The sequence below is a fragment of the Rhopilema esculentum genome, chromosome 2 (assembly GCF_057945365.1).
Source record: "Rhopilema esculentum isolate cy_ngs chromosome 2, ASM5794536v1, whole genome shotgun sequence".
Classification (NCBI taxonomy): domain Eukaryota; kingdom Metazoa; phylum Cnidaria; class Scyphozoa; order Rhizostomeae; family Rhizostomatidae; genus Rhopilema; species Rhopilema esculentum.
In genome coordinates, this window is record NC_142816.1 from 1,516,687 (window position 1) to 1,636,167 (window position 119,481).

The 119,481-nt window shown below is 36.2% G+C and overlaps 6 protein-coding genes across 7 annotated transcripts; 4 read left to right on the plus strand and 2 right to left on the minus strand.

Annotated features, from left to right (window-relative positions):
* The first annotated feature begins 2,119 nt into the window (after positions 1 to 2,119).
* On the plus strand, positions 2,120 to 33,440 carry LOC135695716 (protein kinase C and casein kinase substrate in neurons protein 2). Its single transcript, XM_089108909.1, has 6 exons — positions 2,120 to 2,451; positions 6,765 to 7,099; positions 13,111 to 13,496; positions 17,206 to 17,326; positions 28,897 to 29,063; positions 31,901 to 33,440. Exons 1-6 carry the CDS (start codon positions 2,352 to 2,354, stop codon positions 32,118 to 32,120), a joined length of 1,329 nt encoding a protein of 442 aa, XP_088965035.1. The 5' UTR covers positions 2,120 to 2,351; the 3' UTR covers positions 32,121 to 33,440.
* Positions 33,441 to 37,283: 3,843 nt separating this feature from the next.
* LOC135695712 (uncharacterized) lies at positions 37,284 to 50,199 on the plus strand. Its single transcript, XM_065214883.2, has 10 exons — positions 37,284 to 37,497; positions 42,589 to 42,654; positions 43,080 to 43,166; positions 43,517 to 43,687; positions 43,870 to 44,032; positions 44,570 to 44,829; positions 45,553 to 45,682; positions 48,046 to 48,183; positions 48,915 to 49,051; positions 49,322 to 50,199. The coding sequence occupies exons 1-10, from the start codon at positions 37,372 to 37,374 to the stop codon at positions 49,469 to 49,471; spliced, it is 1,428 nt and encodes a 475-aa protein (XP_065070955.2). The 5' UTR covers positions 37,284 to 37,371; the 3' UTR covers positions 49,472 to 50,199.
* Positions 50,200 to 51,684: 1,485 nt separating this feature from the next.
* On the plus strand, positions 51,685 to 66,307 carry LOC135695715 (KRR1 small subunit processome component homolog). The gene is made up of 12 exons (XM_065214890.2): positions 51,685 to 51,766; positions 53,190 to 53,237; positions 56,179 to 56,345; positions 58,599 to 58,733; positions 59,026 to 59,151; positions 60,679 to 60,762; positions 61,053 to 61,109; positions 61,875 to 62,039; positions 62,363 to 62,440; positions 63,394 to 63,496; positions 64,829 to 64,884; positions 65,848 to 66,307. Exons 1-12 carry the CDS (start codon positions 51,739 to 51,741, stop codon positions 65,878 to 65,880), a joined length of 1,080 nt encoding a protein of 359 aa, XP_065070962.2. The 5' UTR covers positions 51,685 to 51,738; the 3' UTR covers positions 65,881 to 66,307.
* A 1,093-nt stretch (positions 66,308 to 67,400) lies between these two features.
* On the minus strand, positions 67,401 to 80,979 carry LOC135695713 (uncharacterized). 2 transcript variants are annotated; one of them, XM_065214888.2, is made up of 6 exons: positions 80,852 to 80,979; positions 72,872 to 73,158; positions 71,492 to 71,576; positions 70,715 to 70,812; positions 69,913 to 70,065; positions 67,401 to 68,015 (listed from the first exon to the last, which is right to left on the minus strand). In XM_065214888.2, the coding sequence occupies exons 1-6, from the start codon at positions 80,883 to 80,885 to the stop codon at positions 67,482 to 67,484; spliced, it is 1,191 nt and encodes a 396-aa protein (XP_065070960.2). In that variant the 5' UTR covers positions 80,886 to 80,979; the 3' UTR covers positions 67,401 to 67,481. The 2 variants fall into 2 exon arrangements, with proteins under 2 accessions (XP_065070960.2, XP_065070957.2); XM_065214885.2 differs by lacking the exon at positions 80,852 to 80,979 and adding an exon at positions 75,558 to 76,717.
* Positions 80,980 to 83,652: 2,673 nt separating this feature from the next.
* On the plus strand, positions 83,653 to 90,918 carry LOC135695714 (uncharacterized). The gene is made up of 6 exons (XM_065214889.2): positions 83,653 to 83,797; positions 86,702 to 86,949; positions 87,705 to 87,789; positions 88,532 to 88,629; positions 89,276 to 89,431; positions 90,145 to 90,918. The coding sequence occupies exons 1-6, from the start codon at positions 83,758 to 83,760 to the stop codon at positions 90,709 to 90,711; spliced, it is 1,194 nt and encodes a 397-aa protein (XP_065070961.2). The 5' UTR covers positions 83,653 to 83,757; the 3' UTR covers positions 90,712 to 90,918.
* A 5,374-nt stretch (positions 90,919 to 96,292) lies between these two features.
* On the minus strand, positions 96,293 to 112,499 carry LOC135695518 (uncharacterized). The gene is made up of 6 exons (XM_065214636.2): positions 112,354 to 112,499; positions 100,875 to 101,122; positions 100,024 to 100,108; positions 98,983 to 99,080; positions 98,119 to 98,274; positions 96,293 to 97,066 (listed from the first exon to the last, which is right to left on the minus strand). The coding sequence occupies exons 1-6, from the start codon at positions 112,391 to 112,393 to the stop codon at positions 96,500 to 96,502; spliced, it is 1,194 nt and encodes a 397-aa protein (XP_065070708.2). The 5' UTR covers positions 112,394 to 112,499; the 3' UTR covers positions 96,293 to 96,499.
* Positions 112,500 to 119,481: the final 6,982 nt, after the last annotated feature.

Consider the following 119,481-nt stretch of genomic DNA (forward strand, 5'->3'; position numbering starts at 1 on the left):
GTATTTCCAAAGAGGCCCTGTTTTGAAGCACTAAATTCATGCTCGACTTATAGAACTTGGTACCTCCACCTTGAAATTCGTGGCGTTGGCCCTGAGAAAAGGTCAACTAGATTTATAAATTTGATCCCTACTGGAACTACCTCACGAACACGCTTTTTCAAAAGTTTATAAATCTTCAAAAGGGCCTACCAATTTCGAACTTTTTGAAGAGATGGTGTTTATTTTCAATTACCCTGGGTACTAGAGCAACAAATTTTCGAGCAAGGAAAAAAAGATGCTCCTCCGCTTTGTTTTCCATTTCCATGCTCGAAATTTTATGGCTCTTGTACCAGGGATGAAGTCGTAACATTTTAACAAGGGGTCTCTACAGAATTTAAAAGTTGTTTTTGTCATGTAATCATTTCAATATGACGAGGGCTGGTGTTTTTTCCATTGAGCGGGCAAATGACGTCAGAACGTCGATACCATGCGAAGGCCCAGGGGAAAGTTCGTTGCAAGTGAGGGGGTAAAATGTTTATTTTGCTCAGAGGTTTAGTGAAAGCCGCTACCATGGTTGGCGGCGAGAAAAATTTGGGTATATGACATTCTAAGACTGTCCATTAAACGCATCTAAAATATTTACATCGTCGATAAGGAAGAACTTTCTTTTTGATAACAATAACCCATTGGTTAGATTTTGAATTGACACATTTTCCCTCGTTTTAGCAAAACAGAGGAAACATTATCAGTTGATGAACACTGCTACTAGAAATTCCATGGCAAAAATTGTACTCTTCTTATAAAAAAGAGTCCAGTTCATCAAATATTAAAAGTGGCTGAATCCATGAGAGTCAAATAGTAGCACCCGGTTGTTGAATAAAAAACAGTCTAAACAAAACTGTAACTAAACGTACTCAGTAAGAAACATTCAAGAATTTTTATCGAAATATGACAAACTTTGTGTACATTTCATGCACAAAAAGGCAATGCTTTTAAATCTATCAGTTGTTTTTCTCATTTCTGGTTTAGTCGTCAATGGCTGACCTGTGGTGAGCCCCCCAATTTCATTCGAAAGTTTTAACAAGGGGGATGCACCCCCTGAGCCCCCACCACTACATTCTTGCCTGGTACCAAGGGTAATTTGCATTGTACCCTGTGGAACTTTTTAAAAGGTAATCTGGGTAAATCTTGACCACAGATGTGACTGTGTTTCTACAATCAGAGAATTAGATCTTGGTACATTGATGTTTTTTGTTGTCCCCTACGCAATATATAGTTACCCTAATCGAGCCCTGTAAGACCCTTAACGATTATTCCAGATGTGATGAATATTCTCTAACCTATGCTCACAAAGAAAGCTCAGCCTGATTTTTCAAGCTCTGCTGCTGCCATAGATTAGAAAAATAAATTAATGTCGCCTTTGTAACCAGAGGTGAAAAGTCTAGCAAGAAAGTTTTGTCTACTGCCACTAGACTTAATAGCCATCTGTGCAAATTCACATAACAGTTCGTTTTCTATGCAATATATCGTTACCGGTACCTTTTTTACAAAAACCAGATGAATTCGCCCGAGGCTCGATGTAGTTATTTTTCCATAATTTTAGGCTTGAATGTTCTTCGTTCCAAAATTGATTTTTCTTAAAGCTAATACTGTAGACTTTTAGAAATCATAAGCCAACAGTCTCCATGGTATTTAACTCAAAATCAAACTCAAACTGAAAATATTTTTTCAGCAAATTTATTAATTACATGTTACGTCATTTAAGATAGTTGTTCATAATTCACTTATTAGACCCCAAATTACAAAAACAACAACCTACTGACGGACACATAGAAAAACTCAAGATAGAGCTATCAAAGCAATGTGCCCAGTTGACGTGATTTGACGATTACAATTTATTTATTTTGGTCTGAATAACAGTAAGAATGAGATAAGAGAAATACAAATGAAACTAGTAAATTTAAAAAACACTGAGTTTTTTCGACTGATGTTGTTCATTTGCTTGCGTTGTTAATATTCATCTGTGACAAGTGGGGCCTCGGTGTTCTTATAATCCGCATTCTTATTAAATAAAGTTTGGTTGCTGTAATCTGGGTACAAATTGACTACAGATGTCCCTGTGTTGCTATACGGATGGAACGGGGATGGGCCATAGCATAGTGTTGAATTTCATATGTACCACCGCCGATGTAAGTTATACAGGCAAAGTGATATGTGGGACAGAGTGCTCCTTAAACCTCAACCTAGTTTTAAAGAGATAAGATTTTTTATTTTGGAACAAATCTGCGGATATTTTTACACACTCCCTGAATAACGGATTTCTGCCTTGTCTGCGATTTGCATATTATTGTCAAGGTGAGCTGGTCATCATTATGCGTGGAAGTAGCCGTAGATCTAAACGTGGTAGGCCCAGCGCCAGCAGCGAAAACGGCATGGCTGGCTCAACAACTGAAGAACTTTTCTGGGATATCGGTAAGAACGATTTTTGTTTTGTTGTAGACATGATGGCGGTTGTTAACAATTCTTCAAGCAACATATTAATGAGTAGATTCTGTTCAGTAATAGCTTAGGCCTATTGTTGTGTTGGTTGGTGTTGCCGTTGTTATTTGCTTAAAGGTGAATACCAAAAAGTTTACCAAAATGATAACCAACATTTGTTTTTCGCTATCTTCATTACCAAGGCTCATTAGAAACAACTAACACGTTTTCAGCATTTTGCAGGAAGATCTTAAAAGCTTATCTATACAGTTGAAAGCTAGCGAAACGCCTAATGGGACGTAAGGCCTGATAGGAAGTTGAATCAAACACCAAACTTTTTTACCTAAATATTTTAACAAGAATTACACAAGTCCTTGAGGATCATGGTATAAGAAATTTGTCTTTAGTATCAATCTCGTGTATTTTCGAGGAACATTTTGTATCTACACAAAAATGTTGTCGGATTTTTCGGTTGGCCTAGCCAAGACAGCCTCCGCCCAAATATTGGTTCAACCTTTCAATGGTTGGCCTTTCACACAGGTATTTGTGGCTTTTTGAGTTTGAAACACATTCGAAAAAAATAAATTCGTGGTATTTTAGCAAAATAATCCTTGGTATGTTTCCTGGCCTAGTCCACCTCTCCTTACATGTAAACACAAACCCGAAACCTGACACCAAATACATGTGGTTGACATATTTTCGCAATTAGCTTTTAATATTAGTCACCTTGTAGAAATGGTTGCGGAAATCTTTCTTTCAAGGTGACTAGAATCAGATTAACTTATTGTTTTACTGGCAGGATAAATCTCAATTTATCATCTCACACAATGTAACATGATTAGGACAATTAGAAATGGAGAGAACTGTCAGATTATGTCATCATTTGGTTTGTGATAATTTAAAACACAGATAGGGAACAATTTGTAATGTCATTTTTAGAGCTTGTTATAACCATAGGGAACCAACGAATACTGTCCAAAAGCTTATGAAAATCAGGGTTGCAACAAAACATGGCCAATGCCATTGACATATCTTTTGGCATCAAGGTTGGCCTACCTGTTGGCATAGCAATGGTGTACATTTGGGGTAGCAATGGCCTAGCACAGAGCAATTTGGCATGGCTTACCACATATTAATTTGGTGTAGCAATTGTGGTAAAGGCTTGGTGTACCTTTGTACTACAACAAAAAACTTACAGAAAAGAAAAATTGCCTTAGCTTTGCATTGAAAAGCTACTATATTCTTGATGGCAAAAATTGCTATATTGAATTAGAGAAAGAAATAAATCAATAAATTATTTACTCAAAAGATCTATACAACTTACCTGTTAAATTTGAATGCATATTAACAAGTTCTGTTGTGCAATGATATAGTTACATAGCCTGAGGCCTATATTATGGTCAAACATAAATTATATTATGTGAAAACAACATTTAAATTGAAATTTGTAAAAAACCATAATTCCATATTGAAAAGTATGCTGAATTGACAACTTCAAATCATTAGCCCTGTTAAAAAATAAAAGCTGCAAATAGTCTTATTGGCCCTTTTAAGATTGCATTGAATGTGGGTATAATATGTAAAAGAATCTGGAGGAATGGTTTGTGTTAATTCATTGAGATGAGAAGCTTATTCATAATGACATATTGACACACAGAGTATGTCTTTGGTTGTTATTTGAACTATTGTTTGTAAGCTTCAGCACTTGGTTCTCTTCACGCTACTTTGTACTTTGCAATAAGTTTATTTGCAGTTCCTTCACAAATTTTTCCAGGTTTTGTTTCTTTTACTCAGCATACAATGTTTTTATGCTATAGTTAGTTCCTTTCAGAGTTTTGGATTTGGATCTCAAAAATTGCTTCAATAAAACTTATGTCAATCCTTTGACCATATTGTGATATATTAAGTTAATGCTATTACAAAGCTCTAACCTTTTGCCATATTGTTATTTCTTATTCACCTAAAGCCAATTTTTGCCAGAGAAGATATAACCATTCTTGGTCAAGCTTTTTTGTAAATACTTAGGTCTAAACTTCTAGATTTTGTCACCAAACAAACAAACATTGTGAGTAATTTTGAACAGCATGTGTTAGAAAAATTGCACTTTTGACTTTTTTAATTTGTGGTTCATCAAAGCCTTTTTAGCAAAATGCATTTGTAGACCAATATAGTTTGTTCGGACAACTTGCATCTTATAAAAACAACAAAAAGAACACCATTTTCAAATAGATGAGGCATTGGCAAAAGTCTGTAGAAGGCAATAAAAGTATCAATATTCTGGATTGAATATAAATATTTGTTTGCTTTCATTTATACTTTTTGATGATATCTGATGAGAAGCCGGTTAAATTGCAAAGAAAATTAAAATGAGCCACTCAAATGGCAACTTGTAGATGATGTTGATAAGGCCTTCCTCCAATAAGCCTCCCTCAAATTAGTCCAAATTGCAGAATTGTCCTACATTAATAGGCCCCAAGGGAGCTTATTAGAGGATTTATGGTATGTCTTTATCCTTGCTAAAATTAACTGAAGCACTTCTGAAATTTTTGCTATCCCTATTGTAAGAGTAAGTTTTATTCTATTTTCATCATATTCTGGAAGAGTGTTTTTGCCATTAAACTGAGGTTCATAGCTCAGTGGTCAGTCCATTGAAATGGTTCAGGTTCAAGTTAAGGTGTTAAATAGAGGGTGTTAGTAAAAGATCAGATTGATCCCCAAACCCTTGTGTGGTACCAACCCTTCCAAAGTGGTGCCTTGCCATCCTCACCCCACATAGGACTACAATTGGCATTTGTACTTTTGCAAAAGTACATTTGTATTTTGTTTGTTTGTTAACTGTTCATCTAAGAAAAATGTGTTCATTTTATGATTTCCTATCTTGTATCCTCCTTGCCAAGAAAGCTGTTGATTTTTCAAGCTGAAGGCTATAATGTCATGAAAGTAGGACCAATAATTATGAACCAAATTTTTTCCTGGAGCTGGGGAGCAGGCTCTGTCTACAAACATCTTTACTGGCAGTCTTTGACTAGTATTTATATTAGCTTTTCCATGTTAAGTTTTTCCATGTTCTTTGCAATTAGTGAACAAATTTTTTAGCTAGTATTTAAATTTAACTTAAATCGTTTGTACAAAAAAAGTTGTATATAGAAAAACATCATATTTGAGACCCTTATCAAAATTAGCTTCGTTTTAAAAAGGCTGCTGTTTGACTTGTCAAAAAAGAACCTGCAGTCCTATGTGTGCTGGTCACAAGTAGAGAGTTGTGTTTTGAATGATAAAGAAGCAAAGATTACAATCAATTTATAAACCTGTTGCCAAGCAAATGTATCAATTTGATCATTTTTGTGAATAGATTTTCCCTGGCAATGGCTTTTTTAAGCCTCAAGTACATCTTTCATTTGCCTGGTTGTTTAAAAAATTTGTCGAAAATGTGACAGCATGACATTATCATTTTCTGCTAACCTGGATAATCTTATTGATTGGAAAGGCTTCAAGCATGCGTTTCCCATTGCTTGTTGCGCTATGTGTTCTTTGCTTAATCTGTTATTCCTTTAATTATTCAGTGTCTGATAGTCACTTTTCAGAACCATATCTCAATTTTCAGTGTTTATATAAGTGCTTTGCTTGCTACAATACTTAGATCTCATCATCAAGTAGCTTTATTTTCCCAAGAACCTTTTAAGCCTCTGTTTATTTATTTGTAAAGATTTGCTCTTGCCACAATGTCATCAGGCTAAATCCTAGCCATATAAGGTGCTTCAGAATCACCTGACTATTTCTTTCAATGATGGCAATTTAGAAGTAGTACTTGAAATTTGTAGATGTTCTTAGGATACCATCATGAATATCTTGTCCTTCATTTGTATACAGACATAATAATTTGCTTTTGAAGAGCAATAGGGAAACTTAAATCTAGCAATAAGCTATTTTCCAAATAGAACGCTTGGATTGAAGAGAGAGTACATGTATCCCTCAAAATCGCAATTCATTTGATTTATAACTTTTTGACAATGGTTTATAACCTTTTCGTTTATAACCATTTGACATTTGTTTGTTTCTTAGGTATATGTGTTTCATATAAAATGGCCACCCGTGGGATAGCTTATGTATAGCCCATGAATATCGTGAATGTATTTGTTGTGTTTTAACCTTTTATAAGTGCATAAAAGCTTCTAATCGAAAACATTTCTGAATGACTTCTCTATTTCATCTTTTTAGCTGTAGCATCCCTTTAGCGATAGTTTCTTTTTAACAAGGATTCGCTTATACAAGAATTCTCACATTGCTTTGATTGATATTCATTTTAGGCAACTACAAAAAGGCGGTAAAACGAATAGATGACGGCGCTATTATCTGTGATGAAATGGTCCGCATGGTAAATGAAAGAGCTGAAATCGAGGCAAAGTACGCACGCAAACTTACTGCTTGGGAGGAGAAATGGAAGAAACAGGTTGAAAATGGACCTTTATATGCAACTATGAAAAATGCAGTTACAGGGGTTATTCGAGAAGCACAAGAGAGAGCCAAGGTTCATATGGATTGTGTTGGAAAGCTGCATAATCAGGTTTTAGAAAGCATAAAAAGATGGAAAAGCGAAACTTATCACAAGCACTTCATGGGTTATTGGAAGGAAACAAAAGAGGTATGATATCTTTCATAGCCATTTCATGTAAGCTGAAAGAATATCCGTTGCAGTCCTCTCTAGTGTAGTGACTTAGGACTGCCTTTGTCTATCTTCTTTTGTTCAATTTTGCTTTACCTGTCATTGACGAGCTTGATTGTTTTACCTGTCGTTATTGAGTTGGATTGTTTTACCTGTCGTTATTGAGTTGGATTGTTTCAGAGTGTTATGTTGGCATTCATGAGTTGGGTCTGGGTTTGTTCTCTGAGCTCACGTATATCTTTTTCCTTCAGTCCTGTTAGCCTATTCAAGGCTGCCATCCCTTTTCGTGTTCAATGCTTCACCAATTTCAAGATTGTAATATCTACTGTTCTAAACAACTAGAATTGGTGAAATTTTAGTCGCAGGATGAAGGTTGGTATTTTCACTGAGCGTCTGTGGTACATTAAACCCAGAAACATCCGGACGAATAAATTTCGGACAAATTATTTTCGAAAGTTTTGCTACAAATTTCGGACGATTTTGTAAAAGAACATGGACAAAAACATACTCATTTCATTTTAAATGGGATTTTTAACATATTAAGCTTACTAGAGTCTATAATCCTCTTGATTTAACACAAAAAGTCGAAAATGTTCAAGGGGTCCTCATTAGGAGTTCCCATTCTCCCAACTGCGATTTTGCCTACCATTTCGAAAGCTTTCACAATCACCTCAAGATTGCGTCTAAAATCACCATAGCATATGAAAAGCAAACGTATCTTGCAGGTTATTTAAGAAAATCACAAAGTGGACGAAAAAGTGCCGGATGAAGAAAAAAAATAAAGCAAAGATATCAAATGTTGACTACAATGAAAGTTTGACAGAAAACGAAATAATTGTTGAAGATAACGCGGATGTTTTGTGACAACTAAATGAGTTTTTTGACAACACGCGATATTGTTTCACTTATATCTTGCTCGTATAACATGTCCCCTTTATATTATCAATGTTTGTGAGCAAGACATTCCTCTTTCAAATAGTGAAGAGCTTTGCTACGATTTTTCGTCAGTGCTGAATATTTTGAGCGATAAAAATTTTTGACCAAAAAAATAGCGCAGATGGTATCGAGGAAATGGACTTTTTGTATCAGAATTGGCCCAGCAGCTGAGAAGAGCGATAGGTTTTTGTTTTCGAAGAATTCATTGTATTGTCTTGAAGACAAGGTTTAACATGATTTCCAATATACTGCTGTCACTAGTGAGTTGAAGTTAGAAGAGCATTGTTAAATGCCAAATGTTGTAAGTGCCATGCGTTGGTCCGAGATTGGTTCAAACGTGACAGGGAATGAGCCAAATTTATAACGCGTATTTCTTGAGTACTAGGCCTAAGATGCTGCTCAAATATGAGGTCCCTTTCAAAGTGAAGGGAGAAAAATTGATCTTCAATTGTCAGTAAAACTGTAAAACTATTTGTATTTCGAATTGTTTGTTTAGGCACAGTTTGTGTATTTTGAAGTGTTTCTGTCACTTCATAACATTTAATGGCAGTAAATAAATGAACTTGTAAAGTACAACTCTTCATAAACACAAGAGGAATGAAAATGATCACACGCTACACTCTTATCCTATCCCTCTCATATCTAGATCAGTTATGAGACTCACCTTTATGCAGTTTGTTTATACACCATAATTCTGGAAAATTATCCAGCTAGCCTATAGCGTTTTAATTGTAGAGCTTCTTACCAAAAATGTATATCCCCTTCTTAACTGACATTGAAAATTATTCACAAGGCTCCAGTGATTGGATAACCGCAATCCTCACGTTTCAACATTTTTTAATATCTGGTAGAAACGATTACATTAAGATTAAAGTGTGATATTTTCACCAGAAAGTGGTGATGTTTCTAACACATTATAGGATGCAAGTCACGCTAGTTTCCAATCTTTGGTATAGCAAAATCTTGTTATTTTGTCAATGGATTTGTAGATGTTAGCATCTTCGAATACCGCTTTGTAAAAATCATAAGAACCTTTTTATTTACGAATAATCTGCAGATCTTCAGCCTTAATCTGAAGTGCATGTTCGAGTATGCATGTTTAAGCTAAAAAATTATTCAGGGTTTTCGGATTACCTTTGGTCAGCTGGTCTAATTTGTGCTTTGTTTACAAAGCTCCCCTACTACGAAAAATTTCTTAGTTACACAAGAATGTTTGTACCTGCTTCTATTAGCATAACCTCCCGAATCTCAAGAAATGAATTCCAGTTGCCACTTTGTTCCGCAGATGTTCTTTTAAGACTGTGATCTGTTCAAAGGCGTGCTTAAAGGGTTTGGAAGTTTTCTCAACTTTCTCTTGTCCTATCCAGTAAATGATATTATCACCTGATTTATGATGATGATGATGATGATGATGATGATGATGATGATGATGATGATGATGGTGGTGATGATGGTGATGATGATGATGCTGATGGTGATGATGATGATGATGATGATGATGATGATGATGATGATGATGATGATGATGATGATGATGATGATGATGATGATGATATGATGATGATGATGATGATGATGATGATGATGATGATGATTATGACGATGATGACGATGATGGTAATGATGATTATGATTATGATGATGATGATGATTATGATGATGATGATGATGATGGTGATGGTGATGATGATGATGATGATGATGATGATGATGATGATGATGATGATGATGATTATGACGATGATGACGATGATGGTAATGATGATGATGATGATGATGATGATGATGATGATGATGATGATGATGATGATGATGATGATGATGATGATGATGATGGTGATGGTGATGATGATGATGATGATATGATGATGATATGATGATGATGATGATGATGATGATGATGATGATGATGATGATTATGACGATGATGACGATGATGGTAATGATGATTATGATGATGATGATGATGATGATGATGATGATGATGATGGTGATGGTGATGATGGTAATGATGATTATGATGATGATGATGATGATGATGATGATGGTGATGGTGATGATGATGATGATGATGATGATGATGATGATTATGACGATGATGACGATGATGGTAATGATGATGATGATGATGATGATGATGATATGATGATGATGATGATGATGATGATGATGATGATGATGATGATGATGATGATGATGATGATTATGACGATGATGACGATGATGGTAATGATGATGATGATGATGATGATGATGATGATGATGATGATGATGATGATGATGATGATGATGGTGATGGTGATGATGATGATGATGATGATGATGATGATGATGATGATGATGATGATGGTGATGAAGAAAAATTTTGAAAACGCTGCTTTGGTATTTGATGTTGAAGATCTCCGTTGGGACACTTCATTACCGCATGCAGCAATCGAAGTAAAATTGACTTGGCAACCAATCGATTTGCTTTGAAGAGACATTTGGTTTTGCATGATAGAAGATGTTTATTTTCTAGTTTGGCTTCAGTTTAATGTAAAGAAGGATTTTTTGGGACAAGATCTGGTGGATACGATGAAGGAAAAAATGTCTTTCGGAGTAGCGATAAGAAATGGAAACCGAAAAGTATAAAAGACACTTTGGCTTCAAGCCGTAGAAAATGATATCTGGTTATAAACGCAAGTTTACAGACAGTGGAAATTGCTAAAGACTAGTAAAAATTTATCATTGATCTGGTCAAGGGTGCCTAACTGAGTGGACTTATTTTTTTAGCAATGTGAGGCAGTAGGCCTAGGCCTATGCCTTGTACTTTTCATCAATTTTTTTCATTATGATAGTGATTGCTTTGCTATAAACACGTCTTCTAAGTTCATTGTTTGATATCTGAAATTCTGATGTTTAAAAATGAATTTTTAACGACCAGCGTGTGTTTTGATAAAAATTCATCCTCCGGTTTTTGAAGTGTCTATCCTCGCGCCGGGCGACAATTATCTAGGCTTCATGATATATTCAATGCTTTCAGGCATCATTGTGCCATTGTCTGACAAAATAAATAGAATCTTTGAATTTGCACAAATTACTTTTTGCTACTTGAATGTATAAACTGCCCCGGCAAACTACGCTTTGTTCACGCTGTTGTCTACTTTTGTCATGCGAATGCCGCATCATTTTTTGCATAATTAATTTCTCAGATATTCTGGGAAACGCTCGTACGCGATTTTGCTTTCGCTAACACAGACCCTCTACTTTCAAGTTTGGGGTCTGGAACACAGGCTGTTTCTGATTCTGCCCAAAAATATCCATCTTTTGTCTTGAATCTACTCTTTCCTAGAGGGGGTCAGAGGGAGAGGGGGCGAGAAACCTCTCTGTAAAGTCCGGAAAAGTTCTGATATTGTCGGAAATATCAAATAGTTGTATGTTTTTATTAAAGTATTACATTTTGAGGTGAAAGATTTTAAAGCTCTAATCGGCAATCTCAAAGTGTGTTTGTTGTTTAATCGGATAAATGTCCCTTTCCAACGAGGATGCATTTTTCGAGGGGGTATAATGAATAAGGTGGGGGGGGGGGGGGGGGGGTTAAATCGAAGTGAGACGCCATTTCGTCTCGGCGTTGACTTGTTTGTTTTCAACTTTGGAGATCGATAACCAGGCCAGCGATTTTAAACGGCAGAATTTGTATTCTTCTGCATAAGGCAATTCCCACCCACCTCATTCTTTAGCTTTCTTTTACGCTCTTAAAGTCTGCTATGCTTAACTAGCTCGTCCTGTTATGCAAAAAACCAAGCATTTTATATCGATACCGAATGGGATTTTTGAAAAACTTTTGCCTCTAATTGAACTTCGTGTCGTGTTAAGTATTGGAAGGTTTTATTTCTCAGGTCGCACAAGTGAAAGTTTAATGTCTTTGTTTACAAAGAAAGCTTGCTTCACTGTGCTTTCCTACTATTGACTAGCGTTCATGTCATGTGATGTTTTTCAGTTAATGGCTTAGCTATTTGCGTCGTTAGTTGTATCTTATCAGTGTTCTCTCCTGAAAAATCATCTGCTTAACTTTGCTTGCTCCAAGGTCAGCTTTTCTTTTGATTTAATCTTCAATGTTTTTCTACAATAGTCCATCTTTAAAAGGTCTTTCATTATGTTATATAATTGAAATTTCGTTGTATTCACAAGCGTTGTTAGTTGTATCTTATTGGTTTTCTCCCCTGAAAAATCATCTGCTTAACTTTGCTTGCTCCAATGTCAGCTTTTCTTTTGATTTAATCTTCAATGTTTTTCTACAACAGTCTATAGAGAATTACCTGCCAGGAATCACTACTAAGATGTAAACAGTTAAGATCTATTTACTTGGCAGGTTAGGATTACCATATAGGTTCATTCGTCTTGAAGATCAAATTCTATATCAAAGTCAGAGGACTGTATAATTTCTTATTCGAATTAAAATGCAAGATAAAGTATAAACATAAGTGAATATAATGACATAAACAACCACGAATTATTAATCAGAGAGAAGAATTAACGTCCAGAGAGAAGAAATAACCTAAGAATTTTAACGAAGTCACCTCTATCCAATAAGGTCTTGATTTAGTAATATTCTAAATATTGTTCTTTATGTGAATCGTTCCATCGATCTTCTTTCCTCGTGATTGGCGTTCGCATCTATCGAGAGTTCTTTGAGAGATATAGTTCACGTTGTTCCTTTCGAGTTAGTAAGCAAGAATTCTTCTATTCAACTGAGTGCAATCGCAACAACAACAACTATATACAAAAGAAAGAGAGAGAGAGAGGTAAATAGGAAGGAGCGCTCACAATTTCCTACACAGTCCATCTTTAAAAGGTCTTTCATTATGTTATATAATTGAAATTTCGTTGTATTCACAAGCGTTGTTAGTTGTATTTTATTGGTTTTCTCCCCTGAAAAATCATCTGCCTAACTTTGCTTGCCCCAATGTCAGCTTTTCTTTTGATTCAATCTTCAATGTTTTTCAACAACAGTCCATCTTTAAAAGGTCTTTCATTATGTTATATAATTGAAATATCGTTGTATTCGCCCCTAGGCTGAGGAAGAATTCGCTAAGGCGCAAAAGCCCTGGGCCGAGGCATACGGAAAAGTACAGCGTGCGAAAAGAAACTACCATTCTGCATGTAAATCATACAATAACGCCACCCAAGCAGTTAGCGCAGCGACAAAAGACGACAATATCCCTGCGGAGAAAATACGAAAGCTTGAGGATACGGCAAATAAAAGCGAAAACAGTATGGCAAAGATGAGGAAAAAGTACGAGGAGAAACTGGCGCGGATAGAGCCACTAAACACTGCGTATGAGCACGAAATGATAAAAATATTCGATAAATGTCAACGTATGGAGGAAAGAAAGTTGCACTTTCTTCAGGAAATGCTTGTGGAATATCACAAGAGTCTCAACGTAACTGACGACTCACGGTAAGGTTTTAAATGTTTCGTCTCATCTCTAACGCTTGAATATCATTTCAAATACGGCTTTTTTCGAAGCATCTGTCACAGAGTGAGAATCGCACAGTTATGCTTCCCATCTACTTGCCATGTTCAATTTGATTTGGATATGGTTCAACAAAGGTTCAACTCAATACTGGGTCAAGTTTTTCAAAAGGGTTGAAAAGCTTTTAATGAAAAATAAGAATTGATTCGATACACTCAAGCTCCCCTTGCTGAAAACATTGGTTTTTAAACCATCTGTTGTTGCCTGGACTTGGCTGGGAGAGGCTTGCACTTAATTGCATATCATTTCATTCCATTCCTTCCTATTCCATTCTATTCCATTCCGTTCTATTCCATTCTTTCCTAGTCCATTCCGTTCTTTTCCATTCCGATTGCATTCCGATTCCATTCAATTCCATTCCATTCCGATTCCATTCCGATTCCATTCCGATTTCATTCCGATTCCATTCAATTCCATTCCATGCCATTTGCATAAAAAGTTATTGGAAGCAAAATCCCCTCAGCATACCAATTTGGTGCTAGAAACAAATTTATATACCATAACTACACGAAGACATGTATAAAGCAAAAACTATGATGTAATTATAATAGCATATTTGCATAAAAGCCGCTCTACCAAGTTAAACTTTTAATTGCTTTTTAACTCCAGCAAGCTCAGGGAGCTCTCTGATATTGATGGGAATATCCTTCCAGTCGTTCAAGTCTCCAAATGCTTGTTTTACAGTTGAAGTGTTAAATCCTTTGATGATATTTATCTCAAACGATTTTAGGACAATGCCTTTTGATTATTTCTGCATAGCATAATAGATCGATCAAATTGTATACGTTGTTTAACAGGCAGTCTATTATGAGGCGAATTTTCTCTTAGTCTGGCTTAGCAATAATAGAAAAGGCTCTATCATGCTGAATTGTATTTAACTTTATTTAGGGAGTCTATCCCGGATACCCTTAGCAGGTAAAGGGCATTTATATCTTTCTTTTATAATAAAATCTCCAATGTTATTAGATGTAAATATACTGTGCGTGTTGTCCGCATTATTACTAGCCTTAGTGAACTTGCAACATTTTTCAAAGTCCTCAGGTAGACGTGATATATAGAAGTGTTCCGAATCATGACCCTTGAGGTATACCAAATGTTACCAATCTAGTCTCGGACTGTTGCTCTGCCGATGCTTGGAGTCAGCTAGAAAGGACATCTTTTAGGTTCCGTATAACGATTTCATGATAAATATTTTGGTGAAAAAAAATGATGAGTGCCTAGCCGTACCGCTCCGGTTTTGTCACATCAGAAACCACGTTCAAATGGCTGCCAAACGTCAGCTTTTTCTTTCTCAAAAGAAACTGAGCGTAAACTATGAACATCGGGGTTATGACCTTGTGTTTTTATACGGCCCACGCAATTGCGTGTGATCTTCCATTTATTTCTTCGGTTTTGAAAGCTGTTTTCAAATCTTCTTGTTAAGGGTTCTCTCAAACGCTTTCTTCGTGTTGGCGGAAGGCATGTTCGCTTAAAATAAGCATTATCAAATTATCTTGTTCTATTCACTTTAATATATTTTATGTGCGTTTTCGACTCACCCACGTTTTTTTAACTCTTTTTCCTTTTTATCACAAAGCTCTCCGCCTGCATGGCTTTCACGTGTCCTCAAAAAGTGATTGTAATTGCAGAGAGTTGTTTAACTCAAGTCCGAATTTTGTCGCAAAAGGATTTTTCCAAAAACCCTCATATTTCAGTCAATGGCTGATTTGATTTCAAAAGTATTCCTTGATAAACCCTATATGAAGTTGTAAAACAGTGGGTTTTCACCCGCTAATCAAGTCGAATTTTTCCGTTTTAATGCATTATTTATTATATAAAGAGGCCTTTTTACAGATGTGTTTCTTGGAATTTACCATATTAAGTGAAACTTTTTTGTCTTCTTCCTGGGCTGTTACATTAAAATTAATGACAAAGTGTGAATTTGGCGCCAATCCCTCCAGGTGAGCGGACACAACTATAGCTTTAAGGAGCTTCTTGCGAAACCAGACGGACACAGTACATCACAGCTATATTTTTGAATACTGCTTTTGAAACTTTGACTGGCATGTCTGCAGTTTCAAAAGTAACTTTGTTTCTTATGTTAACTTTTTGCTAATATGAAGTTCCAAGAAATGAGAAAACACACTGTTACCTAATTAGTTTGATACACAAGGTATTTCATGGGCTCGTGAATTTCAGAGATCATGTTTAATCAAACCAGCCATAATGAAACGTTTATGCCCGGTTGATAGTTTTTGGGCAATGTCTTCTTGCCACAAATTCGGACTTGAGTTATATAACTTTGTTTTAAAAAGGATCGACAAATCAATTCGCAAGTGAGAATCAGTTCAAAAATTGTAGCGTCAATTTTTGCAACTTACGTGACAATCTTAGGCCTCGTCCTCACGTTAACCTTACAATCTTAGGAATTGTCTAGTTTCCATACTGCTCGACCTGATAGTCATCAATAAGCATGATTAATAGTCATAAATTAGTATGATTAATTATTTCAAGTAAAGGGTTAGGGTTAGGGTTAGGTTTAGGTTTAGGTTTAGGTTTAGGGTAAACTAATTACGTCATCAGGTCAAGCAGTATGGAAACTAGACAGCTCCACAATCTTAGGCTTCGTCCCCACGTAAGTCTTTACAATCATTTACGCTTGTAATGAACAGAAGATACTGATCCGCTTGATCGTTTACAGTGCGTTTAGCCTGTCAATGTAACCCTATGTCATTATGGGGTAATTTTTTACCCCATATGTAGGTTCGAAGACATATATGAATTATAATTCATATATGCATTCATGCTAGTTCAACTTCAAGAGCTTTATGATGCACACTCCATGATTACAGGGTTCAACTGTCACACAATTATATTTCTAAACAAACTTTTATAAAAAACGTGTAAAAGATTAATCTGTAATTAGCGAATTAAACCATTTTCCTACTCATTAGTGATTCAAAACAAGGATAAAAGAGGTTATGTTGTAGCAACATGATTGTTTATAACAGTGGTTGGCAACGGAGAATTCCATGTGCTACATCAACACTAACAAATGACCTAACAAATGATCGTATACCTGATTTCCATTATGAGGTTATCGCATCGTTTTGGCCGATTTCTATGTTTTATTGTCCTTTCCGCTCATGAATTCTTTTAAATTGATACAAAACTATTAAATATCGATGTGTGCCATCAATCGCACCCAAAATCTTAGAGATCATGATCGTTCAGTGGCTTTTTCTGCTTCGAGATAGGTTGATTCCGAAACAAGATTAATTATTTTTCTAAGAAAGTCCGTGTGCAAACTGAACGAGGCAATTTTGGTTCGTATGCATGGAAGTATAGCAGAAATTAATCCAGGGGCAAAAAAAACAAAAGGGTGTTTCTTGAACGTTGTGAGCTCGTTAATTCTCGCTTAATGTGACGCCTCCTGTCATTTTAGCCTCCCATTAGAATATAGGTAGCAAGCTCTGATGTTACTTTTTACAGGTAACCCTTTACCATCATCCACACGAAAATGCGCAAAAGGCATTTCCAAAAGTATGCGTTTATAGTTACCTAATATGTCGTTTACATATTAACTCAGACATGCTTACATGTACATACTTTTTCCTAAAAGGATAGATTGATATAATATCTTTGTCTTCGTAGGTTGAGTGATATACTGAAAGACCAGCTACAGTCAGCCTACAATGCGAACGTCAAGCACGACCTTGGCTGGTGGTCGGAGAATCATGGCGCTGATATGCCGAAAAACTGGCCACGATTTGAGGTAAGAATAACATATTCTGAAGTAGCATCGATTTCTGTACATGTCATCATTTTAGTAGTTTAAAATAGTTGCATGTAGTGTAGGCTATTGTCTTCTAGTGTCTTTTCAAGAGAGGTAGTTAGAGTCAGCTTCGAAGCCAGTATCGTCACTTTCTTTGCCGCCTCTTCTTTCCCTTTTTGTCAATTAAGTTCTCTTTAGGTTAGTTTTGTATCTTCTGAATTCTTGCAATACAGGCGATGGACTGTCCTTTATACTAACTGATGATTTCAACAATATTTCCCTCATTTTCTTGGGCAATTTTGACTGGCTTGCTATCCAATTCTGTTATTCCTGATAGTCTGAAATATCTCATCTTTTGTGACGCAACTGTCTTTGAAGTCTTAGCCCACTGAAAACTAAAGCCATTGTCTTGCAACAATCTGCCATAACCCAGACATATCTGCACCAAAGGTAAAAACTTAAAACGCATAAAATTGCTGTTTTTTGCGTTATTTGCTACAGTTTTACGCTCTAGACTACAATGAGAATTTTTTCAATAACGCGTGTCAGGCCTACCATTTCGGTGGCCATGACAAATTACCTTGCAGAAAGACATGGAAAAAATGGAACAATTTTCTAGATCAAGGGAGATCTCTGTCACAAGACTGTTTTTCAGTAGCCACAGTGCATATGGATATTCTTGATGATGAACTAAGAAAAATTAGCCAGGAAGATATGCAGGCAGTGAGAGATAATCTTGCCAGGCCACTCGGTGTTTCAAACAGAAATGAACTGCCTTGTCAAACAACTTTGGGACAGGGAGATAGTGGCCTAATTCGTAATGAAGGTCAATCTTCTTTGCGAAAGTATCATATGTTTTATTGTGAACGACATTCGTCTTGTAACAGTAGAGCCAATTGTAGTGGAAACAGCAAAGTGAGTGGTAGTAGAAACAGCCTTTTGTTTTTTGAAGATGATATACCAGGGGATATGGGAGAGGAGAGTATAGCCGTCCTTTCTCCACGGGCTAGAGAGATGAAAAGCAATCTAGATGCATCTAGTACTAGCAGATCTAAGGAAATATTTCAGTCAGTAGGTAGAGAAGATGCGAGTTTTGAGTTGGGACAGTCCGTAGCCAGTTGTAATGCAGCAGACACATGTAGTCAGATGCTTGGTGACATTTCAATACCCATAGGGGAATTGTCAGGAGTAGATTTGTTGATGTGTGGGCAAGCCAGTATGAGAGAAATAAGTTTACTTCCGGTCGCGAACAATGTACCTAAAATTGAAAGGACTGAAACCAGAGTTTCAGATGGTGGAAGAGATACAACCTTTGATACACTGATAGGAGAGACGGTATGTATTAACATTTAGCTTGAGTTTTATTCTCATTACTTGCCTGAAGGTAACTTAGTTTATCTTAAGTACAGTGAATGAGCTTATCTTAGATGGCTTGCTTCGATGCCAGTAGTGCAGATCTATCATTTCTGAACGTTGTCAGCATATGGCTAAAATCTTGATTGGCTCAGCAACGCTAGAGACCACGTGACTTAGCGCAAGCTCTAAGCCAATCAAAATTTGAGCCCTATGCTAATGTTGTTAGAAATTTTGTGTGTTATCAGTTAGTGTGCACATTAATATGCAATAGTTGTATGTAGCTACCAGCACTGTAATGGAGCTATCAACGCTGTATGCTGGCTGCGAAATGGGCTCTTTGTCGGTTATATTTCTAGTTACAATGAAAAATTGTAATCCTCTGCTTAAAGAGATACACCCCAAACTTGTGAAATATTGTTTTTTGTGAGAACTGGTGAAATTTTGCAATAGATGCTGTGAGATATTGCAAAAAAGCACGTTGCTCAAACGTATTCAAATTTGTCTTCATCGTATTCACGTAATTACCCTTACGAGGTTCCTTTCATCTTTATTTCCCATGGCCATTAGACTGCCGACATCATTTTCTCAGAGGATGTTATTTGTGATGTATCGCTCAAGAGAAATGACTCGGCGTGTGACACATGGCTTATAGTTGAGATTGAGGAAAGATTTCAGTTTATTGTTTCGATTTCAGTGTTCTACTGATATTATTTGCTGCTGATTTTCAATTGGATTGGTGAATTTCGCCTTTGTCTTTTTAAATGACATAAAAAGCCACTGCTTCTTCACTTCAAAGCTAAAATCTATCCTTTGCTCGCTCGAGTATCTTGCATAAGGCTAGAGAGATGAAAAGCAATCTAGATGCATCTAATACCAGCAGATCTAAGGAAATATTTCAGTCAGTAGGTAGAGAAGGTGCCAGTTTTGAGTTGGGACAGTCCGTAGCCAGTAGAAATGCAACATACACATGTAGTCAGATGCTTGATGACATTTCAATACCCATGGGCGAGTTGTCAGGTGCTCGAGTATCGTGCATAAATAAATAGTGAATTTGCATGCAGGTAGAATAAGAGGCCAGTTTGTAATCACGGGCTGAAAAGTCGTTTCAAAGCCGGTGGCTTGTTTTTTCAACCACAGTCGTTGTGGTATTCAAAGCTTGCTTTAAGAGCGAACGAGTAACTGTTATTGTCAAACATGTAATGTCCACCGCTCTACCGCATCCAATTCAACCAACATTATAATGCCTTCTATTGTAATGCAAATTGTTTGATGTTTGAATCTAAGCGGGAATTCTACGGAATTAACGCCGCTGCCCCTCTTACAAAATATAGTGAATGTTAGCATCAAAGTAATGCTTTCTTAGATTTCTACCTGGGAAATTTGGCATGGGATCGAAATTTCGGGCCTGGGCGATATGTTTCTGTACTACTGGTAAACAAATACAGGTTGTGGGGCTATTTCAAACCAGTAGAGAAGCTTCCGCTCTCCAAATGCGGGTCTTTTAGTAATCATTGATATACCACTTGTACTTTCCACAAGAAAGGAAGTCTATTTCGAAAGTCTATTTTTAGAATGGTCCTTCGAATATTAAATTTGGCACGTTTTATCACACAGCAGGAACTTGTTGATGGCAAGACCATTTTAATGACAAAATTTATCTTTTATGAATTTTATCGCACAGCAAGTGCAGAGTTAATATGAATATTTTGACTTGCTATACCCGACAAAGTGCCTGCATTGTTGATTCTACAATCAAGCTGATGTTTTAGCAGAGAGTTTGGGCCGACCTAAGATTGCCGAACTTATGTAACTTACTTTCTATGTTTAAGAAAATTTGAGCAGAAGATAAAGACGTGCCTTTCTGAACGTCGGAAGGTTTTTGTTTAAAGGTTTATAAAAGCTGCAAGTTTAAAAATTCATTTTTTTAGTTAATCGAGTTATGAATTTTTCATGACGGTTTGCAAGTAATTTTTGTACTTAACGTGTATCTGGTCACGTGGATAGAAAAGCGCCCTAAATTTTTATGCTTATTGAGGCCTGCGTCCATAAATCTGGTTTAGAAATAAAGCCCTGGCAAAACGACTAAACATTTTACTAAACATTTCACTCAGCTTTTGTTTAGCCAAAAGTGTAGTGAAAAGTTTAGTCGTTTTGCCACCCTGTTTAGTGTTGTTTAGTCGTGTTGAGTGTTGTTGAGCAAAGTTTGATCCTGGTCAAAAATGTTTAGCGTTGTTTAGTGTTGTTTAGCAAATGTTTAGTCGTTTTGCCACCAATTAAACATTTGTTGTGATCGCGCAGGCGCTCTAGCCGTGGAAATCCAAAGGTTTTCGTCTGTTTTCATTGGTTTTCCTGTCTCTACGTGACCCTTTATGAAACATCTGCATATCTCGTTGTACGCCACCGTGTCCTCTTCCACAGTCAACTTTGTTGTCAATGTGCCAAAAAGTCTTTTTTTTCCCCATCGCTTCATCCAATTCTTTTTTTTATCCACTGCTTGTGCAAGGAACAAAATAAACCAAAAGCAAATTCCTATGTAAGATCTGCTACAGCCCAACAGCGTCATAGACAGCTCGCAGTTCAAAAAAGTTGAATGAAATGTTCAGTGAAATGTTTAGTCGTTTTGCCAGGGCTTGACGGTTTAAACCTTCCTGATTGTGAATAGATTTCAAGGGTTCGCTCTATGATAGCGTATTTTTCTTCTCGTTTCCACACTCTTCTATGATAGCATCTTTTTCTTCACCACTCAACAGTGATGAATTTGCAAAAACCATGAAATATTGAAATTTTATTTTAGTAACACACTACATCTTGATTTGAGAGGCAACTTTATCTGCAAAGACTATATGAACCTTTTTTGCAATGCGTTTTTTGTTGCATGCTATGGAAAATTGGAAATGACCTTCAATTAGAATAAAAAATCTCGCTGAAACTTAGATAAGAAAATGACTTGTCGAGAGCTGGTTTAGAAATAACTCTTTACAGCTTCTTTGAATGACCTTGACCCTGCTAAGTAATCCTACGATGTTTTCTGTGTACGATCTATATGCCTACTCTTTTTACTTTTTGTCTGTTAGTGATTGTCGCGCGAAGTTTTGTTATCAATCTCTTAACAAAACGTTGTCACGATAGTCAATCCATTTACAACAAATCAGCACACCGAATAGGCAGGGCTATGGCTGCAAAAGTCTGATTCCTCGCCTAACCGAGATGATCTCGATGGTTTTTAAATACTTTCGAGTAAGGAGTTTCAGAATCCAAGATGGGACCAAAAACTTTTGCCTCAGTATCATGTTATTGATGACGTCACCAATAACGGTAAAACAGTCATAAATCCTCTGTATATTCAAAATAAATTGTACAATTTAGCAATTCTAGGTTTTATGTGAATGCGCATTTCAAGAGCTTTCAATTGATGTATCATATAATCGTATCATATATAGTTTGCTGAAGTTTGCTTATTCTGTGACGTCATTAGTAGATTTTCCCAAGTTCTGCCTCAACCTTTGTGCTGATAACTGAGTGAGTTGGAATTCACTGCAAATGCGCTAAAACTGTGTTGAGCTAAATATATTTGATACTTCTTGACATTATTTGACTATGCTTGACACTAATAAGTAATAATAATCATCATCATGCACTTGTGTAGTGCGACAGCAATGACGATAAAGCAGTTTATTTAGAAAGCGATTCTACACCTGGTCTCTGCAAGCTTTTTACAAGTATCGAAACAGGATTATATATCTAGTTAAAATTATTTGAAAGCTAATTTCATTCCAGTGTTGAACTAAAAGTCTCCTTTTTGCCTCTTTGCATAAGTACGTGCGCGTTGGTATTGAAACTCCATTGAAGCCTTAGCTTCCCTAATTCCTGGCAGCAGTTCATCGAGAAGTTCTGCCACATCTTTCCTGGAACTATCTGGAAGCACAAGACGACGCAATAAGCGTCACAGAAATGGCTGTTACGTTTCTGATGTTTACTTTAGGCCATAAGTCAATGTACTTGGGCTTTTGCTGGCTTTTGCTGAACATGTATGTACTAAAATGAAAGCTTCATCAGATGCTAGTTTCTACATTCCTTCACTGGCAACCAGTCAATTGTACCACCTCTTTCTCTTTGGCGTACGTTAGTATAGTCCAAATTAGACTTAACTTTAGTGGCAATGGAAAGTCAGCATTTGTTTACCAACAGGCTTAATCCCTTTTCTCTATGACAATCCAACACATCCCATAGGTGTGCCCCCGTCTATATGCTGTCCAAACACCCCAATATGGGAAAAGAATTGAATTTTAGAATTTTGTAAGTTGGGGTATATAATGATTGTTTTCTGCTGTCAGCCAAACCTCCAAGAAATACTTTATTCCGAGGCGTTGCTTTTTTGAACTTAACAGCTCCCGTTAAACTTTGTAGCTTGTATACCATAAGTATTTCTATTGACTCATCTCCTCCAAAAGAGATTGAAGAGATCCGCAAAGACGGTCTACCATATTTCTTTTAATAAACGCCGCTCTCTGATGAACGCCGCTCTCTGATAAAGCCGTCCTCTTTTGGTAAACTTTGTACTTTGTAGAGAATACGAGCAAGATTTAATTAAAATTGTACTATATCCGTGAAAAATTATATGAATTCAGCCAAGCAATTGCCAGCAGACACAGGTAAGATTTCATTAAAACTTGAACTCAGTTATGTGGATTCAGCCAATTAAATGCCAGTTGGTTTCTACGAAAGACTATGTGAAAGTCGAATTTCGCAACAACTGCCTTCCGCCAGCTTGTCGTTTACTTTTCCTTCGTTATGGATTCCTAACAAGATGATATGTGATGGTTTTCACAGTTAGCAGCATGTGTCTCCTCCGTTTCTTATGCAACATCTGCAGACAACCTTTTGATAACAGTGAAATCACTTTTAAGTACAGTAACCTTTTTGCAGCAATGCAGGTTCTGTGCAAGGTTATAGTTTCCTTTAATTGGTTTTTCACTCTGAGTAAAGCTTGATACTTTAGAAGCTGGTCCCTTACACATATTTACAAGGCTATTTAAAGGCTCTTGCGCAACCGGCATGCTTAGCGGCAGCTGTCTTGAGAAATTGCTTGTGTTTTGTATTCTCATGCAGTACGGTATTAGGCAAAGCATGCCGCTTGCGCAAGAGACTTCAAGAGATTGATTTTATTTTAATTCATGCTCAAGGCCCTGTAAATTCTACTGGTATGATATGAATTGCACATCATTTGGTTTTCTCCGTTGATTATGTCATCAACATACAAAAGGTGGCTGTACAGTTAAATACTACACTTGAATCTTCTTGCAAACCTTTTTGTAAAAATGTATAGAAACAAGCATAGCAGACTCGGATATATGTTTATAAAGAAGCAAAAGTAAATTTCCTCTCTATTGGTCTTTACAGGGCCGTCGCTAAGCACTTTCACTTGGAGGAGGGGGGTGCCAGTCACCAATTTGCCGACATAATAGGGCGTGGTCTAAGATATATCAATTTCTGGGTGTGGCATTTTGACGCAATTGATTGTGTTTATCAAGGAGTATGTTCTCGTTAGTCAATCATCGCTTCGATTTTCGAGTAACTGAGGGTACTTACTTTGATTTTATAGTGTTGTGAAGTCAGTATATTTCGCAGCCCACGCCATTTTGGGGGATTCCTACTCGTCCCAGTCTTTTTACGTGTTATATTCACGCCCTATATTGTAAGGTTAAGCTTTTGAAGTAGTGAAGTTACGATAAAGACACGATATTAGTTAATGATGGGCTAACAAATTACGTTTACGTTATAGTTTTATATAGTCATGTTTTGTCTTTTCATGAATTGATGTTAGTTACCAACAAGGAAACACCACTCAATAAATAAAAAACAATTAAAAAAACACAAACGCTGGATAGGTGGATATGACATTACACTGTTATTGCCACCTCAGGTTACAATGTTTGCTCACGAATATCACAGGATTTTCCGACATATCACAGGATTTTCCAACATTATCACAGGATTTTCCGACGGTAGACCAGATTTGCCGACAATATTTTTTCCAGGGGAATTGTCACCCCCACGCCCCCCCCCCCATCCCTACGGGCCCGGGTCTGTTCAAAATTGCTGGTGTAGGCGGGTAAAATATGACTGGCAAATTATTTCATATTAACTTTGCAATGAGAACGAAATTTTCAAAGGCATATTGAAGTGCGGTCGGTAAACGGGCTCCTTGTTCACCGTCTATTGGTGATCAAAGCGTCTTGAAGCGAACCGAGTTTCCTTCGAATGATTCGCAATTTCTATATCTAGGCAATATATTTCAGTTTTTTGCAGCTATGTAAAGAAAAATTGTTTCTCGACCATTATGATCTAACAGAGTTTGGTCATAAAAATTTATTTCAGAATTGTTATGTTTTGACCACATGGCCCAAGAGAACACCATGAAATACTTGCATATGAAAAATCAGTTGAGTATCTCAAAGATTGGGTGAGCTATGGCCAATAAAAGATTTGAAGTTTGCAATCTGATTGCTGTTATTTTGTCTCTGTTCATGAAGTTCTGAGCATAGACCAAATTACAGTGGTTTGGTCGTGAAAGCGCCTGCGCACATTTCGCCATATCTCAGCCAATTCTGATTTGGCAAATTAGAGATATTTCATGATGCTCTTGCAGATAATTCGAGGTAACTATGTACTACGTAAGCAAATGCCTAGAATGTTCTAAATACTACTAGGTTTCTCGGCAACAAACCTTTAAAAAAATACCCAGATGATCCAAATTATTCCAGCTCTAAAGGTATGACCCACTATATGTGGTCTCTAAAATCTGTGTCCCTCTTGGGAACCAGGACTCTTCTGACGTATGTCGGCTTAGACGATATCTCCCCGCGCTCTTTGACATTCCGCAGTTTTAGATAATTTTAGATACTTTCTGAAAAGTCTCGTGGCATCCACGACAGCTTGTTTCGCCATTAGCTTATGTCTGCCTAGGTTATGACTCTGATTTCGTATTTTGAAAATACATATTAAGAAAGCCAACCACCACTTTCTCAGGAGTATTAGACAAGACAATCTCTTTCCAGCCAAGTTGTGCAATTTCCAGTCATCTCTATTGAAGTCACAACTCTTGGCATTAGACATTAAACGTACAGTATAATCCGGTTATAACGTACTTTAAGGGACCAGTGTATTAAGTACGTTATAAGCAAAGTACGTTGTAATGAGGGTAAGTAAAAATTGACTAAAACCAAGCACACCTTTTGCCGGGACCAGGAACACCAGTATGTTATGTCCGAAAGTACGTAATAACCGAGGACGTTATAACGGGATTCTACTGTAGCAGTATTAAGCAAAATAATCCATCTTTATGAATGTTGTGCAATTTCAAGTCAACTTTCAGCAACCAGATTCACTCACCCAGGATAATAGAAATCAAACCTCTTAGCATCAGACATCAGATACAATAGCATTAAGCAAAATAATTCGTCACTAGAAGAGTTGTGCAGTTTCCAGTCAACTGCGTAGAAAGCAATCGTAAAAATGGCTTTGAAAAAGTCATACTAAAGGTTTTCGTCTGAAACTCTTCAGAGTATAAAACATCAGAACATAGATCGAAACTTCTATGATAGAAGATATATATACCCAGTTGTGGATCGAAATAGGCCAAATACGATCAAAAGCACTTCTCTATGTACTCAATATTGTATAAAGACAAAAAGCAGGAAATTTCAATTTGAGGAAGAAATTTGTATTTGACAAAGGTTGTACCAGGTTCTCTCGTGAGAATCCTTTTAGTCTAAGAGCATTGAAGAACTCTGAAAAGAGGCCAGTTTTACTACCTGGTACGCTCTTAAAATTTCTTGTCAGTAAAGATTTCAATTCTCAAATTTAACGCCTTTTGGATCTGCAAAGCATAAATAACGTTATGGAGCTGTAAATACTGGGTGTGTACATTGACAGGAAGCTTATTTTCTTCTGTTTATCTGTTAAGCTCAGTAAAAATATTTTACTGTAAACATACAAGACACTATAATATAGAGTTGTTTTTCTTTAGCCTATTGCCGAAAATGTTTTCTACCCCCCATTATGAAAAATTCTACCATTTTGAAATATTTGGGAATTTAGAACATGCACCGGTTCTTGATCCATTTCAACTTTGTGACAACGAATCCGAAGGGAAACGAAAACCAATGTTAGTACGCAGTTGGAATTTGTTAATCGTTTTCAGTTTTTTTGAATCTACACCGTCATGAGTGTTGTGTCGATCTTTTTTAATTATTGACATTGCCGCTTTTGGAGCAATTTTTACGAGAATCCTGTCGAATGTCGAAATATCCAACGTAGTTGATGTAAGAAAAACAGTGAAGCCTTTTTTAAGCCGTACAGTTGCTACACATTACCCCCAGCGGATGAACGAGAAAATCACTCGTGTTTTCCATCGAAGAATAATCGCTTTTTTGTCTTTAATAGAAAAGTTCGCAAATTTCACTTGAGAGCTTTTATTTTCAAACGCTGTTTCCGTTCATCCTCTCTCAATAATTCATAGTGATTCGAAACCTCGTGTTTCAATCTACAAAAACCTATAGATTTTAAAAATATTTTTAAGAAGCACGATTTTCAGGGCTAACACTCAATTATTCACTGAGATTTTGACTCGGAAGCATTCTTTGTGACATATGGATAATCCATTTACATTGTTAAAAAGTTGTTATGATAGAAAATTCTTGTTATATGTGAACATCAGTTTTTGGGTGGTACGATCTTTTGCCATTGTCGTTCTGGCTACGTAGGACGCATAACCCAAAGATTGGGTGATAGGATAAAACAACATGTTCCTTCCAACATAAGGAACAAATTGCCAATATTCAATATTTTTCAATATTATTTTATTTACACGAGATACCTTTCAGCAAAAAAGAACTATTTACAATAAAGGAACTATTGAAAAAAGAACTATTTGCATATTGCTGCTCTACCAAGGGGTCGTGTTTGGGTCCTGTAGAAGGTTCGAAAGACACTTTCTAAAACCTGTTTAAAACGAGTGATGGATTCTTTGTCTCGAATGTTGTTAGGGATATCATTCCAGTTTTTGACACCAGAGAAGTAGAAACCTTGCTTTGCATACTTCAACCTAACTTTGGGGATTTGCAGGTCTCCACGGTTTCTGGTTCTATACTCTGAAATCGTGGATCTTTCAGTGAATTTTTGGCGAAGATTTTCTGGACAGAGGTCATGCAAGATTCTATATGTCATGACTACTTGGTCAAAGAAGATCAAGGATTTAACAGTGAGCCCCTTTTAGAGAACAGCCTCCTCGAGGTTATAGGTAAATAACGCCCTTAAAACAAATGATTCTACCACCGGGAAAAATTTTTTAGGCAATCCAGATTGTGCCAAAAGCTTTAATCCAGATTAGGCAATCCAGTTGGCAGATCCCCGTCGTCTTTTTATCTAGCAGATTTCGAATCGATCGACATACAAACTATAAAGTGATAATATTCAATAGGCACGCGGTACTGATTGGGCAACTATACCGGTCATGTGCTTATTGGCGTATTTCGATTTACAGCTGGGTATATATTTTCTTTCTTGATCTTTCTGCCCTCATTTTGACGTCTTATTCTCTGAAGCGTATGAGACGAAAAACGTAAGCCATGTTGTAAAATGTCTGTTTTTTTAAAGCCATTTGTCAAATACTTGTTGTTTCAAAAATTTTGGCAGAAAAGGGTCTTCATGTGCGAACCTAGGGAAATTTACGCCAAACCGGAATTTTAGTGGTCAAAAAACGCCGTCTGCTAGTTCAGAAAAACCTGTTTATTTTTGTCTGTAAAGAGAATAAAATTACAGGAATTCAGTTGTTTCCGAAGACATAATTGTTTGGTATGTCAAGTAACAAAATGGAGTTTCACTACTATCGAACACCTAGTCCGTTGATCTTCTTGAAATTAGCGATAATCGTAGAATGCTGCGTGGTTGCTTCGTTACCGTATTTTATAAATACTTGGGAATATTGTTGCGCTTACCATTCCGGAAGTCAACAATTAACCCATCTTTTTTAAAACTGAATTTTTAAATTGCTCCAAATTCTCTATCTTAGCCATTTGTTCTATATGGTTCTTGTAAATCCGATACACTTGCCGCAATAATTTTTGTGTGAGTTTAGTTGTTTTTAAATATCATCTTTAATATACTTCGTTGTTACATTTTTGCATATATTTTGATATCTATATTCTTTGCAGGAACCAGGTGAATCATCTACATCAGGGTATAATGACATCGATGTGAATGAAAGTGACCCATATAACACTTATCAAGTGCCTCCGAAACGTAGCTCAGTTTCCCCCGTCACTTCATCGCCAACCAACGGTGTCGACAACCCATTTGTGACAGATCCAGGTGGTAATAGGTATGTGTTATTTCTTACGTTTTTATATTAATCGAGGTGCAGATCAAATGTGTTAAGCTTAGTACTACTAAGCAAACTAATTCTAACTTAATATTCTGACGCGACACCATTAATCGTTGTAATAACTTACGTTTTTTATAGTTAGAGATTCAATGGGCATTCTCAGGGACTATTGATCCCATACATTTCACCAACTTTCAATCATTTCTTTCTATTGACACTATAAACGCTGAGCAAAACTGTATTTTTTCATCAGAATCTTACCTTTCTTTTCCGTATTAGAAGGTTTAATTCGCTTTCCAAAAAATTATTCATCCCACCCCCTTCACCAACTTCAAGCAATTTTCTGTGTTTGACTTTGATAATGGAGAACGTAGCTGTAATAATTCACCAAAGTCTCATTTTAACAGAAACCAGAAACTACACTCTTTTGCTAACATAATTGCCTACTCTTGTCATTTAAGAGATTTGAATGTGTAGGTTTATTTTTCCAAACTCTGTCACTGACTTTGAACTATTTCCTTATCTTTTCTTTAAAACCTTCAATTAAGCATCTTAAATTTATAAACTGATCTTGCCCAACACATCTTAAGGAGTATGTTATCTTTAATCTTTACACTTTAAGCTTTTTGCTTTTCACGGTCAAACAACAGTTCTTGCTGCTTGTAATGCTATCATACTACTTACTATTCAACATTAGGGTGCCAGCTTCATGACGTCACTCTTTGCTAGCAGCAACGTCAACCTTTGCTAGCAGCACCGTTTTCGAAAAATATTTTTTTCGATGTATCATTTTACTAATGGTGTGCTAGTTGGTTTCTTCAGTTTTAAAAACAGCAAAGATTTGCCGAAAATACTTACCTAATCTTTGAACGTAAAAAAATGCTGTCTATTTTATTTAAAAAAAAATGCCAAGAGTAACTGAAAAAATTTCATGATTAAAACAATTGTGTTTTGCCGGTTGACCAGGACGCATATGTCTGTTGGCTGTTTGCAAATTTGCTGAAAACCCTTTATAATTGCATTTAGTTTAAGGGTTCCACATTGACTTTGTATCCAAGTCCACTTTGACGTTCTTTTCTCGTTATATTTTTGCAAGGACAGTGACTGTCCTCTATTCCATCCTGCACGGTGTTCGCCAAATAGTAGCTTATTATACACCATGAAAAAGTGTGTCCTTTGTTTTTGCAGTGTTTTTTTGATAATCTAGCATTTTTTAAATAGACAATAAATGGTCTTCAATAATGGGTATAAGCCTCATTGAACTTATTATAGAAGTCAGCCAACTTCGAAAATAAATTTTTGAATGTCGCTAGTTTTGTTGAAGTCATCCCCAGGGAAAAATTCCTATTCACTTGGTTGAACCAATGGCGTGTATGGGCTCGCGACGTAGTTCTGCTCGCTTTTTCCAAAGTGCTCTTTGTTTTTTAGGAAAGCTTAGATTGAAACGATCTTCAACTTCTTTAAATGCAAATTGGACAAGCAATTAAACAATAATCAACTTCAAGTCAGTGTCCTATTTTAATAAGGACCCCTTAATAATTTGAAATTTCCATTGGGATACCACACTATCCAGGACACGTACGAGACCAAAGCGTTCGTATAGAGGTGATTTTCCTCGAAAGCAAAGGATTTTTAGGCATACAAGATTCAATAAGTACTACCGGTGCTCATTAGAACATTTATGGTGATAAGCTTCTAAGAGCCGCAAATAGCGCGCAGATGTTGCTTCAGTATAAATTTCAAAGCGGTGCGCAGACCTAGTTTCAAAGGGCATTTATTATGTGCTGAATATAATTTATGAAGAACTGTAATTACATGAAAAACTGGAGTTTCGGTCAAATGCTGTTTGAACAATAGAAGCCACTTCTTATTTTAAATCAGAACCAAGCCCTACTTTATATCAAAGCCTTCCTGGTAGGCAGTGGTTGGATATAGCAAAGTTATATCTTATGTATTTCCGCTCTGCTAGACTAGACTTCCACTTGAGAGATTTTTCGCAGCTAATAGTATTTGGAATTACCTGTGACCTATTTCCGTTTATATTGCTTTTCTACAGTTTCAACCACATTTGAGCTTGTATGAACGCATTTGTTTCCTAACCTACAATGCAATTTCCTATTATAATCGCCAGGAGCGCAGGAAAATGGCTTGATTGCAAAAACGCTTTCATTGGAAAAGGGCAAGGGCGAAACCTTGTCAATAAGGCCTCCATTGGCTAAAAGTATGGGACGGCTGTACGCGCCGCACTTCCAGCCATTTGTAATTAACGCAGTCCTCTGATTAAGCGCACACTGTTTTGAATGCCGAATCTTGAAAAGCGGCGCTCATTAGAAAGCAAACCAAACAAAATATAACGAATAGTTTGTACAAGTTTTACTTGTTTTCTATCAACAATTCTTCTATAAGCAAAGATCAACCCTTAAATGGAAAGCCAACAGAGAGATATCAACCCTTTAATTCTAGAAAAGTTTAAAGCTTTCAGTTCTGCAGCCTGGCCAAAGAAACATAGAAAAAGTGAGTTTCAAAAGAAGAATTTCACAGGTTTTGAGCGATTACTAAGGAAAGTGAATGAGCAAAAGAAAACTTAAAAATAAAGAACATTATCTGAAGTTACCTAAAAATTGAAATTTCTTTCTTACACCAATCTTCAAATCGGTACAACTTTCGTTGCGAAATCCGTCTTAACTGCACTAAAAAACGGACCATTTTTCAGCCTACCTAACTTTCTATTGTTGTTATGATGGGTGTTACGTTTTTGGGTACTAAACTGAATTTGATTTGATTCCACTGGATGATTCAATGAATTGAATTGATTGATTTGAATTCTTTTCTAGATCCGACGACGAATGGGATGATCCCCCACCATCTGAAGATATTATAGGCGTTCCAGTCCGCGCATTATACGTGTACAATGCAGTTGAAGATGATGAATTGTCTTTCAAGGCAGGGGATGTGTTTACCAAACTCAGTGAAGAGGACGCTCAAGGGTGGTGCAGGGGTCGTTTTAACGGAAAAGAGGGTCTATACCCTGCTAATTATGTTCAGTTAGTGTGAGTTGCTGGGGCTGAAGTTATATCCTGATTTGTAACCCCGTTCACCCCTCTTATCGCCCCTCCAGTACCTCCACATATCATTAAAACTTTGTATAGGTAAACTTTCGACAAATTTCAAATCTTATTTTAAAGTCAATGTCGATGAGTTTTCACAGAGAGTAGAGTGAGTATTTTGTATTGTTAACAAAAAGTTTGAGGATGAGTCTCTAGCACACTGGGTCTGTGTTGAATCTTGCGTCATATCAGAAGCGTAATGCATGATAATTGCCAGTTTTGGTCTATTTACTCGTTAAGAGGAACTAGATATTAATCGAACACGTTTATATTCATGAATTTGTAGTAGAAACTTAGAATTAATTAAGATGCTGTTATAGTTGCCAACCAACTTTTATAGTAATTGTGGTGCTTGGGTCGGCTTGCCATCACAGCAATTTTTTGTTTTTAGTTGCCGTTGTGCTTTTCGCTCCATTATTCCTCGGTAATGTTAATATTCCCTCGGAAGCGTCATCAGCACGATGCCTTTTAACTCCATAGTTTCTTAATTGAAGGTTTGTTAATGTTAAAATTGATCTTTGTATTCTATTTTTGATCGTTGTTTTGCATGTTTTTGTTCTTCTGGGCGCTCTATTTATCATTTTTGTTTTATGTCTTCGTGTTGTTATTGTGGATTTTCTGATCACTGATCTAAAAAAAGACTGGATCGAACACCTTATTGTTCTAGTACATCAGTGCGCGAGGAAAAGATCGAGTCTCTCTATATTGGGGCATCTCGCGCCTAAAGCTTAGGGCTGCTACGGGTTAGAACGGTACACACACAGTGCTGTGCTTTTAATTCTTCATGAACTATCGAGTTCTTAAATAATCTAAGTAGCAACAGGCCTAGGAGAATTAGTGAACAGTGGATTCTCTCTCACATAAACTAATTACCACGTCAAGCATTTTTAAAGTCACTTACGAATGCCGTAATTTCTTGTTTCAATGGTTATTTTGAATTTTGCAATGAAAAAGCAAGCTGAACTAAAACGAACATGAATTCTCTCTAGTCCCAAGCAACACGGCAAGGTCCAAACGTGGACGCTGCAATGTGGAATCAACGCTGGGCTGGAGAAGCTCGATCCAGTTTTTTTTAGATCAGTGGTTCTTACCTTGTTTTTGTTGCTGTTGTTCCAACCGTTGTTGTTGCTGTCGTTGAAGATGTTGTTGTCGATGTTGCCACTGTTGTTGTTGTTGTTAGTTTTATAGCAGTCGCACTAATAGTCTATTTAGAATATAGAGCTTTTGAATTGTTTTGTAAATCGTCTCGATAATGGTACGAAATTAACTGAAGGTTTTTCTCTCATCAGAATCGGTCTTCCTTACAGTATGAGAAACATTATCGCGTCATTTCTCAGGGTATCATTTGTCCTAGGCTGTCCAGATAGATATTTTAAATCTACGCAATTCTAAAAAATATGGCTATTTCTAGACACACGTGTTTTGCATATCTGCTTGCTTTACAAAAGTACTCAAGGTCTGATTTTTTAGTCTGAAGTTATAACCAGGTTCGTTTTTGTGACAAGGAGAAACGTTTTTTGTTTGCAAAAAGTAAAACTTTTGTGCGCTTTCATGTAACCAGGCACATTCAAATCTATACCAAAATCTTGCTATAATTAGAAAAGGTCTGACATGATGTCTGTGTGCATCTGCTGCCGAAGCGAGGGGTTTTGTGGCCTAGGTTTACTTAAACTCTGAAAAAATTCCAATATTGTAAAAGGCCTATAAGAATTTTTATGCCCATAGATCTCAGCATTGAAAACTTTCAGACAGTTGATATGTTCCGCTGCCTTTGGTGTTAAGGTAAAATTATGATAACTGAATCTGCGTAGGTCCTAACCATTCTTCCTGACAATTGATAAAATCTTCAGGCTTCAACAATTTTCGGAAAAAGTCGGCTCACTTTTGGTGGAAATTGCCTGTTGTGATTTTCCCGTTTTGATGAAAATTGTACACATTTACTTGATCATTTACCCACGTGTTTTTCACAATGTGGCTTTTAAGTTTCGTAACTTTTTAAAAAATATGTTGATATGAGCTAAATAATTCTACCTTTCAGCCTACAAGCTGGCAGACGGGATGTTATGTCTGAATACTTACTTCATTTTCTATGCAGCCTTACAGCTCCTTGTTTCTTTCAACTCTCAGTTCAGACCAAACACGACCTAAAAGCACATATTTTCATTATAAAATGTAAATGAAAACTCGGCCCTTTATGCAAACTTCATTCTACCTTCCAATTACTGTGGTGTTTGTATGGGCAGGGCTGCCAAGAGGGGGAAGGGGACAAATTTCCCCAGGCCCTTGAGGCCTAGGGGTCTCATTAAGTAATGAATTCCATTTTAAGGTAGCAAAAGTATGCCCAAAATGTTTTGAAATGCATATTAAGCCAAACTAAAGGACATGGTCGCAAAAATGTTTTACTCCGCTCGCATGGATCCTCGTTACCCTGGGTACCAGATTTTATATGTATATAGTGAGTCTGGTACCAAGGGTAGGGTCCTCGTATTTTGCTTTTGCCCATGGGCCTCCGATACCTGTCGGCGCTCCTGTGTATGGCAAAATCACATTCAAAAAGGCGAGCCGTCAAGATAAAAGTAATAACCCAAATCCTCGAGTAAGCGCTCACCCTGAAAGTATAAATTGTTAATATGCCCCCAGCCTTGAATAAGCCCCAATTCCAACATATAAATTTTGAAAAAGTTACAAAACGAGCCAGTTGAATCTTTCGAGATGATTTTCATAAGCCCCCTCCCTCATCGATTAGCTCTCTAACTTAGCAAGCCCCCGAGGGGCTAATTCGTAGATTTATTGTATAAGAAAGTGGAATGACAAGACTTCTTACCCCATGGGGTAAATGGGGATAATTTTTCTGGTAGATGATAATGGAAATTTCAAGACCGAAAATTAGGCTCCAAAACAGCCCTCTTTAAAAGGTACACTCATTTTTATGATAAAATTTGCTATTAAATCATACAGAATTACTCAAATAGAAACATTATTGAAAATATTAAGAGAAAAATTTAAGCAAATATATTATGTAAGGATTGAATTTAGAGTTTAAAATTCTGGACCTTTGAAAATAATATTGGATTGTTGACCCAAACAGAAATAAAAGTCTACCGGAGTCTCAGAATTCTTTGACAGCATCTTCAAAAGTCTCTTCTCCTATCTTTGTTATATTTAAGAGGTTGGAGTACTCAATAGCGACCTCTTTCTTAAATAACACGTTATTTAAAAAAGATAAGTTATTTCTGGTCTGTCATTGCACGTTAGTTGAGAACCTTGCCAGCCTTATTAAAATCGCCAATCTTTCACAGTCATTAATTTTCTATTTTTTCCTTCCTTCCCTTCGTAATTTCATTTCTCAAGAAAGCCAACTCCAGTATTCTGGCAAAGCAGATGGTCACCGGTGCTCTTTCGGCGCAGCCTTGAAGTCACAAATAGCTAGTTTAAAGTACAGGTTAGTTTCAGAATGAACTTATAGATTCAATGCATAGCCATAAGCTACAAATCACAAGATTAAAGTTGTTTTGAAAATGCTTTAGATTGAACAATTTCGAAAAGCTCAACCGTCAACTATGAAATAACTAGAAAGTAAAGAAGTTTATATCCTGATGGCCCCAAACAGTAATTCCTATTTGAACAAAGTAGTTCCTAGATACATATTTATTCGTTGAAAACAGCAAGCAAACTACCTTGAACGTTAAATGTATTTTTGCTTTAAACGTTTTGCAATGCCAATTGGAAATGGCTGCATTTTTTTGTAAGCTTGCAATGTTGAATAATTCTGAACTGAATTATCTCTCATTAGGCTAATTCTGAGAAACAAACAAACATGGCTCATTTTTGGATCAAAGAGACTCTCCACAGGTCTTCTCGGGGTGAGTTGAATTAGAAATTGCACTGGGGCGGGGGCTGTCTATTACATTGCCTTTTTTAATGACGATTATAATTTTTTCCAGGTTCGATATTCTTCAGAAATTTTCGTTTTGAGCCTGAATAAAAAAAGTATTCTTTTTTTTCAAATCTGATATGGTTTTAGAGAAACATTGCCGCCTCCTTTTAAACGTATTTTGAAAAAGGAGAAATGTCAGCTCTGAGATTCATTGACCATCACAAAATAGGCAACTACCGAAAGAAGACACAAATATGCCAGAGAAGGCTGTTCAATGTTTTTATAAAATTTTTAAAAATTTGTTAATTCTGAGCCTGAATATTTTATAAACAATATTATTTTAAAAAAGAGTGGAAGTTGCTTTCCATTAAGTAACTTGCTATCAAGAAAATGTACCGTAGTCTGGCTGTCATTTGGGGTTGCCAGCACTCAAGCCCGCTCTGCTTCTTTTGGTCATAGAATTTGACTTGCTTTTAGTATACCCTTTATCCTTCCCTCAAAAACACAAAAAAGTGACTTTTAGAGTTTGTAACGCAACCATCCCAAACCATGTTAAAGGAAAGCTTTTGTGATCAAAACAATATAATTTGTTTGAGATGAGTAATTTTGTGTCTAGAATGAGTAAATAGAGACTTGAAACCAGGGTTTATTCTAAGGAACTTTTATCGCTGCGCATAATCACAATGGGTGTTGCCATTTGAAAATTTTTATCACACTAGGTAACTGTGTTGTAAAATGTATTCCGACGTATTCACCCAAGCATTTAAATATGATTGCAAAAAACATAAGATTATACTTAGAACATAAGATTTCGTACGAAACATTTCCAGTTGATTCCTAGGGACACGCAAAAAAGTATGCTTGTGTGTTATCTTATTTCAAATGAAAATAATCTTGAGCTAAATATAGCTTAAAGTATTTTTTTCCAATCCATTACTAAATTGAAATTGCTTATGTAGGCATAAATTTTAGGGTGAAGAATGACCCCGGTTTAGATTTATGCAACACAAACTGTTTGATAAGATTAGAGAAAAATAATTTTTTATCTGCAGATACAATGAGTACAATGAAGCGGACTTTAATGATAAATTTTGATGTTGATAGGATTTAAATGCGAATGGACTTCTCAGAGTAACTTCTTAGACATCTTGTGGATGTCTCCTTTTTTAAATTTCGCGGGGTTTTCCTTCTCTCTCCCACAATTCCATTTGCTTCGTGGTCCGCATGTGCTTTCCGTTGAGTCCTTCTGGAGATTTGTCCTAACCGTTAGGGCGTCATTGTCAAAGTCGGAGAATAAATTGCTGTTTTGCCATCCGTAGTTATGCCAAGTGCTTCATCGAAAACCACAAACATGGCCAATCAAGTCCCAAGCATTGAGGGACAGGACCCTTTAAAAGTTGTAGTCTCTATGATGGAAAAGAAAGTGAGAAACCTGGAGAAGCGGAAGGTGAGTTTAGTAGGCCTATGGCGTCATCTTCTGAACACGTTTTCGTAAAGCGGTCTTGCTTCCAATTCCCGCTCAGATCATCTGATTTTATTATAACAAAAGGAGCCCCATATAGTATTATACTTTTTGTATACAATTCACACTTCGGCACATTGTTTTCACCAACGGAGGAAAGTTTGTTCCCGTTTGGCGAATAAAGGAAATTAGGCCAATCAACCACGTTTTTTGCGTACCTTGTTGGCCTAACCAGTTATGATGTAGAGTTATATGGAGCACTGCAATGTGAAGCAGATGCAAGAGCGTTAGATAGGAAAAGCTTAAGAAATTAATTTCGTGCTTCACGATAAACGCTACGTAGTTTTCCTGAGCTTTGCTGATAATAAACCAGCTAGATCCCTGAACTGAAACGTTTTTTCTATCCATTTCATTTGAAAAAGAAGCACAAATGTTGGCCTTTATGAACAAAATAAAATCATCAATTGTTATTAACAAGTTCATAACAAGCACCCTTTGTAATGATTTTTTGTTCAGACAGAGGCAGATACCTAACAGATTTTTCTTAAAATAGACATTAAAATAAAAGTTACTAGAGGCAAACAGTATTTGTGAGCTTCTGAAATATACGAAAGGCAAAAACTTCAAATGAAACATTAACATATTTTTGGACAGTAAATAATTAAGGAGATCCTCTACATCTGAAAACACATCTAAATGGACTAGGGGAATAAGATAGAGAAGCCACACTGGACCACAACTACCATACTATTGATTTAAAACTGAAGCTTATGCACCGCTGTACCTCTCTTCAGAGGGTGTTTTTAGAAACCATCGACTGGCCATCAGGATCAGTCTAAGAGGTATGCTAGTGCCTTAGAGGGAATCTGTCATTTACTGTGCTTTTCATTTTTATTGGAGTGAACTTCAGACGCCATTGACCTTGATCATTTATAAAACAACTTGAACCAATCAGAGACAACTTTTATTACAGAGCTTTTGAATGAAATGGCTGTGTTCTCTTTGTATATAGTGAAGCTGTCTCTAGAAAATTTTGCTGCCTTCAGGAATGAATCTGCCGGAGTGTTGTGAATAACACTCTGTGGCAAATCAAGGGGTGCAATTGGGTGCTTTTTCTATTTTAGCATTATTAAGTACAGTAAAATCCCAATAAACTGAACTTTTTTCTGATTCCCTTCAGTGTTAGTTATATCGAGATTTCAAATAATATATTTATTTCACACCAGGGTATACTCTTTTAAACTTTTTTTAAAGTTATTTTGCAAATGGAAATAAAAATTTTATTATAAAAACAAAACAACACAATTTCAAAAATGGATATCCTAAAAATCAGAGGTTTCTGAAAACACACTGAATAAATGTTTACACACTCAAGCAGAGGTTTTTAAAAACACTCCAAACAAATTTATCTTTGTAGACAGATAAAATTGAAAACTGAGCAGTGAAAGGGGCCCTGTTTACATGATACTGTTTTTATTTCATATCAATTGGTTCCATTCTGGGCTTTCTGTTTACATGAAATTTTTCTAATCTGCCTATCTATCCAATATGGCAAAAATTTTGTGTTGGATTGCGAAACTAAATATATATATATATTTACAATGTGAAATGAAAATGTTATCTTTCAAACAAGGCAAATCATTAAATTTCTAAATATCTTTGGATGCTCAAAGACTCTGCTTTCGACATATGCAAAAAAATTGAAAAACAAGAAGCTTAAAAATTTTGTCAAAGTCAAAAAGGGCAAAAGGTCTTGCAACACCAACGGCCAAATGTTTCTGCCCTAACCGATTTGCATCAAAACTGGTTTGTGTTATTGTACAAAATTTCATTCAGTGTTCACAAATAATTGAATTTTTAAAAGCTGTCTGTAAATATTGCAAGGAAAATGATAAAGAATTGTATATATACCCTGATACCAATTGATTTCAAGAAATAGTGTGGCTTTGTGGCCCTGCACTGAATGATATGCCTGCTTCACAATAGACCTGCTAAAATGTTACTAAATATTTTGCATGTTTTATATACGATTGATGGCATCTAAATGTGAATATTTCTCCCAACAAAGAGTAAACACATTGTGTTTCTCTTTATTTGAAAATATTTGTGTTTGTATAAAGTGTGTGTATAAAAAAATAGCATGTTTTATTGGCCCCTTTGAACTTAGTTCCATTAACCTGACTTTGCCGTTTTTCGTTTTTTTGACATCATTTGATTTGCGTAAGGCTTGTAGGGCAAAGGTTCCTTTTTTAACAAAGAACAAGAAAGGATGAGAGGCACAGAAGTTTTGCAACGTTTTAATTTCTTGGTTTATTTTGAAAGGGTCTCTCAAAGAATTATTATCACTAAGTTAAAGAGTCTTTATCACCAGCCTTAATTTGTTTTTGTCTGAAAGAGCAATAAATCGAAATTGTCCTGGGTCAAACTTTACCCCTCTAAATAACTAATAATTGTCAAATCCCTTAAAAAATTTTTATCTTTATGTCAACTGAAAATCAATATCTGGAACAATAACATAAATAAAACTTCCAAGTAGGCTAAATTTGTGCTCTCAAACCAAATCTGCAGTAAATAATTTGACAAATTTTTCAGAATGAAGCTGTAAGTTGAATTTGCGTATTCTCATCGAAATCTTTTAAATTTGAGATTATTTAATCTGTGCCTTGGCCTCCAAAAACTAATAGGGCTGACCCACAATTCCTTTAATTGCTGTGGCCTTCTTCCTGAGGTAGACTTCCTCTGTGGTGATATTATAGAAGCATGGTTCACAACTGTCTTGTTCTAGAAAATGGTTATCATCTGTCTTGTTTTGGTTATAATCGTTTCAACAGTATAACGTTTTAGTTATCATCTGTCTTGTTCTTAAAAATGTTTTTATTTTCTTTCTTTTTTCTTTCTTTTTTTTTGGGGGGGGGGGGGGTGGGGGGGGAAGGGCTCTCTCTCTTGGAGCTCCTCCTTAGTCATTCAATCCTGATTTAGTTGTTAATGTCGTTTGTATCTCAGCTGTAGATGTAGATGTAAATGTTGAATTGTAATTGTCTGATAAAAAAACTGAAACTGAAACAGGAAAGTATAAGTCTATCATTTCTAATACTATGAGGGCCATGTTGAGCCAAAGAGACTATGCCTCTGCTTTGAGGAAAACATTGATTGAAAAATATATAACTTTGTGGATTTGTAAAAGATGCAGCTATACTTCTGCTGGCCAGGCTTTTTGATAGATAGTTTGATGGATGAAATTTATACACTGGGCATAAAAAGCAACAGACATGAAATCATTTCAAGCTGGCTGATTCTAAAGTAGTCAGCTGTATAAATTGTATATTTGTGAAATTTTCATTCAAAATGTTATGGGCAACAATTCTTGGATTCTTTCTCTTATCAAATGATACATTTTCAGTGTTTTTCTCTTGATCTATGATGCATCCCTCAGTTGATTGTAATTCTGGTCAAAAGCTTCATATATTAAAATCAATGTACTGTGTCACTTGCTGGTAAATCTTGTCTGTCAGTTTCAGAAGGCTGATACAATTATTTTTTTACTCAACTGCCCCTGGATCAATCCCTACCACCTTTTTTGCAAGATCTGAAGAGAACTCAAACTGTTTTTAACATGTGCCAATAAAATTTATTGCTGTCAATATCAAGCTGCTGTTATATTGTTTCAAAAGGCTTCCATTAACTTAAATTTACTTTTGCTGAATGATAATTAAAAATGAAATATGAAATAATATATATAATTAAATAATATTATATATATATATGATATAATAATATATATAGTTCAATAATACATATATATAAAAAATATAAAGTAATATTATTTTAATATAATATAATTTGATATAATCGAATGTAATATAATATAATATGATATAATATATATAATATGATATAATATAATATAATATAATAAAATATAATATGATATGATATGATATGATATGATATGATATGATATGATATAATATAATATAATATATATAATATTAATATAATATGATATGATATATGATATATGATATATGATATATGATATATGATATATGATATATGATATATGATATGATATGATATGATATGATATGATATAATATAATTATATAATATAATATAATATAATATAATATAATATAATATAATATAATATAATATAATATAATATAATATAATATAATATAATATAATATAATATAATATAATATAATATAATATAATATATATAATATATATAATATATATAATATATATAATATATATAATATATATAATATATATAATATGAAATATAGAATATATATGATAAATTTCTTTGTATGGTAATGTCACCTGGTTTGGTTAAGTGCATGGCTTTTGAGCCATGCTCCAAGCAAAAACAAGGATGCTTCATGTAACAAGCTCGTAAGAAACTAATGGGGCTCTATGTCACGCCGCAAGATAAAATATTCTAAAAACAGTACCAAAGGAAGAAATTGGCTCCTTTTTGAAAGCTCCCATAGCACCACAACCCCGGGCCTTTGGTATGATATTATGTGGTATTGAAAATGAATTCTGGTAGGCCTTGCCTTGAAAGAATCAAGATATAGAATTGAGTTGAACATGTATTCAGAAATATTATAAACTCTTGTACGAATCTTATAAACCATAGTATTGCTTTCATTTGTGAAGATGGTTTAAGATTGTTCAACAATATTTTAAAACAACATTCTGCTTCATGGTAATATCTTTCTGTGTTTTAGATGCTCATTAAACCACTTTAGGCCATCATGCTTGATTCCGGGGGTGGGCTGTTGAGCCCCTGGGTGCTTATCAGGGTCATGGGCAGTTATAAACCCCGTTCCTTTAAGGGTTGATGCTTATTAGACTCCATCTTTGTTGCTTAATTGCTCATTCATGGCAATCTTGTTTTCAAGTTTCAGCTAATCGTCTAATTTGGCATTCAAAAAGGACAGATCATGTGCCTTATATCCACCGATACTAATGCTTCTAGTTTTACTAATGCATCAGTTGATTTGTGATCAATGCTGGCTTCTGTTTATATTGTGAAATTTATGTTTGATTTGTTTCATTTTATAGACTAAACTGGTTACCTATACAAAGCAGGTTCAGAGTGGCCAGGAACTGGTTGAAAAGGAACAGGAGGTTGTTATCATTCTGTATTTCCCTTATATATTCAAGTTCTGCCTTTTTTATTGCTTGACTTTGCCTAGATATAGAATATATTTTATATACAAATGAAAACTTCTTGGTAGATTAATTTCCCAGCGTTGAAAACCTAGAAATATAATGGTCTTGAGATAACTCCAAAAATCTTAGCAGTTTTGCAGCTTGGTATATTGTCAATCTTTTTCAAGAAGGTTGAATGACATTACAAAAATTATTTTGAGTGACTTTTGGTGGTTTCTTGGAAAAACTCCCTTTTTTCAATGTTTATTTCATGTGTTCTATCAATCTTGACACTATTCCATGTGTTAATGAAAGTTGCTTATAATTTACAAGAATTTTTATTCTATTAGGAGATATATTTATTTTACTGCCAAAACTCTGACCTTGCCTCTTAACCTTAGGATGCAGTGAAAAAGCTTGAATATGTGGAAAATAACCTTGAACTTGCCAAGGAGTTTCAAGGCATTTTCAAATCAATGGAGCAAGAGGTAAGTCTTTGCAATACTGATGTTTATAAGAATTTTCTTTCTGTTTCAAATTCATGTAGCATAGAATAAATGTTCTTGCATTTAGTTTTCTAGCCAGCAAGATTTTTAATTAGTTGCATTGATTTGACCTGTAGTCATAAACGCCTTGGTAATGCAAGTATTAGTGAGACCTAATGTAGTTTGAAAAATTATATATATATAGACTAAAATAAATATATATATATATATATATATATATATATATATATATATATATATATATATATATATATATATATATGTATATAGGCTTACGTTATATGTATAGCTTCCTATCCTAGATGCTAAAGGCTGTTTTATTTTCGCTATAGCATCAGAAACTGCAAAAGAAAGAGCAAAAGAGGGCCAAAGTGGAAATGAAGGAAAAGAACAACGAGGAAAGAAAATCACTTGTTGTTCAGGTCCTGGAGGTGCAGGCGATACTTGAAAATCTTGATGGTGATGTCAAAGAAGATTTTGTGAATGGAACCAAGGGTGCAGTGGTAAGAGAGATTGCTTTGAATGAGATTCATATCGGTAAACATATATTTTATGTACATTTCTAAGCCAGTTATTTTTGTTTCCTCTCTATCAAGTCTTGATTTTTTCCAAAAAAGACTGTAATTGCTTCCATGTGTCAGACAGAAGTCATTTATTTTCATGGCTGTTTGTTGTTTTCACACAGAAACTTGCAGAGGATGAATTTGCAAAATTGGATGGAATTTACAAGTTGATTACACCGCTGCAAAACGAAGACACTGAAAAAATGTCAGAACAAGTTTCAAAATCAGCAGAACACCTCCAATGTCTTTTAGATGAAAAGGACAAACCTGTTCTGAATTCAACTTGTATCCTTAACTGATCTACTGATTGCCATTCATAAACTGTAGCTAAAATACACATCTTATGCATGTATTCATCGCTACAGTTAGAAAGAACTGCACATAAGGCTAAGGTACAAAGTTTTTATTAAGCTGACCACTTTGATTAAAGTTTTCTACAGAAATCATGTCACTGTACAGTCATCTTAAAGTATTATTTTTCCCGTTTTTATTCTGGAATGTGATTATGTCTTGTCAGCGATCTAAAATGAAAATAAGTTGGCACACAGACCTGGAAAAAAGCAAATATTTCTGTTAATCCATAGCTGTTAATCCATAAGATTTCAGAATATGATTAGAATATTTCAGAATTCCTTTTTCCATTGCTATCCACCATTTTCGCGTGGGAGATTTAGCCAAGTTGATGTTATTGTAATAAGGGTGTCATTCCAGGGCCTGGTTTACCTATTAGTCTCATTGGATATTTTATATGGTAACCTGTGCAGTCATCTTGGCAGGACTTTGCCAAAAGCCAGTTTGTAAATTCCTTAACTAAGAGGAAAGATAAGGAAATTTATGGTATCGTTAAGAAGATCAAAGATTCAAAGTATTTTGAGAAGGCCGAAGAGGATGAAGCACCTACGCAAGAAGCTGATTCACAGGAAGAACAAACAGGAGAACAGGCGGAAGCATCAACTGTGGCTGCAGAATCAGAAGTGGAATCAGCACCAACGCTAGAACACACTGCAACTGGCCAAGTGGAAGTCAGGGGATCAGAAGTTTACACTGAGGTGCCATCAGACCATGCAGAACAAACTAAATCAGTAAGCTATTCTAAATTCTTCTTCTATTCTCTAGAATATACCTACTTTTTTCATAGCAAGAACAAAATTTATAAGAGCCCAGAGGCTCGATTTGCCAACAAATTAAGACCAACTTAAGAACATACCTGTTTTTTGAAAATTTATTCTCCTATAAACAAAACAAAACAGGTTTTTCAGTTAGTCAACCGTGCTGCTAAACATTCATTTAAAACTATTATTTAGTATGCAAATGTAACAAATCAATTTTGAAATAAGAACAAAATGAAGAACTCTTGAGCCGCAAATTATTTAAGAAGTAAGAACATTGAATCAAGGTGTAGATTTACTGGTTCTTATAACGAAAGAGAGTGCTCTGAAAGCCCTCACCAGAAGAAAATTTGAAACACATGACGAGTTTGTGCATTTAATATAAGTTGATTTTGATAAACCTTCCTATTGTTTGTCATGTTACCATTGTGTTTTTTCGGCTCTACAATCTCTAGTGAATATGAAAAAACAGAGAATATTCAACAGTTGGACTTTAGATTAACTTGGCCCTCAAATCTTGTGTATACTGTCCTGCAATGCATAATAAAACACTTCTACTTCCACTGACAAGCGTCCTGATGTTATCACCAGACCAATTGCAGATATAGGTCTTCCATATGCGCGATTTCCTTCTACCATTCACAGACTTATCTTTTTCCAAACCTCCTATTTATTAGTTACTTGATTTTTATCAAGCATGAAACAGAGGCTGCCCTCTTACAAGAATCATCGGTTGTGAATGGAGTCGACCTGCCCTCAGAATTCAGTGAAGCTGTGGCTGACTCGGCTCTTAACTTCATGGGTGAATCCGAAGTTCAAAGCCGTGGTATGTATCACGTGTATGCTGACGTAATCAGCCTAGTCAGTTGCAGAGATCTGTTTGTAGTAGAGAAATGTGACTGTACCGGATAGGCAGAGTGTTGTCTTGTATTACCGAGAGTTTTGTCAGTAAACTAAAAAATTTAAAGGGAAAGTATAATTTGTTTGGATCCTAGAACATGTCCAAAGGGAAAGGATCGTTTAAAATAGGAAAGTCGAAAACAAGAAGGTCTGGAAGTCAAAAATATAGGTTATTGCTTTATTGTATATGTTTTCATCGCCATTGTTGTCATCACTTAAATATTTTATTTTGCCTCGGCACAGTGTGGCCAGATCTAACATAATACACCAATACGACTTAAGGCCTCGTTTTTGAAATTTCTCCAAACTTCATTATACGACTTTTATAGCCTCGGGTTTGGTTTGATCACCATAATTCTAGGCTGGATGCAATTTTTCATATTGTTTGTGCTTGTATTTTAGATTTTACGGAGAAATGAAGTTTGAAAACTTATAAGAGATTTGACCGCAAAAATCATTCCGGGGGAAACTTTACCCCCTTAGTCACAAATTACTGTCAAATCCCTTAAAAGATTTTTAACCTATATGTCGTCATAAAATCAATAAAGTGAGCAATACCATAATGGAAACTGCCAAGTGGGCTAAAATCCTTTCTCTCAATCCGAATCTGAGGTCAAAAAGTTTGTGCAAAAGAATTTGAAGAATGTTTCAAAATGAGGCTGTAAGTCGAATAGACCAATTCGACTTACGGCCTCGTTTTGAAAAAATCTTCAAATCCTTTTGTACAAAATTTTTAACCTCAGATTCGGATTAAAAGCGATGATTTTAGTCTATTTGAAAATTTTCATTATGGTATTGCTCACGATATTGATTTTATGACGACATAAATATAAACATTTTATAGGAGTTTGACCGTGATTGGCGACTAGGGGGGTAAAGTTTCACCCGGAATGTTTTTTTGCGGTCAAATCCCTTGCAAGTTTTCAAACTTCATTTTTCCATAAAATCTAAATTACAAGCACAAACAAAATGAAAAATTGTATCAAGCCTAAATCTATTGTGATAAAACCAAATCTGAGTTTAAAAAAGTCGTATAATTAAATTTGGAGAAATTTCCAAAACGAGGCCTATTGGTGTATCATATGCTTTTTGCATAATTTTGGTCAAAACTTCGCATCTGGCATAAAACTTGGCATAATTTAAGCTCTAGCTTAATTCTGGCATAATTTTGATATTTTTTTAAAAAAAATCATTATCCCATTGATAAGTGGTTCGCTGTATATCGTAACTGCATTATACTTCTGGCTATAATTTTAAGTGACGCCATCTTGTCATTACATATCAGTGCCAGATAGCAAGGCACATTAATGACGTCTGTATTTCGAGGTATTTTATTGGTTACTACCTAAGTTGGCAATGATGATTTCCAGAAATATCTCTGTAAGTAAAAGAGTATGGGCTACCTATATTTCACAAATGCATAACTTAATATATACATTTTTTATGATTAGTTGGTCGCGCTCTTGTTTGTTAGCTATTTATGTTCATATTATAAATTTACAGTTAAATATTGTATTTTCAAAAGCATAGGTTCCAAATCTTTGATTGGCTGAGCGACCAAAACTCTGCATACCCCATTAGCCAATCAGAATTAAAGAATATGACAAGAAACGTGCCTCGCAGCTAGATTTAGGCCTATTTTAGACGTTTTCACCACTACCCACAAATAATAAACGTGTAGAATGTGCTAAGAGATAAACTAATTTTTTTAAAAAAAATTTCTGAAAAAACCGCCGCTGTACTCACTTCGCCGCGATCGTTTGTTACAATGGCTTGAAATTGTCCCTTCCAACCCTTGCTATAATAAGGGGGGAGGGAATACAGAAATGTAAAAGTTTTTAAACCTTGAAAAGGGTTTAATCCACATAATTAACAATTATAAACTCACCTTTATGAAATTAATGTTCAGATCTTTACGCTATGTCGGCATTGAGGCTTGTGCGACTGACGAAATAAAACGCTAAATTCCACTTAGAGAAAATGCAGCCCTTCCTTCTCATAGAATTGCTAAAAATTGTACAGTTTCTTTTGCACTCAGGTACTTTGTATATTCATTTTGAAGACTTGAAGATTGATGAGAAGCTCAAGATATTTCATTTTCGCGCCCTTTTTATCGTTCACAAGGCCGTAGCAGTGAACATCAGTTGACGTGAGCTTCACATCGATCTTCCAAGTCTTCAAAATGAATATACGGAGTATTATCAATATTTTCTTATCATTCTTTATCACTAATCATAGTCTCTAACTATTCTCACTTTTACCTCGCTGTACATTGTGCTTCTCTTCTAGTCCCATCTGGCGAGGAAGGCAAATTAAACGCGGCAAGTCCCGAATTCATCCCGCGAAGTTTGCAAGGAGTGCCCTCCCAGGACCCGAGCATGAATGCTCAAGAAGCTGGAGTGGAGGATGCAGGGGAGTGGCCTGATGGTAGGTTATTACAGAGACAAGTCTAAAAAGATTAGGTTTATTCTTGGTTGCTGTATTGTCTAGGCCCTTGCTATCAATTTGATTCTGTAGAAAGGATTCAAGCTTAAAATGTGAGCCAGTCACCGGACCGGAAGATAAAGAGCCCTTTTCAGTAGAGAGATTTTTTAATTCATTTCATCATCTTATTTAGGCACAATTCCCTGTTAACTTTACAAAAATTCGATATAGATTATGACTATAAGTGCTACAAAAAATACAATAAAAAAATTGAAGAGGTTTATATTGAAAACAACATCAATATTGGTATAACCGCTGCACCTCCTATAGATCGAGATTTAGTGTATGCTAGGTCGAGAAAAATTTTTAATTTTTTCCTTTGAACACAGAAATTGTAAAGCTGAGTCTTATCTGCCAAGAAATTTCACGGGGCCGATCTGTTTCTGGAAATTCAAATATAAAAAGACAACCCAACCGCGTCAGAGTCTTTCTTTGCCTAATAAAAGGAATTTTTCTGAAAAATGAAGTTATCTGTGTTTTTAGTGTTCTGTTCCATAGATCTTCGTCATGGGGTAGAGCTGTGTAACAGCCCTTTTCAGGACTTACACAGCGGTTAAAACATTTATATCCCCTTCCAATCATTTGGTAAACTCATTCAGGGCCATGAAAATTTGAGAAGGCTGTTATTTGTTGCTAAGTTTTGATTTTCGTTTTAAAATCATCTTTTTTTGCAGCCCAACATCAGCATCATGGCGGCAGAAGAGGAGGCCCGCGCGGAAGAGACAGGGGTGGTTTCAGAGGTGGAAGAGATAGCCGTGGAGGTAGAGGAAGAGGTGGTTTTGGACAGAATGGATCAAACTATTATCGTCAGGTACCTCCTTTGGAATTAAACAGTCAAAATATTCATACAGTATGAAGATTCTCTGTATTTCCGCATTACGATTTCTGATAAAGATTTGGAGGCGAGAGATATTGTGCTCGCTTCCCTTCCATGCCTTGATTCAAATACTTTAGTGATATGGTCGAGCCTGTGCTTCTGTTTGGGGAAAGTAATGGAAAACACAGTTCGATAATTTCTCTATGTCAATTTGACACTTTGTAGACGCCCGAAAGTCTATATTTACTCCATCTTCCCTTCCAGGATAGGCCAGAACACCGCCGTGATGGTGGGCGTGGTGCACCGCGCGGAGGAAACCTGAGAGGCAACCGAGGAGGACCAAGAGGCTCTGGGCGCGGTGGTCCTTCTCGCGGAGGCTCAGCGCGCGGCCATCACCAGCAACAACAGCAATAAAAATTGGACAAATCCTGGAACCTCCCCAAATCGGATTGCGTTGTGTACATACAGTTTCTAGTAGAGCATGATGCTTAACCACTGTTTAGTTTTCCTCTGGAACCCTTGGTATCGATGAAGCTTTGGCAAAACTTTCGTAAATGGCAGGCGTTTGATTCACTCGGAAGGTCGGTTCGTTTTACACCATTCAGATGCCGCGCTTACAAACGGCACGCTTCTGTGTTTAGACAGCAAAGCGTTTGTTGGTATCCTTGCATCACGCAGCAGCAACTCATCCCCTCCCCTGTTATAGGAAATGATATTTATGTGTCAAGGCGAAATTGTAGGTAGTTAAATATTTGACACAAAATACAATAGTTTAGAAGTAAATGTAAGCGTAATCGATTGCTGGCCAATTCATAATTGTAAGCAAGGCAGCTAACCAAACGCGTTAGATGCTTGCACCTTTTTAAGAGCTGATTGCCCCAATTATTTACCCCCGATTAATAGATCTAGCGATTGGCTGCCTGGTCGTTGATATTGTGCTCGGCATTTGTTTGGTGTAAAACGTTGAAGGGTCGTTTGTTATTGAGACAACTGTTTTTGATAACAACCATGTTTTGTGCAGTACCTTACGCGTCGAAGTGAATTTAGTCAATATTAACTTTACTTAACAAAGGAAAGTACAATGATAAATAATTTGTTTTTCTCTTGTTTTCGTTCGCATGAATCTGAATCATTCTCTCCGATATTTGACTTTTATCTGTGAACAATTCTTGACACAAAATCAGCATGGGTAACGAGACGTCCTGTAAATGTCCAGTTCAATGCCAGACCACGGTGTTAGCAAAGCTCTTTGAGAGGCGATATATGGAAGCGATAGTGTTTCGTTTCCCCGCCTTAAAACATAATGATAAAACAACAATTTTCAAGTCGTCCCCTAAATTCTGGCGGTTTTTTAACTTTGTCTCAAATGTTTAAATTTTTATATCTAGATGTGTTGGGCAAGGCTAAGCAAACTGGCGTGGTTATAAATTCAAAACATTTCAGGTGAACACGAGAAAACAGAAGGGGCACACTTTTTGCTTTGTATAAAAACCTAAAATTTGCTACACGGTTTCCTAGATTATGGCACTAAGTATGTTGTCAAATTTTCTAGCAGGGTTTTTCTTTTTGAACACGGTGTAACAGTCTTTCGTGTACAAAAGTAATGTGTGCAGCAGCAAAAGTTAGAACAAATGGCGTTTAACTAAAAAAGAATTGTTTGTTTAAGTGGGTTAGGGGGATTTATTGTTAATGAATATCAATACTTTCTAAGTTTATAATTGAAGTGACAAACTGGAGGTATCTAAACTCGATCATTTTCCCAGTAACATTTACAACAATCCAATAATTATCTCTGGATTTTTCAAGCTATTCTTTGAAACTGGAAAGAGCGTTGAGAAAAGTGGGGGGTCTAAAAAGGAGGGGTGGGGCTAAAACCGTATAAAAAGAGGCTTTACTGGTTGTTCATTACTTAGTATTAAAAAAGTAAGGGGACTAAAGTCCCCTGCTCCGCGGTGCCTGGGAAAGCAGCCTTTTCTCGACGCTAAGCTATGAACATGCAAAATATATTTTGGAGAGGGGTCTTACTTAAAGGTGGAGGGGGGGGGGTGCGTATTTATCAGTATGGGTATGGTTACATCTAGACAATGGTCACTACATGTTTTTGTTCTATTTAAGATAGGTCAGTACCCTTAAAAATGCTTGATTGCATCTTTTTTGAAATCTTTGATTGGAAATCAGTGTTGACTGCTAAAGTAATGGCCACGCAAAAACACGTGGTGGGAATAATTGTGCCCTCTAAATAATATATGGGAGCTGTAACAACTCTCGTCGAAAAATCAATCGAAAAGATAGACAAATTGTATAATTTTGATATAAAGTCTGAAGGAAAAGAATTTGAAAGTAGCAAATACAGTTATATTTTTTCAAACTGACCAATGAGTTGGTAGCCTGCGCGCAGATTTAGTGTGAGACAGATAAACGATTTATTGTTTTTTTCTTAAAATCGATAAATCTCCTATGGGGGCTTATTCGAAGCTGGGGGCTTTTTCCACAATAAATAATTTTGGCTTATTCGAGGGGGTTGGAGCTTATTCGAAGGGGTGGCTTAATAGAGGGTGGGGGCTTAATCGAGGACTTATCTAAGGGGGTTGCGATTTACCAAACCAAAGCATCTGGTCTCGTTTTAAGATATTACATCGAGTCCACTGGTAGATGGCGCCCACGTGCATTGTGAGAGGAAAATGGCGGAGGAGAACGGCAATGATCAAGGTAATTCAAGATAATAATTACTCTAGTCAGTTCTTCGTATCTCTGTGAAATGTCAAGATTCCTGATTTTCTAAACATACTGTATCAAGTACTTTAAGTAGAGATCTCCTCCCGATTAAATCAGATGTAATTTGTGTCTTGGAAATGTGAATTTTGATAGTGAAGTAAATGATTATGATGCTTCAGTAAGAATTAGCATCAGATCAGCAACTCAGGGATGGAAAAAATTGGACCACGGGAATCGTGATCATTGGTCCCAGAAAATGTTTGAAAGTGCATTAGACTTATCAGTCCCTTTCCCGTCCCAAAATTAATTTTAAATGATTGACCAATATGTTTTTCGAATCATATGCCAATTTTGATGTGTTCTAAACGGTATTCAGTCGTTTGTGGGTTTGAGGTTTTTGGCTTGTTCTTAGGTTGTTCATGGGGTGCTCAGCCTGTTCTTGGAGTGGGAAGTCTTTTAGAAACGATGGTTTGTTTATGTATTTTAGACTGCCTCATCCCCAAAGGTGGTAATTTGTTGAGACACAACACCTAAAATGACCTAGAATGCACCAAATCTTGAATTTCTCAATAAATCTCAGGGCACTTATTTCTGAAATCTGGCAAAGTTTAACTTAAGATTGTCTATTTGAAAATTGTTGAAAATAAGGTTGTGAAAGTACTGTAAAACTGATAAAAATCTTCATAGAAATAAAATGATTTATCTATCATTCTGTTGTTATTGGTCACAGAGTTTTATTGTATAAAAGACATGCATATTCTGTATGCTTTACCTAATCTGCAATGCTAGCCATAATGCAATTGCTTACAAACTCAAAAGCAAAAATTATTAAAGTAAAGAAAAAATAACCAAACAAATTTGCAAGGGCACGTTATAAGAGAGGTCGAAATGCTCCACATTGTACTCTAGCCACTTATATTATTTGATAAAGCTGCCCTGAAACTACAAGTTCTGAGGCCCTTTGGATAAACAGCATGGATTGGTTCTGAAAGTCCTAGTTGTGTGATTCCAGATAACAGTTTCATTTGGTGTTCAACTTTTTTCTTTGCTTGTTTGTTCACTGTTTTTTCATCAATTTTATGAAGCTCCTCCAAGGACTCAATAGGTTTTCTTGGGAATTGCTTTGAACCCTATGTCTATTTTGAGTTCCCTTCCAATTGTTTCTGCAGTTGACTAGAAAGAATCAGCATAAGGAAGTTAAGATGTTATTTTCACTTCTCCAATTTGTCGTTAAGCAATGATTTAAATACCAATAAGCAATGATTTTGATTTAGACCAAACAAGGAATTTATCTGCTTTTCTAAAAGTATACAAGGAAAGACAAGCAGAGCTTGTCAAAAATAACTGAACAATCTGCGTAATGCCATGTTTTAATTTATGTCAACCAGAGAAGTTATCAATTTTCTTTTGCCTTTAGATGTCAGCACTCTGAAGAGCAAAAAGCACAAGCACAGAAAAGATAAGCGTGAGTAGTTTCAAGTTCTTCTAATGAATTAACCAAGATTGTTTTCTTTCTTGTTACCATGCTTTAACAGTGTTGACCTCCCACTTTCAGTCCTGGAAATATGAAATCTACTGGCGTGCTAGTAATCACGCACCTTGAGACATCAAGGGGTACAGTGGTGTGTGTTCCATGAAGTTTAGACCTTAAAATTTTTGTGAAGGCCTGAGAGTGAAAATACTTGTATGTATGAGTGTTTGTAAAAGTGGTTTAAGTTTTATAAGCCAAATAATTTTTATGGAATTTTAGAAAAAGTTTCTTGAAAACATTATAGTTTAACAACAAGCATAGGAGATTTCAACTGATAATGTCCCTGGAATGATATCAAGATGACACAAAGGAAAAAATTAAACAATTAGTTTGGATAAAAACTAATAGGAAATTAAAGGAATAGGGAAACAATTATCAAAATGGCTCTGTTGGTGCGATAAAAGGCATAGCTAGAGTGTTTTATGCTTACCCAAGATTACCATGATATTACAAGCTACTAGATAACTTACATATAACCCAGTCATATAAAAACTTACACGGAACTACATGCAATAAAAGTGCCATTTTAACAAAACCATATCCAGAACATACTCTGAAATTTTTTCTTTTGATTTTGGTGCAATATTTGTCATGGTTTGAATAAAGTAAAATGCATAAAGGAGCTAGAGAATTTAAGTTACGAGATCCTGGATATTGTCAAGACTTTGCAAATTTGAGCAGCATCACTTTTGTCAACCTTAACCTCTGAAAGTTTGTGTGTGAGCTTTGCCTATCAAATCCTTTGCCTAGGGTAATGTAAAGACAGTCTATGAATTGACATTTAACAGGCCCTCTACACTTGAAACAAACTATCTAGCATGTTGATTCAATCAACCTTGGATCTATTTCCAGTGCCAAAGCAACATTTACATGTACCCAAATGGCAAGTAAACTGTAGTATTTTAGGCAATGGCTCATTCTTACTTGTGTACTAGTTTACCATTGGATGAACATGTAATGTTTTTCCAAAACTGTCCTAGGGAGAAAAATGTTTGCTAATACCAACTTAAAAAGCCCAGTCTCGAGAGCCTGTATTTGAAAAAATATCTTTAACAATTTTTTTTAGTGAGTTGTCAGTTCACTCAGCAGATTTATGGAAGTATATGTATTTAATTTTTTATAAGACTGGTGCAGTCCTTGATCAGTACAAAGCAATACACGTGTCTGAGTCAGCTGGTGCCTGTCACAGTCACACACCTGCCATTAAATATGTTTATATATGCACGAACGTTGCAGTCAGTTGGGGTGGCTCATACAAGTTGTTCTGGCATTTAAGTCTAGTTTTAATAGTCATTTGTAACAGATGTAGTCCTAAACAGCAATTCCATTCAAATTTACCTTTTCATCAACATTATGTAACTTTTCTTTGGGCATTTTTACAGCTCAAACAGCTATTGCAGTAATCAACCTTTAAATTAAATTTTAATACTTATTTAAAGTTTAAATATTTATACGTTTTGGCCTGAGCAGGTGTTGCTTGAAATGGATAGCAATTTAATAAGTGCCTGAAAATGTAAACAATATTGCTTCAAAGCAAAATAATTTTGATCATGTTTTAATGCAATGATATTAATGCAATAATTTTAAGTTTGATCAACATGATCAAGTGTTTTAATATCAACGTGCAATGATATCTTAAAAAGCATCATTCCCATTTGCACGCAAAACGTTTCATACCTCTCCACTGAGAAGAAAAAATGCAAATGTTTGAAAATGTATTATGTATATGTATATGACATAAAAAGATACTGTATGCAGATAAATAGCACCCAATATCATACCCAGGGCCCAGGGATGTAGTTCTAAGGGAGCTTAATCCACATTATCAGTGCCAAAAAGGATCCGATTTCTAATTTGCTATTGCTTCTGTTCTATGCAACATTTTGCACTCCTCTCAAAGATTTTTTTTAAGGCAATTTTATTTAGAGGTGTGAAATAGAGCTGCTCAAGTTTCTTAAGAGCTTGTTTCAAGATGCACCTTCATTTTGCTTAAAGCAAGGCCTGAGAAAAATTGTCAAATTTGTGTTCCATGGTAAAACATAATGTCATGGGCTTCTTAAGGATAGATTTTTCCTGCTAGAGTTTGTCTGTAAAGATCAAATGCTATTTTGGTTTTAATCATTTATTCCTATCAAGCATGGTCAAAATTTCTCTAAATCGAATGTGTATATTTTGGGTCAAAATTACTGATGAAAATTACTGTTTTACTGATCTGACATTAAATATGCAATGGGACTAAGTTATGACTCCCTGTCTCAGGCCTAGTGCGATTATCAGGTGACATTTGCCTGATGATTATGTTAAAGGCGACCTGTCCCTCTATGATTGGCTAATATGAACAAAAGCTTGTCCTGCCTTAATGGATTATGCTGCTCGCTTTGGCTGGCCTAGCTGCGGCATTGGTTGACATTTGAAACTGCGAGCAAAAAGGCTATTGGAAGTGGCAATAAGATTCAATCAATGGAATTGAATGATGATAATGGAAGCATTTCTTTTCCCTGTTGACTTATCGGTCGCAGATACCAAACAGGGAACCAAATTTTTCTAGTCACAGCTTCACTATAACAGTGACACAGCCATTTGATTCAAAAGCTCTGGAATCAAATTTGTCTCTGATTGGCTCAAATCGTTTAACTATCGATCGAGCTCAACGGTGCTTGAATTTCACTCCTCTGAAAACAAACTTGAACACAATAGGGGACATCTGTCTTTAAGCATGAAACTTAGACTTGCAATGCTGAACCGTCCTGTTCTGTGTCTCAATTAATTCTTCAAGTTGAAAATGTATTGATGTATGCTACAGTTTTTGATTTTACCATTCTCATATGATGTGTGTGAAGTAGCATAAATATGCATCAACAAATTTCTATTTAAGCTTGGGACCATGAGGGAATAGACCACTGGAAAGAAGAGGCATTTACAAAAGAAGATAACCCACATGGTCTTCTCGAAGAATCAGCATTTGCAACCCTTTTTCCAAAGTATAGAGAAAAATATTTGCAAGAAGTCTGGCCACTGGTAACAGAGAAGCTTAAAGAACATGTAAGTCTGCTCACTTCTATAAGCTATAGATTTCTAACAACAGCCACAGCACTTCCTCTGATTAATTCAAGCTGCTGTTTGAATAACTTTAATTATTACAATGTTTTGGGACAAATGGTTGTGGTTGACGTTTCTAACAAGATATTTGGTTTTCTCTCTCTGAAAACTAAACTGTTGAGGGAATCTGATAAAACCATCTGTCATTCGATTCATAAGAATTTGATGATTGTAATCATATAGAAATATTTGGGAAATATTGTAAAATGATACTTCCCAGGAAACTTTAGTACTTCAAAGAGTTTACCACCTTAAAAAGCTATCCTTGCTTTTGAGCTAAAAAAATCTGTGCATCTTTGATTTTTCAAACTCCTCCTCTCCTTGAATCAAAAACGTATCAAAATTGCACATAGTTTTTATGGCTATAAAAGATGGATCAAAGAAAAGAAATTTTTGAGGCACGCTTTGCATGCCTGAATTCTGTCCTGGCTATGTGCAAATTTGGAGCCATTGAATGGATTCCATGGGTACAGAATAGCTTTTTCGTACTTTTATCTGGAGAAATTTTGAGTCCTAAAAATAGGATTTTACCGTTCGCACTCTGAAGTACACAAACGACATTTTAATTCGGGCCAATTTATTCAATTTTATGATCAATTACCGTCTTTAGATAAACACAACCGTACATTAGATGTATGGACGCGGGATGTTCTTGTAGCTAGGGGAAACCTTTATTTACATGCGATTTCCACCATTTTCAGATTTTTTTTAATATTTTGAAACATGTTATCATTGTTTGTCTTAGAGTTCAGCTACTAAAATGCGAAGAAGTCGAAAAATTGGATGTTTTCGTCCAGAAAATGTTTACCATAACTCAGCTATTGCATACAAAAATATATCTTTTATTTTGGTTACATGTAGTTTTCGCAACATCATCCGAACCGAATTTTGTTTTGAACTAAAATTTGATCGATTATCTATTTAAAAAATCTTTTGGTGGTACAAAACTTGAAAATGGCTTTGAAAAAAGCTAACATTTGAGTAAACTAAAGCTTTTCGTCTGACACGGTTCAGAGTTTAAAACGTCAGAACATAGATCGAGCTAGTTTTCGATCTATGTTCTGACGTTTTAAACTTTGAGGAGTGTCAGACGAAAAGCTTTAGTTTACTCAAATATTTGCGTTTTCAAAGCGATTATCTATTTTTTTTTGAGAAGCTTTATAGCACTTTTAAACATTTATCTCAGTTTACTGAAAAATTTCTTTAACAATTTTCTTTTTTCTGGCGATCATGTGTTTTCCATATGTTAAGAAGCTTCTTGCTGTTAGAAAATTGTTTTTGTTCTTGAAAACTCGTACAGGTGCACCTGGTTTAGCATTTAAGTAGCTTTATCAGCAAGGCTACGATTATCTAAGAGGCTCACAAGTGTGTGCTGATTCTCGGATTTGAAAATTTAGACTGTGTTTTCCTTAAATCGTTTGCTTCTAAAAATGGATTCTTCATTGAAAAAATTGCATAAATATATATTTGCATAATTTCCAGACACTGTGTTGCTTAAATCTAAGATATGGTTTCTGCTAAGAACAACTTCTTTGCATCATCCAACAATAAAGTTAAACGTTTAAAGTGCTTTGCCGTGCTAGCTCTCTGCATGGGCTATACAAATATAATAAAAAAACAGTTGAATTTTTGGCTTTCTTACCAAAAGCCTGTTAATTTATAGTTAATTCTAGATAAATCAATTTTTACAGATTTTTTGAAGCTACTTAATCTAACCTGTTCTTATATTTGTTGTCAATTCTAACTGAAATTTATTTTTGATATTGATATATTCATTGAAACAAAGGGCTGTCAGGAGCTTTTCAGGGGCCTGGGGCAAATAGAAAAATGGAACCCATCGTGACGTCAATAAAACCATGAATTTTATTTCTGTTGTCTTGGCCCCAAACATCTAATGGTATATAGAGCTGTTTTTTAATTTTGATTGATTGTAATTCAATTGCATTTATCATAATCGTCTCTTAGTATTATCACCTTTATGTTTAATGAGGGAAAATTTCTTGACTTAAGGACAATTTTTTGGTTGGTTTAAAAAAGGAGTTAAGAATTTCATATTGGCAAATTCACGGAAACATCGGTTTTTTGAGAATTGAGTGCATACTGTTTCTATATTTCTCGTTTGGTTATCCTAAGATTGATATACTTGAGGCATCTCAAGGTGAAATAAAAACTGTTTAATATTCTCTCCTCATTTAGGGCATTAAATGCACATTAGACTTGATTGAAGGTAGTATGACTGTTGCAACTACAAGAAAGACTTGGGATCCATATTCAATCATCAATGCAAGAGATGTGATCAAGCTGCTTGCCAGAAGTGTCCCATTTGAACAGGTGAAGTTCCTTCTTACGTCGTAACTGTCCTTCAACATACAACTGTTGATGAGCAAAAGCAGAAACTGAACCAGACAATGCAGTCCACTGCCCAAACTGCTCTTTAAAGCTGTGTCATCTCTTGCATTTTTCGCAATTTGTAAACAGATAGGAAAAATTAGGTGTGATGAAGGTTTTAAAAAAACATCTCGTTTACGATTGTTGAACTTATAACAAATTCAGACATTCTGTTGTTGAAGAATATTCTGCTTTGTTCCCTTTACAATTTAGGCCATTTTTTTCATTTCGCCAGGCATGCAGGGTACTAGAAGATGACGTCACATGCGATGTTATAAAGATAAAAAATACAGTGAGAAATAGAGAGCGGTTTGTTAAGCGTAGACAAAGGCTGATCGGACCGAACGGTGCCACTCTGAAGGTATGAGTTTGTTGGCTGTTAAACTTTAATATCTTTTTCGCAAAGTTCACGTTTTTCTTCGAACTACTTCATTGACAAGGTCATCGTAGAATACTGATCAACACTTTTAGCCCCTGCTGATTGACAAAGGTCTTAATCCATCACTGGAAATTTGCATCTAATTAGTGCATGTGGACTTAAGACACGGAAACATGAAAACGTGAACTGGGGCTTGCGGGTGACTGTCGGGTGCAAAATCCTATCACCGTCTGTCTGAGATTATAATATTAGGCAAAAACGAATGAAAGAAAGTCCAGCGTAATAAACTGCTTCTAATGTATTAGTTTCTTTATTTGCTTTAGGTTTATGTTTCAAATGACTTTGAAGAAAGTAAACATTACAGTATGCTGAAGCTTTTAGTCTGACGCTCTTCAGAGTATAAAACATCAAAACACAGACCGAAAACTCCCCGGTAGGAAATATATACGGAAATATAATCCAAGAAATGTAATTCTGGTCTGTGTTCTGACGTTTTATATTCTCTGAAGAGTGTCAGACGAAAATTTTCAGTATACTCAAATTTTTGCTTTTTTCAAAGCTATTTTAAAGTTTTGTACTACGAAGAGATTGTTTATTTTCTAGCAAGCCCGGTTGATTAATAATTTTTCTTATATCTTTATTTGTGTGTAGCTTTGTTCTGCAGTTTTAGATATTGTTGTCTGTTTGATGTTTGCAATAACTTTTTTGTTGAAAATTATTTTATCAACTAGATATCATGTTCTTTATCATAAGGTGGCCCTCTAATAACTTTGTGGGGATTTTATTTGTATCTAGGGGGGGGGGGGACGTTTTTCTTGTTGAATCTTTCTCCTTCAATTATTCTTCGCGATCAATTACATCAGAGTTGTGAGTACGTTTAAACAGTCAATGACACACCCAGTTGTTCATGTGATGATTGTTCAAGGTGCTTTAATAAACTGTTTTTCGACTTTGGGAGTAATTTTTGTCTCTAAACCTGTATCATGAAGCTTATGCTTCCTAAAAAGAGACGTCCCCCAGATATAATGAATTAACTGTCCTGTTTCGGTTCTTCTTTACATCGAAACTAAACGACAAAAGGAGTTTACAGAAGATCTTCAAATGTACAGTAGCCAAATGTACTTCTTTAAATTACTTCATGTTGTTCAGAGGCTCCATTTCGCTTTTTAGGTGCCCGTTTCAATTGTTTTTCCGATTATTGTTTGCTATATTCAGTTGCAATGAATCCCTTTTTATTAACAAGCTGCGATTTCCGAAATCTGAATCCCTTTTTATGATAAAACTTTCGATTTACAGAGTTAAAGGATTTTAACGGCAGAAGTTCCCTATGTTATTTAGAAATCGGTTTCCGCCCCCTCTTATTAAGACACTATTTCAAGCACTGGAGAAAGCCTGTAAAGGTTAGGAACGTCTCTCTTCGCACCCAGTGACCCAAATGTTTTAAGTGTAGAGATCTACTTTCTTACTCCTCAGTTCTGAAGAATGAATTCATTATTTTTTTTGCTAAAGGCTCTAGAATTGTTGACCAATTGTTATGTACTGGTGCAAGGAGGAACTGTATCAGTCATTGGTTCACACAAAGGCTTGAAGCAGGTTTGTTATTTGTTCTAACCAATGAAAGAGAAAAAAAATAGATCTTTGGATTTGGAAGTTATTCCAAGTAATTTTGCTCTTGCATTTTGGCATCGTTAAGTACCCAAATGTAAGTTTATTTCCATGAATTTTTGTGCCAGCAACAATGTTTCAGCTTTTTTTATTTTGTAAGCCAGCAATCATTTTGACGAACTGTTCAAGTGTTAATAATTGAAAGGCTGCCACACCAAGACTTCATTGTGCTTTTTGCCTTTTTTCAACAACATGACTAATTAAGAGTCAATTTGCAGGTGAGAAAAGTTGTGGAAGATACGATGAAAAACATACACCCCGTCTACAATATCAAGGTAAATGAACTGTTTGATTAAAGTTCATTGCATGTGGACATCTGTCTTTCTCAGCACATATCAAGCATTCGCTTGCAACCACGTTTCTTCTTTTGTTCAATTTTCGTGATTTGCTCAGTTGATATTCAAATACATTTACCAAGATCACATTATCGTAAACAAAAAGAATTTTTCTTGATAAGTTTGCTTATGCAATAGGACTATGCCTACTGCGAAAGAAATAGCCGAGCCACATAAAAGTGGTTTAGACTGAATAATATGTAGTTCTCATAAGTTTGTATGTAAAGACTGAATAATTTGATGCCTGTGAAACCAATTATCAACAGATTTCAAAGCTCATAAAGGCCAGAAAAGTTGTTAACCTCCCAGTCACAAGATGTTTTCCTGTCTCTGCCTAGAGGCTCATGTGCAACCGGCACGCTTTGCGACTTTAATTCAAAAGACCGGCCTAAAATCGTACTGCATGAAAAAACGAAACACAGTCAATTTCTCAAAACAACTGCCGCTAAGCATGCCGGTTGCGCAAGGGCCTTTAAGTGCAAGCCTTTCTTAAATTGGCGTTTGTGTTCAATTTCTTTCATTAACTCGAAAATCAAATTGATTTCGAGTTAAACACGCCTCATATGATTTCGTGTTGCGGGTGGAAGCACATCCTTGCGAAGTTATTATAGTTCTAATGACAGGACCCTCTTTCTTTACTTATACTTCTTATAGCTTTATTTTCTGCTAAGACATATGAATTAAAGTTGTTCGATGCGTTTCCAGATTTTAATGATAAAAAAGGAGCTTGCCAAAGACCCTAAACTCAAAAATGAATCTTGGGACAGATTCTTGCCCAAATTCAAGACGAAAAATGTACCGAGAAAGAAGACCAAAATAAAGGAGAAAAAAGAATACACACCATTCCCACCACAGCAAACAGAAAGCAAGGTACTTTGTTTTTGATTCGTAAAGCGCATACTTTTTATTGATTCAAGTTTCCAATCGACGATGAATTTCCACAGTGCCTAGTTTTGCTGCCAAGTAGTGTAAACGATCGATCAAACCAGTCTCTTGTGTTATTAAACTTGGTGAGCATATTCTCTAACATACATATGACGTATATGCACAGTTCTGTGTGGGAGGACCGAAAAATCTGAGTTTACACATCCATTTTTAACTCATATTGCAGCCATGACGATAACAATCAAATGGTTTCTCAGTCTCAAGTTTAGCTCATTTTGACGTCAATATACCTTAATATACAATTTCAGATTGATAAACAACTAGCAAGTGGCGAATATTTCCTCAAAGCAGATGAAAAAAAGATAAAAGAACGCCAAAAAAAGAAGGTATTAATTTTATCAAAAAGCATTATATTTTGTTATATTATATTATATTATATTTTATTATATTATTTTATACTATATTATATTATATTATATTATATTTTATTATATTACATTATATTATATTACATTATTTTATATTATATAACATTATTTTGTATTATATTATATTATTTTATATTATGTTATATTATATTATATTATATTATATTATATTATATTATATTATATTATATTATATTATATTATATTATATTATATTATATTATATTATATTATATTATATTATATTATATTATATTATATTATATTATATTATATTATATTATATTATATTATATTATATTATATTATATTATATTATATTATATTATATTATATTATATTATATTATATTATATTATATCATATTATATTATATTATATTATATCATATTATATCATATTATATTATATTATATTATATTATATTATATTATATTACATTATTTTATATTATATTACATTATTTTGTATTATATTATATTATATTATTTTATATTATATTATGTTATATTATATTTTATTTTATTTTATTTTATTTTAAATTTTATTTTATTTTATATTTTATTTTATTTTATTTTATTTTAAATTTATTTTATTTATTTTATTTTATTACATATTATTTTATTTTTTTATTGCATTATATTTTACCTAATATTTAACCTTGTTTAACCTTATATTATTCCTTTCTTTTTATTACATTTTATATAATACCTTCTATAATACCCTATACTATACTTTTTATTAAGTTTAACCTTATATTATATGCTACCTTATATAATATTATATCAAACCCGATATTACCTGTATGTACTGTGTATACATTTTCATGCTAAGAAAACTGAAAACTTTTCATGAAAAATGTTTTTATAACATGTGAGTATTTTTGAAAAGCTAAATGATAAATCTGACAGGATAAGCAAGGCAACGCTGAAAAAGAGAGACAAAAGATACGGGAAGAAGCCTTTGTTCCTCCACAAGAAGAGAAGCCGAAAAAGCGAAAGCACGCCGAGCAAGGTTTTCACACTTATACAGCTATACTTATAAATGTGTTTGAATGTAAAATACCTATTTCTTCAGTTGTTTTGACTCATTTCCACTTAAAGAGAATAAGTCACATTGAGCCCTGTTCACAGCTTTAGCATCGAAGGCTCTTGCGCAACCGACATGCTTTGCGATAGCTGTTTTCTTACGCAAGTATAAATAAACAATATTTGGTATTTTCATGCAGTATGATTTTAAGCCGGCTTTGAAAGTATATATGTAGAGCAAGCTGGTTGCGCAGGAGCTTTTAAACTTCCAAGAAACTACTGACAAGTCAACCTTCTAGTTATTCAACTGTAGTCAGCAGAATTAGGGCGTTGGGCAACAGATTAAAGGGTGTGGCCAAGTATGTTTAGAAATGCATATCTTGGGAAGGTATTGAGATAGTGAACTCAGATTTAGCTAAAGTATAAATGGAGACTGTACACCAGCAAGTTTTACTAAAATATGGAAGAATGGGGGTCGGAACCTGTATTCCTGTGTTAGATGGAGATGGATTGACATATTGATATGCAAAGCCTTGACACACCTTAAAATTCTGCCAAAGTTACTTTGATTTTTTTGATGCTTTGATACATTGACTGATGACTTCATAAAATTAACGATGACGTCATAAACTGAATGATGACGTCATCCATTTTTGCATTTGAATACGCATCACAATCTGAAAGAGCACCATTGAATACCTCTTAATATGCAAAATCAGCTATATGTGTTTAAAACTGGACACCTTAGAACAGGATCTTTCCCCTTCAAATCACTAAAATTTGGCTAGATTCTAAAATGTAACGACGAGGCAAACATGGCAGTAATTTGTTAGCAGAACACAGTTCTTTTGATTGCTGTATCCCTGCCACTTTGCTTAAGATTCAACTTATTTTAAGAGGTATTTCCTAATGCTCTTTAATGACGTTTCATTTCGAAACTGTAATGACATTCTGTTTCCAGTTTGTGTTGCTATAAGGGGGATTGGTAACGACTAAAGTATAATTCAACAAAATAATACGACAAAGTGACACAGATCGGTCTTTCCTATTACAGAAGTTTTGCTCGAGTATTTTACTTTGTTCAAAATGTCCTTATGAGTTAATCCCGATGGTAAAGTTCTGTTAACAATGTCCTTTGAACGAAGGGCTGCATTTTCCCCTGGTTTGTTTAAGAAACTGTCTTGCACCCTCATTATAATTTGTTATATGACCGATAAAGAAATTCTGTTCCCTTTTTTTACAGCTATTACCTCTTTATCGAAAGGTTTACTTGAATTTGCTCGAAGCAAATGTTAATGAATTGAACTCTTTTTTGCAGATAATAAGCTTGAGATTGATGTAGAAGCTTTGAAGAAAAAGATCAAAAAAGCAAAGGTTTTTCATTTGAGCTGACAATGCTTTTCCGTCCTCAAAAATATCTTAAATGATGTCTTTGACTACCTGATTATTTGAAAGAAATTATTTCTATTGATGGTGGACTATTCGATGCCATATATGCTGGACTCATTTTGGCATTTGAACTAGGAAAATTCAGAGTTACGGCTCTGAGCTTCATGCTTAATTCAGACAACTGGATACCAGGATATATTACACTAGGTGCGAACGTCAAGCTTTTGATGTTTCGTTTGTAAGGCTCAAATGCGACTTTCTTCCTTTTATTCTCATGAGTCTGAAAAAGATAGGAGGGGGGAGTCTGGGATTAAAAGGCTGCTCGATGCTGTATAGGCAAACCTCTACTTGTTAGGGAGTCAAACCAGCATCGGTTCTAAGGTCCGTGGACTTTCATTTTTTCCATCTTATTCACCAGCACAGTTGTCATCGGTGAAGTTATTTTAGCGAACTGCTGACAAAGCAGGAAGCAGCATCGCAGAATCCATATTTATGTCTGGAACGTATTTCTCCATTTTTGGAATAATTCACAGTGAACTCGAATCAAAGGACGAAGAAAATTTGGAGAAATATTGTTCACGATTTAGAAAAAAACTCTTGTCCATATGGTGCTAATTTGATCTGAAATAATGTTTGATAACGTACTCTGAAACCCTATAAGATGTAATTTTGTTCATCAAGCTGTCGCCCTAATGCCCATATGCATATAATGCATTTTTCTATTGGTTTAGAAATAGCCCGAAACAACAGGAATCTAGATTCGTCTCCCCACCAGTAAATAAGCTTGAGGTGGTCATCAAGAAACTGTAATCCAATCCAAAGCACTCTTCTAAGCTTATATCTTCTATACTTTGTAGCCATGTGCAATGAACGATGTTCAAATAGTAAAGTCAATGAATAAAGTTTGATTCTTATATGTGTTAAACATGTAACTGTTTTACATTTTAGAAACCTAAACAGCTAGTAAAGACGAAATCATAAGAAGAAGAGAAAAACGCTTGTAAGTTACTATCTTCACAAGCTGTAATAAAATATCTGTGTATGTTCGGGTATTGTTGTTCAAAGCTTACTCGGGTTTACCGTGACCCCGACGTACCTTTCGATACTATATGCCTTTTAGCGTTACTTATGCAAAGAAAGTAACTTCGCAGAGCAATTATACTATTTGGACCTTTATTATCACGTTTGACTATATTTTTTAAATGATAATTTCTTAAGTTTTTTAAAAATCAGAATTGTGCTTTCTGTAAATCGGATGAACATTTCTAAAGCGGCAAAAACCTTTTTGCTTGTGAGTGTAAGCAGTGATTTATTCTTTGTAATTGCAAAAATTAATTATCATTAATTAAAAGAGCTTCATTGAGTCAGTGTATAGAATTATCCTCAGTAAAACAATATTTTACTAAAACACATTGCGTATGAGTTTTGACAATTTTTCATTCAATATTGGGCAAAGTATCGCATGCATATATCGTTTTGCATGTGAGGGGTTTTAGAAGGATCCCTCAATAGACAGACCATGTGCTTAATGGCGTCATTTGACAATAACGCGCAATGCATTGTGGTAGCTGGAGTAATAGGCGTCTCACTTTGTTTACGTTTTCCTTAATTGACATATTTCACCAGTCAATCTTCATACTCGCTATCGAAAAATGAAAATAGCATGGAAAATGAGCAAATTTTTCAAGAAAATGGTAGTTCTAGTTTTTATTAAAACTCTTGACCGGGCATCAGCAGTTTGACACAAACAGCAGCCATTGAAGATTGTAAATACGTTGAAGCTGGCTGGTATTGGCGAAGCTAGTAGGCCTCTTTAAACTTATTCAAGGAGAATAGTGTGTACAGCGGATTGTGCTGTTGCATACCACACTGTTTTAGCAAAATCAAGAGAGGCAGAAATTTTTCGTTTCTATTCATTTCCAGATAGTAAAATTGGAATATTTATAATTACATTGGCTTAACGAAGATGTCTTGGCATTTGAGGAAAAGGTAGAAGCAGGGTGTGACTGCCATACTTGCTGCCTGGAGATTTTGCGTCAATTTTATTTTCCAGCAACTCAAATTAGTGATGATATTTTATGACAGTTAGGAAGGACAAAAAAATGATATCCAGCTTTAGAAAATAGCCTTTTATTCTTAGCTTTTCTTGTAAATTCAATCTTTTCTTGATTAGCAATGCGCGAAATATCTGCCATTTTCATTCCCTACATTTATGTTGTTATATATACAATGCAAGGCATGTCATGAATTGGCTTGTGATAACCCGGTAGACAACCTAAAATTGGGGTGGATATCTATGGTTATAAAGTGAAAAGTAAAAAGATGAATTCCATTACGTCGAAAGAGGTTACCCTTGAAATGCCTGCTAATCTTGGATCACATAACATAATCATGAAAGAATTCGACAATCATGAATAGGTTAGTATCATAACTGTTCATAACATTTCATATCATAAAGAGGGAAAAGAAAATCAGAAAAGGAGCCCACAAAAGTGATATTGCCTGTTATCATCAACATTTTCAAATTTGATGTATCAACATTATTTTAAATTGCTTGTTTCTGTCAGCAAGAGCTTTGATAACTAGATCCAATCATGTTTGAGCAGCCTCGATTTGGTTCGCCGTTTCACCGCTTTTTTCTGTGCATGGCAGCTATCACTCAGCGTTTCACGGACAAGCTGTTTGGTCCTCCGGAGATCATCAGTGACAAGAATATCTGCACCTGCATGTACCAAGGCTTTGAACACAGGCTCAAACTGGCTTATTACGCTTTCTTCAAACCCTAGTGGGTAAAAGATACCCGCCCCTGTTACAAACCGCCTCCCGTAGTTCTTCTTAATCATCTTGAACGAGTCAGCGTTTGGCGCTCCGCCGTACTTGATGTTGTTGAAGATGCGCGCGTCGATCATATTGTAGTTTGCATCCATCGACTTTTCAAGGGTGCCGCTTTTGTATAGAAAATCGAATGTGCTGTTGTCATTAGGTAGTTCATCAAGGCATGTTTCCAATCCAGGCATCAACCTTTTGAACTGATCTTTCAGCATGCCATAAGTTTCAGGTTCCTGGCTAAATAGCTCAGCATAAACAAATGTACCAACCACTAATCTTGGAAACTCCTAAAATGGCAGAAAGTTTTAATGTTAGTTTTCATTATCGTGACGTGACTTGGCCTATTTCTAGACCCCGTTTACACTGTGCCGGATAAATTTTATCCGGATCAAAATTAGTTCAGATAGGCGTCGCGTTTACACTAGACCTACGCTATCCGCACGAATTTGAGAGCGGCTATCCGAACAAAATTAGTTCACCTGAGAAAGTGGATTAAATTAGTTCGGATAGCTATGTGGTACAGTGTAAACGCTTTTATCCGGATAAATTTTATCCACATCGTATCTTGCTCGAAAGCGATTGGCTATTTCATCCAATTTAGTTTTCACTGTCTCCCAATAAAGACCTTTCGCCATATTGGCTGCCTTGTTGTCGATAAATACTTGTGTTAAAAGTGCAGTATCTTGCCAGTCCACGTAAAATTGGCATCTTTGTCAGCTTTCCCTACCTTCGTTGCTAGTTCAGTGTCATTTTGTTTCAAGAACAAACTATTAAAACAAACTAGGCCTAATTTATATTGACAATTTCTTTGGATTTGGTCTAAAAAAGAAGCAAATGATTCTGAAGAGAGAATGAAGCCTTTTTACGTTGGCAGGAATTTCGTTATTATTTTGTTTCCCAGAGAAGACTTCATTTTGGGCGTTCTGTGTGCATAATTTAGGTCATGTGACTGCAGTTATCGGGCACAGTGTAAACAGGAGGGCAAAGTGGACAAAATTTGTGCAGCACAGTGTAAACGTAAATCAATCCGAACAAGTTTTAAGCGGATAAATTTTATCCGGCACAGTTTAAACGAGGTCCTAGAGTAGAGCCCAGGTACGTGAAGTGAGCAAAAACTTCCTAACATAGTCTATTAAATTTTTCGCCTGTACAAATGCACCTTTCAATGAATATACCGATGCACTACTTTTGTAGCTGTTTAGACTTCAGATGTCATAAGAAATACGACTGATTCTTCAAACTTGAATATTCAACTTGAGCCATATCTACTAGCCGAATTTATTCAACCTTCATTGCATTTTCAGCAACCTACCCCTTCTTTCCTTGCAGTAGCATGGTTCACATATTCGCTGGTATTAAGAATAGGCCTTGAATAAACATTGGGAAATTTTCCTTGTTTTAAATTTAATACCAAGGGCGTTTACTCGAGGTCAAACACAAGTTCGAGTATCTTGTTCTCGATTTCTAGTATGGTTTAGTAAATTATATTCTTATATGGCAAACTAATAGCATTGTTGTCTAAAAACTGAAAAACGTATCTAGGTGGAGTTAACAGGGTGAACAGAAAAATTTCAATTAGGAAAAAAAATAATAATTCAACTACTATTTAACGTAGAATAAAAATGTGTTACTTTTTAATCTCGAGTTTCTATCCAGCGAGCGGCCAGAAGCTCTTTCATCCTCTTCAGTAAGTTTTCTTGCCCTCACAAACGTAATATAATGGTTGATATTGTCAATACTCTTTTCTATATTACCTTGGCGATAAAATTTCATGTTGTAGATGAGATTTCTGTTGGTAAAGGTCCATTTTTTACTTTCCTGTCATCCACTTTCCGTTAAACGGCCGTTGCACTCCGATTATATCTGCTATCTCCTTCATGAAAGAGTTCCATGCCCTTGTGATATCGGAACAATTGTCTTTGAATACGATCAAGATAAAGACTTTTGTTTTCTTAGTTTATTTATCACTTATTTTGTCTTGAAAAAATTGAATAGCAAAAATATGTTTTTTCTTGTAACCTCCATCAAATTTGATTTGTGTAGTATGTTGGCCAAAAAGTTGAATAAACGCCGGTCAAAACAATTAGAAGCCGAGGGCATTAATTCGAGTTAATGCTGCATTTCTAACTTCAACCATGGATTCTTATTTATTAAGCGCAGAGAGTGATCGAAAATTGTGTTTACCTGTTTCGCTGACAGGACAGCATAGTAATCAAAGCCGTTGATGATCACTTGGTCTTCCATTCCCAAGCTCCTCACCATTTTAGCAACTGCAATTCCTGTTTCTTTGCTGTTCTTCTGTGCATTTCCGTCCAGCACGATCAAATCAGGTTTCGTCTGAAAGGAATAAAGTGTTTGGAATAGAGGTTTCATCTGAAAGAAATGAAACGTATTTGGAATTGAAAGTTGTATTTTTCGGATATTCTGGACCAGCAACACCACAGCAATAAAAAATCACAACATCAATCGCACAATTAATAAAAATGGCGCGTTTTGTAATGCGCATGTGCATGAGTAAAACTGAACCAGGCTCGATCCTGGTTTGCGTTCAGACGACACTGGCGAAACTAACCCAGGCTCGACCAGGAGCGAAACCATCTCCAGAGATGGGTAAGATTAATCCAGGTCGAGCCTGAGTTAGTTGCGTCCACACTACACAAAACTAACCTGGGTTAGTTTAACCTGAGGCGAACCCGGGTTAGTTTTTGCAGTGTGAACAGGACATTAGATGCATATCAGAACAATAGACACTAAGGGACTCTAATTGCTCCCTGGAGGTTCCTTTTTTTGTTTAATCTCGTCTAGAAACGCCACTTTTTGTATGCAGTTGGTTTTACCTGCCACCATATTTTTGCCACAAATAGGGGTTTAAGCCTTTTTATCTACAAACAACAGACTGGGGAAATGTTGCGTTCACTGTCAGTATAGCTGAGGAGGAGGACCTAGAAACGTAATTTGGCTACGAGCTACTACTTTAGGGCTTTACCTCGATTAATACAAGAAGATCTTTGTTTTTCATCCATTTCAAGACTCTTTCTAGAAAAGTAAGCTTCAAACGCCTTCTAAATGTGTAGGTCTTTGAACCTGAAATACAAAAGACATGAATTCACAGCTTTAGAATATCACCTTTAGAATATTTAGAATATTAAGTAACATTATACAAAACGGAATGTGTCATTTATGTGACATCCCTGATGTTATATTGCTCTTCAAATTGAACCACTGTTTTGAAGTCAAAATTTCTTCAGTTCACCTCTGCCTTTAGTTGTCTCCTGTAGACCATTTTTCGATAATTTTAATGAAAAAATTCAGCCGTATCCCTTATAAAAGGTTTAACCTTTTTGTCATTACATATAGTAATAAAACGGCAGATGCCTGATTTTTGCATTAACCATGAAACTCGGAATGGCAGCTTAAAACCGTCCCTTTCTATATACCAAAAGTGTAGTTATAAAAGGCATCAAGGCATATAGGTGAAGCAAACTTCTAGAGCTCTTTTGAACACGATTCTGGTGTTGCATTGACCGAGGACAAAAAAACTGTTAGACCAAAATCTGTTAGACCAAAATACGCTGACGTTAGAGAAAGGAAAGGCAGTGAGGCCGGAGAAGAGAATAGGGACTTGTAGATGGAGCGAATGGAGGAGGAAAACTTTATTAATATCATGCGGCAGATAGGAAGTTGATCGACGATATGAGACATAGAATGTGAACAGACAGATGGGAGACTAGCGGAATATTCTTTGTAAATAGAATGGACATACCATATTCAATTGACGTCGTGTATCTAAGTTCTTTGATCTCTTCTGACGTCATGTCTTGAATCTTGCGGTCTACCCCTGTGACTTTCTATGAAAGAAAGGATATGAAATAGATTGCAAAATACTTTGTCACCAATTTGTTAAGCAAATCACCTTTCTGAGGTGTTTGATCAAAGGCAAAAGAATTTTTTCAATCTGTTTCATTCCATTCAAATCATCAAAACTCTTTTTGGGTTCTTTCTTTAAAATCAAATCACTTGTGTACAGTGTTTCGTCATAGAAAGTTTACTTGTTTGTCAGTATCATTCGCTCCAAGACAAAACACTTTGGTCCTCTCTTTTGTTGAAAGAAAACACTTGTATTTGATCAAAGACAAAAGTACCTTTTTAGCCTGTTTCATTCCTTCGAAGGCGAAACACTTTTGTTACGCTCAATTGTTGTAGCAAAATACTTGTTTGATGTGTTTTTGAAATACCCTTTCAGTCTGTTCCATTCCTTTCAAGGCGAAACACATGATACGCTCTTTCGCTGTAGCAAAACACTTCATTACTCTGTTTCGTCGAAATCAGAACATATTGTTTTATTGTAACATTGAAAGCAAAACACTTGTTTAAAGTGTTTTTAAAGAGAAAGTACCCTTTTAGCCTGTTCCATTCCATTGAGGGCGAAACACACGATACGCTTTTTCGCTGTAGCAAAACACCCCATTACTCTGTTTCATCGAAGTCAGAATATTCTGTTTTATTGTAACATTGAAAGCAAAACACTTGTTTAATGTGTTTTTGAAGTACCCTTTCAGCCTGTTTCATTCCTTTGAAGGCGAAACACATGAAACGCTCTTTCGCTGTAGCAAAACACTTCATTACTCTGTTTCATCGAAGTCAGAATACTTTGCTTTATTGTAGCATTGAAAGCAAAACACTTGTTGAATATATTTTCAAGAGAAAGTTCCTTTCGCTGTAGCAAAACACTTCATTACTCTGTTTTATCGAAGTCAGAACACTTTGTTTGGCTGCTCAGATGAAAGCGAACAACTGATTTACGCTGTTTTATCAATGGCAAAGCCCTTCTCAATGAAAAAATCACTTCTTATATGTTTCTATGTTTCCAGTCATTTCTGTTGTGTTTTCTTTCACAAAAGAAACCTTTTAACTGTATTTTGTTAAGATGATTAATTTAACTGGCAATTCTTCCTTTTTTCCAATTAACTTTGTTGATTAATTACTTGTAGATTTCAGAATAATTTGCGATAATTAAATTCTTGCGAGATATAAACCTCATACCATTCTCGACCACCTAAGACTCCATCCTCAACCCCCCCTCTCTCCCCCAAAACGTCATAAAACCAAACATTCCAGTTTTTGTAAGAGAAATCCCAATTACCTTCACATTTGAATCATGGAAGAGAACCAACTTCTTGTCTTTTGTCAAGACGACATCAAGCTCAAAGCCTTGTCCACCGAATTCTTGCACGCTCTTGAATCCCTCGATAGTGTTTTCCTGGCGATGTGAAGGGTTCCCCCTATGTCCAATAATGATTGGCTTGCACAGCTTGTGAAAAATGTGCCACTTTGGGATACCCTTGGCTATTTTTTGGAAGCATGAGTCTAGAGGAATGTCAGTCGATTCCACTGGTATGGCTAGAGTCAGAAATAGCAGCATGACGCTACCTGGTGAAAGAAATAAAGATGATATTTTCATCATTCGATTTGATGCAATCTAAACAAGATTTATGCGCAGCCTTAAAGCATTAAATGTTGCTCAAACAACCAAACTCCGCTGGAAAGATGACAGTTGTTAATAGAACAACATTGGAATACTTAAAAGCTCCAGTATTTCCTGGCTATCGTTGTTTCATTTTAACATCCTCTTTCAACATTATCGTCTTTATACCACTCCCCTTGCTGCAATTTATAAAATGTAGCTAAATTTATTATCAACAAAACATCTCCCTCTCTAAGTGTCATCCAATGAACCTGTTTCCTTCTTTCTTTCAGCTTTCCTGTCATTCCAATAAATCCTAGATTATCGTTTTGTAACAGATATTCAAAAATCTCAGCTACGTTCTTTTTTTCTAGAATAAGCTTTCTCTCTCTTTTAGCTCTTTGTAGCATCTCCCTTTTGCTCGCCCCTTCTTGCATTATACTCGTCTAAGAACATAATAACATACCCTAAATCCTCGAATTGCCCCCTCTTGAAAAAGCCCCCCCCCTCGAATAAGCCCCCCCCTAGAACTACAAATTGTCAATAAGCCCCCCCTCGAATAAGCCTCCACTGCTACCATAAATTATCGAATTGGACCCCTCAGTTTGTTGATTTTTGCCATCTGAGGTTGCCTATGGCGTTTTATTGAATTACCACAACAAAATCATACTTTTGGTAGTAATTAATTAAATGCTCATTAAGAAATTCCTACATAAATAAACAAGGTCTTTTAATAATGTCTTCTTAATTTTTACAATAATTTTATAAGCCCCCTCTATATACTTTCTCCTGCGTGATGTTATACCTCAAGCCTCACCACCATAATCTTACAAAAGCGAAGCTGGATGGATCTGTTTTCATTTTGCGTTCCCATTAATATTGTCGAGAACAGGGCCAGTTGATACAAAACCGCTGTCATTTGAAAAAGCTGTTCAAAGGGGGTCATTCGAAAACAGAGTCATTCGAAAACAGAGTCATTCGAAAACAGAGTCATTCGAAAACAGAGTCATTCGAAAACAGAGTCATTCGAAAGGAATAATTCGATAACGGAGTCATTTAAGAACAAATCTTTTTAATGAGGACAGTGAAAATGGAGTCGTTCTAAAACAGGGTCATTTATTATCAGTTTCGGATCTCTCCCGTAGAAATTATATTAGAAAGGAAGAAAATTGAGAATTTTTCTTGTTGCATGCTTTTTTATCCGGGCAGTGGCGGACACTTTACTGTTTTCCGTAACTGCGCCCTTTACATTGTCGGAAAACATGGGCAACGCCCATTGAGATTGCTTCATCAATGCTATTTATGATATGATTTAAACTTGTTCTTCTAAACAACTCTTCATTCGATATTCCGAAATAACTAAAAATAATAAGAAACTCCACTACTAGAAGAGCATGATTCAAGCAGTTATTTGTTTGGTAAATTTATTGCCTGCGTGCAGACTCTAACCCTCACGAAGGAGGTTAGCGTCTGTACACAAGCTACGAAATATACTATTGTTTCTGTCTTGTCAAAATGTTTCTGAACATCATTTTTGTTCCTTTTCTTACAAGTATCTAGTTTTAAATCGCAATAGACAGCAGCACTTCAAACGCTTCCATTTCTGTCCTTTTATGTGCATTTAAAATGTATCCTATTCATACCAGAGTTAGGTACAGACAAGACAAAAATGAGTAACATTTGATAGGGGAGTTGTGTGAATGGGGCCTTATTCTAGACTGGAAACTTTTTTTTATCAAGAGAATTTAGAAAAATAATACTATTCCTTAATGCAAAGGGGATTTAACACTAGCTTAAGAGAACACACTTCCTAGAATCCTTAGACTTTCTAGAACCCATAAATTTTGTTTAAGAAAAAGTTGCTTTAACAAAATGGCAGAATAATCTTAAAGGGTTAAAATTCGTGATGTTGCAATAGAGTACGCCCATTCTACCATCTAAGTCATTTAATATTGATGTTGTGATTAAGAATTCTGCTTTAAAGTTGCATTATATGTGGCTATCTTTTAAAATTCTTTTAGCACCAAAGCTGTTCCTTTTACTTTCAAATTATTGGGGTTGGTCGCCCCCTCGCCCCTTATTGTCTGCCACTGGAGCCATGTTAAGGCAAATTTAGAACAACCAGTGCTTGTGGAAGACTTGGCTGTAAAGTATTTTATAGTGAATTATATAAAGTTCGCGAAAAACCGAATCATTACACGTTAGCCGAGAAGGTACACATTTGCCTTGGATTTGCTAAAGTAATTGGAACTTTTTACCAAGCGTGATTCAACTTTTCTAAAAGACTAGACTAGGCTTGATACTATACCTATGTGTTACACGACACCCAGCCATTAGAGAAAGATCAGCTTTAAGTATTTCTCACCTTTAAAACAGCCTTTGAATAAGCTGAATGGCGAGTCCATGATTGTCTGCCTACCAGTTTGTTCTGATCCGCCAGCTTAGACCTGGTGTCTGATTTCAATGGTTCCACCCATCTCTATGATTCCACACTCAAGAGCTATCAAATTCAAGCAGTTTGTGCGTATGATTATCTGGAAAGGCACAAATGCAACCGTGACTGAGATAACAGGGCCTACAGATCTGCTTGGATTAGATAAAGAAGCCAGTCAGATTTGCAGTTCCACAAGGCTCAGTTATTGGTCAATTTTTTTCAGTGTTGTTGTCTGATTGTTTGTTTTCATCCTTTGCAAAAAGGCCGTCCGTCTCCTCAGCGGATTGCTAATATAAACAATCTTATTTGGACCATCTAATGTCGTCCCCGGTCGATTAAAATCACTATTTAAGCCTTGATCAAACTGGGCAACATTGTTGCCCGACAATGTTGCTCCAAATTTTGTTAATTTTTTTGTCGCCGAAATATGGTGGCCAAACTGGGCAACATTGTCGTGCAGCATCTTTCGATGATGTTGTCAAAACAGCGTGCCAAATATGATCTGATATGTGATTTTCCGCGCCATATTTGATTTGAGCAAAAATTTGGATAAGTATGGCAGATAGAAAGCAAGCTGCAGCTACTGGAAGCTGATTTTGACATCACAACACCTTTGTTGCTTAGCACTCTATGGTCGAGCACGCGGGTAGCATTTGGCTGATTTGTTTTTTCAAAGAGCTTGCATTTGGACTTGTTTGAGACGAGACTTTTTATTCTTCCTAAACTATCCTTCCACTCCATGGTTTTCTTCCCATTCGGTACAATCAACTCGAAAGCTTAAATTTTGACAGGCCATTTTATTTGAATCGAGTAGAGCATACTGTTTTGCAATACGTCACTGTGCAAGTTGGTTTTTCAGATGGAAAATTAAGGTGAATTGTTGGCTGACAATGTGGCTAAACTGGACAGCATAGAGCTGAGCAACAAATGTTGCCGAAAAATGTTTCAGCATGTTCAAACATTCGAGCAACAAATTTCTTGATGAATTTGTCGGCCGACATGGTGGCCAAACTGGACAACATTTGAGCAACATTATGATTTTTTGAATGTTGCCCGACAATGTTGCCCAGTTTGGCCAAGGCTTTATTCATCCATGTCGACAGGTTCTTTCTCAAGTGAAAATGACAATTTATTCCATCGCCGGGACCCCTATGGTCGGTGTTTGGTTCCAGGGGGGGGGGGGGAGAATGACTTAGATTTTTACCCCAGCAAATCAGACTGATACACCTGTCACACAATCAAATGACTATGTGAGAAGAAGAGAGGCAAGAAGAGGCGGGTAGAATTATATAAAGGTATATAGCAAAAAGTAGACGCAAACAGGAGGAACCGGGCTGGAAGGGGAAAGAATGCACTCAAAATGGCGTGACTCATGCTGCAAAATATTGCTTGACTCGAGCTGCATAACCGTACTTAAACAAATATGCTAGGGCAAGGCCTTGTAGGAAACAACATAAGGTAATTTGCAGATAGCTAATGTAAATTGGCATTTACAGCTTACTAAGGATATACGTGTGGACCACCCGATTCTAGAAAAAGGGAATCTGCGCACTTTCCCGCGTTTATTAACTCGTATTATGCGGTTAATTCCCATTAATAGAGGGAGACTGCCTTCAAAGAGGTTGAAAAAGATTCAAATGTAATCAATCTAACTGTTGAAGGTTCGTCTTACCTTTGACCTAATGAAGGTTGGTGGGTCGCCTTTTTGCGGACGTAATTCTTTTCTTATCTATATAACAATTTACAATTAGAAATATATTAATAACAAGAAGCCTTTCAAAAATCAATTTGCCGTTCTTCCAGGCGAGATTTGTTTAAGCTCTATAGATGCGTTTAAAGTTCATTTGTTAAACGATCTTGCACTGGTAGTTCGCTAAGGCCTGGTTCAAACGTCGCGCTTCTCATGTGCCGAACCTAACTCGAGAATTAAGTACATGAGGGGCGCGACGTTTGAATCAATTTGGTACGGCAGATTGAGTTAGGAGCGGCAGACTAGTTTGGATCGCCAACCTGTCTTGTACATCTATACAAGCAGACGCGATACGATTTGTTTTGTTTCGTATCAAGCTACTTCGTTCTCCTCGAGATGAGCACCTATCTGCTGGTATCTTGCTATTAAATCTGAGATTTTAATACCAAAGCAGCGGGATTTGCGTTCCTAACAACATTGTCCGCTGCCCCTGTATTAAGTAAGCCCCGGATCCAGAACCTGATCACAGCTTTCTTTTCATTATTTTTACTACAAGCTCTTTAGTGCTCAAGGGCATTGCCCGGGAGCATGTTATTCTCCAGATCCATATCAGTTACCTGTTCCTAACGTGAACGCTCCATGTCCCGCGTGGTATATTTAGATACCATAGATATCTTTTAGAAATCAGATATCTTCAATATCATTGAGCACACTGCAAACTACGTTCCAGGCAATGATAATGTTGCTGGTAAATCATATATCCATGTTTTTATGTTCTTGGTACGAACCTCCGAATAATGTGTTCTCTAACTTTCTCTGTGATATACAGGTGGCAGATGGCCTTGCACTGGGTCACCTCATACTCTTACCCTTCACTATCATGATAAATGATTCCCGATGATAAATTATGTTATATTAATAACAATCTAGTCCCTCTTTCATAAGAAACCAACTATGGCATTTAGAACACCATGGGAAAGTAGAAATTTAACATGACTTGGTCTAAGTTGCTTTCGTTGGAGCACCGCCGCTTGAAACACAGGTGCAGGGGAATGGGCATCCGTTCGAGACACGGGTGCTTTTCTTGAAGTTCAGTGTAATGGCGGAGGAGCAGGGCCTAGCTGTGGGTTGCACGAAGCGCATATGCGTTAGACACAACTCATCAGCAAATTAAAAGCCTTCTTATTTCAATTTTTTAGCTTTCTTGTCTTCTTATTTTACTTATAGGAACGATATTACGTTGTGAGAATTGCCGTGGTTCCTATCTTTATCCTTTGACTTTCCATCGTTGATGTTTGTTCCAGTCTTATTTAACGTGCAGTTAATTTCACAAGGGGCTTTGAGCTTTAACTAACTCGCTTGAAATTGTTATTATTTCTTATTCGTTATGGTATCTTGTGCCACGCTTCCTCGCGTTTATGGGCAATGCTCTACTAGTTTATGGGCAATGCGGGGAATCTTTCGGCCTCCTGAGGATTTGATTTGTAAAACTAGGGTGAGGTGCATGCTTCGTTGCGTTTTCATTCCCTTGGTTAATCTAGGGGTATTTGAGGTTTTGGCATAGCGTGGGTCTCCCCTTGCTTGGTGAAGCCACAATACAAGTATGCTGTTTATTTTGTTACGTGACGTCTCAGTGAGAGTTAGCTATCAGAACGAGTCAAAAAGGTATGTTTCGAGCTATTTTAGATCATGTTTTTGTGTTTTGGCAATTTCATCTGATATTGCTACGAATTGGAGCGTTCAGAATTCTTTCGTATAAAAGTTTTTGTCACCTCGTGTCTCGGCTTTCTCGGTGGACTACTTCGTTCATGATGTTAATCATTTCGCCATCAAAATGTCTTGAGTAGCAATTATTTACGGCTCTCTGGCAATACTGTTTTTATATTGCCAAAACGGAAAGATAACGTTTAATTGCTTGCATTTTTATGACTCAGGCCTTGTCTTTTGCTGTTTAGTACAGTAGCGGAAATTCATTTTTCAAGTAGAGGTGGGGGGCAATGTCCAGCAAAGCAAGCAAACTTGCCAAGAAATGACTTAATTTTACCGACAAAACCGCAATTTAGCAAAACCTAGGGGGCGGTTGCCCCCCACCACACCCCCGCAATTTCCGCCACTGGTTTAGTAGCCGTTATTATTTCAACTGTTCCTCGCTATTAAGGTAAACACTTGGAGTTTTGTTTTTGGTATATTAATGCTTAGAAATTCCAATTTTTGAAATCTAAACAAAGTTTTAAAATTAAAGTGAATTCAAGTTGTAGCTTCATTTATAGATTTACTAGCCCCCTACGACGCCCGCTAGGCGGCAGCCATTGGCCCTACGGTAGAATATTAAGATTAGAATATTAAGATGGAAAGACATGAGTGCCATTAACCTCGATTCCAAAATGAGGAGAGGTCACGTGATAAAGAACTGCTTGCACTCCAATCCTGTGACTATCGCTACGAAGGGGGGGGGGCTAAAAAATGAGGGGTTGAGGCTCCCCCCTTCCTAGCGTGCGATCGTCACAGGAGTCAAGGGGTCGCTAAAAATTTTTCTTGGGGTGTGTTAATGCTTTGGTTGCCGAGTAAAACATATTTTTTGAATTATAAAAAAATTACACGTGTAAAACCTTTAGTTTACGAGGGTTTTACAGGCTTGTGTTCGCAGATTCGGCAGTAAAAGAAAGTACAAAATTCAATAAGCGTGTTCTGATTTCTTGGCTCGACGGTTCTTATAGTTTCATCTAATTCAACAACGACTAAACGGGTCACTTCGGCAAAACTGGTATGCTTTAAACTTCTCGAAATAACAACGGCTATCCGAACATCTGAAATCACGTCTAAACCTTAACGACTAAATTAAACGACTGAATTACTCACAAAAGCCAACAAATATTTTACTCAACAGCAATTAAGATAATTAGGACAGTTATACAAAACAGAACAAAGGAGCTGATCACAAGACAGGATGTTACATATAAATTGTTCAAGGTGCGAACAAAAGTAAAGCACGCAAATGAAATTCAAACAGCAAACAAGCAAAAGTTTCCTTAACGAAATTCTGTCCTTTTACACACGTTAAAGATGTTATTATATAGTTACTGAGTTGAAGTTACTGAACTGTCAGAATGCAATGAAAAAGCAAGATTAATAGCGAGCAACATTTTTAACAAAAATACCAATATCTTATTTTGTCTATACTTCGTTGGTACTTTTAGCACAAATGTTAATACGTCTTCTTTTTAATTATGCCCAATGTTTCACCACTTCCATCAAGTTTATTCTCATGCATAGTCATGCTCGCAAGAAATAATCATAAGCGATTCTAGGCCATCCTGAAGCAATGTGCTGCGGAGCTTTGTTTTAGCTAGCCTGCGTCACAGACCAAAATCTTCTCCGTGAAGCATACACTTCACGGAAGTTTTTGGTCTGTGGCGCAGACTATGTTTTAGCAAGCTTGAGCTTGCTGAATGATCTTTCGTTGCTGGCAACAGTGACAGGTGCGGTCAATAAAAATTTAAATACTGCAAAACATAATGGGAAATTGTATTCTTACTTGTTGAATAACCAGCTACTTCTTTCACAGACATTTCTTTGACTGCTCTGCTCTTCCCTTAAAACGCTAAGCTCTGCTAAGAGACTCGCGCTTCCAACACACCAATTCGACTTACGACCTCGTTTTGGAAATTTATCGAAACTTAATTATACGACATTTTTAAGCTCAGATTTGGTTTTATCGCCATAATTTAGGCGGGATACCATTTTTCATATTGTTTCAGCTTGTATTTTAGATTTTACGGAGAAATGAAGTTTGAAAAATTGTAAGGGATTTGACCGCAAAAATCGTTCCGGGGGAAACTTTACCCCCCTAGTCGCAAATCACGGTCAAATCCCTTATAAAGTTTTTATCTTTGTTTCGTCATAAAATCAATATCGTGAGCAATATGATAATGAAAACTTACAATTAGACTAAAATCATTGCTCTCAATCTGAATCTGAGGTCAAAAATTTTATACAAAAAATTTTGAAGAATTTTTCTTATGAGGCCGTAAGTCAAATTGGTGTACTGCTCCAGATCCAGATAGTAACTTCTTCGGCTAATTCTTCGCTTAGGTTTTTCTCAAGGTGGCTTTAAAATTGAGAATGGCCTCATTTTTTCCATAACTTCGCTCCAGTTTTCTTTGCTGTCGTTGATAAGTTGATCCAAGACAGAAAAGGCTTCCTTTCTATAGAAGAGGTCAAATGACAGTATGGCTTCGCTATCTCGATTTTCCTCCAACCGTCTGGGCACAAGTCCTCTTCTGTGGAACCTCACATACTCGTCAAAATGATGGATGTGAAATTTCTATGCCATTGATGTGGCTGCTGCAGCTGATTTTGGATATCTTCCACATTTCGTATTTTTTCCAAGGCAGTTGTAGTGGAGGAAACCAGAGAAAGAGTAACATCTTGAAGCTGGACAATTAATACTTTGTATCTACGCATTATAAACCTCATGAAGCTCAAACTATAGATGAAATCAAATGGAAGGACTTTCTTTTTAAAGCTTTGGCCTGCTCGCTTGTTTCTTTGTTACAGTCAACTAGTTTCTCGGCAAATCGCTCGAGCAGACTAACGATAGCTTCCAACGATATCCAAACACTTTCAATCGATTCTGATCGAGCAACCCACCTCGTTTGCGAAAGGTTTCTCAATTTCAGCGATCCTTCTATTTCGCTAAACACAGAAAGGTTGGTACCGCTTGAGAAAAAAACATATAGACTTTGCAATACGTCGAACATGGATGTTACCAACTCGCTTGCTTTACAGCTAAGCTCTACAAATGTGTTCATTCTGTGAGCGTGGCAAGGGATATGTGGTACATCTTCCTTCTTGGGCAGTAGATCTTTAACTTTTTCATTTAAAATCGATTGACACCCTTTATAAATGCTCGAAATGAAAGATGCAAAGTCATAAGATTGGAAGTAAAGCTTGGAAATGTCCAAATTGCATTGATTCGAGGCTTCCAGGATTGCAGCAACGTGCCCTTCGCCAGTTTTGTCACTTGAAATATGCATTCACCTGATTTGATTTATTCTATTTTATTTGTTTATTTGTTTCTATCTAGCATCCGAAGGTAGTTTTAGGACACAGGGGAGCTATGCTTATCGAGAAGTGTCCTGGTCCTTCCTCTCGATATGACCACACCTCGTGATTCCTATGCCTGGAATTACAGAGAACTGACGACTCTCCCCACTCTGGGTGAAAGTTTGGTCATGTCAGGGACTCGAACCACGGGCCCTTGGGTCTGTAGTCAGCCAGGGGCGGATCCAGAGCAAATTTGAAGGAGGGGCAGTTGGTAGTGCGGGCGCTAAAAATGTTGACGAGTGTACGCTGTATACAACAATTTCAGACCCTAACTACTGACAGAAGGCTCCTTATTCACTTTACAAGGAAATCTTCACAGTAATTGTTGTATACTTTGAGGTAATCCTTGAAGCAAATTAACCTATAAATTTTGAAAAGGGCGCACAATTTACAAAAAAGGCGCGCCAGACTTACTTCAACTCGGTGAGGGAGGGGAAACTGCCCCTAGTTGCCCCCCTCAAATCCGCCACTGTAGTCAGTGACCCTAACCACTGAGCCATTCTCGCACCCATTGAGCCATCCATACATAAAGGTCGCTTCACGGATTTTTGATCAATAATCTGACAACAAGAGTGGGGAGAGGATTATTTTTTGACTGCAATCAAGACTCTCTGATACACTTTTTGAAGGGGGGCACTTTTCTTTTGATGGCACAAGAGAAGACATTAGCGAGTTCACACCACTCCCCCTGCCCCTTCTTTGCCCCCACTTAGGGGAAATTGACCAAGGGCCTTATCGATCAAGGGCCTTATCGACCAGGGGCCACTTAGGGGGCCTTATTGACTAGGGGCCTTATCGACCAGGGGCCCTATATGCCAAGGGAACTATCGAGAAAATTCCCTATCGGCCAAACTCCCTTTAGGCCAAGGGTCCGTAGCATTATGCCCGATTACAAAAACCTTATATAGTTGAACACAATACCTTAAAATGACATTTATTTGCCATCTAACTCCTATATCAACGCACTTAAGGGTCACACCCTAATCAGCCCAGTTCATTATGTTAATAACACGAAATAGATTTTACCAAATAGCAATAAACTGTATATAACAATCAAAAGTTTTTTTCGGAAGCCGAAACCTATTCCCCAAGAGATTATTAAGAAATTCTTACTGCCCTAGATGCAGCTTGTTTCCAGGATTGCCGTTTGACGGTGATATTCCTTTTTGGGTTTTGAAAGCCTTTTGAAACTGACTCACAGGGATACGATAGACTGAAATTGGCCCCAGGCTCTTGTATATATATATTTATCAAACACACCAAAGTTATTCTCTGAGTCAGTTGATCAGCAGTAACCTGGTGTGAGGTTGCCAAGGAAAGCAGAAGACTGCCAAAATGCATTTCGTCGCTGTTGCGCTTCTTCTTATCTGGCAAGGTAAGCAATAATGCAATCTTAGTATCAGCATTGCAAGTAGAAGATATATTTATGCCAAAAGATTTTCAATTATTTCGCGTTAGTTTTCAAAGGAGCATTGCAAGAGCTATATTTTTGTAAGGAAACAAAGTGGAAAAATTTCCGAAACTGTTCAATCAATTTCGTGCTTCAGACAGACAATGCGAGGAGGGGACTGGGGGCTATAGACCCCAAACTTTTTGCCACAAATGCAAAGCTCTACCAATGAATCACCAGACAAGTTATTTCTTGTTCGGTTTTAGCCCCCATCCCCCACCTTTTTAGAGCCTCCACTTTTCTCAACTCTCCGCGGTAACTGTAAGAGGGCTGTAGCAAAAGTGCATCCAATCGACACAATCCTGCTTTTCAACGCACGTATTAAATAGATCGTGTTATCCTCTTTGCGAAGGCGTTGTAAAATGCATCGTGGAGCATTTCCAACTTGATAAATTGTCCTGACCTAGAGGTTGACGATTGGTTTTCTAACCAGGTTGGAAAATTTGCTGGGTGCAAAAATATTTATATTTTTCTAGTAAAATCGGAAAATGCAGGGTGTCTGCACCATAATTTCAGAATCATTTCGCTACAAAGTACTTTGAGGACTCGTCAGTGGCAGGTGCAGACTACTGCCATTACCGCTTGAGAGGTAGTTAGATTACCAACAAAAATTGAAGTAAACCACAATTAATAATTGAAAAAGTTTGATCGCACTGCACGCCACGCATTCCTCTCTATAGACAAGCTTAAAATTGCTTTTCAAATGCTTCTCATTGCTTCCGTTGCTTCGATATTTACGGTTTTTCTCCCGGGTTCGAAAATTTCGATTTAAGCTCTCCGTGCTCTTTGTCCCGCGTTTCTAAAGGTTCTCTCTCTCTCTTTTCTCTTGCTCTCTACAAAAGATTTCAAAACTTCTTCCTCCTGCAACCGTTCAAATTCGACCGAGGCTTTTCAAATTCGTTTCGCTTTCCACAAAGGATTTATTGGATTTTAAGTTAGAGGAGAGAATAGCTAATAAATCTACGTGCACTGCTGCTTGGCTTTCCTTTTCGAACTCGAAGCGGTTTTCGACGGTCCTGTCTTGTGCTACAGCTACATAGTGTATAGGATAAGCAGAATAAATGCGCAAATTGTGATAAAAGCATAAAAAATTGTAGAAACATACAATTCGACATGCTAAAAAAGATGAGATCGGGACCCAGTCTGAGAAATGCCCTTAAGAGCTATTTTTAGAATGATTCATTTTTCCAAGATCCCTGAATTTATTGTCTCTTTAACTTTGTTGAAAATGAAATCAATGACATGAAAGTTTGTATAAATACTAATCATAACTCGGTAATGGATTTAGATTCACATCCATCAAGAAATTGCCCCCAAATGCTAATTTCAGCTCATGTACTCGTTCCCAGAAGTCTAGCTCATTTAATTCTACAGCTCCGCTAAAAATAAAATAAATAGCAAGCAACTTGATTTAGATACTAATTATAGCACGCTAAAATGATTCGGATCGATAAGCATCTTCAAAATTCCCCCAAATACCATTTTTAGCCATGTACTCGTTCCCAGAACTCTAACACGATTATCTCTACAGTATTAGTATCTAGTAACTTGATTTAGATACTAATTATAGCACGCTAAAATGATTCTGATCGATAAGCATCTTCAAAATGCCCCCAGATGCTATTTTTAGGCCGTGTGCTCATTCCCAGACCTCTAACACGCTAATCTCTAGAACTTCGCTAAAAATGAAATAAATAACAAGCAACTTGATTTAGATACTGATTATAACACACTATAATGGACCCAAGGACCCCTTTCTAAAAATAGGTTGTGGGGCAATTTAAAAGATGTGATTGCTTTCATCGTTATGAGGATCTTTATCTCTATAATATTAGTAATTTTCGTATTTTGCTGCCGAGTACAACAGGAAAATAATCAGCACCTTTCTTGGAGGTCTGGGACCAAGAGCCCCATCTAAAAATAGAATTTCAATTTTTAGATATCCATATTATTTTGTTTACATGCCTGATTATACACTTCTACAACTTTTTATGCTTTTGATATGGAAGAATGATGAAAAATTGGTAGAATTTGTTGCAGAGGACTGGGTCCGATTGCCATCGGCTAAAAATAGCACTTTGGCGGTATTTTACAGTTGGGGTCCCGATCTCATTGTTCTCAGCATGTCAAAATCTATAGGTATGCCAACTTTCATGTTTTCTTCATTAAATGCACGATTGTTCTGGCTTTTTCCCTCACTAGTAATAATTTCAATTCTTTGGAGTTTAGATCTCAAAAAGTCATTTTTTCAAGATTTGACATACTTTTTGTTGTCTAAAAAGTATCCAGCTGATGTCTGAAGAAGCACCACGGACATCCACACACTATTACTTTTACTTTGCTTTGCTAAACATTTCATTTTCTTACACTTTCATTGAATCTCTAGCATTTAACAAGCTCCCCCCACCCCACCAACCTGTTAATAAAGCTTTATACTGTCTAACCTGAATATATTGTTAAAAGCAGATAACTGTAGAAATATTAAAAAATATATAAATTATTGTTTTTACATTCCAAAGGCGGTTACTTTTACGATTTTTCAGTCTGACACCGGTCACTATGTTATGGCGGACACTGGCGAATCACCAGCAAGTACTGCATAGGGTAGAAAAATCATCTTTAAATGTATCTAGATCCTGTTGTTGGTACCGGATTTCAATATATTTACTGTTAATTAGTCTATTGTATTAGTGTTGGGATCGATAGACTCGCGGTTTGGCGTGAAGAGCTGGACGGTCTTAACGTGTTACCTCTAACTGCAAGCTTATTGCCGTGGTGGAACTACTCCAAAAATAGAATTTCATAAAAGTGCTAGTTTCTCTATTTTAGCCAATGCACAAGAATTTCCAGTCGACAAATGTTTCGACAAAGATGTTGTTGCCATTCCAAAAAGTCATATTTATCACAAAAAATGCAAGCCTATAGTGTTTGGCCATCGTGGAAATCCGAAAAAATTTCAAGAAAATACATTGGATGGATTTAAGAGTGTGCTGGAAGATGGTGCGGATGGATTCGAGGTTGACGTCTTCCTCTCCAAAGACAAGAAAGTTGTTTGCTTTCATGATGATAATGTTAAGGTATTTATATTGAAACATTTCAGTTCAGTTTGATATGAATTAACTTGTACAAGCCAATTTTTCCTGCTACACCTTAACTTGTTCAGAGACAATTGTCGTCTGCGTATCATTAGCATACATGTTCTCCGATGAAAACTTCAAACATTCTTCAAAGTTGTTTAGGTATATGATGAAGAAAAAGGGGCAAGGCAGGAACTTTGGGGAATACCACAGGCTACCACCGTTCACCGTTGATTCTTCAAAATTGTTTTGGTTGGGTTATATAGGATCGAAACCAGTTAATCACTTTATCTGGTAAACCATACCAAAAAAATTTTCCAACACTATTTTGTGATCCACAGTATCGAGAGCTCTTTTTAGATTGAAATTTTTCATAAATTTTACCCACCTTGCTATTGAGTTGAATTGAAAATTATCTGTTTGGCTTCATTCTGTTGTTGATTTGAATGATAAATTCATTTCAATATTTGCCGCCATTTTTGTTTTGCTGTTTGAGAGACATATTCACGCAAACTTGGGGAAAACAATCAGATATGCGTGTAGCCAATCAACGACGATTCCCCGAATCTTGAGAGCCCGACCCAAGGTTTTTGCCTCTGCTTCGCAGCCTCTACTGGGACTGGGAGCCAAACTCCGAAAAAGGGAACGGTAGCAAAAATCAAACAGGGAAACTGAGTTAAAAACAGTAGAATCTGCCCGCAGACTAGCTTCTTGCTCTTAGGCGGTGTTTCATCATAATTGAATTTCTTTTACAGAGACTTACTGGGGTTAACCGAAATATTCAAGATATGAACGCTGCTGAAATCCAACAGCTGCGGTACAAAACAACAATTGCATATGGTAAGTATTTCGATACAGAAAAATTCAGTTTGTTGTTCTTTATCTGTCGTATCGTAGTGTCAAAACAATGACGTCATTACAATATATTTTTACAACTTTTAAATGTTGACCCAATTCTTGCTAATGGATTACTAATGTTTTGGCCTGGTTGATACATTTAAGTACCAGGGCCAAGTAGCAGTGGTTTGATTGGGGGCAAAAACCTTTACTTATATGGTCTTATCTGGAACAGACCCATCTGACTTTCTCTGTTTAGTGGTAGTTCAAAGTAATCTTCCAGGCATGCAAAATATGTTTGCAAAATTTAAAAAATTCCTAAAATATGGTTTTATGACGTCATCAAATTGTCAGTCTAAGGCTGTATAATGTGATACTCTAGGTAAACATGGACCATAATGATAAGATCAAATCGCATGGTTGTACTTGTGACCACTGCAAGGAAGACATATGCAACATTGGCTATCTATGAAGTATATTATGCGACGGTGTTTGAAATTAAAATAAAGAAAAAAAGAAAAAAACATTCATCCTAGATTGTGCAATAATCAGCCTACTCTTGCACAAAATGTTTGCACCCCTCTCACTACCCTCCCCTCCCTTCCCCTCCCCTCCCTTCCCCTCCCCTCCCCTCCCCTCCCCTACCCTACCCTCCCCTACCCTCCCCCCTCCACTCCCCTCCCCTCCCCTCCCCAAAAAAGTCTATCAACAGTACAATGATAATTGTCTATGTTTTGAATCGCAGGCGCTCGGACCTACACTTACGACAAGCCAAGAAAAATTCCTTTCCTACAAGAAGTCTTGGCATGGGCAAGAAATACAGACTTGCTGGTTTTCATTGAAGTAAGCTTCAAAATTTTATATAAGTTTAATATATTAATGACCATATTGGAGATGTTTTAACGATATATTTAGTTTTGCTTTTTATTCCTGTCTTGACACTTACTTCTTGGTAAAAACATCTCCAATTTTAGTTCTAATTGATTCTTAAGAATATTTATAATGTTGACACCCCTCTGCCAAGTAAGCGCCCCGGACGGTTATTTGGACATTTATTATGTAAGTGAATACGGAATGATTGATTGATTGATTGATTGATTGATTGATTGATTGATTGATTGATTGATTGATTGATTGATTGATTGATTGATTGATTGATTGATTTTACGAATAGTTGTGATTGTGATGAACCTACCAGACGCAGACGCAGTTTTTCCGCGCTCATCCTTCCCCAGTTCAAAAATTCACTGGACAATATTCAGTCGTTTTGCCACAACAAACATTTTCTGGCTGTCCACACACCGAACAAAGTGAGCAATGTCCAGTGCATGCCAAATGCAAATGTCAAGTCGTTTTACCGAGGCTTTACTAAGCGAATGTCCCAGTTATTAGCGAAAGCAAAACAATACATTCTTGGAAACGAACATGTTACCTTTGAAATTTAATTTCTAATCGGCCAAGACTGATTATTGCTTTTTAATATTTGCAGTTGAAGCCGGAGACATTGATTCACACTTCACCAGAAGATTTGCAGAGAGCAAAAGAACTTGCTGGACATGTTGCATATCTTGTCAATCACTTCCAAATGGAGAATCACATTTTTATTAATTCTTACGACATCACCAAGTCACTAGTAGTGAAAAATGTAAGTTTATGTTGACGCATTCATTACAAGCTTAAATCTATAGTTAGTTTGATTTGATTTGATTTGATTTGATTTGATTTGATTCATTATTAAAATGAAAATTATTTGAGTTTGTTCGGTGTACAGAGAAAGACGGTTCTCAATTTATCCTCTGGTTCATTAAGCGTGAAATTCAGTGCAGTAACTTTGGACCGTGCTGTCCTAAACAGCAGAAAGTGCTCATGTAGCTGGAGCTTGGCCATTTTATTTTTGCATCTCTTCTCCGGTAATTCTGATTTTTCTGTTTACATTCACTTTCAGAAAATAACTCGTGTCAAAATACTTTAGATTGCACGTTCTTTATTGTTGTTTTGGTACATTTAGAATATCCTTAAAGAGTAATTGCTGCACCAAGAGAAATGGATTAAGGAAGGTGGGGGCGGGGGAACCTTTGTTCAAGGGGGCAATGCAATTTGCATTGTATTATATTTCATTCAATCAAGGTCAATATAATCCAACTGAATGTTAATAAGAATGTATTGGGTATAGTGTCAGTGTATTTTAACATTTATCTTTTGGGAATAGTACTAACAGAAAGAAGTACCACGAAATGGTGGCAAAAGAGAGCATTCTTATAATGCAAAATTTCTGGGTAATAAGGGATCTAGAGCTAGACATTGTAACAGTGCCTATAAAAACTCAAACCCTACTAAATTATCTCCGTTTCATAACAGATTGATAATAGATTGGTCATTGGAAACTCGTATACTCCGGTATACTGGCATCAACCACCGCAAGTATACGCCGCATTGAAAGCTAGTTTGCAGCAACTGCCCGGCTTGCAGACCTGTTTAGCAGATATTCCTGCCACCGACAATCGGTTCGTTGACTTCTTCTACCAGTCCGGAACTGTGGAGAAAGCAATAAATGCAACATTTGTGAGCATTGATCAAATGATGTTCAACGATCCAACATATGGTGGGATTGATAAAACAGTTAAAACGATCAAAAAGAATTACGGAAAGAATGTGGTTATTGGTGCATACACAATTTACAATATGCACCTAAGCGAGGCTCAAATTGAGGCAGTCGAGGGCCGGTACAAGATGCTTTTGCGACAAGGCATTAACACCTTAAACACTGATGACATCGTGAGGTTGAGATGTCTTGGATACAGAACAGGTGGACGTCATAGGCGCTGCCTCAACAGACGATGTCGCTCATACCCCCATAGTCATCACCCACAGTGCAACTTCAATAGCTGCTTTGCCGAGGAGGACGCTGAATATGCGTCAATTTAACACTACTTTGATACATGTCTTTTACCCAATACAATTTAAGTATCACTGCGAAAACTGCACTGCATATGCACATTTCCTTCACATTATACACCGCTTAAAATATGTTAAATGATGTTAAAATATATGAACACTTAATAAATTGTCTCAACACTTTCGTCTCTTACTTGATTTGCTTCAATTTGAATCTTATTAGCATTCTTTATGTTACACCGTTTGCGTTTATTGTGCATTGTCTGACTTGATCAATATTTGTTTGAATTTATTTATTTCATTTGTCACCATTTTTCACGTTGGTTCATATTTCAAATCCTACAAATTATCAATAAATTGCTCTGCGTAGCATATATCTATATACATCTATGATTTCCGTCATATATTATATCTAATAAAAGTTTTATCTTGGCACTTACATGCAAAATGGCTTTGAAAATAGGAAAACAATTAAAACATACTCAAATTTTCAATCTGACACCAAATAATTTTCTAAAATAGCCCAAAAACATACCTGGCTAATCAGTAGAGAAATGCATACCTGGCGTGTGTGTGTGTGTGTGTGTAATCTTATTTTAATTCTATAATTTTAACATATAGCTAATAATATATACATCATTTAAATATATACAAGTTAACTAATCAAAATCGAATATACAGAACAAATAAATGAAATTAATATTTTTCTAAATAATACAATTAAGTTGGTAGGCAAGCACAAGCACTACATTTGCAGTTGGGACCGTCCCATTTTTTTATTAAAACATTAAAACTTTTCAGATTTTCTGCCGATTTTAGTTCATTCGGTAGGCCATTCCAAATTTGTGGCCCAATGGACTTGAGACTTTTGGACCCGAAAGTTGTTTGATTAGGTCTAAAATGTGCTAAATTATTTGGATTTCTTGAAGAATGAATTGAAGAACGTAATTCAAAAATGCTCTGCATAAATGGTGGATTCAAATGATTCAGTGTTTTAAATATTTCAATGCAAAGGAGTCTTTGGCGGGCAACATGCATCGTGCATTTACTCGATCTCGAAAGCAAATCATCATACGAACTCGCATGATCATTATAAAGAAATCTTAGAGCACGTTCTTGTAATTTTTCTATTTTCTGCAATGATTTGGAAGATGAGAAATACCAAACCAAAGGACAATAGTCAAAATTAGAATATACGAAACTCTGAACAAGGATCTTCTTCACCTGAAAGTCAATGAATGTCTTTTATCTTTTGAGAACATTTAATTGCGTTGCAGCCTTTTTGCAAAGATTCGAAACATGTGGGTCGAAATCAAGTCTATAATCCAAAGTGACTCCTAAAAGTTTCACAGTCTCCTCAGATTTGATTATTTTACCGTTAATGTTAATTTGTTCTCCTCTAGTATTTGTTTGGTTTTTTCTAAGCAGTAAAGCATGGAATTTGTCAGGATTAGCAATCATTTTGTTCTAGCCAAGCTAAAGCAACTCCAGATTCTTTTTCCAAAATATTGATAAGATCGGGCATACTTTTAGAGAAATAAGGAAGAGTATTGTCGTCAGCATAGTTATAGAGAGTTGCCTGTTCTATGAAAAGAAACAAATCATTTATATTAAAGTTAAACAGGATTGGGCCCAGCACAGATCCTTGGGGTACACCAGAAATAACCTCTAGGAAGGAACTGTAAGTATTATTTATCCGAACGCATAAATAATGGCGATTCATCTAACTCTCATTGAGCCGTCACGTAACAAAATAAACAGCATACTTGTATTGAGGCTTCACCAAGCAAGGTGAGACCCATTTAGTGCCAAAGTCTAAAATACCCCAAATAAACAAGAGGAATGAAAACGCCACGAAACATACACCTCACCCTAGTTTTACAGATCAAATCCCAAGGAGGCCGAAAGACCTTGCTTACTAAAACAATCCTTATCCTACAAAGTATCACCCTTTTTTCAAGGGCTTGTTTGAATGAGAAGAACTGGCAATGCTATATCAAGCCAAAAATCTTTAAAAGATCATTAATGTTGAACAGAGTTGACATACTGAGACTTTATGTTAACACTAAAACAAATATAATTTATTTTTTGCACAACATCCCATTTACAGTATGGACCATCCCACCTCCATTATCGATTATTAACTGCCAAATGCCCATTTCGGTTTATTTTTAATGCAATTTTGCCTGAAATGTAGATATTAGCTCCAGATTTGTGAGCTAGGCTGTGAAAGCCAAAAGTTACTTGGTACTTAAATTCCTTAAAACATCAATATTCCACATAACTTGCATTTCCGTTAGTAAAGTGAAATTTCTCAATTGATATATAAATGTTTATTAATTATGTAGTATAACCAACACATATAATTTAAAGAGCATTCATCATTACTAAACTGCAAATAAAGACACAGAGCTAAATTTTGGTAGAAATACGTAGTTTTGTTTGCTGAAAACGATAAGGGTCAGACCCCAACTCAAATTTGCCCCTGAATGCTATTTTTAGACTGGGGTACTCGGACCCAATCCCTTTAAGGAGCATTCATCATAACTCAACTGCAAATTAAGGTACAGAGCTAAATTTTGGTAGAGATACGTAGTTTAGTGTGCTGAAAACGATAAGGGTCAGACCCCAACTCAAATTTGCCCCTGAATGCTATTTTTAGACTGGGGTACTCGGACCCAATCCCTTTAAGGAGCATTCAACATAACTCAACTGCAAATTAAGGTACAGAGCTAAATTTTGGTAGAGATACGTAGTTTAATGTGCTAAAAACGATAAAGGTCAGATCCAACTCAAATTTGCCCCTGAATGCTTCTTTTAGACTGGGGTACTTACTCGGATCCAGTCCATTTATGAACAATCCGTTTTAACACCATTTAAAATTAAAATAAAGGACTAAACTTTGATGAAGATACGTGATTCAATTCGCTAAAAAGATAAGATACAGACCCCAACACAATTTGCGCCTAAAATTTATTTTTAGACTACGGTACCTGGACCCAGTCCCCTAAAGGTTTATACGACAATCCTACTTAAAATAACGATAAAATGATGTAACTTTTTACAGGTACGTACAATCACTGCCAAAATTACTTGGAGCACCTAACACTTTGCGCTGTGCTTTTCTATTTTTTATTCATTTTCTTGAATAATACCACTTCCGCCCCCCTTTTCCCCCAAAAACAATGTTGAAAGTATAGGAAAATATCAAACAATCCACAAGAAAAAGCGTACTCCACAACCCCTTTCGTTTTTCTATAGTATATTAACATTGTTCCTAGGGAGAGAGGGGGATGGCTAAATTTGCCTTTGAAAACCTACGTTAGTGTTCCAAGACTTTTGGCAGTGATTATAGTTTGATGCGCTAAATTAGTTAAGAAACAGACCCTAACTCAGATTTGCCCGCAAATGCTATTTTTGGACTGGGGTTTTTGGACTCTGTCCAGTCGTCACTTCATTTTACTTGTCAGACGAGCTATCAACAATGGAAAGGAGCTATATTTAAAATTGCAAGAATTAAAAAACAACCTGATCATAAAGGGGATATCAGATCAATAATATAAATGAACAATGCGAAAAGGTAGTGATACACCAAATGTACTGATACAGGCCCTTTCATCCGGGCACACTACCTCAACAACAAACTGGATCCCAGATTTCTGTCAGTACGATGCTGTGGGACAACGCCCAGTGCATTAATGCTGCTGTTGGTTTTTTGCATCATTTTTTCTTAGTTTTGTGACAAGCTGAGCTTGTCTTTTGTATGGTTTTAAACAAATCTTCTAGATCGTGCATCTTAATTAAAAATATCAGGCAGCGCCTATATGAAAGAAAACGGTCTTGGGCATTAAATTATTTAGTACTGAAAATTTTATAAGCCCTTTGAAATGTACTTTGCTGTTCATGCCATCCTAAGAAAAATTTCAGAAACTTTTATATCAAGCTGCCAAACCGTTTACCTTAAATACCGTTGTCGTAAAAAGTGCTTTGTAATGATTGATATCCGTTTCTTAACCTAATCTGCGCATAAAACTGCGCATCTGTGAAAAATACCAAATCATTATTGTTATTTGTAGTAGAGGTGTAAAGGGATACCCCTGTATGGGACTGGGTCTAAGTACTTTTAGCCCAAAAATAACATTTGGGGACATTTTCGAGTTAGAGTTTGTTTCCTCTACATATTTAGCACATCAACCTACCTACATGTAACCAATTCAATCGTTGTCTGTAGTAGAGTTTTTGTTTAAACCTTAATGGGTCTGGGTCCATGTATCCCAGTCTAAAAATAGCTTTTGGAGGCAAATTTGTGTTATGATCTGGGCCTTATCTTTTTCAGCAAATTAAATTACGTATCTTCAGCAAAATTAAGTTCTTTTTACTAATTTTCAACAATGGTGTTATGACGGAGTGATCTTAAATAGACTCTGAGTACCTCTGTCTAAAAATAGCAATAAGGGCAAATTAGAGTTAGGGCCTGTCCCTTATCTTTTTCAGCGCATCAAACTGGGTAGGTGTGTGAAGTTTCATGCTGGTATGACGATTTGCATGATCAATATTGTTAAAGCCCCCACTATGGCCTTTAGCATGAGAGAGTTTAAACCATATTTCTGTGGTCTTTAAACGATAACCAGCCATTGTCGTTTGCAATGGAGTACCGAAGTCTGACGTCATCAAAAATCTATTTTTAGATTTTCTGAATTTTGACCACATAATCCAAAAGAATGAAACAAAATACCCCTAAATGTGCAAAATCAGGCAGATATGTTTAAAATTGGGCGAGATATGGCCAATGAAAGACTTAAAATTTGCCAACGGATTACTGTTATTGTGGCCTGGTTCATAAAGTTATGAACCAAAACCAAATTGCAGAGGTTTGATGGGGAAAGAGGCTATGCTTATGTGGCCATATCTCAGCTAATTTGTAACATATTAAACTGATTTTGCACATTTAGAATTATTTTATAATGCTCTTTTGAGATATATAGTCAAAATTGGAAAATTCTTAAAATAGTGTTTTGTGACGTCAAACTTCGGTACTCTCGCCAATTTCATCTTTAGCAACAGTGACTGGTGCTGCCATCAACAACCGATAACATGTATTTGAAAATGGAAACATTATCTTTCTTTCTTCTGAAAAATTGTCAGTTTTCAAAAGTTTGCCGACAAAACTTCCCTTTTCGAAGATTTGCCGACAAAGTTTGGGTTTGGAGGGTGGGTGTCACATCCCCCCACATCCCCCGTAGCAACGGCCCTGAAATGATGACCCACCAGGTATGCGTTCCTCTACTGATTAACCAGGTATGCTTTAGAGCTATTTTAGATAATGCTCGTGTGTCAGGCAAAAGCTTGAGTAGTTTTCAAAATGTTTTCTTTTTTCAAAGCCATTTTTAATTTTAGTGCCAAGGAAAAATCATTTTATAATAATTAGATATGATATATGACAGAAATCAAAGATATAATAGGATTTGAAATATGAACAAACGTGAGAAATTGTGACAAATAAAATAAATAAATTCAAACAAATATAGTTTGTGTTTTACTTCCCATGTTACTCAGTAAAGACACATTTTCAGAGATCAAGTCAGACAATGTACAATAAACGCAAACGGTGTAACATAAAGAATGCTAATGAGATTCAAATTGAAGCAAATCAAGTAAGAGACGAAAGTGTTGAGACAATTTATTAAGTGTTCATATATTTTAACATCATTTAACATATTTTAAGCGGTGTATAATGTGAAGGAAATGTGCATATGCAGTGCAGTTTTCGTAGTGATACTTGAATTGTATTGGGTAAAAGACATGTATCAAAGCAGTTTTAAATTGACGCATATTCAGCGTCCTCCTCGGCAAAGCAGCTATTGAAGTTGCACTCTGGGTGATGACTATGGGGGTATGAGCGACATCGTCTGTTGAGGCAGCGCCTATGACGTCCACCTGTTCTGTATCCAAGACACCTCAACTTCACGATGTCATCAGTGTAAAAGATGTGAACGCCTTGTCGCAAAAGCATCTTGTACCGGCCCTCGACTGCCTCAATTTGAGCCTCGCTAAGGTGCATATCGTAAATTGTGTATGCGCCAATAACCACTTTCTTTCCGTAATTCTTTTTGAGCGTTTTAACTGTTTGATCAATCCCACCATATGTTGGATCGTTGAACATCACTTGATCAATGTCCACAAATGTTGCATTCATTGCTTTCTCTACGGTTCCGGACTGGTAGAAGAAGTCAACGAACCGATTGTCGGTGGTAGGAATATCTGCTAAACAGGTCTGCAAGCCGGGCAGTTGCTGCAAACTAGCTTTCAATGCGGCGTATACTTGCGGTGGTTGATACCAGTATGCCGGAGTATACGAGTTTCCAATGACCAATTTATTATCAATCTGTTACAAAAGGGTTGGAGAGAATTTAGTAGAGTTGAGTTTTTATAGGCACTGTTACAATGTCTAACTCTACATCCCTTATTACCCATAAATTCTGCATTATAAGAATGCTCTCTTTTGCCACAATTTCGTGGTACTTCTTTTTGTTAGTACTATTCCCAAAAGATAAATGTTAAAATACACTGACACTATCTATACCCAATACATTTTTATTAACATTCAGTTGGATTATATTGACCTTGATTGAATGAAATATAATACAATGAAAATTGCATTGCCCCCTTGAACAAAGGTTCCCCCGCCCCCACCTTCCTTAATCCATTTCTCTTGGTGCAGCAATTACTCTTTAAGGATATTCTAAATGTACCAAAACAACAATAAAGAACGTGCAATCTAAAGCATTTTGACACGAGTTATTTTCTGAAAGTGAATGTAAATAGAAAAATCAGAATTACCGGAAAACAGGTGCAGAAATAAATTGGCCAAGCTTCATGGTTATAAATGAAAATGTAATAAGGATTTATATTGCCCAATCTGTTGCAAAGAGGTCGATGCCCTTAAGGCATACATAAGTATTTTTTGCTGTTTAGGACAGCATGGTCCATAGTTACTACACTGAATTTCACGCTTAAGAGGACCAGAGGACAGTAGCGGCGCCGGGGGGGGGGGGACTGGGGGGACACGTCCCTCCCAGTTTTTGGCAGGATCAATTTTGCATTTTGTCTAAATCCGATGAGAAAATGTTGGGGGAGGGGTAATATTTTGGCAACGTACTTTTTGTGATGTAATCCTATGATTATCAGACTGCCTTTACATAGTCAAAGGTGAGTAATGAGCGTCCCATTCAGATAAAAATTGCGTTCCTTGTTAGTAAAAGGGGGTTTTCTGGTGCTAAAAGGGGCGTGGTCTAAAATATTTCGTTTTGTCCCCCCCAGAGCGTAGTGGCTGGCGCCGCCATTGCCAGAGGATGAACTTAAAACCATCCGGCTATATATTCCGAACAAACTAGCTATAGATTTAGCCTTGTAATGAATGCATCAAAATAAACTTACATTTTTCACTACCAGTGACTTGGTGATGTCGAAAGAATTAATCAAAACTTGTTTCTGCATTTGGAACTGATTGACAAGATATGCAACATGTCCAGCAAGTTCTGTTGCTCTCTGCAAATCTTCTGGTGTAGTGTGAATCAATGTCGCTGGCTTCATCTGCAGATATCAAAAATCAATAATCAGCTTTTGCCAAAAAGAAACTACACTTTTTAAAACAACGCGTTTGTTTCCAAGATTGTAACGTTTTGCTTTCGCTTATAACTGGGACATTTGCTATGTAGGACAGATTTTTCAGGTCCCGTGAAGGTCCCACTTACAGGGTGTAAATGTATAAATTCAGAGATCAACGTCTATAAAACATTTTGTGACTTCATCTTCCTTCACACTGTTCTTATATCAAGTGGTACTCTGTGAAGTACTAGTACCAGGCGAATTTCCTTAGCAGAACTTGAAGTACTCTGGTGCTCCACGTCTTTAAAATGTTACATTGCTGAATTTCTGTCTGTCCGAAGCAAAAGCAGGCTTGAAAGGTTTTTTGGTAGTGAAATATATTGATATATTATAGTTCAAATAAAAAACGGTAATGAAAAACAACCATTCAAACTTCCCGTATATAATAAATGACTGAATAACCTCCCAGGGCACTCACTTGGCACAAGACCGTTATTCGGTCACTTATTTTATTCTCCAACTTTGATGCTAAAACTTTGATACTCTTAAACAACATTGAGAACTGAAATTCGAGAAGTTTCAAACAAGAAGTAAGTGTCAAGACAGGAATAAAAAGAAAAACTAAATATATCGTTAAAACATCTCCAATTTGGTCATTAATATATTAAACTTATATAAAATTTTGAAGCTTACTTCGATGTAAACCAGCAAGTTTGTATTTTTTGCCCATATCAAGACTTCATGCAGGAAAGGAATTTTTCTTGGCTTGTCGTAAGTGTAGGTCTGAGCGCCTGCGATTCAAAACATAGACAATTATCATTGTACTGTCGATAGACCATTTTGCATATGCTATACCAAAGTCAATATATAAACTTCCATTAAGATCGCTACATAATCATCATCACGATTATCACTATTACCATTCATTATCAACAAAATTATTATCAATAGAATCTGAGTCATGTCTTTAAGATGGGGGAGGGGAGGGGAGGGGAAGGGAGGGGAGGGGAGGGAAGGGGAGGGGAGTTGAGGGAAGGGGAGGGGAGGGGAGGGGAGTTGAGGGAAGGGGAGGGGAGGGGACTGGGAGGGGAGTGGGAGGGGAGTGGGAGGGGAGGGGAGTGGGATGGGAGGGGAGTGGGAGGGGAGTGGGAGGGGAGTGGGAGGGGAGGAGAGTGGGAGTGGTGCAAACATTTTGTGCAAGAGTAGGCTGATTATTGTACAATCCAGGATGAAAGTTTGTTTCTTTCTTTCTTTATTTTATTTTCAAACACCATCACATAATATACTTCATAGATATGTTGCATATGTATTCCTTGCAGTGGTCACAAGTACAACCATGCGATTTGATCTTATCATTATTTCAAATGTTTACATAGAGTCTCATTTTGCCTAGCCTTTTTATAGTTGCAATTCAAATAGACTGACAATTTAATGTGCAAACATATTTTGAATGCCTGGAAGATTACTTTGAACTTCCACTAAACAGAGAAAGTCAGATGGGTCTGTTACAGATAAGGCCATATAAGTAAAGGTTTTTGCCCCCAATCAAACCACTGCTACTTGGCCCTGGTACTTAAATGTATGAACCAGGCCAAAACATTAGTAATCCATTAGCAAGAATTGGGTCAATATTTAAAAGTTCTAAAAATATATTGTAATGACTTCATTGTTTTGACACTACGATACGACAGATAAAGAACACCAACCTGAATTTTGCTGTATCGAAATACTTACCGTATGCAATTGTTGTTTTGTACCGCAGCTGTTGGATTTCAGCAGCGTTCATATCGTGGATATTTCGGTTAACCCCAGTAAGTCTCTGTAAAAGAAATTCAATTATGATGAAACACCGCCTAAGAGCAAGGGGCTAGTCTGCGGGCAGACTCTACTGTTTTCAATTCGGTTTCCCTGTTTGCTTTTTGCTACCGTTCCCTTTTTCGGAGTTTGGCTCCCAGTCCCAGTAGAGGCTGCGAAACAGAGGCAAAAACCTTGGGTCGGGCTCTCAAGATTCGGGGAATCGTCGTTGATTGGCAACACGCATATCTGATTGTTTTCCCCAAGGTAGCGTTAATATGTCTCTCAAATAGCAAAACAAAAATAGCGGCAAATATTGAAATGAATTTATCATTCAAATCAATAACAGAATGAAGCGAAACAGTTAATTTTCAATTCAACTCAATAGCAAGGTGGGTAAAATTTATGAAAAATTTCAATCTAAAAAGAGCTCTCGATACTGTGGATCACAAAATAGTGTTGGAAAATTTTTTTGGTATGGTTTACCAGATAAAGTGATTAACTGGTTTCGATCCTATGTAACCCAACCAAATTAATTTTGCAGAATGAACGGTGAATGTCCCAAACCCTTAGGGGTAATCTGTGGCATTCTTTAAGGTTCCTGCTTCGCCCCTTTTTTGTTACCTAAACGACTTTGAAGAATATTCAAGTTTTCTTTAGCAAGCATGTATGCTAATGATACGCACACGACAATTGTCTCTGAACAAGTTAAGGTGTAGCAGGGAAACTTAGCTTGCACAAGTTAATTCATATTAAACTATACTGAAATATTTGAATATATAGATCTATACCTCTGCATTATCATCATGAAAGCAAACAACTTGCTTGTCTTTGGAGAGGAAGACGTCAACCTCGAATCCATCCGCGCCATCTTCTAGCACACTCTGGAAGCCATCCAATGTATTTTCTTGAATTTTTTTCGGATTTCCACGATGGCCTAACACTAAAGGCTTGCATTTTTTGTGATAAATATGACATTTAGGAATGGCACCAACATCTTTGTCGAAACATTTGTCGACTGGAAATTCTTGTGCTTTGGCTGAAATACAAAAACAAGTATATCTGTATAGCAATTATTTCTGTATACTCAGGTAGCTAAGATACTTCCTAGCACGTCATATTTCTTTGCAATGCATCCCAATCCAACTTTCTATAACTTCAAATTTGACAAAATATTACTTTCCCAATGGGAAGCTTATTCCAGCCATACAGGACTATATAGGTGTGGCAAATCATAAAACATTCTTTCCGTGTCATGTGTGGTAGCTAATGCACTTTCTAGATTAACAAATTTGTTTATCTTTGGAATGCATCCCCATCCAATTTTGTATAACTTCAAATTTGATGAGATATTACTTTCCCAATGGGGAACTTATTCCAGCCTTTATGGACTATATAGATGTGGCAAATCATTAAACATTCTTTCCGTGTCATGTTTAGTAGCTAAGGCACTTTCTCGATTAACAAATTTGTATATCTTTGGAATGCATCCCAATCCAACTTTCTATAACTTCAAATTTGATGAAATAATACTCTCCCAATGGGGAACTTATTCCAGCCTTTATGGACTATATAGATGTGGCAAATCATTAAACATTCTTTCCGTGTCATGTGTGGTAACTAAGGCACTTTCTAGATTAACAAATTTGTATATCTTTGGAATGCATCCCCATCCTACTTTCTATAACTTCAAATTTGATGAAATAATACTCTCCCAATGGGGAACTTATTCCAGCCTTTATGGACTATATAGATGTGGCAAATCATTAAACATTCTTTCCGTGTCATGTGTGGTAACTAAGGCACTTTCTAGATTAACAAATTTGTTTATCTTTGGAATGCATCCCCATCCAACTTTCTATAACTTCAAATTTGATGAAATATTACTTTCCCAATGGGGAACTTATTCCAGCCTTTATGGACTATATAGATGTGGCAAATCATTAAACATTCTTTCCGTGTCATGTGTGGTAGCTAAGGCACTTTCTAGATTAACAAATTTGTTTATCTTTGGAATGCATCCCCATCCAACTTTCTATAACTTCAAATTTGATAAAATATTACTTTCCCAATGGGAAGCTTATTCCAGCCATACAGGACTATATAGGTGTGGCAAATCATAAAACATTCTTTCCGTGTCATGTGTGGTAGCTAAGGCACTTTCTAGATTAACAAATTTGTTTATCTTTGGAATGCATCCCCATCCAACTTTCTATAACTTCAAATTTGATGAAATAATACTTTCCCAATGGGGAACTTATTCCAGCCTTTCTGGACTATATAGATGTGGCAAATCATGAAACATTCTTTCCGTGTCATGTGTGGTTGCTAAGGCACTTTCTAGATTAACAAATTTGTTTATCTTTGGAATGCATTCCCATCCAACTTTCTATAACTTCAAATTTCATGAAATATTACTTTTCCAATGGGGAACTTATTCCAGCCTTTCTGGACTATATAGATGTGGCAAATCATTAAACATTCTTTCCGTGTCATGTGTGGTAACTAAGGCACTTTCTAGATTAACAAATTTGTATATCTTTGGAATGCATCCCCATCCAACTTTCTATAACTTCAAATTTGATGAAATATTACTTTCCCAATGGGGAACTTATTCCAGCCTTTATGGACTATATAGATGTGGCAAATCATTAAACATTCTTTCCGTGTCATGTGTGGTAACTAAGGCACTTTCTCGATTAACAAATTTGTATATCTTTGGAATGCATCCCAATCCAACTTTCTACAACTTCAAATTTGATGAAATATTACTTTCCCAATGGGGAACTTATTCCAGCCTTTATGGACTATATAGATGTGGCAAATCATTAAACATTCTTTCCGTGTCATGTGTGGTAGCTAAGGCACTTTCTAGATTAACAAATTTGTTTATCTTTGGAATGCATCCCCATCCAACTTTCTATAACTTCAAATTTGATAAAATATTACTTTCCCAATGGGAAGCTTATTCCAGCCATACAGGACTATATAGGTGTGGCAAATCATAAAACATTCTTTCCGTGTCATGTGTGGTAGCTAAGGCACTTTCTAGATTAACAAATTTGTTTATCTTTGGAATGCATCCCCATCCAACTTTCTATAACTTCAAATTTGATGAAATAATACTTTCCCAATGGGGAACTTATTCCAGCCTTTCTGGACTATATAGATGTGGCAAATCATAAAACATTCTTTCCGTGTCATGTGTGGTTGCTAAGGCACTTTCTAGATTAACAAATTTGTTTATCTTTGGAATGCATTCCCATCCAACTTTCTATAACTTCAAATTTCATGAAATATTACTTTTCCAATGGGGAACTTATTCCAGCCTTTATGGACTATATAGATGTGGCAAATCATTAAACATTCTTTCCGTGTCATGTGTGGTAACTAAGGCACTTTCTCGATTAACAAATTTGTATATCTTTGGAATGCATCCCAATCCAACTTTCTACAACTTCAAATTTGATGAAATATTACTTTCCCAATGGGGAACTTATTCCAGCCTTTATGGACTATATAGATGTGGCAAATCATTAAACATTCTTTCCGTGTCATGTGTGGTAGCTAAGGCACTTTCTAGATTAACAAATTTGTTTATCTTTGGAATGCATCCCCATCCAACTTTCTATAACTTCAAATTTGATAAAATATTACTTTCCCAATGGGAAGCTTATTCCAGCCATACAGGACTATATAGGTGTGGCAAATCATAAAACATTCTTTCCGTGTCATGTGTGGTAGCTAAGGCACTTTCTAGATTAACAAATTTGTTTATCTTTGGAATGCATCCCCATCCAACTTTCTATAACTTCAAATTTGATGAAATAATACTTTCCCAATGGGGAACTTATTCCAGCCTTTCTGGACTATATAGATGTGGCAAATCATAAAACATTCTTTCCGTGTCATGTGTGGTTGCTAAGGCACTTTCTAGATTAACAAATTTGTTTATCTTTGGAATGCATTCCCATCCAACTTTCTATAACTTCAAATTTCATGAAATATTACTTTTCCAATGGGGAACTTATTCCAGCCTTTCTGGACTATATAGATGTGGCAAATCATAAAACATTCTTTCCGTGTCATGTGTGGTAGCTAAGGCACTTTCTAGATTAACAAATTTGTATATCTTTGGAATGCATCCCAATCCAACTTTCTATAACTTCAAATTTGATGAAATATTACTTTCCCAATGGGAAGCTTATTCCAGCCATACAGGACTATATAGGTGTGGCAAATCATAAAACATTCTTTCCGTGTCATGTGTGGTAGCTAAGGCACTTTCTAGATTAACAAATTTGTTTATCTTTGGAATGCATCCCCATCCAACTTTCTATAACTTCAAATTTGATGAAATAATACTTTCCCAATGGGGAACTTATTCCAGCCTTTCTGGACTATATAGATGTGGCAAATCATAAAACATTCTTTCCGTGTCATGTGTGGTAGCTAAGGCACTTTCTAGATTAACAAATTTGTTTATCTTTGGAATGCATCCCCATCCAACTTTCTATAACTTCAAATTTGATGAAATATTACTTTCCCAATGGGGAACTTATTCCAGCCTTTCTGGACTATATAGATGTGGCAAATCATAAAACATTCTTTCCGTGTCATGTGTGGTAACTAAGGCACTTTCTAGATTAACAAATTTGTATATCTTTGGAATGCATCCCCATCCAACTTTCTATAACTTCAAATTTGATGAAATAATACTCTCCCAATGGGGAACTTATTCCAGCCTTTATGGACTATATAGATGTGGCAAATCATTAAACATTCTTTCCGTGTCATGTGTGGTAACTAAGGCACTTTCTAGATTAACAAATTTGTATATCTTTGGAATGCATCCCCATCCAACTTTCTATAACTTCAAATTTGATGAAATATTACTTTCCCAATGGGGAACTTATTCCAGCCTTTATGGACTATATAGATGTGGCAAATCATTAAACATTCTTTCCGTGTCATGTGTGGTAACTAAGGCACTTTCTCGATTAACAAATTTGTATATCTTTGGAATGCATCCCAATCCAACTTTCTACAACTTCAAATTTGATGAAATATTACTTTCCCAATGGGGAACTTATTCCAGCCTTTATGGACTATATAGATGTGGCAAATCATTAAACATTCTTTCCGTGTCATGTGTGGTAGCTAAGGCACTTTCTAGATTAACAAATTTGTTTATCTTTGGAATGCATCCCCATCCAACTTTCTATAACTTCAAATTTGATAAAATATTACTTTCCCAATGGGAAGCTTATTCCAGCCATACAGGACTATATAGGTGTGGCAAATCATAAAACATTCTTTCCGTGTCGTGTGTGGTAGCTAAGGCACTTTCTAGATTAACAAATTTGTTTATCTTTGGAATGCATCCCCATCCAACTTTCTATAACTTCAAATTTGATGAAATAATACTTTCCCAATGGGGAACTTATTCCAGCCTTTCTGGACTATATAGATGTGGCAAATCATAAAACATTCTTTCCGTGTCATGTGTGGTTGCTAAGGCACTTTCTAGATTAACAAATTTGTTTATCTTTGGAATGCATTCCCATCCAACTTTCTATAACTTCAAATTTCATGAAATATTACTTTTCCAATGGGGAACTTATTCCAGCCTTTCTGGACTATATAGATGTGGCAAATCATAAAACATTCTTTCCGTGTCATGTGTGGTAGCTAAGGCACTTTCTAGATTAACAAATTTGTTTATCTTTGGAATGCATCCCCATCCAACTTTCTATAACTTCAAATTTGATAAAATATTACTTTCCCAATGGGAAGCTTATTCCAGCCATACAGGACTATATAGGTGTGGCAAATCATAAAACATTCTTTCCGTGTCATGTGTGGTAGCTAAGGCACTTTCTAGATTAACAAATTTGTTTATCTTTGGAATGCATCCCCATCCAACTTTCTATAACTTCAAATTTGATGAAATAATACTTTCCCAATGGGGAACTTATTCCAGCCTTTCTGGACTATATAGATGTGGCAAATCATAAAACATTCTTTCCGTGTCATGTGTGGTAGCTAAGGCACTTTCTAGATTAACAAATTTGTTTATCTTTGGAATGCATCCCCATCCAACTTTCTATAACTTCAAATTTGATGAAATAATACTTTCCCAATGGGGAACTTATTCCAGCCTTTCTGGACTATATAGATGTGGCAAATCATAAAACATTCTTTCCGTGTCATGTGTGGTTGCTAAGGCACTTTCTAGATTAACAAATTTGTTTATCTTTGGAATGCATTCCCATCCAACTTTCTATAACTTCAAATTTCATGAAATATTACTTTTCCAATGGGGAACTTATTCCAGCCTTTCTGGACTATATAGATGTGGCAAATCATAAAACATTCTTTCCGTGTCATGTGTGGTAGCTAAGGCACTTTCTAGATTAACAAATTTGTATATCTTTGCAATGCATCCCAATCCAACTTTCTATAACTTCAAATTTGATGAAATATTACTTTCCCAATGGGAAGCTTATTCCAGCCATACAGGACTATATAGGTGTGGCAAATCATAAAACATTCTTTCCGTGTCATGTGTGGTAGCTAAGGCACTTTCTAGATTAACAAATTTGTTTATCTTTGGAATGCATCCCCATCCAACTTTCTATAACTTCAAATTTGATAAAATATTACTTTCCCAATGGGAAGCTTATTCCAGCCATACAGGACTATATAGGTGTGGCAAATCATAAAACATTCTTTCCGTGTCATGTGTGGTAGCTAAGGCACTTTCTAGATTAACAAATTTGTTTATCTTTGGAATGCATCCCCATCCAACTTTCTATAACTTCAAATTTGATGAAATAATACTTTCCCAATGGGGAACTTATTCCAGCCTTTCTGGACTATATAGATGTGGCAAATCATAAAACATTCTTTCCGTGTCATGTGTGGTAGCTAAGGCACTTTCTAGATTAACAAATTTGTTTATCTTTGGAATGCATTCCCATCCAACTTTCTATAACTTCAAATTTCATGAAATATTACTTTCCCAATGGGGAACTTATTCCAGCCTTTATGGACTATATAGATGTGGCAAATCATAAAACATTCTTTCCGTGTCATGTGTGGTAGCTAAGGCACTTTCTAGATTAACAAATTTGTATATCTTTGGAATGCATCCCAATCCAACTTTCTATAACTTCAAATTTGATGAAATATTACTTTCCCAATGGGAAGCTTATTCCAGCCATACAGGACTATATAGGTGTGGCAAATCATAAAACATTCTTTCCGTGTCATGTGTGGTAGCTAAGGCACTTTCTAGATTAACAAATTTGTTTATCTTTGGAATGCATCCCCATCCAACTTTCTATAACTTCAAATTTGATAAAATATTACTTTCCCAATGGGAAGCTTATTCCAGCCATACAGGACTATATAGGTGTGGCAAATCATAAAACATTCTTTCCGTGTCATGTGTGGTAGCTAAGGCACTTTCTAGATTAACAAATTTGTTTATCTTTGGAATGCATCCCCATCCAACTTTCTATAACTTCAAATTTGATGAAATAATACTTTCCCAATGGGGAACTTATTCCAGCCTTTCTGGACTATATAGATGTGGCAAATCATAAAACATTCTTTCCGTGTCATGTGTGGTAGCTAAGGCACTTTCTAGATTAACAAATTTGTTTATCTTTGGAATGCATCCCCATCCAACTTTCTATAACTTCAAATTTGATGAAATATTACTTTCCCAATGGGGAACTTATTCCAGCCTTTCTGGACTATATAGATGTGGCAAATCATAAAACATTCTTTCCGTGTCATGTGTGGTAACTAAGGCACTTTCTCGATTAACAAATTTGTTTATCTTTGGAATGCATCCCCATCCAACTTTCTATAACTTCAAATTTGATGAAATATTACTTTCCCAATGGGGAATTTATTCCAGCCTTTCTGGACTATATAGATGTGGCAAATCATTAAACATTCTTTCCGTGTCATGTGTGGTAACTAAGGCACTTTCTCGATTAACAAATTTGTATATCTTTGGAATGCATCCCAATCCAACTTTCTATAACTTCAAATTTGATGAAATATTACTTTCCCAATGGGGAACTTATTCCAGCCTTTATGGACTATATAGATGTGGCAAATCATTAAACATTCTTTCCGTGTCATGTGTGGTAGCTAAGGCACTTTCTAGATTAACAAATTTGTTTATCTTTGGAATGCATCCCCATCCAACTTTCTATAACTTCAAATTTGATGAAATATTACTTTCCCAATGGGAAGCTTATTCCAGCCTTTATGGACTATATAGATGTGGCAAATCATTAAACATTCTTTCTGTGTCATATTTAGTAGCTAAGGCACTTTCTAGATTATCAAATTTGTATATCTTTGCATAACTTTTCATAACTTTAAATCTGATAAAATGTTTTGTTCCAAATGGAAAGTTTCTTCCACTCTACCTAGATTTCAATGATGATTCAAAGTGCTCAACATTTATTTCTAAAAACTTTTTGTCAACTTCACACATCTATGTCTTGAATTTGGCAGACTTTTCCAAACTTGATTAGGCCCTTTGGGGGGTTTGTAGCGCCAAGCTGTTCAACATTCTTTTGTGTCATTTTTGGTAACCATGGTACTACTATTTACTAAAAATTCGAATTTTTAAAAATTTAATTTCAATCCTTTCTTTTCTATAGACGTATATGGTATTGTTACGTTCTTATAATACAGAAATCTTTTTGGTCTTTTCCGCATAATCTCTGATGGTTTGCATTGAATTATGTGGTCACAAATCATTGATTAAATCCTGTTCAACTTTTCTAACGACTTAAAGGTATCCATCGTTTCTTGCATTTTTAGGCCATTGTTTAATAAAAATGATCCAAAAGCACGAAATTACAGTTCTAGCTATCCTCTTAGTTTCATAAGCAGACTTTAACGTAATTCATGTCATGTTATTTAGCAAATGTCTAAATCTACTTAATATTCTTCGTAGCCATTACTTCCAAATATGCAAAATAAATTAAAGGCATTACGAATTGGCTGATATATGGCCTCTTGAGCACAGGCTCCTGCCTTTTTTGGTCTTTGTTCATAACTTTATGGACCAGGCCAGAATAACGGTAATCCGTTAGCAAACTTGAAATCTTTCATTGGCCATATCTTGGCCAATTTGGAATATATCTAGTTATTTTTGCATTTTAAGAGGTATTTTATGATGTTCTTCCAGATTATGTGGTCAAATTTAAGAAATTCTAAAAAAATATTTTTGTTGACGTCACACTTCTGTACTCTACAAATTCACAGTATCGCAAAGACTAGATCAGATATATCCCGCCCAGGACCAATCAGATCGGGCCCTATTGAGTCATATGTTTGAATTCAACCAAAACTGGAAGTTCCATGAACAAATTGTTGAGTATAGATTTCAATCAATACTTTCTTGATAAACCTCCCTTTTCCCTTCCCCCTCTTCACATAGTATATATTTTTATAAAATTATATAACTTTTCTCCATGTTTCATTTTGATATTTTCGCTTTTGCTCACCAGAACTTGAAATGTTATTACAAGTTGTTAGGCTATCATATTTAGCGTTAAACTGTGGAACCATGTCGTTTTTTTAAAAATTTAGAAATAAATTGATTTTCTCGGTTGTTGCTAGAGGTCATTTTTAACGTAAAAGGGTCTTGACAAGCTGGTTGAGAGGTTTTCCTTGAGCCTTGGGTGAAAGGAAAGATGGCACCCGTGATTAAGGTTTCAAATCTATGATTGTTATTTTTGTTAATATTGTTAGAAACTTCGTTATAAGTTTTTGTGCCCTTCTCAGCTTCAAGCCTTTGGCGTTCCGCCTCTTGCCCCCTTTTCGATGGGCCTGGGGCTTGAGATCGCCACCGTTGAGCTCAAGCGTAAACAATCGATTTGTTTGTCTTCCCTTGTCAGGCTGACAAACACGATGAAGTTTTCAAAAGTGTTATGTGTTGAGTTTTACATATGAACAAAGTCCCCGCTACCTGTTAAGTACGAATTTTGAGATTGTGTTTTCTTTACGAATGCTCACAAAATACAATTCATGTCAAGCTAACAAAATCGTTTGAATCATTCAGTTCAGATTTTTAAAGCGCACAGAAGAAGAGAGATAGCGCGACTGTCTAACAATATCTTAAGATTTCAATCTCAAGACTTCTGGTTGGCTACGTTAACATAGAAGACTCTCCTCGGGTATTACGTTAAAATATTGAGAAAAATCTCATGAGTACTGCTCTGCGCGGCAAGAAAATAATTTTTTCATTTATTTTTGTAATTTCATAATAAGTTCTTTCTAAGAAATTTTGTGATTTATCCTTTGGAGTTTTGTTTAGAAATTTTTGTTATACTTGACGAAATTCTGTAATCTATAAAATTTTGTTTTTAAGCTAGTTCTAAAAAACATCGAAGTTTTGTGTTAATGCAATTCAAGACCATGTTAACTAGAAAAATAAATTTCGAAGGTTTGCAATTATCAGTAATTTGTTTCTTTTTAAGAGCTACAAAATATTGCGTGCAACATTATTAATTTCCTTTCGTGGTTGCATTCAGAGTATACCAATATCTACAATTTTTATGAAACTTTAATTATCCTTACAAACAATCTTGAAAAGCAAAGAATTATTATTATTCTCTGGCTGGATATTCTAGAAAATTACGACATTTACCCTAAAGTAAATGAAGCCCCCCCCCCCCAACCCCTATGTCCTCTTCTCCGCGGTGCTTGCTTACACAATTTCCATGGCGATATGGACTCAAAGCAAATCTGCCTCTGTATGATAATGTCAGGCTTGTATGCTTGGCGTGCAGTGTTGTGATATTACTGATTGGTCAAGTAATGTAGCACATAGAAACCGATCCGTTCACTTTATATAGATGTTTGCATATACATAAATTAAATACTTACATTAAATTTAGTACTCCTTCAAATATTACGTACGATTACACGACGTACGACCAACTCTCTCTACACATTCTAAAAATCTCCCTTCCCTACAGAACACACGTAACCTTATTTAAAGGCAGTCTTTCCCCTTCGTGATAGCCTGCGTGCAGACTCTGTTGACAAAATTGAAAATAGGAGAAAACGTATAAATGAATGGTATCATAATAATAGAATAGGTCTGTTTGTTCTTTTGAACAACTAAATTTACAGAAAAAAATTGCACGCTAATGGAGTTGTAGTAGGACAAGAAAAGCGGCACTGTTGCGCAGACTCTACTTTCTCTACTCTTTAAAATTTCAGAGCCTGCACGCAGGCAACTTCGTGATACGTAGAGAAATTGCGCTATTGTGGTTCTTCATTCTGATTGTTTATTTGTGCATTGAATCAACGATGCACGAATATCGTGGCCATGAAAAGAGATTCTGAGAACATACTGCCTTTAACGAACACACAAGATTAAAATGGACTATAGCTAATATAATTGAATAAGGCTAAAAAACAGCAAGCTTGGAAAGCGAATAGAAATGCAATATTCTTAACAACGAGGTAACATACTTCTCCACAACATGCAGTGCGATCAAACTTTTTAAATTTTTAATTTTGGTTTAATTAAAATTTTTTTTAGTAATTTAGCTACCGCTCAAGCGGTAATGGCGGTAGTCTGGATCCGCCACTGCCGAGTCCTCAAAGTACTTTTGCAGTGAAGCGATTCGGAAACTACGGTGCAGACACCCTTCATTTTCCGATCTCGCTAGAAAAATATAAATTTTTTTGCACCCAGCAAATTTTCCAACCTGGTTAGGAAACCAATCGTCAACCTCTAGGTTAGAACAATTTATCGAGTCGGAAATGCTCCACGATGCATTTTACAACGCCCTCGCAAAGAGGATAACACGATCTATTTAATATGTGCGTTGAAAAACAGGATTGTGTCGATTGGATGCAGGCTTTGCTACAGCCCTCTTACAGTTACCGCGGAGCGTTGAGAAAAGTAGAGGCTCTAAAAAGGTGGGGGAGGGGGAGCTAAAACCGAACAAGAAATAACTTGCCTGGTGATTCATTGGTAAAGCTTTGCATTTGTGGCAAAAAGTTGGGGGTCTATAGCCCCCAGTCCCCTTCTCCACAGTGTCTTTCTGAAGCACGAAATTGATTGAACAGTTTCGGAAATTTTTCCACTTTGTTTCCTTACAAAAATATAGCTCTTGCAATGCTCCTTTGAAATCTAAAGCGAAATAATTAAAAATCTTTTGGCATAAATATATCTTCAACTTGCAATGCTGATACTAAGATTGCATGATTGCTTACCTTGCCAGATAAGAAGAAGCGCAACAGCGACGAAATGCATTTTGGCAGTCTTCTGCTTGCCTTGGCAACCTCACACCAGGTTACTGCTGATCAACTGACTCAGAGAATAACTTTGGTGTGTTTGATAAATATGTATATACAGGAAGGAGTCTGGGGCCAATTTCAGTCTATCGTATCCCTGTGAGTCAGCAAAATTGGATTTGACAAGTTCAAAAGGCTTTGAAAATCCCAGCAGGAGTATCACCGTCAAATGGGCAATGTTGTATTCAAACAGCCTGCATCCAGGGCAGTAAGAATCTCTTTGAGAATAGGTTTCGGCTTTCGAAAACAACTTTTGATTGTTTATACTGTTTCTTGCTATTCGGTAAAATTTATCTCGTTTTACCAACTAATGAATTGGGTTCATTAGGGTGTGACCCTAGAGTGTGTTAAAATGGCAAATAAATGTCATTTTAAGGTATTGTGTTCAACTATATAGGGCCATTATAATTGGGCATAATGCTACGAACCCTTGGCCTATACTGTCTTTTCTGCTATTTAGCCTCAAAGGGCAGTATAGGACTAACCATGACAAGCTAAAGCCGCCAGCACCCAGGATGGAATCCGTGTAATTTACGCTATAGATATCCTTTGCGTAGCGGTAGATGGACTTGTGTTCCAGACAGCATATCACCAATAACCAGCAGTTGTTTGCCAAAAGACGATTAATTCTTTCTATCATACATTGTACCATGCAGCCTTTTGACGCGAGCCTTTAGCAACCTTGACCAGTAACAGTATCATGCATGTTACAGGTCGTGCCTTCAGATTTTTTTATGAAAGGCTACGCCGGATATGGTTAGCATGATCATTGAACGTTTAGAAGCCTATAGAGTACCGAAGTGTGACGTCATCACTTCGGTACTCTATAGTCCTATACTCACTGGAAAGGAGTTTTTTCAATAATAACTGATATCGATAACCCCAAACCCGACTCGATATTGTTGTAATCTCAAATCCAATAAAGCTGTAACTAAAAGCTCCAAGGTTCTTTCTTTACTTTGATATCTCTCTTTTTCGTTTACCATTACCAATTTACATCACCACTACTGTTTGTAATTAGAATAAAAGTTATATAAAACTATTCTCGCTCATGTTCAAGTTGTTGATAAGCATTTCATTATGATAAAATGACGCAAATAAACAAATAGGACAACATTTAGAAATCAAACAGTTTATTTAGCAAATACGCAGTCTTGAATTAAACTTCGGTCTGTTTCTCACTATTCTTTATGTGGGAAAGCAACAGAAGATATTGTTTATACGAAGGTGTTCCTTTCTGTGTAGAAAAAAAAGTCACGGGAGATGAAATTGGATTTAATAGTTTCAGAAAATTATCAGTGTAAAGAAATTAATTTATTAAATGCTCTAGGTTTGCTTAAAAGAACAATGCTTTTTATTGAAAATTTGAATTGTTTTCTTTTAGCTTTAGATTTGGTAGAAACTATGAAAATATTAGGTGAAATTAACACTTTAATACTGGCATAAAAAACTTCCTGCTTTACTCAAATCATAAACATAAGCAATCATTTGCTTAAAAAAAGAAGATTTTGAGTCGCTGATTTTGTTTACATTTCCTCGTAGTTTGGTTGTGATTTCTCTTTGTTTACTCAACTGCTCTTCAAATATACTTATTATTTGATTTTCTACTACATCCCACGGATTTCTGTCGTAAATTTTTTTTAAAATTACCTATCTAATTCATTACACCTGCCATTAACCTCTCGTTTTCGATCCATTCATTCTTTTCTTTTGAGTTTAACTTTGAAATGTATAGATTGATAGAGGATATGAAAAGTGGTGGCTGCGATTCCATATGAGCCTCGATTCCAAATTCACGAACCATGTGTGAAATTTTCCACTGATAGTAATCCAATAGTCTTTTTCTTTCAAAAACTGTTCTAAGCCTTAACATTAGTTACAGAACTTTGAAATTATTCGCTCTGTTTCAGAATTGAGAGATTTATCGGCACTGGCCTTAGGTAGTTTTATTCTCTAACATAAATAAGCATTGGCATTACGACGTAGATTTCCAGTTACTATCAAATTTTTTTCACTAATTCAGAGACTAATTCAAAGAATTTCAAAGATTTTGGAGCGGCAGCTGGAACAATGGCCTAAACACGCTTCCAGCGCTCCGCCATATTTTTTACAATGCGATAAATTAAAGGGGGACTGGAAACAATAAAAATCCCTTTGTTCTTATAACCAATCAACGTCTTGACAGATTGCCTTTAAAATTTTGAAAAATGAAAATGGAATATTCGAATAAACGCTTCATTGAATTTGCAATTTTATTTGCGTACCATTGGCTGATTAAACAATAGCTTAATCAGACAGCAACAAAAGTTATTGCGTAATCCGCCATTAATCGCCTTCGCAGGTGTTGCGATACTTTGTTATGGTAGTGTAGAGTCACGTCGCCCCTTATGGAACGATTTCAGTAAAAATTATTTCCTCAGCTTTTTTGTACTTTATAATAAAATAAACGTACTACAAGCACATTCTTTGCTGTATAATCTACATGCTTGTGTAAAGACAGTCTTATCGGCTTTTCTCTCTTTCTGCACGAGCAACATTATCACAGGCTACTTTTCTTGGTGAAAAACTTAGACCATCGCCCCTTTTGGAACGACTCAAATTTAGGCATGCAGAAAAGCGCACAATGGAGAAAAACCGGGAATTATTGTCTGCCTTCGTTTCTTCTACCTTTATCATTCGTCAGTATCAAATCAGACTTTCGTTGAGCCATTTGTTTTCAAATTCAGAGTAAAGAAAAAAAAGTTATTTCCCAGTTTGGTTTTCTTACTTGAATGAGACTTTATCACGTGTCACACGTTCAGCCACTCATTAATTGTTGAGAATCACAACAGGAAGCCTGCCGTTCCATCGAAGAAGTCACTAGGCCAATGAAAGTGCTCCTGATAAAAAATCCCGGTGATTGGAAATTGTGCAAGCTATTGTTTGGGTTTCAACAAATATTCGTTTCAGGGAGATGAAGAAACACGTTGTGGGGGTTGGTTTTGTTTTAGCTAAAAAACCGACCGAGGGAATGACCAAGAAAGTTGGGGTGCAGGAAAAAAAGGGTCGAAGGTCTAATGACAACTTTTTCGTTTACATTCCGCTTACTTCCAAAATATTCTCCTAGCTTTTAAAAACAAAATGAAACAACGATAATTAGCAAAGAGTTTTTTGAAGATAAACAAACCTAAACTCCTTCATATTTATTTTTATCATTGCACAGTCAGAATTCATGAAAAAATCGAATCGTTCCATAAAGCCCAATCTCCAGTGAGAAAAAAAACTGCGAAATGCGAAAAAGTTCGCGCGAAATACGTCTTAGGCATGCGCAGTAATCTTTTGCTGGGATTTCTCGCGAAGAATTTCTCTGCGAAAAAAAGTTAAAATGAGTTTAACTTTATTCGCTTTTCGCTTGCGAAATCCTTCAACAGCCAATCATATTCCGTATTCCTTTGTCACGCTTCCAAACTTTACATTCCAACGTCGTGAGGTCAACAAAAGCATTCAAAGGAATTTGTCGCGTGAAGTATTTCGCAGCGAAATTTCGCAAGACTTTTTCTCACTAGAGATTGGGCTTAACTTTTTTCGTTTTTCGCTTGCGAAATCCTTCAACAGCCAATCATATTCCGTGTTCCTTTGTCACGCTTCCAAACTTTACATTCCAATGTCGTGAGGTCAACAAAAGCATTCAAAGGAATTTGTCGCGTGAAGTATTTCGCAGCGAAATTTCGCAAGACTTTTTCTCACTGGAGATTGGGCTTAAGGGGCGACGTGACTCTACATCGCAAGGACAATAATTTAACAAAGCCGACTAAAACTCAGGCCTAGGCGGCAGACTGTTTCTCGGGCCTAATGGCGGCGGCAAGCTGGTGTTGTGGGCGAAGTCACTCAAAGCTGAATATTTTGTCCACAGAAATGGAATCTTCTAAGATAAAAAATAGCTCTTTTAAAATTTTGTCGAGATTTCCTCCTGTATCCGAAGATATTTCATTGGATTAATATTTCAGTGAGTTTCAATGCAAATGGCGGCTGCCTAGATTTTTGGAGGTCACCAAAATACAAATGTTACATGCTAAAAATTTTACTTTTTTACAATTTATTAAATCTATGTTTATTTTTACAATTGGGTAAAATTGCAATCGAAAATCTCAACCAGCAATCTCGTTATGTTCCACTGATTTTCTATGTTGTTCTTTGAGCAAAGGATTAGCCACATTTGCTTCGAGGCGATCGTACTAATATTTTTGTCATCATTCGGTGCAAGGCGAGTGTATATCATTCGGTGCAAGGCCATAATATTATTTCTTTACCGCTGCAAGTCTTGCTGAAATCGGTCAATACGAGGGTACATTCACAATTCTTTATCATTTCCCTTGCAATATTTATTGGCAGCTTTTAAAAGTTTAATTGTTTTTGAACATTTAATGCAATATTGCGTAATGATGCAAACCAGTTTTGATGCAAATTTGGTCAGGGCAGAACACTCATATGTTGGTAACCGTGAAAAATTCTCGAAAGCATTATTGCAATATTGATGCAATTTTGCATATCTCGAAAGCGGCAGTCTTTGTACATCCAATAATACTAGCAAATTAATGATAGCTTTTTCCCATCATTGTGATAAAACATTATTTCTAGACAGTGCTCAAAAGTAAATTCTTTTGTTTCGGTCACTACCATTTTGAGGAAAAACCCTCACAGAGTTTGCTTACATATCGATAAGAATATTTTTTCGACGAATAGATAGATCAAAGGCCAAAAATACTTTAAGAAAAATTTCGAGGAAATTGATGAAAACGTTTTCATGAAAACCGACTTTGAAATTTGTAAACAAATTTTATTTCTAACAACAGATTCGCAACTGAATTCGAAACTGCCCGGGTACTATCAAAAAGTATTGCACCACCTCGAAGGAGGAGAAATGGCGCATGAATGATCGGAGGCAAAGTAATTCAAATAGTCCAGCTGTTATCGACCACAATTGTGCACTTAAATGATTAAAGCATGAAACTTTCCAGAATAGCTAATGAGTTACTCAGTAATCATATCTGATATAGTGCCAGTCGGTATTGTGCTCGAGATCCGAGAACTGCGCATGTCTGTATGGAAACGAGGCTTAGAATAAAGTACTCCCTAATCACTTTGTCAAATCACCCTAATCCCTAATCATTTTTGTTTGAAAAACTTTCTGCGATATGTGCAATATGCAAGGAAGCAATCTAATACATATCCGAGAACTGCGCATGTCAGCACGAAAACGAGGCTTACAGTGAAGTACGCCTTTATCACTGATAATTTTGTTGGAAAAACTTTCTGTGATATATCCAGTATGCAATTGTGCTATGGATCCAATAGCAACGCATTTCTCTATGAAAACGAGGCTAAGATTTAAGTATCCCTAGTCACCTTATATTTAGATATCTTTATTTGATAATCTTTCTGCGAAATGTGTATGTAAGCAAGCTACTTTTTATATGGGTATTGCTTATCTTGTTTACAATTCTAACTATAAAGTAACGAACTTTGAAGGTAACTAGCATACATAATAGACAAACTACTGTTGGCAGTTGCCCCCACAATTGCAGAGTCCCGTACATGCCAGATTAGCTCTTGTACATTTGCAGCGACCCTTGCATGGCCCCTTACATTTGCAGTGGATTAGTTCATAGCATGTATCCTTTGCCTGAGGGAGTTCTGTCCAATATGGTGTCCACATAACGCCCTGTCGCTGCCATCCCCATTCTGATGGACTTGGAATTATAGGCTGTTTCAGAAGCGTTTGACCCCAAACAAAACTTGATGTACTGGAGGGCTGCTTGCGTAGGAGGGATGCCATCAATACTCCTTGATTTTTTTGAGAAGAGCTCCTGCCGCGCCTCATCGACTCTGTTAAGGCTACTGGTACGATCATATAACAGAACCACAAATCTCTCAAGCAGTGGCATGAGTCTGCTGAGGGCTTCGTTGTTGGCGCAGCTTTTAGGGTCATCAGGACAGGCGTTAACTGAGGAAAGATCTTCCATATTTCCCAGGCTGTTTTTTCCCACGTCCTCCAAAAAATGATACAGTATCGCACCCTGTTAAAGCATGGAAAACTGGTAAAGCTGATGCCTTATCAGTGCCTAAAGATTTTGCAACTATATGTTTATCAGATACCTTTGGTAAATTTTGTTTTGATTCGGTTAATAATATTTTTGTTTGTCAGTAGCGGAAAAATAATGGAACAATTTACTCTTTTTATATTTTTAACTTCTTCTTCTTGAAGCGAGAAGTTTAATTTCTAAAATGGGCCTTTCTATCATTTTCCAGTTACCTGAAAGGTGTGACACCAATATCCAATCAAACACCCCCAATCATTGCCGCTGAAATCCGTCCCTGATGATACTCCAGCGAAGGTTTCAAGATTTCTTGTTGGTACTAAATCGAAAAAAGGCCTCTCCCAGTGGCAGCTTTTAAATAAATTTTTGTCTGGGAGATGCATTTTAGCCATTCTAGGAGGCCTAATTTCAGTTTGTTTTCGCGTCGGACCCAACAGGTCGGTCCTCATATGTCACTAAACTTGATTCTTAGCCCCCCTAGGTTTAATTTCCTGGCGCTGTCTCTGAAGAGAAGAGGAATAAATTTGGAATCAAATATCAGAGATCAGGGTCAGTTTTTTTAGACCCTGGGACCAGGGATGGCGCCATCGGGGGTGCTTGGGGGGTAGGAGCCCCCCCCCAAAAAAAATTCATTGAACCCCCCGTCGGCACTTCAATTTTTGAAAAATTTTGAGCAATGTCGGCACTTTCATAACTTCCACTTCGTGATTTTTTTTATTTTTTTACATTTTTGGTTTTATTTTCAATTTTTTTCACTTTTTGAACTAGTTAGATTCTAGTTAGAATTACCACAGCAAAAATGGTGTTATATTACATCTTGTGGGTGGTTCACTCACTGTCGGCACTCTGACATTACGTTTTCTTCGTTTAGATTCAAAACTTTCTGAAACATTCGAAGCATTTAGGATTGGCGGGTAGCGACAATAGAGTTCTTAATTGTGACATCTTAGAAACATATTTTAGAGCTTTT

Excerpts from the sequence above, each read along its gene's own strand:
- LOC135695713 (XM_065214885.2), bottom strand. The coding sequence starts at position 75,597 with ATGGACTCGCCATTCAGCTTATTCAAAGGCTGTTTTAAAG. Across the intron at positions 70,813-71,491 it reads CACGACGTCAATTGAATATG|GTTCAAAGACCTACACATTT; the intron begins GTATGTCCATTC and ends TTTGTATTTCAG. Across the intron at positions 68,016-69,912 it reads CTGTCCTGTCAGCGAAACAG|GAGTTTCCAAGATTAGTGGT; the intron begins GTAAACACAATT and ends CTGCCATTTTAG.
- LOC135695715 (XM_065214890.2), top strand. The coding sequence starts at position 51,739 with ATGGCGGAGGAGAACGGCAATGATCAAG. Across the intron at positions 59,152-60,678 it reads CGAACGGTGCCACTCTGAAG|GCTCTAGAATTGTTGACCAA; the intron begins GTATGAGTTTGT and ends TTTTTGCTAAAG. Across the intron at positions 62,441-63,393 it reads AAGAACGCCAAAAAAAGAAG|GATAAGCAAGGCAACGCTGA; the intron begins GTATTAATTTTA and ends TAAATCTGACAG.
- LOC135695712 (XM_065214883.2), top strand. The coding sequence starts at position 37,372 with ATGCCAAGTGCTTCATCGAAAACCACAAACATGGCCAATCAAGTCCCA. Across the intron at positions 42,655-43,079 it reads TGGTTGAAAAGGAACAGGAG|GATGCAGTGAAAAAGCTTGA; the intron begins GTTGTTATCATT and ends TCTTAACCTTAG. Across the intron at positions 48,184-48,914 it reads TGCAGGGGAGTGGCCTGATG|CCCAACATCAGCATCATGGC; the intron begins GTAGGTTATTAC and ends CTTTTTTTGCAG.
- LOC135695714 (XM_065214889.2), top strand. The coding sequence starts at position 83,758 with ATGCATTTCGTCGCTGTTGCGCTTCTTCTTATCTGGCAAG. Across the intron at positions 87,790-88,531 it reads CAAAACAACAATTGCATATG|GCGCTCGGACCTACACTTAC; the intron begins GTAAGTATTTCG and ends TTTGAATCGCAG. Across the intron at positions 89,432-90,144 it reads AGTCACTAGTAGTGAAAAAT|ATTGATAATAGATTGGTCAT; the intron begins GTAAGTTTATGT and ends GTTTCATAACAG.
- LOC135695716 (XM_089108909.1), top strand. The coding sequence starts at position 2,352 with ATGCGTGGAAGTAGCCGTAGATCTAAACGTGGTAGGCCCAGCGCCAGC. Across the intron at positions 2,452-6,764 it reads AGAACTTTTCTGGGATATCG|GCAACTACAAAAAGGCGGTA; the intron begins GTAAGAACGATT and ends TATTCATTTTAG. Across the intron at positions 7,100-13,110 it reads ATTGGAAGGAAACAAAAGAG|GCTGAGGAAGAATTCGCTAA; the intron begins GTATGATATCTT and ends ATTCGCCCCTAG.
- LOC135695518 (XM_065214636.2), bottom strand. The coding sequence starts at position 112,393 with ATGCATTTCGTCGCTGTTGCGCTTCTTCTTATCTGGCAAG. Across the intron at positions 100,109-100,874 it reads TTCATGATGATAATGCAGAG|AGACTTACTGGGGTTAACCG; the intron begins GTATAGATCTAT and ends TTTCTTTTACAG. Across the intron at positions 99,081-100,023 it reads CAAAACAACAATTGCATACG|GCGCTCAGACCTACACTTAC; the intron begins GTAAGTATTTCG and ends TTTGAATCGCAG.